Source organism: Salmo salar, chromosome 08 (assembly GCF_965601325.2).
Source record: "Salmo salar chromosome 08, fSalSal1, whole genome shotgun sequence".
Taxonomy (NCBI): Eukaryota; Metazoa; Chordata; class Actinopteri; order Salmoniformes; family Salmonidae; genus Salmo; species Salmo salar.
Window position 1 is genome coordinate 20,997,147 of NC_138298.1, and position 121,896 is coordinate 21,119,042.

Sequence of the window (121,896 nt, forward strand, 5' to 3'; positions counted from 1 at the left end):
TGCCTTTGATACTGTGAACCATCAGATCCTCCTCTCCACCCTCTCCGAGTTGGGCATCTCCGGCGCGGCTCACTCTTGGATTGCGTCCTACCTGACAGGTCGCTCCTACCAGGTGGCGTGGCGAGAATCCGTCTCCGCACCACGTGCTCTCACCACTGGTGTCCCCCAGGGCTCAGTTCTAGGCCCTCTCCTATTCTCGCTATACACCAAGTCACTTGGCTCTGTCATATCCTCACATGGTCTCTCCTATCATTGCTACGCAGACGACACACAATTAATCTTCTCCTTTCCCCCTTCTGATAACCAGGTGACGAATCGCATCTCTGCATGTCTGGCAGACATATCAGTGTGAATGACGGATCACCACCTCAAGCTGAACCTCGGCAAGACGGAGCTGCTCTTCCTCCCGGGGAAGGACTGCCCATTCCATGATCTCGCCATCACGGTTGACAACTCCATTGTGTCCTCCTCCCAGAGTGCTAAGAGCCTTGGCGTGACCCTGGACAACACCCTGTCATTCTCCGCTAACATCAAGGCGGTGACCTGATCCTGTAGGTTCATGCTCTACAACATTCGCAGAGTACGACCCTGCCTTACACAGGAAGCGGCGCAAGTCCTAATCCAGGCACTTGTCATCTCCCGTCTGGATTACTGCAACTTGCTGCTGGCGGGGCTCCCTGCATGTGCCATTCAACCCCTACAACTCATCCAGAACGCCGCAGCCCGCCTGGTGTTCAACCTTCCCAAGTTCTCTTACGTCACCCCGCTCCTCCGCACACTCCACTGGCTTCCAGTTGAAGCTCGCATCTGCTACAAGACCATGGTGCTTGCCTACGGAGCTGTGAGGGGAACGGCACCTCCGTACCTTCAGGGCTTTGATCAGTCCCTACACCCAAAGAAGGGCACTGCGTTCATCCACCTCTGGCCTGCTCGCCTCCCTACCTCTGCGGAAGCACAGTTCCCGCTCAGCCCAGTCAAAACTGTTCGCTGCTCTGGCACCCCAATGGTGGAACAAGCTCCCTCACGACGCCAGGACAGCGGAGTCAATCACCACCTTCCGGAGACACCTGAAACCCCACCTCTTTAAGGAATACCTGGGATAGGATAAAGTAATCCTTCTAACCCCCCCCCCCACCCCCCAAAAAAGATATAGATGTACTATTGTAAAGTGGTTGTTCCACTGGATATCATAAGGTGAATGCACCAATTTGTAAGTCGCTCTGGATAAGAGTGTCTGCTAAATGACGTAAATGTAAATGTAAGTATAGTTTGGGCTAAATTAAGAAAACAAACAGTTCTTATATGAGATTGGCACCCTGGCCCATCCTCTTTCCCTGCCTCCCCGGAACTTTTGTGGGTCCTCAAACTGACCTTTGACTGCAGTAGTGATGAAACATGACCTATACAGTAAGGCAACCAACTACTTTGAAGCGCAACTTTGTTTTAATGTTAGGATATTATGTTTACTCAGATAACCCAATTCCATCCTGTTCAATATTCATACTGCCAGTGCACACGTATGATCCTAATTTACTCCCAACATCACAGCATAATGTAACTGGCCACATAAGGACTAAAGCTTGTTTTAGTTTCTTTTTGTATTGTTCAATTCTTCATTTTTTTTTTATCTTAAAAATAAACCAGAATTCCTAGGAGATGACTAAAGAACATGTGCAGCCACAACACTTAGCGATAATGAGGCAGACTACAAACTAAAGAGTGAAGAACTACAGACAACAACACAACTCGTTTCTGAAGTAGTGTGTGAGTGTCTTCTGCGCGGTTGAAGCAGCCTTGAGTGTGTAGCTAAGCTAAGGGCTGCATACCCACTGATGGCTCTGTATTGAACAGACGGTGTTGTCTGCCACTCCAGGCCATTCACGCAGACTCTCGGCAGAGGAGAGTGAAATATGAACAGCTGTCTCCTTTTGCAATTAATCTCATTCTGTTGTCCAGCAATGAGGTACGGTCCTGTATCAAGGTTATTCAAGTTCTGTGTTTTTATATTAGTTTACTATAATAACCTTGTCTTGTATTACCGTATTGATTGCTTGGGAGGACTGCAATATACTGTATTATTGGCAGAGAAAAAAGGAAAAAGTTCTTGATAGAAACAGTTCTGAATGCCACCGAGGAAGTCAAAGGATGATCTCACTGAAGGACAAGTTCATAGCACTGTATGACACTGTACTGCCCATAGTTCAACTATACCATCATGGTATTAGCCTGACCATGAACTTTCTTATTATCGCCATTGTCTCACGTCTGCACTGACTATCCAATGAGTTCTACAGCAATGAAGGCAATAGTTGACCACTAACACTGTAGCGTTCCTATCTTCTTCTAGACTTTGCTGAGAAACGCAGTGAAACTGGCTTTAGTGGAATCCTTCACTCAGATATTACAGGACCAGATGAGGTCATGTAATCATTTGAGTCTCACAATTTTGTAGTGCATTGAATATCTAAATACCTACTGCTCTGTGGCCCGGCGAAGCCTGAGATGCACTGACAATATTACCTGTAATAATAGAGATCTAGACTGGATCTGTCGATGTTAATACCTGGAACAATTCCCCTCCATCTCAACTTACAGCAGCCAGCCACTCAGGTCAGAACTCATATTCCAAAAACCTGAAAAGTTTCAAGAAGTTTTATTTCTCCTGTTGGCAAAGTGAGGACTGTGAAGTGAAGAAAATTATTGTGGAAGCCAGACAAATTTACACCTTGGCGGAATATCATGAGTCCTGCAATTTCACACAGACCCAGTTTTTTGCTCCACAGAAACAGCCAGGAAAACAGCCAAGTCTGCCACTTTCCAGATGGAGGGTATGCTTATGAATAATGACTAACTCCGAAAGTTGACTCTGACTGCCGGTGTTACAATGTTAGCTAAGGCGCAAATTTTCATCCACATTACTTATATAACAGAGGATAACTAATTGTGTGTTCATTTGGGGCCAAGGTTTCTTCATTGTTACCAAGCACAGGGCTTTAAAGGTAACAAGAATATGCAATTACAGTATGACAGCATGGTAATATACTGAAGAGGCTATTTGTTTACTGACATGAATAACACATACTATCAGGTATGAAGGTAAGACCCAGATGCAGACAACGTCGAATTAACAATGGTTTATTAATCCAACAGGGGCAGGCAATAGACAGGTCAAGGCAGGCAGGGGTCAGTAAACCAGAGGTGGGGCAACGGTACCGGACGGCAGGCAGGCTCAGGGTCAGGACAGGCAAGGGTCAAAACCAGGAGGGCGAGAAAAAGAGAGACTAGGGAAAAGCAGGAACTGAGACAAAACGCAGGTTGACTTGACAAACAAGACGAACTGGCAACAGACAATCAAAGAACACAGGTATAAATACACAGGGGATAATGGGGAAGAAGGGCGACACCTGGAGGGGGGGTGGAGACAATCACAAAGACAGGTGAAACAGATCAGGGTGTGACACATACAGTGCATTCGGAAAGTATTCAGACCCCATTTTGTTACATTACAATTTTATGCTAAAATCAATCTACACACAATACCCCATAACTACAAAGCAAAAACGTTTTTGGGAAATGTTTGCAAATTTAATAAAAATAAAAAACTGAAATATGACATTTACATAAGTATTCAGACCCTTTACTCAGTACTTTGTTGAAGCACTATTGGCAGTGATTACAGACATGCGGTTGGAGACCGAGCATCATACCCAGGTTTTCTTGCGTATGATGCTACAAGCTTGGCATACCTGTATTTGGGGAGTTTCAAATCAAATTTTATTTGTCACATGTGTGGAATACACTGAAATGCTTATTTACAAGCCCTTAACCAACAATGCAGTTTCAAGAAAATACCCACAAAAAAGTAAAAAATAAGAAAAAGCAGTAGATTTAAATGTTTTATTTTATTTAACCTTTATTTAACTAGGCAAGTCAGTTAAGAACAAATTCTTATTTACAATGACGGCCTATCAAAAGGTAAAAGGCCTCCTGCGGGGATGGGGGTCTGGGATTAAAAAAATACAAAAATAAATACAATATAAATATATAGGACAAATAACACATCACAATAAGAGAGACAACACAACACTACATAAAGAGAGACCTAACACAACAACATAGCAAGGCAGCAACACATGACAACACAGTATGGTAGCAACACAACATAACAACAATATGGTAGCAACACAACATGGTAGCAGCCCAAAATATGGTACAAACATTATTGGGCACAGTCAACAGCACAAAGGTCAAGAAGGTAGAGACAACAATACATCACAAAGCAGCCACAACTGTCAGTAAGAGTGTCCATGATTGAGTCTTTGAAAAAAGAGATTGAGATAAAACTGTCCAGTTAGAGTGTTTGTTGCAGCTTGTGCCAGTCGCTAGCTGCAACGAACTGAAAAGAGGAGCGACCCAGGGATGTGTGTGCTTTGGGGACCTTTAACAGAATGTGACTGATAGAACGGGTGCTGTATGTGGAGGAGGAGGGCTGCAGTAGATATCTCAGATAGGGGGAGTGAGGCCTAAGGGTTTACAGAGATGACCAGTTTATAGAGGAGTATAGAGTGCAGTGATGTGTCCTATAAGAAGCATTGGTGGCAAATCTGATGGCCGAATAGTGAAGAACATCTAGCGGCCCAAGAGCACCATTACCTGCCGATCTATAAATGATGTCTCCGTAATCTAGCATGGGTAGGATGGTCATCTGAATCAGGGTTAGTTTGGCAGCTGGGGTGAAAGAGGAGCGATTATGATAGTGGAAACCTAGATTTAACTTTTGCCTGCAGCTTTGATATGTGCTGAGAGAAGGACAGTGCACTGCCTAGCCATACTCCTAAGTACTTGTATGAGGTGACTACCTAAAGCTCTAAACCCTCAGAGGTAGTAATAACACCTGTGGGAAGAGGGGCATTCTTCTTCTTACCAAACCACATGACCTTTTTTTTGGAGGTGCTCAGAACAAGGTTAAGGGTAGAGAAAGCTTGTTGGACACTAAGAAAGCTTTGTTGTAGAGCATTTAACACAAAATCCGGGGAGGGGCCAGCTGAGTATAAGACTGTATCATCTGCATATAAATGGATGAGAGAGCTTCCTACTGCCTGAGCTATGTTGTTGATGTAAATTGAGAAGAGCGTGGGGCCTAGGATTGAGCCTTGGGGTATTCCCTTGGTGACAGGCAGTGGCTGAGACAGCAGATTTTCTGACTTTATACACTGCACTCTTTGAGAGAGGTAGTTAGCAAACCAGGCCAAAGACCCCTCAGAGACACCAATACTCTTTAGCCGGCCCACAAGAATGGAATGGTCTACCGTATCAAAAGCTTTGGCCAAGTCAATAAAAATAGCAGCACAATATTGCTTAGAATCAAGGGCAATGGTGACATCATTGAGGACCTTAAGGTTACAGTGACACATCCACAACCTGAGCGGAAACCAGATTGCATACCTGAGAGAATACAGTACTATAGACATCAAGAAAGCCAGTCAGCTGATGATTGACACGTTTTTCCAACACTTTGATAAACAGGGCAAAATAGAAATAGGCCTAAACAGTTAGGATCAGCTTGATCTCCCCCTTTAAATAAAGGACAAACTGAGGCTGCCCTCCAAGCAATGGGAACCTCTCCAGAAAGGAGAGACAGGTTAAAAAGGTTGGAGATAGGCTTGGCGATGATAGGGGCAGCAACCTTAAAGAGGAAAGGGTCTGACCCAGATGTTTTTTGGGGTCAAGTTTAAGGAGCTCCTTTAGCAGCTTGGATTCAGTGACTGCTTGCAGGGAGAAGCATCGGGGATAGTCGCATTAGAAGGGGTGGGAGATGAGGAAATGTTGGACGGGCAAGGAGACATGTCTGAGTCAAGTATAACAATAGCGGGGCTATATACAGGGGGTACCGGTTGGTACAGAGTCAATGTGCGGGGGCACCGGTGTCAAGGTAATTGAGGTAATATGTACAGTTGAAGTCAGAAGTTTACATACACCTAAGCCAAATACTTTAAACTCAGTTTTTCACAATTCCTGACATTTAATCCTAGTAAAAATTCCCTGTCTTAGGTCAGTTAAGATCACCACTTTATTTTAAGAATGTGACATGTCAGAATAATAGTAGAGAGAATGATTTATTTCAACTTGTATTTCTTTCATCACATTCCCAGTGGGTCAGAAGTATACATACTCTCAATTAGTATTTGGTAGCATTGCCTTTAAATTGTTTAACTTGGGTCAAACGTTTCGGGTAGCCTTCCACAAGCTTCCCAGAATAAGTTGGGTGAATTCTGGCTCATTCCCCTTGACAGAGCTGGTGTAACTGAGTCAGGTTTGTAGGCCTCCTTGCTCACACACGCTTTTTCAGTTCTGCCCACAAATTTTCTATACGATTGAGGTCAGGGCTTTGTGATGGCCACTCCAATACCTTGACTTTGTTGTCCTTAAGCCATTTTGTCACAACTTTGGAAGTATGCTTGGGGTCATTGTCCATTTGGAAGACCCATTTGCGACCAAGCTTTAACTTCCTGACTAATGTCTTGAGATGTTGTTTCAATATATCCACATCATTTTCCTGCCTCATGATGCCATCTATTTTGTGAAGCGCACCAGTCCCTCCTGCAGCAAAGAACCCCCACAACATGATGCTGCCACCCCCGTGCTTCACGGTTGGGATGGTGTTCTTCAGCTTGCAAGTCTCCACCTTTTTCCTCCAAACATAATGATGGTCATTACTGACTTTGAAGGTAGGCCGTGAAATACATCCACAGGTACACTTCCAATTGACTCAAATTATGTCAATTAGCCTATCAGAAGCTTCTAAAGCCATGACATAATTTTATGGAATTTTCCAAGCTGTTTAAAGGCACAGTCAACTTAGTGTATGTTGTAATTGTGATACAGTGAATTATAAGTGAAATAATCTGTCTGTAAACAATTGTTGGAAAAATTACTTGTGTCATGCACAAAGTAGATGTTCTAACTGACTGGCCAAAACAATAGTTTGTTAACAAGACATTTGTGGAGTGGTTGAAAAACGAGTTTAGCGTAGAAGGGCAATGTAAATGGTCGAGGTTGCCATTTGATTAGCTGTTCGGGAGTTTTATGGCTTGGGGGTAGAAGCTGTTCCGGTATCGCTTGTTGTGCGGTAGCAGAGAGAACAGTCTATGACTAGGGTGGCTGGAGTATTTGACAATATTTAGGGCCTTCCTCTGACACCGCCTGGTATAGAGATCCTGGATGGCAGGAAGCTTGGCCCCATCGATGTACTGGGCCATACGCACTACCCTCTATAGTGCCTTGAGGTCAGAGACCGAGCAGTTGCCATACCAGGCAGTGATGCAACTGGTCAGGATGCAGCTGTAAAACCTTTTGAAGATCTGAGGACTCATGCCAAATCTTTTCAGTCTCCTGAGGGGGAATAGGTTTTTGTTGTGCCCTCTTCACGACTGTCTTGGTGTGCTTGGACCATGTTAGTTTGTTGGTGATGTGGACATCAAGGAACCTGAAGCTCTCAACCTGCTCCACTAGAGCTCTGTAGATCCTCAAGCTCTGTCAGGTTGGATGGGGAACGTCGCTGCACAGCTATTTTCAGGACTCTCCAGAGATGTTCGATCGGGCTCAAGTCCGGGCTCTGGCTGGGCCACTCAAGGACATTCAGAGACTTGTCCCGAAGCCACTCCTGCGTTGTCTTGGCTGTGCGCTTAGGGTCGTTGTCCTGTTGGAAGGTGAAGCTTCACCCCAGTCTGAGGTCCTGAGCGCTCTGGAGCAGGTTTTCATCAAGGATCTCTCTGTACTTTGCTCTGTTCAGCTTTCCCTTGATCCTGACTAGTCTCCCAGTCCCTGCCACTGAAAACATCCCCAAAACATGATGCTGCCACCATCATGCTTCAACTTAGGGATGGTGCCAGGTTTCTTCCAGAAGTGAAGCTTGGTATTCAGGTCAAATAGTTCAATCTTGGTTTCATCAGACCTGAGAATCTTGTTTCTGATGGTCTGAGAGTCCTTTAGGTTCCTTTTGGCAAACTCCAAGCGGGCTGTCATGTGCCTTTTACTGAGGAGTGGCTTCCATCTAGCCACTCTACCATAAAGGCCTGATTGGTGGAGTGATGCAGAGATGGTTGTCCTTTTGGAAAGTTCTCCCATCTCCACAGAGGAACTCTGGAGTTCTGTCAGAGTGACCATTGGGTTCTTGGTCACCTCCCTGACCAAGGCCCTTCTCCCCCGATTGCTCAGTTTGGCTGGGCGGCCAGCTCTAGAAAGAGTCTTAGTGGTTCCAAACTTCTTTCATTTAAGAATGATGGAGGCCACTTTGTTCTTGGGGACCTTCAATGCTTCAGACATTTTTTAGTACCCTTCCCCAGATCTGTGCCTCGACACAATCCTGTCTCGGAGCTCTATGGACAATTCAACCTCATGGCTTGGTTTTTGCTCTGACATGCACTGTCAACTGTGGGACCTTATATAGACAGGTGTGTTCCTTTCCAAATCATGTCCAATCAATTGAATTGACCACAGGTGGACTCCAATCAAGTTGTAGAAACATCTCAAGGAAGGTCAATGGAAACAGGATGCACCTGAGTTCAATTTCAAGACATAGCAAATGGTCTGAATACTTATGTAATTAAGGTATTTCTGTTTTTTATTATTAATAAATTAGCAAACATTTCTGTCAACCTGTTTTCTCTTTGTCATTATGTGGTATTGTGTGGAGATTGATGAGGGAAAAAAATTATTGTATCAATTTTAGAATAAGGCTGTAACGTAACAAAATGTAGAAAAAGCCAAGGTGTCTGAATCATTTCCGAATGCAGTGTATATAGAAGAAATTTGACAAAATGACTTGTTGGAAAGATGGCATTCTATGCCACGATACAAGTCACTGAGCTCTTCTTCAATCAGGCCATTCTACTGCCACTGTTTCTCTATGGAGATTTGCATGGCTATGTGCTCAATTTTATACACATAGCCAAATCCACTAATTTGAAGGGGTGTCCACATACTTTTGTATATATAGTGTTTATATTATATAAAATAAACAGGTGAAATGAAGAAGAAATACACAAGGAAAGCTTGCAGTGAGTGGTCACACTTCCTCCGATATGTTACATTTCACTGAAGAATCCACTTCCCTTTTACTCCTTTCAGGCTAGTTGGCATTCCCTCCATTCCTCCCCTCCACCCCACTTTCCCCAGAGCTCTCAACATAGCAGTAGCTACTCCTTCCTCAAAATTAAAAGGCACTAAAACCTGACAGCACTTGCGGTAAGTCTCCGAGAGAGAGAGAAAGAGAGAGAGAAAGAGCGAGAAAGACAAGTCTCCAAGAGAGAGAGAGAAAGAGAGAGAGAAAAAGCGAGAAAGACAAGTCTCCAAGAGAGAGAGAAAGAGAGAGAACAAGAGAGAAATACAAGTCTCCGAGAGAGAGAGAGAGAGAGAGAGAGAGAGAGAGAGAGCAAGAGAAACATGCCTGAGATACAAAGAGAGATAGCGAGCGATAGAGAGATAGGGAGAGAGATAGAGATAGTGAGAGCAAGAGAGGCACTAAAACAGCCGCCCGGCTGTGGCCTAGATTTTCTTTTCAAATCCGCTCTGGAAGCCCTCGTCTCTCATCCTCAGCTGCACTGTATCGCGAGCTCCTAGCTCTGAGTGGAGCTAGGCAGCCGTCTCTCGCCTCGCCGATCTGTGCAGCACAGCACATCAAATCCCAATCTGTGTTAATTTGAGTGTGGGTCATTGTTTATTTTTAGCAACTGCCCTCGTTCTTGGGAAACAGTGATTTCTTTTTGCACCGGTGACTCCAAACCTAGAGAGAGACTGGCTGAATATGTACTGTGTGTAGACGCACGTTTCTAGTTTATGGATACTGTATTTGATACGGTCTGTATATTCATGCTGTTTCAATATGTTGTGATAAATCAAGACTACATTAGTTGTAGTTAGTTTTCTTTTGTTCATCTTCACAACTTTTCGAATTTAGACCTATTAGGATTTAGACCAATTATTTTCTAATCCATATGGAGTAAAGTAATTGGCCTTAAATGCGTTCTAATTAATCAGTAAGGCACGAGGGGTTGTGGTATATGGTCAATATACCACGGCTAAGGGCTGTTCTTAAGCACGGCGTAATGCGGAGTGCCTGGATACAGCCCTTAGCCGTGGTATATTGGCCATATACCACAACCCCCTGAGGTGCCTTATTGCTATTATAAACTGGTTACCAATGTAATTAGAGCAGAAGAAAAAAGTTGTCATACCCGTGGTATACGTTCTGATATACCACGGCTGTCAGCCAATCAGCATTCAGGGCTCGAACCCCCCAGTTTATAATTATAAACAGTATTTACTTTCCTATCACTCCATGTAGTCCAAGTCAGGTCAGTCAGTGTGAGTGAGTCAAAGCAGTGCTGTACTGAGTTTGGTAGCCACCCACCCTGACACATTGTATGGCATGTTATGCAACCAGTATCACCTAAATCACCAGTGACAACACATAGTGTTCTATACTATAGCCTAATCCCTACTAACAGTGCAATATTTTTGTCCAGGGCCCACTATTTAGGAAATAGGGTGCCATTTCAAACACAATCCCAGTAAGCAACCCAATTTGTGACGAGTTTGGTAGCCGCCCACCCTGACACATAGTATGGTGCGTTATGCAATCAAGTTTAACCGCCTCCTAATTGCCAGTGACATCGCTCAGAATGCTTCACTGTGAAATTAATCACAACACAAGCGCCAGGCAGCTCTACATATTTTACACCCAGCGCAGCTTGTAATTCACAACAGACGAGCTAATTAATAAACCACATGCAACACAAATACCAATGAGCTACATTACAAGACACTTGATGTCTAAATGATCATCGGCCACCTGTAAAACGATGCGGGGGACTCCGAGTCAGAATACCAAGCAGATCATTTTTTAGATCTTTTTTTTCCACTAATTGGTCTTTTTACCAATCACATCAGATCTTTTCCCATCAGATTTGTTTCAGAGCAGATCTGATTGGGCAAAAGACCAATTAGTGAAAAACGAATTTTGGCTGCCTGTGTAAATGCAGCCTTAAGAGCAATATCCAGAATCAGATTGCTTCTAGGTACAGCATGGAGAGATAGAACTGATTGTATTTAGGACCACGGTGTATAGCCAAGTCAAAAGACATTCAAAGCTCATTATAAATTGGGTGGTTCGAGCCCTGAATGCTGATTGGCTGACAGCAGTGGTATATCAGAACGTATACCACGAGTATGAAAAAACATAGATTTTTACTGCTCTAATTACATTGGTAACCAGTTTATCTGGGTTTGTGATACACTACAAGTCAAAAGTTTTAGAACACCTACTCATTCAAGGGTTTTTCTTAATTTTTACTATTTTCTACATTGTAGAATAATAGTGAAGACATCAAAACTATGAAATAACACATATGGAATCATGTAGTAACTAAAAAAAGTGTTAAACAAATCAAAATGCAATTTACAATTTAGATTCTTCAAATAGCCCCCCTTTGCCTTGATGACAGCTTTGCACACTCTTGGCATTCTCTCAACCAGCTTCACCTGGAATGCTTTTCCAACAGTCTTGAAGGAGTTCCCACATATGCTGAGCACTTGTTGGCTGCTTTTCCTTCACTCTGCGGTCCAACTCATCCCAAACCATCTCAATTTGGTTGAGGTCGGGGGATTGTGGAGGCTAGGTTATCTGATGCAGCACTCCATCACTCTCCTTCTTGGTAAAATAGCCCTTACACAGCCTGGAGGTGTGTTGGGTCATTGTCCTGATGAAAAACAAATGATAGTCCCACTAAGCCCAAACCAGATGGGATGGCGTATCGCTGCCGAATGCTGTGGTAGCCATGCTGGTTAAATCACTGACAGTGTCACCAGCAAAGCACCCCTACACCATAACACCTCCTCCTCATGTTTGACGGTGGGATATACACATGCGGAGATCATCCGTTCACCCACACCGCGTCTCACAAAGACAAGTCGGTTGGAACTAAAAATCTCCAATTTGAAATCCAGACCAAAGGGAAACTTTCCACCAGTCTAATGTCCATTACTCGTGTTTCTTGGCCCAAGCTAGTCTCTTATTCTTAATGGTGTCCTTTAATAGTGGTTTCTTTGCAGCAATTCAACCATGAAGGCCTGATTCACACAGTCTCCTCTGAACAGTTGATGTCGAGATGTGTCTGTTACTTGAACTCTGTGAAGAATTTATTTGGGTCTGCAATTTCTGAGGCTGGAAACTCTAACGAATGTATCCTCTGCAGCAGAGGTAACTCTGGGTCTTCCATTTCTGTGGCGGTCCTCATGAGAGCCAGTTTCATCATAGCGCTTGATGGTTTTTGCAACTACCTCATGAAGCTGGTTGAGAGAATGCCAAGAGTGTGCAAAGCTGTCATCAAGGCAAAGGGTGGCTATTTGAAGAATCTCAAATATAAAATATATTCTGATTTGTTTAACACTTTTTTGGTTACAACATGATTCCATGTGTTATTTCATAGTTTTTATTTCATAGTTTATTCTACAATGTAGAAAATAGTACAAATAAAGAAAAACCCTTGAATGAGTAGGTGTTTTTGACCGATAGTGTATATGGCCAATATACCACGGCTGAGGGCTGTGTCCAGGCACTCCACGTTGCGTCGTGTTGTGCCTGGTATTAATAATATAGTTATTCTATTGTCACGATAGGTTGAATAAGATATAATGTGAAGATAGCGTGTCATGAAGTTACATTTCGAGAGCTTGGGACTATATCTGCAACAAGATGATTCTGAGATAATTGGCTTTAAAGTTCCAAAACCTCATTGGTTTGAATGGTGTCAGCAATTTTTATATTGTATTCTTTTTTGAGTACTATATAGGTAGAGAACATTGAACAGAACAAGGCTATGTCAATAACTACATTTTGACAAAAATGCAGATATAACCTTATAGTCCCAAGCTCTGGATTTGTTTGGAGAGGTAATGCAGGGAAAATGGCTGCCTCAGACTCATTATAAAGTTATGCTGTCTGTATCTGGATACCTATGAAGAGTAGTTTATCCCCTCCCGTTTTCATAGCATTAGAAGTATATGAACGGTTCCCTCAGAAACACACACGACTGTACATAGGAGTCGAGCATAATCGATGTGACATGCATTTCACATTTAGTACACTTTAACTTCTGGAAGGGCTGGTTCTGACCGGTTTCTGATGTTTGGAACACATACGCCCGGCATGGAGAGATAGTAAGCTGCCCAATTTGGGACGAAGCACAGGCTAATTGGTATGACATCTCGCTTTTGTTTAATGAGTGTTAAAATTAGGTTGGGATCATGTTTACATGCTGGTAAACCGTGTTTCTTTTCATGGGTCTATGATTAGCTTTGATCTTCGGCGAGGGCTTCTAAGTCTAATTGCTCAGATTGTTTTTTTGTCTGAAAAATACAAAGAAAATAAGTTGCTGCCTTTTCCGTCGAGACATCTTTAAGACGGAGAGCAGACAGACAATTTGTTTATTTTTACAGCAATGAAAAAGATGTGAAAAGTCAAACATCGCTCTTTAGATCTCCATTGATTCTGAAGTTCTTTATTGGTCTGAAGTTCTTTGTTATTCTCCACACGAATGCCCAATGAAGTCATGCTTCATCCATGAATGACATGAGATCTCAGTCTCAAACGTGATCACCAGTGCATCCTGACTGTCTTGTTCTCTGAATAGCATAGCTTCAGGGTGTCTGTGTGAGTTAGTGACAGGTCATTTCACCATATTCACCATGTTTTTCCACCCTTCTCTGAGGCAATCCTTAGCTGCCTCCCACCTGCTCTGGCTGAGATGAGTGTATGTGTGTGTGTGCGTGTGTGTATGCGTACATTCATACGTGTGTGTATGCGTACATTCATACGTGTGTGTATGTGTGTGTGTGTGAGTGTGGCTAGAATGAGTCAGATTGGGCAGACGGCGTGGAGAGAGAGAGATTTACCAGACATTCAGGAAGCTGGCTACAACCTCTGGCCGACCAGATTGAATACAGCACTTTAAATCAACTAAAGAGATGTGGAGCGCCACAAATCAACTAAAGAGATGGGGAACACCACAGATTAACTAAAGAGATGGGGAACACCACAGATTAACTAAAGAGATGGGGAACACCACAGATTAACTAAAGAGATGGGGAACACCACAAATCAACTAAAGAGATGGGGAACACCACAGATTAACTAAAGAGATGGGGAACACCACAGATTAACTAAAGAGATGGGGAACACCACAGATTAAGTAAAGAGATGGGGAACACCACAGATTAACTAAAGAGATGGGGAACGCCACAGATTAACTAAAGAGATGGGGAACGCCACAGATTAACTAAAGAGATGGGGAACGCCACAGATTAACTAAAGAGATGGGGAACACCACAGATTAACTAAAGAGATGGGGAACGCCACAGATTAACTAAAGAGATGGGGAACGCCACAGATTAACTAAAGAGATGGGGAACGCCACAGATTAACTAAAGAGATGGGGAACGCCACAGATTAACTAAAGAGATGGGGAACGCCACAGATTAACTAAAGAGATGGGGAACACCACAGATTAACTAAAGAGATGGGGAACACCACAGATTAACTAAAGAGATGGGGAACGCCACAGATTAACTAAAGAGATGGGGAACACCACAGATTAACTAAAGAGATGGGGAACGCCACAGATTAACTAAAGAGATGGGGAACGCCACAGATTAACTAAAGAGATGGGGAACACCACAGATTAACTAAAGAGATGGGGAACGCCACAGATTAACTAAAGAGATGGGGAACACCACAGATTAACTAAAGAGATGGGGAACACCACAGATTAACTAAAGAGATGGGGAATGCCATAGATTAACTAAAGAGATGGGGAATGCTACAGATTAACTAAAGAGATGGGGAATGCCACAGATTAACTAAAGAGATGGGGAATGCCACAGATTAACTAAAGAGATGGGGAACGCCACAGATTAACTAAAGAGATGGGGAACGCCACAGATTAACTAAAGAGATGGGGAACACCACAGATTAACTAAAGAGATGGGGAATGCCATAGATTAACTAAAGAGATGGGGAATGCCACAGATTAACTAAAGAGATGGGGAACGCCACAGATTAACTAAAGAGATGGTGAACCCCACAGATTATCTAAAAGCGATGGGGAACGCCACAGATTAACTAAAGAGATGTGGAGCGCCACAAATTATCTAAAGAGATGGGGAACACCACAAATTAACTAAAGAGATGTGGAACACCACAGATTATCCATCAATAGTCTAGCTAGATAGAGATGTTTATCTTGATCAAAGCCAACAACAATCCACAAAATCCACAGACAGACAAACGCACACACGCACACGCACACAGACATATACACAGACACACAGACACACAGACATATACACACACACAGATACACTGGAGGTGGTTGTACTAATCCTTTCCCCCTCCTGCCTGGAAAGTTACATCACAGTCAGTCTGACCCATTTAGAAAGCTCGTCTCCGTCTCTGCATCAGGGCTCACATCCAACAGGTTCAGGTCGGGTCAACAGGATCTAAAACCGCCCACGGAGCGCAGCGCAAGCCTATTCTATATGTTGTGTGTGTGTGGCTGAGTGTGTGTGTATGAGGAGAGAGAGAGAGATGTTGTGTGTGTTTGTCTACTGTATGTGTAATTGTATGTATCTACAGTATATCTACGTCTGCATTTGCACAGGTGTGAGCCTCTGAATCTTTACAAGGTACTGCCAAATAAGATGACCTTGCAAGAGAGATGCAGTTTATCATGGACACCAATTCATGCTCACAAAGAAAAACAGTGACTAACGTGTCATGGAAAAACAAGGAACTCAGTTGAACCGCTATGCAAATGAATCTGTATTCACCTCAGCGGCTTAACTGAAACTGGCGCCCACCTATTTTCCAACAGATAATAAATCCTTTTTGTTTTCTTCAAGAAATAACTTTCCTGGACAGAGAAAAAGGAGAACGGTAATTCAAACCACTAATTTGTCCAGATTGAACCTTGTCGTATTTACTAAGCCTTTCACCTCTCTAAGTGTCTCGTTGTCGCTTGAAATCAACCTGCACAAAAACACCACTTGTCATGTCAACAATCAACTCTCTGCGACCATCCTGTTGATCCAAAATGGCCACTGATAATATATGATCCTCCCCCCTAAAATGCTGTTTAAATAAAGCTGACACCATGTGGCGATGCATAATTCAATTTACAGTAGTGTCCCGGGTGTTCGGATTGGAACCAGGGGCCTTATTTATAACTGTTGCCCAAATTTCACACTAAATATCTGTGTGCAGATATATGTTGACATTTATGAACTTGGCGTACACCATACATACGTATGATTCCCGTAAGCCTATAAATTGTGAACAAGCATTATAAGTCTGCCTGGAAAACGCCCTCCATTCACCTTTTCCTAGCTCGTTTGTGAGAACCAGTTATAGCCTTCAGTCCTAGTTTTGATTCACATACCTGTTTGCCTACCTGTGTATGACCATTGCCAGCCTGTGACAACGATTCCTGCCTTCTGCGAAGGCGAAATAAACACCTGCCGCGCTCTGCGCGTGAATCTACACTTTTTTCTCCCTGAGTTTCATTACAGTGACAGGAGACTGGAAAGATTTGGCATGGTTCCTCAGATCCTCAAAAAGTTCTACAGCTGCACCATCGAGAGCATCCTGACCGGTTGCATCACCGCCTGGTATAGCAACTTCTTGGCATCTGACCGTAAGACACTACAGAAGGTAGCGCGGACGGACCAGTACAACACTGGGGCCAAGCTTCTTGCCATCCAGGACCTATATATTAGGCGGTGTCAGAGGAAGGCCCCAAAAATTGTCAAAGACCCCAGTTACCCAAGTCATAGACTGTTCTCTCTGCTACCACACGGCAAGCGGTACCGGAGCATCAAGTCTAGGACCAAAAGGCTCCTTAACAGCTTCTACCCCCAAGCCATAAGACTGCTGAACAACTAATCCCCCCCCCCCCCTTTGTTTTTACACTGCTGCTAGTCACTTTACCCCTACCTACAGTGCATGTACAAATTACATTGACTAACCTGTACACCTGCACATTGACTCGGTACCGGTACCCCCTGTATATAGCCTCGTTATTGTTATGTACATTTATTGTGTTACTTTTTGATAGATTTTTTAAAACATTTTTTGTAAATATTTTATTAACTCTATTTCTTGAACTGCATTGTTGGTTAAGTTAAGGGCTTGTAAGTAAGCATTTCATGGTAAGGTCTACACCTGTTGTATTCGGCGCATGTGACAAAGAAAATTTGATTGGATTTGAGTTTCTGAAAGGAAAAAGCAATGGCAAGTTGGTGCAGACCGGTCAGCAGAATGTTTGAATTCAACAATGTTCTGCATTGCCATTTTTTTCCCCAACCTAAATATGCTGGACTGCCCACAGACCTGCAGCACTCACCTCGGTCATCATGAAAACCTTTGAGCGCCTGGTACTGTCCCATCTCAAAACCGTCACCTCGACCCACTGCAGTTTGCCTACAGAGATAACAGGTCTGTGGACAATGCTGTCAACATGGGCTTACACTACATCCTCAAACACCTTGATAACCCAAAGACAAATGCAAGGATATTATCTGTGGGCTTTAGCTCTGCGTTCAATAGCATCATCCCAGAACTGCTACAAGACAAACTCTCCCAGCTGAATGTGTCCAGCTCCATCTGTCCATCTTTATCCCTCAGCACTGGAGCGCCGCAAGGATGCGTGGACTCACCTCTACCCTACTCACTCTGCACCAATACCTGCACCTCCAACAACGCATCTGTCAAACTACTCAAGTACAACTCTGGTCGGTCTCATCACCAACAACAATGAGTCCATGTACCGAGGCCCGGCTAGTGGCCCGGTGCAGTCGCAATAATGTGGAACTCAAGACAGACAAAACCATGGAAATGGTGGTTGACTTCAGAAAACGTCCCCAGCCATCTCTCCCCCTCGAGATTGATGGCTCAGCTGTTAGCACGGCTGAGTCATTCAAATTCCTGGGGACCACCATCTCCCACAACCTCAAGTGGGAGGACAACATCACAGCGTTCACCAAGAAGGCCCACCAGCCGATGTGCTACTTGCGGTAGCAAAATCTCCCAGTCAATCCCAATCCGGTTTTACATATCAATCGTTGTCCATCTTCACCTCCTCCATCACCGCCTGGTTTGGGTCTGAGTCTGCCCGCTGCAAGGACAAACTGCAACGCATTGTCCTGTCTTCAGAGAGGGCCATCGGCTGCCACCTGCCCTTCATCGAGGAAAGATCATCGCCTACCCCTCCCACACCGCCCCCCCCCTCCAAAAATTCACCTCTGGCAGGCGTTTCAGGTCACTGATGACCAAAACCTCCCGCGACCTGAAAACGTTCTTCCCCCGGGCTGTGGCCCTCACCAACTGGCCATCTGGCCCATAAAGACTAAAGGACTATGCACTCTATGCTGCACACCGCATCAAGCCTTCTCTAAACTCTACACAAAATAACTGCACTATACTGCATTGCACTCTGTCCATCTCTCTGTAATAACATATATTCATACTGATGGTGTAAATGTGTACATCCACTGTATATCAACCATATACCCACTATACATTTGTATATCTGCTAATTCTGTATTAGCTCTATGCTCACTCTACCTAGTTGTGTACAGTATAATATAAGTCAAATTTGTTAAAACTATCACTAGCTGCACCATGTCACCATGTAACATTTCAAAAATATATATATTTACCTTTATTTAACTAGGCAGGTTAGTTAAGAACAAATTCTTATTTTCAATGACGGCCTATGAACAGTGGGTTAACTGCCTTGTTCAGGGGCAGAAAACGACAGATGTTTACCTTGCCAGCTCGGGGATTCAATTTTGTAGCCTTTCGGTTACTAGTCCAACGTTCCAAACACTAGGCTACCTGCCGCTCAACATTCTGGGTATATGTAAATGTGCTTAGTGAAGGTGATTCTGAAACATTGTCTAGGCTATGGCCAAAAATGTAATAATAGTAGTTACAGTAGTTGAATACATACTTCAATGTAAAAGGTCAACTGTCTGTTCACCTGTTAAATTTGTATGTTATAAATGCACATAGCAAAACTTGAAGTATATATTTTTACTAGGCTACTAGCTCAATTAAATGAGAGATGTGCATGGTAATTTGTTGTATGGCAACTTCGGGAATGCATCACGCCAAAAAAGATGACACATTTATTCTGCAATGGTTATGAAGATTAAATAAATATAAATTATTTTAGATTCCAAAACCAAAACATGTCGATTTTCACTAACAGACAACGGCTGCATCTTGTTATGTTTTAATTTTGTAATATACAGTATTGCAATTAATAAGCATGCCATCATATTGTATTTACTTGCAATGCAATACTTCAACCACTAGAAAATGTGCATACGCATGGTCTGAAGTTTGGGTGGAGGTAAGGACATTCTCACGCCAAGTAAAATAAACAAAAAATGTTTAGTTGTTATAAATGGCAACTTTTGCAGGAAAACTTCAGCACGCACGTTTTGATGTATATTATGTACTTACACAATGTTTATAAATAAGGCCGCTGGCACCTTGGGCTATTTATGTTTTGAATGTTTTCCCTGCATCCCATGCTGCTTTGGCATCTGGTCCAACTCGGGTAAGGGGGAAGGAAACGTGTGCTAGAAGGCAACTGGGGAATATCAATTTGTAATCTACTTGACACAATTTCGTCAAACATCCCATTATGTAGTGATGAAAACGGACATGTTAATGTGCTGATCTGGAGTCAGGGGATGTAGCCTCTATACCCGGTGTTCCTACTAAATATTGATCATGTGTCTCATACTGCCAGGCAGCAGGAGTAAACAGGTTATTCAATAATAAACACGTTTCAGCTGGCTCGCCTATGCTTTAGTTAACAGTGTACAGCTGTAGGATCTTAATTTGAACCAGTTTAACCACTTTTGTATGGGTTGATGCATTTTTCATAAGGGAAAATCAATTTTCAGATTGGAGATTACAAACCTCAGAAGCATTTTTAAAGCTCAAGTACACTATGCATTTTAAATGTCCTGCATTGCAGGAAAGTTCTCCTGCAAAAGGGTGATCAAATTAAGATCCTACATCTGTAGGCTAAATCTCCTAGGGGTATTCAAATAAATACTGGCTAGCATTTTATATAGGGAGTAGGTTATTCGAGGCTTAGGTGTTATATCAACCTGTCATATTTATATCAATACAAAAACATGTTACGGTGTACAACTGTGTCAAAGGCTGGAGATGGTATTTGCTGATATTCACAAAGTACCTCAGAGTAGGAGTGCTGATCTAGGACCAGGTCTCCTCTTCCATATAATCTTATTATTTAAAAGAAGAAACAGATCCTAGATCAGCACTCCTACTCTGAGATCCTGTGCTTTGTCTCTGAACAAACTTAGTAAAAGGAGACAGTGTCACGCCCTGACCTTAGAGCTTTTTTTAAATTCTCTATTTGGTTAGGTCAGGGTGTGACTTGGGTGGGCATATCTATGTTTCTATATCTTTGTTGGCCTAGTATGGTTCCCAATCAGAGGCAGCTGTTTATCGTTGTCTCTGATTGGGGATCATACTTAGGCAGCCGTTTTCCCAGCTGTGTTTGTGGGTAATTATTATTTTCTGTAAGTGTTTGTGTGCGCAACAGTTGCGTCACGTTTGATTTCTGTTTACCTGGTTTTTGTGAAAGGTTTCACTCCCATTAAAGATGTGGAATTACATGCACACTGCGCCTTGGCTCGTTTATGACAGGGAGTTTGAAGACAGTGATCGTGACAGACAGCTAACAGTCAGTTGAAGTCTCACATGTGAGGGCTTAAGGTACGTGGCAAAAATGATATTTAGACAGTCTGTCTTTGATTTCCATCGACCTCCTCTATTATGGGAACGAATCAAAGCGCTTAAACTTTTATTTTGAGGGATCTAAAGGCCATATATTGTAGAATTGGACTTTTTTGATGACTCTCCCCATCTTTCTTTCACTCACTCTCACATACTCTCTCTCTCCTCCCCACTCTCCCTCTTTCTTTCTTTCTTTCTCTCTCTCTCTCTCTCTCTCTCTCTCTCTCTCTCTCTCTCTCGCTCGCTCTTTCTCCACGTGAGGTTATTATGTAGTCTGGGCACCTGTGAAAACACCGTAACCTTTCTCAGTGTGCCCTTCCTTGGTATTGACAAGAGGGACATACAAGCCATGGCCAGCCAGCGCCCAACAATGGATTCCTCTGAAAAACATTAGTAATTGCCCTGAGGGGAGAAATAACGTCGAATTGAATCAGTTTTCCAATATCATTTTAGTTTTCAAAATATTTGCATGAGAATTTCCACCAAATCAGACTCAAACGTATGAGATGATGCAACCTCCATAACCCCACCTCTGTTTTTTATGTTACTAGTATCACTGCTGTAGGTTTGCTTTGCGCATGCGTCCATTTTCATTCTTTCTCTCTGAATCACAATGTAGTTTTAAGGGCACTGCGTTCATCCACCTCTGGCCTGCTGGCCCCCCTACCTCTGAGGAAGCACAGTTCCCGCTCAGCCCAGTCAAAACTGTTCGCTGCTCAGGCACCCCAATGGTGGAACAAGCTCCCTCACGACGCCAGGACAGCGGAGTCAATCACCACCTTCCGGAGACACCTGAAACCCCACCTCTTTAAGGAAAACCTAGGATAGGATAAAGTAATCCTTCTAACCCCCCCCCTTAAAAGATTTAGATGCACTATTGTAAAGTGGTTGTTCCACTGGATATCATAAGGTGAATGCACCAATTTGTAAGTCGCTCTGGATAAGAGCGTCTGCTAAATGACTTAAATGTAATGTCATGTAATGTAAATGTAGTTCAATGAGGCAAATGGGTGGCTGGATGGATTATTACATTGTAGTACATTATGGCTAATTGCTCTTTTACCAAATTGATAAGTACATATAAAGGAAACACAAGTGTTATCAAAAGAATCTGACTGTCTGTAGGCTGTAGTTTCTACGTAGGCTTTGGTTATGTTATTTCACAATAACTGGCATTATATATTTGATATCAACTAGGCACATCACATTCATGTTCAACTAACTCCACTGACCCAATAACCATACGACACCTAACAGTCTTAACATGAGTTATACATCTTATTTTGACGAAATGTAATTACAGTTGAGTACCTTAGCACCATTCCCTGACCTATATACTGCACATTAAGAGTCTGGCTAGCTCCGGTTTCAAAAGAGATGAGTTAAGCCATCCTAACAACACATACCCTTTAGCTGACCTTTATGGACTAGCTAGAGAGTTAGAACCCCACTGTGAAGACAATACTGTGTGTGTGTGCTGTATATGCGTGTGTGTGTGTGTGTGTGCATGTACTACGCCCCGTATGCATTATGGTGTGACGCCGCAATGCATCATGGACGTGTTAACTAAAGTCGGACACACACAGTGAGACCAGGTTGCTCATCCAATATGCTCCTGGCACCACCGAGGATCCAACTCATTTACTAAAGAAATTGTTTACAGTGGCAATCGGACAGAGGCTGTCGTTAGAGACGTATCGTTGTGTCTTGTGTGTTCCCCAAATGAGTCACTGTGTCCAAACAAACAACCTTAATGAAACCTACACCCATGGGCCCTGTTAGCCCACTGAAACGTAAGACACACATAGCATGGACGACGGATACAAAACGTGCCACACACGGGCAAGGCTGTCGAAGAACACTGCTTACATTTACATTTTAGTCATTTAGCAGACGCTCTTATCCAGAGCGACTTACAGTAGTGAATGCATACATTTCATACATTTTCATTTCATTTCATGCATTTTCTCTTTTGTACTGGCCCCCCGTGGGAATCGAACCCAAAACACCATGCTCTACCAACTGAGCCACAGGGAAGACATTGGTGAAAGTGGGTACTGGCCTGTACACTTGACCAGTAGTGTGGGTTTATCGCAATCCAACCGTTTGACAGCTAAATATATACATTGAGCTAAATAAAGAAGATGAGGTTGAGGAATAGCGTCATTAGACAAAACAAACTGTCATTAGACAAATTAAAGACACAATAACATAGGGAAAAAATGGCTTAAAGTTGTGGGGAAAAAACGTATTGTACTGAATACAACTGTGAAAGGTAGTGTCCCGAAAAAATCTCTTTACTATTGCTGGAATTGAACATTAGCCAGTCTATAGCTGAGAAGAAAAATGACACTACCGACATTCGAGTGGGACATTAACAAAACAGGGGATGTCGGGTTGGCAGTTGGCTGATTAGAACTAACACCATAATTACTACATACAGTGGGGACAGTAACTTCTGCTGTTGCGGAAGTGTTTTGTTTTGGAGTTAACATGCTCCAATTCACCTGTCCCCATGAGGCACCCTGTACCTCTCCCTCTCATGATCACGTCGCTGCTGCTGCTACAGTAATCTGCCGTACCGTCTACAATACCGCCTGACTCCGATCACTGGAGCGGATGATGCCTCTAATCATAGTTATCATTCAACCAAGAGGACTAACTGTCACTACAGATGTTGGATGTTCATCTGATCACCCTGTTGCTGGAGAACTTTCCTGCAATGCAGGAACATTTAAACCTGTAGTGTATTTGAGCTTTAAAAACGCTTCTGAAGTTTGTAATGTCCCTTACGAAAAATGTATCAACCCCTACAATAATGTCCGTTAATTATAATCCACATAATAATAAACATTTCCTGTTTCTGCAGGATTCTTTTCCTGCTGTAGTAAACAGACCTTAATCTTAGAGCAGATTTAGACACAGCTAGTTTGAATCCTGCTTCGAAAATACATCAGGTTAAGTGCCTGAAGCAAGAGAGATCCCAGAAACTATGTAAAATCTTGATAATCATAAATTATATACAGTAAATGCATTGATATATACCAGTGAAGTCCTTATAGTGAAAGTTCGCCAAAGACTTTAAAGGTCATGTATCACAATAAAAAAATGTAAAACTATAATAAGAAACACACTTTTTGGGGGGGGGTATTGCCACCTACAAGTGGTGTATATTCCATTTTTGGGGGCAAAATGTAATTGCAACCTGGTCTTTAAAGATCCATACCCTAGAGAGAAGTCAAGCCCACGAAACAGACATGTTTATGATCTGGTCTGTACCTATAGCAGGCAGGGATTGATTGGCGGCCATTTTGTGAGATAAATAAGGAAGTGCTGCCTGGCTGCCAGAGCGGAGGCGGGAAACTGTGGTGGTTATCTCCTCCTTGGGAACAAATTTCCTGCTCTTTTAAGCAGGTTCCCAACCATGCAGGATTAACAGCCAGCAGAGCAGACCAGGGAAAGGCAATGCTGCAGGTTGGGCTCTGTCTGTCTGTCTCTCAACACTGTCTGCTGGTAGATGTACTGTAGCTAGCTTCACCTTGGTCATGGCCCTCAAATGAACCTGTAAATACCATAGAGAATCTCTCTCTCTCCCCCCCCCCCCCCCAGTGAAGGCTGGTAGGAGGAGCTATATATGAGGACGGCTCATTGTAATGGCTGGAATGGAATTCTTCTTCTTCTGCAAGGACAAAGCGGTACCGAAGCGCCAAGTCTAGGTCCGAAAGACTTCTTAACAGCTTCTACCTCCAAGCCATAAGACTCCTGAACAGCTAATCAAATGGCTACCCAGACCATTTGCATTGCACCCCCCCACCCTCCACCCCTTTTACGCTGCTGCTACCTGCTACTCTCTGTTTGTTATCTATGCAGAGTCACTTTAACTCTACCTACATGTATATATTACCTCAATTACCTCGACTAACAGGTGCCCCCGCACATTGACTCTGTACCGGTACCCCATGTATATGGCCTCGCTCTTTTTATTTTACTGCTGCTCTTTAATTATTTGTTACTGTTCTTTTTTCTTTTTTACTTAACACTTATTTTTTTCTTAAAACGTTATTGTTGGTTAAGGGCTTGTAAGTAAGCATTTTACTGTAAGGTCTACACTTCTTGTATTCCGCGCATGTGACAAATACAATTTGATTTGATTTAATACGATTTGGAGTGCCAGATCAGAAACTGAAATATAGCGCCATCCTGTGGACACAATTTCTCCAGTCATAACATGTTGCAATACTGTACTAAAACTGAGAGCTCCACTGTATCTCTCCACTGTATGTATATAGGCTATAAAGCCGAGATAAATCACTGAATTCACCTCTATGACTTAGTGACGTGTCCAGTGTGCTGGTATTTATATATTATGGGTTATTAGTCACTCCTATCTAAGATCAAAGGATGTAGTCAGAGGAAAAGCACCAACATCCTGTTTTGATTTCACTCTGCTAACACTACACAGCAGAATGTTTTTTTTTTCTTCATCTGAACCTGACTTGTGTATTATCATGTGTTATTCCCACTACATATCATCATTAAGGCTAATTTGATGCTTATTTATGATTCATAGGCACTAAACAGTTACTGGTGTTGATGGTTTTATCTTCATAAGCTATCTCTGACTAAGAAATGTTGATAGATTATGCAGCCAGTTCCTGCCAAGGGGGAAGATGTAACAGTCTCATTAGGCCTATGCCCTATATGTCAGACAGCTATTAACATATATCCACTTCAGGGGCTGTGGGTGTTTTACTCAAACAACAAGTTGGCATACAGTTAGTATAACCTCACACCAGCACATTATTACAGATACATGTGCAAAATGTCAGCCTTGCAAAGCACAGTGCCATTGTCAAAGAGCAATACTGAGATTTCAAAGTGGTAAACGATGCATAATATGCATAATATACCTTTTTTTTTTTTTGCAACATGAATAGGCCTACTGTTGAATAGGCCTGCTGTGTAATTTATTCAAGTTTAATGTAGGCCTATTAGTAAATGTCGTATTTATAGCCTACTGCAATGTATTATTCTGTTCTACACTATCTAAACAATTTTTTGACAGCTGTCATGTTTATTTCATCTCGTTCAACGCTCTTGAGACGGTCTCCTCCTATCCAAAAAGCATGTTGAGTATTAAGTATTAAAACGGAGAAACTCAACCATACTTCAAATGTAAAGGTGCCCTATTTCCAGCGCAATAGCGTACCTGTGTTCAGGAGCCTGCGACCGAACGCACTCCCCTCCCTCCCTCCCCTCCACTCTCCCTCTCTCGTCCCCGCCACCCCTTCAGAGTTTGTATTGCACTCGTTACAGGAGGAGGGTTCATGTGCACAGAATGACGTCGCACTGCAAGTCTGTCTGACTCCTTCGCTGTTTTTATCAGTCATTCTATCGAAGGGCTAGAAAATCATAAATCTGCGGAATTATGGTCCGAATGTGAGAATATCTGATGCGTCCGATCTATATGTCGCTCTCGACTGGTGTGTCAAAGCAGCGTCTTGATGTTGAGGATTACGAGTGATATAGGCTACGCAGCTCAGCAGAGTTCTAGCCTACTGTTCTGTGCGTTGAGCTGTCAGAACTGAAACTAGTGGATGTATGGCAAGAGAAAATGCAGAATAGCTGAAGTGGGGGATATTGTAAAGAAGAAGAAATAAGGTACAGGCTTGGTTTCGTGTCTTTATTCTCTCTTCTGGATTATTGCCGCCCAGCAACACAGCCACTTGACAAATCTGAATGTCGTAATTAAGGTAAGAGCGCAGAATGATATAGCTCGAGGTAGGTAAAAGACGTGTGGTTATTATAATATTTAGATTAATATGTGAACTCCCTATACGAAATGTAAACCACTTGAATTATCACCTGAATTATCCTCAGGAAATCTTTAACTTTGAACTATATCCTGGGGGACCGCTCGGACAGATTGTGACCTACAGTATAGACTATAAATACAATTAAAGGCTGCTCTCTTTCTCGCTAAACAATAAAAATAGCCTAATAATAATAATAATAATAATTTGACTTATTTGCGCCCAGCAGGCTATTGGGCGCATTTATTTATTATGGAATCTAAACTTAAAATCAGTTGTTTATGACTTTTCAAAGGTCAGTTAATAACAATTTGAACTTTGTCTCCAGCGACATTTCCATCAGATAGTCATTCTTTACAATAATAAATAATGGATAAAAGTACGGCTTGCTCTGCTGTCACTGCAGAACTGCGATGTCTGAAATGACCTGCATTCTAACTATCAATGCACTTTTGAAATAGTTTTGCACACTCTTCGATCAGTTACCATCAATGTCAAAACTGTGATGTGCATCTTGGTAGATCAGATTGCCCCCCAAAATATTGCATAGCCTTCATCTGTCGTTACAACCTGGCATGTAGCCTACCTGTTTTTGTAGTTTATGCGTCGACAACTATCCTATCTCATAAGCTTTCTCATTTATTATAGCCTAACCGGTAATTAGGTCACCTCAATCAAAATATCAGTGTTTTTCTTTAGTCCTTCTCTTTGACAGTAGGCTAAAACATAAGTTTACCAGGGCATAAGTTTAGGAACAACAACATTACATTACGCATAATATAAAGGGCTAAATGTGATAGCATGGGTCTATATTGCGCATTTAATTATTCTCAAAAGTTGTTATATGTTTTCCAGAAGACGCTCAAAGATAGATACCATTTTCAAGTTATGTCGCAGCTATGTTGTGTCTGAAAAAACAATAGGGGATTGACAGAATAGTCGGACCAATCCGTGAATGGCGTGATGATAGTTTATGTGACGCTGTGTCTGTCTCTATCCAATGGAAGTGCCCAAGAGGAGGAAATGAACACTATAAAACTACGTGATGTATTTTTTTTAAATCAAACTATTGACTTGGCGATTTAATAGTACAGTTAGTGCAATTAATCCGGCAAACCAGAAGTTATCATGTCATACATCTAAAGAAATGCATTATAAGAAGGAACTTGTTATGTATGATAAGGTGTGATGGGGAATTGAGTCATAGAACTATTATTACTCAGACATGACAACACACAATCTATAATAATAATTTAATAATCGTTCTATGACCCCCCCCCCTCCCTCCAGAGATATTCTCAGGTCTCCAAACATGATTAGGCTGTCCCAAATGACACCCTATTCCCCCATAAGGCTCTGGTCAAGAGTATTGAACTTTAAAGGGAAAAGGGTGCCATTTGGGATACCGTGACTTAGACAAAGTTCCCCTGTATAACCATTTCAGGGATTCTTAGTTTAAAAACCAAAGCAAATAAACAGTTAACTAAGTGAGGAGGAATGTCTAAATGATTTTGCAGAAATGAATAAGACTTGATTGACAGAGAAAATGCTTGCTGATTTAAAAGGATACTTAACTTGGATACTGTAGATGTTTGGCATAATTTTCCCGCTATAAAACACACTTAAGTCAATCTTAATGAAATTGCCATCCATTAAATAAATACTTTACACTGTTCATGATTTAATAAATATTCGTGTTAAATTACAGTTTTTATATTCAGTAGTATGCTCTCAGCTTCGGCAATGTGAGATTCCAGTGGCTTTTGCGTGCTATGTGAATAATGCATTAAAAATACCCTACCACTTTGAATTCATATTTAAACAGCATTCATCAAATTAATGTATTTCTTCAACCTGCAGGTAAATCAATGACCCAGCGATGGAGACCAAAAGATACCCAAGTTTCTTCGAAGGATCCACGGACACAGAGAAGAACAGATGGTCCCATGTCCCCAGCAGTGCCATGGACTACTGCTGCAGCGGAGCCGAGGAGGCCGACAGCCTGAACCTGAACAGCAACAGTGATGTCCTGATGGACATAGTCAATGTCAGCTGCTCCCCCAGCAGCAACACAGCCGACAGCAAGGAGAGTAACAATAACAACGAAGAGAAGAAGAAGCCAGAGCAGCAGCCTACTCTCAAACTGACCCAGAACCAACGGCAGCCTTTTGTTCTCCCCCTCTTTAACAGTTCCCTCCATGGGAGGAAGCCAGAGATGATGGACTCCAAGGAGCTGTCCAAAACTGTGGCTGAATCCATGGGCTTGTACATGAACGCGGCCAGGGAGGCCACAGACTTTGGCGGCTTCGGTCAACAGGGGGGCCATTGTAGTCCGGGGAAGATGTACCCAGCGGGAGTTTGCAGGCGCCTCTGTCTCGAGGACAGCCAGTGTGCTGCGTCCGCGGGGAGCCCCAAGTTGAAGTCCCCTTCTACGGGGTTCCCGAAGCAGCCTAGCTCCACCCCAGGGGATTGCTGCTCATCTGGAACCCCAGCAGGGTCAGCCGTCTTAGGCATGTCTCTGTCCTGCAGCCCCCAGACGCCCAGCTCCATCTCCAGCCCCGGGGGCAGCAACAACCTAGTTTCGTCCACCACCAGCCCCACCTGCTTTGGGGGGCCGTTCGCCTGTTCGACCATCAGTAACCCCGTCAACCAGCATAATGCTGCTGGACCAGCTCTGGCCCACAACCACGTCCACAGGAGGAACTCGGCCACCTGCAGCCCGGCAGGCTCCAGCACGGTGGGGTCGCCTCCGCTCACCAGCCCCCTCAATGTGATGCGCTCGCCCATCTCCAGCCCCCAGAGCATGAGCAGCGTGCGCTCCCCACCATCATACAGCACCTCTACCAACATGAGGTCATCGTCTGTCTCCAGCCCCACTGGCAGCACCAACAACATGAGGGCTTCATCGTCTATCTCCAGTCCGACCACCGGGGGCCCCATGGCAATGTCCTCGAGCCCCAGGAACTCCTCTGGCGGCGGGGGTGGGTTTGCTGTGTCCAGCCCTGCTAGTGAACTGGGCCTGGTCCAGAATGACTCCAACAGTCCCGAGGGACGAAGAGACCAGCAGGATTTCAAGGAGTTTGAGTTCCCCAAGGTGGAGAGCGTGGATGGGGAGATGTTCAACGTAGGCCTGGACCACATGGGTATGGTGAAGTTCATCAAGAATGAACCCGACACGGACTATAGGAGCATGTGTCTGGGTAACGGTAGCAACAACACAAAGTGTAACCAGGCCACGGGCTGCCCCGGCAATGGCTCACCTTTCATCACACAGATAAAGAGTGAGCCAAACAAAGATGGCGGCGGATGCATGAATCCTCAGTGCTACACTGACCAGCAGCAGCAACACTCTATGGGTCTCTTCCAGTCAGGTCCGTCCGAGATCACCTACTTGTCTCTGAGGGACAACATTGACGAATACAGTCTCTCTGGGATCTTGGGACCTCCGGGCACGGAGATGAATGGCAGTTACGAAGCCGGCGTGTTCCCCCACAACCTCCTGTCTAAAGTTAAACAAGAGAACAACGATGGCAGCTACTACCAAGAGAACAACAACAACGTTGTGCCCACCTCGGCCATTGTGGGTGTTAATTCAGGCGGACACTCGTTTCACTACCAGATCGGAGCGCAGGGGACAATGTCTTTCTCACGGCACGACCCAAGGGATCACGGGACGAACCCCTTGTTGAATCTAATTTCGCCTGTTACCGCGTTAATGGAGTCGTGGAAATCTCGGCCCGGCATGTCGCAGGGTCCAAGAGGAGAAGGCTATCCAGGTCACGGCTGCATGCCAGACAGCATGTCAAGGTAAGAAAGAAATCGATGTATGGACAAAAACAAACAGCATTGTGGGTACTCTAGTGCTGCTGCACAACTCCAGCACAGTAAGAGCAGCTGGCTGGCTCAGAAATGTTTGTTACTTTCAAAATAGAAAAGTTTAAAGAGAAAACAAACTGCATTGTGGGATTGTAGTGCTGCTGCACAACTCCAGTACAGTAAGAGTGCTGGCTCAGAAACTGTTATGTTACTTTAGACTTGTTATAAGACGTGATGGATTGTCCACAGCATCTGCACAAAGCACACCCAGTGGTATAATCCAAGGGCTCTCATGTGCAGAGAGATGCTCCCTGCTATGTAGCTTTTGGGTGGAACTGAGTCTGTTTACTACATTGTGACAGGATGAATGAAGGGGACAGTGTGTCTGACTTAAAGACCATGTTGCTCAGGACCGAGGGGTTAAAGAAGGGCGTTTGCTCCGAGTCGGGGACTACCAAAATACTAATATCAACAAGGCTTGTGTAACCGATGTGAAATGGCTAGTTAGTTAGCGGTGGTGCGCGCTAATAACGTTTCAATCGGGTGACGTCACTCGCTCTGAGACCTGAAGTAGTTGTTCCCCTTGCGTTGCAAGGGCTGCGGCTTTTGCGGCGCGATGGGTAACGATGCTTCGTGGGTGTCAGTTGTTGATGTGTGCAGAGGGTCCCTGGTTCAAGCCCAGGTTGGGGTGAGAAGAGGGACGGAAGCAAGACTGTTACACTTGGGAAAGGGAAAAGCAGCGGGATGTTGGCTTAGCTGGGAGAACAGGAACTAAGGGATGGGGTTCAGCATGGGATAGCAACATCGCAACATACACTTCTGCCCTGGCCCTATTCTCTACTGTATCTAACAGAGGCTAAAGTTTGCTCTCTTATCAGAGCTATGTGTATGGACAAAAACAACATTTATTGTATTGTTATTGAGATGTGCTGAAGGGACCTTGTGTAATGCAAATATATTTTTACGAGCCTGGGCTGGCCATTATGTGGCGACGTCATAAATTATTATGAATGATTGATCACATGCTTTTGTTGCCAGATGTAGGAAACAAACAGTTGCCTTGCAGGGCAGAGCCCCGGCCACCAAAGAAAAACAAACATGCAGAAATACGGTTTGTTTTGCACAGGCAAATATGGCAACGTCTAACTTTGACACAGTTGTTGTTCGAACAGTTTATCTGATGTCCCAGTTGAGTGTGAAGCTAAATACAGCATTATGATATTAAGATCCAGGATGAATAAAACAAAAGTATCACAGCTATGAAACCAACCAGGAAATTGGAAAATATTGTCCAACTTTGTTGCAATTTCAGTATGTGAAGGATTTACATAAGGAATTCCTTCCTTGCAGAAGGAGCTTGTTTATTTGTTTACAGTTAATTTAAAGATATGAAGATATGATTATGGCTCGGGTATTTGGAGAGTTTGGGATTTGTTTTGGGTGTGATATATTTCTTAATTTTTTCATTTCACAGAGGGGATGTATATTAATGGTGGTATAAAATCTAAGCTGATCACCGAAGTCGTAAACGTATGCACGACATGGCACATTGTAAATGCCCTGCTTATTATTGCATTTTTACAAGCTCGAGTCAGTGCAGGAAGCACTAAACAAATCCGCAAACGGTATCCCCTCCTGACTTACAAAACCTTGATAGTCAGATGTTTCCCTAAGAGAAATACATGTGATTATTTGTGGCAATGGAGCCTGGCTTGGTATGTTTGTGTTTGTTGGTTTTCCCCAGAGACAAGCAGAGAAGATTAGGCCCACTACTGCTAGGAACTAGGCTAGCACAATGGGTCAATGTGTTCCAATGTGGTTGCAACCAATGATTTATATATACACTAGTTGACTGATAGGGGGCGCTGTGTTGAAACCACCGTGCCTCCATTTTAGCACTCCCTTACGTTGTAAAAAATATTTTGGAAGCTTTAGAACTGCATTTATTAATGTCTACATTAATTTTGCCACATGTACAGTGAGGGAAAAAAATATTTGATCCCCTGCTGATTTTGTACATTTGCCCACTGACAAAGAAATGATCAGTCTATAATTTTAATGGTAGGTTTATTTGAACAGTGAGAGACAGAATAACACCAAAAAAATCCAGAAAAACGCATGTCAAAATTGTTATAAAATGATTTGCATTTTAATGAGGGAAATAAGTATTTGACCCCTCTGCAAAACATGACTTAGTACTTGGTGGCAAAACCCTTGTTGGCAATCACAGAGGTCAGACATTTCTTGTAGTTGGCCACCAGGTTTGCACACATCTCAGGAGGGATTTTGTGCCACTCCTCTTTGCAGATCTTCTCCAAGTCATTAAGGTTTTGAGGCTGACGTTTGGCAACTCGAACCTTCAGCTCCCTCCACAGATTTTCTATGGGATTAAGGTCTGGAGACTGGCTAGGCCACTCCAGGACCTTAATGTGCTTCTTCTTGAGCCATTCCTTTGTTGCCTTGGCCGTGTGTTTTTGGTCATTGTCATGCTGGAATACCCATCCACGAGCCATTTTCAATGCCCTGGCTGAGGGAAGGAGGTTCTCACCCAAGATTTGACGGTACATGGCCCCGTCCATCGTCCCTTTGATGCAGTGAAGTTGTCCTGTCCCCTTAGCAGAAAAACACCCCCAAAGCATAATGTTTGACGGTGGCGATGGTGTTCTTGGAGTCATAGGCAGCATTCCTCCTCCTCCAAACACGGCGAGTTGAGTTGATGCCAAAGAGCTCCATTTTGGTCTCATCTGACCACAACACTTTCACCCAGTTGTCCTCTGAATCATTCAGATGTTCATTGGTAAACTTCAGACGGGCATGTATATGTGCTTTCTTGAGCAGGGGGACCTTGCGGCGCTGCAGGATTTCAGTCCTTCACGGCGTGGTGTGTTACCAATTGTTTTCTTGGTGATTATGGTCCCAGCTGCCTTGAGATCATTGACAAGATCCTCCCGTGTAGTTCTGGGCTGATTCCTCACCGTTCTCATGATCATTGCAACTCCACGAGGTGAGATCTTGCATGGAGCCCCAGGCCGAGGGAGATTGACAGTTCTTTTGTGTTTCTTCCATTTGGGAATAATCGCATCAACTGTTGTCACCTTCTCACCAAGCTGCTTGGCGATGGTCTTGTAGCCCATTCCAGCCTTGTGTAGGTCTACAATCTTGTCCCTGACATCCTTGGAGAGCTCTTTGGTCTTGGCCATGGTGGAGAGTTTGGAATCTGATTGATTGATTGCTTTTGTGGACAGGTGTCTTTTATACAGGTAACAAGCTGAGATTAGGAGCACTCCCTTTAAAAGTGTGCTCCTAATCTCAGCTCGTTACTTGTATAAAAGACACCTGGGAGCCAGAAATCTTTCTGATTGAGAGGGGGTCAAATACTTATTTCCCTCATTAAAATGCTAATCAATTTATAACATTTTTGACATGCGTTTTTCTGGATTTTTTGTTGTCATTCTGTCTCTCACTGTTCAAATAAACCTGCCATTAAAATTATAGACTGATCATTTCTTTGTCAGTGGGCAAACGCACAAAATCAGCAGGGGATCAAATACTTTTTTCCCTCACTGTATTGTATTACAGACACCTTAATGCATAATCTTAAATTATATTATTTGAGCTAAACATAAAAACATAAAAAATACATGATATATTTTCATTTAGTATATATTTTTTAGCTTACCAATGTTACTTTCCCCACTATAGCAAAAGATACTTCAATACATGTAATTTTGTCATTAAAACATTTCATTGAAATACTGTAGAATTCCATTCATTCCTATGGAGGACTGCTCCTACTGGGGGAAGAGCCAATATGGCCGACCGGTGACTTCAAAGCCTCTCAATGGCCAATACATAGCATCAGCAATCCAGGGTTTATATACATCATTGGTCGTAACTAATGATTTCTCTCTCTCCCCAAACACTTTATTTGAACACACTCACAAACAGATCTACAACAATTATCCAGTCTCACTCAAAATAGCACCAATAGCACCATCAGGCTGGTTAATAATGGGGCAATGATCATGTCAGCCTTTGTCCTGAGGCTGTTATGTTGGTCCAGGAGGTCAGTCCCTGTCCCATTGACCTCCTATCGATAGACCATGCTACAATTCATCCAGTTCTTCTGGCTGTCTGATCAGGGCTATTCTTGTCATACCTGGCTATGGAATGGTCAGTCCACTTTTGGCATTCAGGATGTACAGTAGAGTATGTGACAGGGGGTTAGGGCATGTATTCCAAAAGTGTTTTTAGAGTAGGAGTGCTGATCTAGGGTCAGGTTATACAATGTTCATAAAATGTTATTCATTATGAACTAAAAGTCGTAACTGATCCTCGATCGGCACTCCTAATCTAAAGACTCTTTGTGAATATGGGCCCAGTGACTTAGTTGAGATCAGGTGGGAATGAGTTAGATGTACACGCCATTCTGTCAGTTCAATTTCTATGGTTATATACAAACTCATGTCATTTACTGTAACAACCCCCCTAAAAAACAATTTTCAACTGCCGTTTATGACCTAAATACTTGACTCTGCTTGTATAACCCTCTCTAACCCCCTCTTTCAAGATATCTGGCCTGGTTTGACACCCCCCCCACTGATTTGAATAATGCTGGCTCATGATTAACAGAAATCTATTTCTCTTTCAACAGTGAGAATGATTATCCCTAGGGTACGAGCAGCAAATTAACTCAATGGTTTTTCCTAAACGGTTGGTCCGCCCTTGGCTTCATTGTGTTTTAAATCAATACTGGACACAGAGGAATAGCCGGATGTTTGATTGGCAGAGAGGGAGCTGATGTCTATGTGCAGTGGAGTGACTATACGTGTGTTTGTCTTTACGCACGTGTATTGGTGTGTGTGTGTGTGTGTGTGTGTGTGTGTGTGTGTGTATGTGTGCATGTGTGCCAGCTGCGCCTGCCTACAGTATCTGTGGGTTTCTGTGGGATAACAAGGCATGCAGTTCCTGCCAAATGATCTGGCCGTTACCTTGGAGACAACCTGTCTCTTCCCCTATGGTGGGAGCCAGAGCTTCAAGTGATGTTGACGGGATCACTGCCACCGTAGTCCTAATGAGATACAGCTTAGCCCCCTAATGTCAGGCAGGATGACAGTCAGAGGTGGGGCCTGGCCGTATGGCAGAGACCCAGATACAGACACAGCTCTGGAACTGCCCCTCTCTATAAAACTATACACTTAGCTCCTCACATGAGAGGTTCAATCAAACACACACTGGGGAAGACTAGCCAGAGTCCTGCTGCTCTCAGAGAAACAACACTTCATTCCAACTACACATAGCTCATCACAAGAGGAGGGGTTCAATCAAAACTGCACTGCAGAAGACCCATATGCCTGTGGTTAAGAAATATTGCTTTATTTAGTTATATTCCTGTGCTGATATTGCTTGATTTATGTGATTAATCAAAGTTTTTTGGACTCAGTTTTACTCAGTAAACATTGTATATGGTACCTATTAATTACATTTTATTAGGGTGTTTACAATCGTTCCAAGTAGGGAAGCGTTGCCGCAGTGTGAGTTGGATTGACTTCCTGCCAGGATCACATAACCCCAAAAAGTCCAATTGCAGGAATTCTATGGTCCAGTTCAGCTCTGGATGGGTTAGTATTGTGCCCAGGCCAGTATTTCATCAGGAGAAAGTTACATAACCATTAAAAACCAGCAAGAAACTGGAACTTCCTTTGATCAACTGAAGCGTTGGATGGCAGGGAGGGAGGGCGGGAGAGAAGGAGGGAAAGAGAAAGAAAGATTGAAACAGAGAGACAGAGAGTGAGAGAGGGAGAGAAAATCGAGAAAGAGAGAGAGAGAAAATCGAGAGAGTGCTAGGTCGAAGTAGAGAGAGAAATCCCTGTGCAGTTACTATTTTTTTCAGGCTTCACTTTGGTTTCCTCTGTAAATGGGGTAATGTTTTTAATTAAAAATGACTGTTCGTCGGAGGAGTCTGGATTACTCAGAGCGAAAGCGTTTTAACTTTAATTCACAAGAGCAAAAAAAAAGAGAGAGAGAGAAAAAGAATCTCCTTGGCCCAGAATTATTTTCTGTCAGAGCCTGGTTTGCTTCAGTGCTTTGGGAGAAACAGGTGGCCAGCTGTATGCGGTGCAGAGATTGACATTTTGAATGCGGAGGATTTCCCCTGCTGTATTTAAATAAGATTATATTTGACTGTATGTTTGTAGGAAATCCGATAGAAGTATTTACTGTTTAAAGCTTGTAGGGGACCCTATAGTCCCATGTACAATACAGTACTACTTCAAAGTCTATGTAAAAGCTTAAAATCTTATTTTCAGTCTAGTTTCCTTACCTCCTCAATTGAGATATACACAGCCATGATCAAATGATACATTATCTGAACAAAATATATTATTATAAAATGACCTAGTTTTGGGTGCTGGATTATTTGTGTGCTCATTCCCTAAATCTCCAAATCTCTTGTCACCCTATTTAGAGAGTGCCCTGTTAAGCATTGACTGGGACTATGCTACAGTGTGTTGACATTTCTAGAGTTTTGTTTAAAACTCTTGAGACGTCATCCTAAACGACGAGCTACTTACAGGATAAATGCTGTCAAGCACCATTAAGTCATGGAAATTATGTTAGTGTTGAACTCAATGTGGCCAGGGACCAAATGAAGATAGAACCTAAAAGTCCCAGTACACTTGTAGGTACCTAGTAGGTGGCTGGGTCTAAATCAGTACCATAAACATGCAAATACAAAAAGAAAACATATTTCTCTATCATCCTCCCACTAAATGTTATGCTTATGGATAAAAGAGAGTATTGATTTAAAGTTACGCCGATGTTTATTTTTTGCACATACTACATCTAGTCATTGTACTTCTATGGCACCAGCCTGGAGAAGAGGAGTAGAATCGAGTCAGGCGGAGGAGAGGAAGTGCCGGTTAAAAAGGAAAAGAGAACGCTTTGCCTCTGGACCTGGGCCAAGTCCCAATGTTCTACTGGCAGGATGAAAGGGCAGACTCCTGAGAGAACGATAATAGCCCTTTAATTGTATGTTCTTCTACTAAATTAATGAGTGGCATTGATTTGATTAATTCAGACGCGGCTGGATACTAATATCTAATTAAATCCACGTCCTCGTGGTGTGGCTCGGTACGGCTGGCCCCGGTGCATTGTGGGCTGTGAGGCTTTGAGGGACGTTAGTTGCTCGTTTGGGATGTGAATGTGAGACAGGGGTGTTGGGGGTTCATGTCCAAGGTGTCTTTACCTGCCCTAGCAAGGAAGGTGTTCCTTGAGGAGGTAAAGACATTGAAGCCTGGGTCTTTGCTAATTCCACGTGGTCACATGAGAACTACCGTATGTCTGGTCCTCACTTTTGTGTTTGTATGTGAGTGTGTGACATACACACACTATTTTATGTTGAGTGCGGTATAATGCTGGATAAAAGAGGAGTTAATAAACGACAGAGCTAACAGATGGGAAGTTAGTCATAGACTGGAGGTATCACAGGGGTGATATATAAAAACACCAGTCATTATTATCACTACAAGGATTTTGAGAGAAATGTGCTCAAAAATAATTACTTGAAGCTATGGACTAAAATAAAATAATTATTACAGTTGTCTTATGAAATAAATGTTGTATTATTACATTCAAAGACGGCCTTAGTTAGAAACACTGAACATGATACTCTTCATAAAAAGATGAGAGGAGAAAGGAAGGATATGACCTAATTAATTGATACTCATACAGCGGTAACTACTAGTTTCCTACCTCCCTGTCTTTCTCTGTTGCTGCATCTCCCCTCTCTCTCACTCTCTGACTGTACATTCCTCTCTCCCTTCCCCCCTTTTCTCCCTCCCTCCCTCCCTCCCTCCCTCCCTCCCTCTCTCTTACTGTACCTTCCTCCCTCCCTCCTTTCCCCTCTCTCTTACTGTACCTCCCTCCCTCCCTGTACCTTCCTCCCTCCCTCCTTTCCCCTCTCTCCCTCTCTCTCTCTCTGACTGTACCTTTCTCCTTCTCCTTCTCCCTCCCTGCTGGGATCAGAATGCCTGTCCTCATTTCAACCTCTTCTTGAAGCAGGGTTTGATGAAACTTGCCCAAATTTCCAGGGTGGGCCGTACTGTAGGCAGTAGGCACAGTGTGTGTGTGTGTGTGTGTGTGTGTGTGTGTGTGTGTGTTCAGACTTTATTACCTATCGCTGACATACAGAGGCTTGTCCCTGTCCGTCATTAAGCTCTTTTACATACTGTATGAAGAGAATGTAACTGTATACTTCTTCCACTACAACACAAAGCATGAGATTATTGTGACAACTGCCCTGGTTTCTATCAATAAAAGCTGTGTGAAATGGATGAGAATAGTGTCAGGCCTAGTTGCTGAAAGAGTTGTCAAGACACTGAGGCTCATATCATTTATATAGACGACTGTTTATGAGCTTCCACAATGCCCCTTTAAGTTTGTTCTTCATTGTTGGTGTAGGCTACGATTCATAACACAAGAATTCGATTGTACAATGTTGATATTAAGGTAACTTAATTGTGTCCAGATGGATTTTAAGGTAGCAAATGTTTGATTTCTATCGGTTTGATGGACAAGGACATAATTCACATTCATCCGAGCTATAAAAAGCAATGTGATCCATACTACATTTAGTTTAGTTCTTTGAGTGAGAGCCATACTACATTTACTTTAGTTCTTTGAGTGAGAGCCATACTACATTTAGTTTAGTTCTTTGAGTGAGATCCATACTACATTTAGTTTAGTTCTTTGAGTGAGATCCATACTACATTCAGTTTAGTTCTTTGAGTGAGATCCATACTACATTTAGTTTAGTTCTTTGAGTGAGATCCATACTACATTTAGTTTAGTTCTTTGAGTGAGATCCATTCTACATTTAGTTTAGTTCTTTGAGTGAGATCCATACTACATTTAGTTTAGTTCTTTGAGTGCGATCCATACTACATTTAGTTTAGTTCTTTGAGTGAGATCCATACTACATTTAGTTTAGTTCTTTGAGTGAGATCCATACTACATTTAGTTTAGTTCTTTGAGTGAGATCCATACTACATTTAGTTTAGTTCTTTGAGTGAGATCCATACTACATTTTAGTTGAGTTTTCTGAGTGGATTTCCCTCCTCTCCTTCTCAGTGCATCATTGTCTTCCTTTCTGCATTCTGATCTGCTCTACTGACCAAATAAGGGCATGGCTCAATTCATCATTCATGTTTAATTGGAGTTTGTATTCAAGTTCTGAACTGCTGTGTTTACTTAGTCTAACAGCTAGCTCATCGCTGGACATGACGGGACTCGACTCACTGACATAGGCGGAAATGGATGTCATTAAGGAAAACACATCCAAAATGTTTTAATTGTTCTGCTTCAGCAGTCCGTTAACTAGGTCAACACACACCCACGTACACATACGCGCTGTTCTCTTCAGAATATGTCTAATACATCTGAAGAAATGGCTAGCACTATGGCTATGTGATGGCATCGATCTACAGTAGTAGTAGCATAGTCTCACACAGAGCTTCTCTTTATATTCTAACCCGGTCTATGGGAAACAACAACGGCTGTGTCAGTCAGTGTGCTCTGTGCTTTGTCGGGTCTTGAGTTGCACCCATAAAAACCCACCCCATAAAATCCCTGGTAGATTGTTATGACTCAGGCAATTGGGAGCTCGACTTTGTCACAAAAATCATGTATGTAGCGCCCTGGGGACAGGCTCTGATAATGTAGCACCCTGGGGACAGGCTCTGATAATGTAGCACCCTGGGGACAGGTTCTGATAATGTAGCACCCTGGGGACAGGCTCTGATAATGTAGCACCCTGGGGACAGGTTCTGATAATGTAGCACCCTGGGGACAGGCTCTGATAATGTAGCACCCTGGGGACAGGCTCTGATAATGTAGCACCCTGGGGACAGGCTCTGATAATGTAGGTCCTTTGGGACAAGCTCTGATACAGTGACCCAGCCAAGGTAAAAGGAGACTTCCAGGGGTCTGATGACAGTCCATAGAAAAGACACTGTATCACATTACACGCAGAGCTGACGCAGACGCAATTGGGTGACCAAGACTTAAAAAGGGGTAAACTGGTTTAGCAGGAATCAAAATGGCTGCCTATTGCAGGAAGGGATGGAGGGTAGGGTTAGAGAATCATCCTGTAATTGCCAGGGCTTTTGTGTTAATGACAATGACATTGACCCACAATGGCCCCTGTTATGTAGAACAGATCCAAAGGTATTGTGTACAGGTTGTGTGAGTGTATGTGTTGGGGTGGCTCTGGCGCCCTAGAACACTTGTGTGACTTACAGGCTGTTGTATTGTTTGCAAGAAAGCCATGTTGTGCATTCTGAAAAATGTTGACTTGACAGTGATATTTTCATACAGCAATGGTGAGAGATATTTGTTCCCATGTCTTGTTTACGAGTGTGCCTGGCTGCCATGTCCAAATAGCCTGGTGTCTTTTTAGGAGAAGACCTGGTCATAGGGCAACCTGGACCAACCTAGATCCAAAATGGCAGATCAGGATACACTAGAACCATTGTGTTCCCTGTCAATTGGCTTCGTGGACCCACAACGTTTCTCTAAAGTGCACTGCCCTAGGACTGGCAACCCCTTGGCCCTGGTTTTACTGCACTGTACCTGGCACAGGCCAGACATTCCCTGTTTACTGTCTGCAGTTGTTTCGGCTGCCACCAGCCACTTGGTTTCAGCTGCTTGGTTCAGTCTAATCAGTTAGGGAGACAGGGCGGCTTTTATTTGGATTTAGCCCTGTTAAGCAGGTGGGTTTCTGTCCCGGCTTCAATAGGAGCAATGTTTTATATACAAACTTGCCCTGGGTTAGTAAGCCAGAAGGGGTTAGGGTGGTTGTGTTGTTAGTTACAGTGGCCCATACTGTGAGATTATGGTTCCAGCCACAAAAGACACTCCTGATTTTTAGGAGATTGACCTCATTTAGAACACAAAAAATATTGTCTTGCAGGAGCACCATCTTGTCTAAAAAAACAAACAGAGAAAACTAACAGTGTTTTTTCCTCTCGATGCAAATTCAAGTAATACCCGTTGCAGAGTAAATCTTACTAATGCAAATTAGCATTTAATCCGGCGCTTAAGGCATAACTGGAGCACACATCTGGAGTGATAATTTGCAGTTTACGGTCTGAATGGATGGCTCACTCACATACTTTGAGGCTTGGGCCAGCCAGCCAGCCATCCAGCCAGTCGGCACTTAAAACACAGGTAGTAATGCAGCTAGCTAGCTTGCTCCTTCAACCCAGCTTTAGCTAACACAATAACCCAGCTTCAGTAAACAACTCAAAACAACAACAACTAAATTTAGGCCCTCTAGATGGCTGTGGCACATTGTTTTTGTGGAATGAAACTAGCTCCTTTAGGAGAAGCGTCAGCTAACAGCTAACACTATGACATAGCTTCAGCTAACAGCTAACACTATGACACAGCTTCAGCTAACACTATGACACAGCTTCAGCTAATAGCTAACACTATGGCACATCTTCAGCTAACACTATGACACAGCTTCAGCTAATAGCTAACACTATGGCACATCTTCAGCTAACACTATGACACAGCTTCAGCTAACACTATGACACAGCTTCAGCTAATAGCTAACACTATGGCACATCTTCAGCTAACACTATGACACAGCTTCAGCTAATAGCTAACACTATGGCACATCTTCAGTAAACAACGCCAAACAACAACCCTTGCCCCAACACTGCACTGTAGCCCATCTAGATATGGCTGTGACATGTTGTTTATGTGGTGCCCTCTCTGGAAGCGCCAGTCCACTTTTCTCCCCATTATTCAGAGGGGGAGTCTGACCTATTTATGCTCAATGCATTAGCTAGCAGTGTGCTTCAGTTTCACTTTGTATCAGCCCAGGCAACAGTTGTTATCTTTGGCCTTGGGTAGACCAGGATTGCATTCCAAATGGCACCCCTTTCTCTTTAGTGCACTATGTTTTACCAGGGCCCATAGGGCTCTAGTCAAAAATAGCACACTACATAGGGAATAGGGTGCCTTTTGAGACACACCCCAGGGCTAACAGGGCTGAGTGTCTGTCAAGCTACATCCAGGAGTGTTCATTAGGGCCTCTCTGAAAAACTAGCTGAGTAACCTGACTAAAGAGCTTGTAGACTACAAACGTTTCCATGGTAAATGACTGTGTGTCGCTTTACTGCCCTTACATTTTCCATTGAAAGCCGATTGTTTTCCCTATATCCATCCACACAGTCAAATGTACCCTGGCTTCCACATACTGTAGTTTCTTTGAACAGAGTAGTCTATTGTCAGTTCATTCTCTAAACTTCTCCTCTGATGTCTTTCCCAGTTTATTGACAAGGAACACGTGCAAAAGCTTCTGCAGCCGGTTTGTTTTTGGAGGTGGAGGATGTTTTCTTGGGTTGTTTTGACAAGTTTGAGATGCCTGGAGTTCTTTCTTCCATTCCAGTGTACGTACTTACACCCCGGCAACATGTGCACAGTAATTCTTCTATGATCGTAAGAACATCTGTTTCAAGACCATAGACGTTCAGGTACTCGGCTGACACCATTCCATCAGTCCTGCGGGATAGCTTGTTTGACAGGTCGTGTGAAAGGTGTTGAGCAGACCTGTTTGATACCAGCCCAGGGAGGGATCCAAGTCACTCACAATAGAGCCTAGAGGCGTTTCCACAATCATCAAGTTAACCAGGGGACAGAAAGAAAGAGTTTGTGGCCTACATATGGTCTTACAGTTTAACAGCCTATATCTACAATGGAATAGGTGGTGTGGTATAATGCATAGCCTTGGTTATTATACTTGCCAGTAGAGCTTCCCACGCAATGTTAACCTGACACTCCTGGGCCAACGCCCTCCCTCCGATCCTATTCATCACAACCATAACTCCAACACGTCAGTCCCTGCTCACATGACAGATGCACTCCCCTAACCCTTGACCCCTGAGCCCTGAGTTATACTAACAATGCTCTGTTAATAGGGCCCCTTTACACTTCACACGCTCGTAACTAGATTTTACTATGGATATTTTCTACTTCGTATGGATTCTTTTGTCCATATAGATGTTTCTTTCAATGACTGTCTGAATGAGAGGAATAAAACATCAGTTTACATTCCCCCGAGGTGTGGGAGGTTGACTAGCCTAATCACCACAATGTCCGGTTCATAGGCTCAGTCTGGAAGTGTACGTTGTGTTTTGCCATTACTTTTTATATTTCAGCCCACACCAGTTTCCTACAGTACTGTGCTGCTACTAACATCCCATGTTCGAGGCAGTCACTAACAGATGCCATGGAGCGGACAAATCTATGTACAGTAAGATTCTGTTTATGTTGATGGGCTGGTGTCCTCTGTGCTTAGAACAGGGTCACGGACATTCTAGAACCAGATGTTGAAAGCCAATAAAAACGGACAAGTCATACCAGAGTGACTGTCAGTTTGTCCCTGCTGTACATGGCAAATAGAGGCTCTTTCCATCTCTGTGACTGAAGTTTGCCGACACTTCTTATAAAGTCAGAAGAGCACAGATTCAAATCAAAATAATCTACTGTAAAAACTGGCCAAACTACAATATAAGACTCGGAAGGCTACAGATTTGAATCTAAGCCATCTACCGTAAAAACGGGTCAAACTGCAACTGGTCAAACCACAACACTATCAACGAGGGCAGTTGTGTCCTGTTTTCTCCCGGCTGTGCTATACTGTTTATTAGAATCCCCTTTGTGGTTGCATTAGACATGCTCCAGTGCCGGCGTGGCATTTTCAACATCTGAACAAAGCTACATCTCATTACATAAAATATGAAAACACACACAACCACAAATGCACCCACACAAAGGCGTGCACACACACAACCGCACACACATTAACACTGAACGCAGGCACACAAAGACACACATACAAACGTGCATGGTGTGTGTGTGTGTGTGTGTGTGTGTGATGGAGGTTGGACCTGGCAGAGCGGTGCACGGGTCATAAAGGTTTTACTTCTTGTCTCACCCGTCATATTCTCACCCGGCAAATTCTAAAGTTGTTGATTATGGTACTGGACTGATTTGATTTTGAAAAGGTTGAGAGAGGAGGAGAGGAGGAGGTGAAACACTTATTCCTGTCTGCCGGCAAGGCGAGCCGGAGGGCAGAAAGTAGATAAAATGAGAAAACAATTACAGCGAGTCACCATGCAGCTACCTAAGGTTATTGTTTTTAATGACAGCCACATCCTGGTGCAGGAGCCAGACAACCAGACGACTAGACCACCGCGGCTATGCTGCACTGCCTCAATGGGAACTGAGAATTGAGCGGTGGGGTAAGCTTTGTCCCTCATCACAAGACGAAAACAGTGTGTGTGTGTGTCTCTGCCAACAAGGTGAGCATGTCTGCCGAACACACACAGATAAGAATGAACACAAAAAAATGCTGAGTCAAGTTTACAGAATTACCGTCCCGTGCATAGCCTTTCGTTTCACCTCAGGGTGAGCGTTTAATGTTCCACCCCATCATAGACACTGAAATGTATAGCCCTAGGAGATCTTTACTTTACATTATCCTAAAGTATAGACTCCTCAGTACTCTTGACACTCAACAGCTGCTGCAGGTGACTGCTGTCTGTGACGCTACGACACACACACACTTGTTCGCCTACGGCTAAACCCTCCGTTTCTCTGTTTACAACATTTCTAACGACGAAAGATCATAGAAATGGATTCTACTCACTAATCAGATCCTCACACATTTACTGAACAATATGTAGCCAATCTTCCATTGTCTTAGTTGAACCAGCACCACCCTGAAGCATAGGCCTACATTACATTGGTTTTGGCTACAGGGTGTGCTGGTTCCATCGTTTTCATTCCCAATTGTGGTAGTCAGTAAACATCTGCAGGGCCGTACTATGCCAGTCATTCCCTCTGTGGTTTAGTGTGGTTTGGCTTCCTCTGTGGTCCTCTAGTCTATAGACTCACACGTGGATGTATTGGCTGTATGACAGACTGTATGATGGGCTGTGGGTTGATGATGTGGCTGCTGATTTGGAGCACTGGTAGCAATACACAAAGTAAGCATGTACAGTATGTCTTGTTTCATGGTACAATGTTCAGTTGTGTTATAATTGCAGACCTAGACTATTAAGTCTTCATCGCAAATCTGCCCGAATGAAGGTCATGGTGAGATGATGAGCTTTGAAAAAACAAACAACTATCTTTGGGTTTTGGTAGCCTAGATTTCTTGGCCAGTTGTGTTTGATTCTTGGATGAGACTGAGCGGACGCTGTGGTGTGGCGTTGGATTACAAATTACATCCTTATTGGAAAAATGAGAATTCTTTGCCGGAGGTCCGACCTTGAGGCTAGCCCATTAGAAATCAATAGGCCTTTGCATCTGAATTGGCTAAATGCTTTCCTTACGGACTTCTACCCCATAATCATCATATTACCGCCAATGTCTAGCGGAAATCTGTCTGTGGCGAAGACTAGGCAGTTTGAATCAAGATCAGGTGTGGGCTCTTTGCTAAACTTAAATGCCACAAGCTGTGATATTTACAGCTATAAATACCCTCAACATTATAGCAAACCAAGTGGTGGTCAATGGGTTGCCATTTTGTTGTTTTTCTAATTAAGGATTGGGCCTTTTAAAAATGAGGGAAGTGTACACAGGAGCAATGTGGCACAGAGGACTAGAGTCACTTACAAGGAAAGTGAATGTATGACTGGGCATTTCTTTATTGGGACGACACCAATCTATATTTAGCAAAAGGGTAACGATACAGGGCAGATACTGAAGGACAGGGAAATGTGTCAGACATACTCTTTCACTGCACGCTACATTGCTTAGAACTGGGGAGAACATTGATGAAAATGTCATTATCCAATGAATTAAGAATATATTTAGTGGGTGTGTTAGGGACATACTCTGATTGGTTGGGTTTTAATGAGTGATTTGCTTTGTCATTATACTATTTAATACTTTGTGGCTTGACCTTAAATGACCCTAGTTAACGTCGAAACCTATATAGAATTGTATTACTGTATATAGGCCTAAGTCTAGAATATGTGTTTTACGTTTCATGAATGTCACATAGACCGTTATTGCAGAGGCCTGCTAAGAAGGTCAAATATACTGCCATGAGTTCAATCAACCATCTATAATTAGTTAATACTATATTCAAATGACTGTCAGTAAGCTAGGACATACACTTACGATACATTTCCTGCTACATTAGTCCGTGCATGCTACTCAAGACCACTGGCTGTTTTGTCCATTGCCTACTATTTTTATCCAATGAAACATATTGTACCTGAATCAAATAACATTGTATGTTCTTAAATTAGAAACATCACTGGCTTAGCTACATTGCTCAGTATTTCTACAGTAATGTAGTTAATCGCTTGTGGTAACTGTATTTCTACAGTAATGTAGTTCATCTCTTGTGGTTACTGTATTTCTGCAGTAATGTAGTTAATCGCTTGTGGTTACTGTATTTCTACAGTATTGTAGTTAATTGCTTGTGGTTACTGTATTTCTATAATGCATTTGCAAGAGCTTTCTATCATTTTTAACTTTGCTCACGGTACTGCTATTTCTCTAAATATGAATTTTATGATAAATGGAGTGTATTTGCTTTGGCCCCCGATGTTTAAGTGTAGCCATATGTGAAAGCAATTTCAATTGGTTTAAGATTTAACTGTAAAGGCTAATTATTTAGAAAATAAAATTGTTTTTTAATTGAACACATTTGTATTTGTTTTGTTATTTTTATGTTGGGGGGGGGTTCAGGTACATTATCCATTTCAAATGATCCGTTTATAAAACATGTACCTGTAGGCTGACACTCAAACGAAAAAACAGTACATACAGAGTTTAATAATAAACAATACATTCAGTATAAACAGGAAAAGAAAACAAAAAATAAGTGGGCCTCCACCCCCAACCTCCCATCTCATTCCCCCAGCCCCACCCAGCCAACATGCCTCCACCCCCAACCTCCCATCTCATCCCATTCCCTCAACCCCACCCAGCCAACATGCCTCCACCCCCAACCTCCCATCTCATCCCATTCCCCCAACCCCACCCAGCCAACATGCCTCCACCCCCAACCTCCCATCTCATCCCATTCCCCCAACCCCACCCAGCCAACATGCCTCCACCCCCAACCTCCCATCTCATTCCCCCAGCCCCACCCAGCCAACATGCCTCCACCCCCAACCTCCCATCTCATCCCATTCCCCCAACCCCACCCAGCCAACATGCCTCCACCCCCAACCTCCCATCTCATCCCATTCCCCCAACCCCACCCAGCCAACATGCCTCCACCCCCAACCTCCCATCTCATCCCATTCCCCCAACCCCACCCAGCCAACATGCCTCCACCCCCAACCTCCCATCTCATCCCATTCCCCCAACCCCACCCAGCCAACATGCCTCCACCCCCAACCTCCCATCTCATCCCATTCCCCCAACCCCACCCAGCCAACATGCCTCCACCCCCAACCTCCCATCTCATCCCATTCCCCCAACCCCACCCAGCCAACATGCCTCCACCCCCAACCTCCCATCTCATCCCATTCCCCCAACCCCACCCAGCCAACATGCCTCCACCCCCAACCTCCCATCTCATCCCATTCCCCCAACCCCACCCAGCCAACATGCCTCCACCCCCAACCTCCCATCCCCCCAACCCCACCCAGCCAACATGCCTCCACCCCCAACCTCCCATCCCCCCCAACCCCACCCAGCCAACATGCCTCCACCCCCAACCTCCCATCTCATCCCATTCCCCCAGCCCCACCCAGCCAACATGCCTCCACCCCCAACCTCCCATCTCATCCCATTCCCCCAACCCCACCCAGCCAACATGCCTCCACCCCCAACCTCCCATCTCATCCCATTCCCCCAACCCCACCCAGCCAACATGCCTCCACCCCCAACCTCCCATCCCCCCAACCCCACCCAGCCAACATGCCTCCACCCCCAACCTCCCATCCCCCCCAACCCCACCCAGCCAACATGCCTCCACCCCAACCTCCCATCTCATCCCATTCCCCCAACCCCACCCAGCCAACATGCCTCTACCTCCAACATCCCATCTCATTCCCCCAACCCCACCCAGCCAACATGTCTCCACCACCACGTCAGTCATCCACCACACCCCCCACCCTCCCAGCGACCAGAGAAAACCTCCCCGTACCACTCCTTCCCCATGCGCCTGAAAGCAAAGAAGAAAAAAAAATTGGTATAAATATATTGTTTATTTGTATGTGTTGGGCTTTAGCTAAGATTATTCTTTACAGAGTGAAGTATATTTGTCCAGGCCTCAATTGTTCCTTGACTAGCACCATTCATTCTCGCTGTGGATAATTCTAATGTTATAACTTCTAACAGTAACTGTATCCACTGGTGAATTGGGAGAGAGTGAGGTGGTTGCCATCTAAGAGCCAACATCTTTTTTTGCGGCAGTGCTGCCTGCCAGCAGTAATCGTCTTTGATTGATTGAGAGATTCAAGGATTCATTGTTAAGTAACATAATACTGCAGATGCATAGCACTGAATATTTATATTCATGCAATTCAAAATGTATTTTGTAACTTTGCCTCAGAAGTATTTAACTGCAGGGCATTTCACATTTCGACACAAAAACTTTGGCAACAGACAGTGAACTTTTGGATAGAGAATCATTTCAGCTAACATTTTTCCTATTTCACAACTGAAATCTATTTCCCCCCCTTCAAACATTTCATTATTTAATTACATATCTGAACTGTACAATACACCTCTCTACTCAGCTCTCATCACAGTGTGGGGAAGGAAAGCAAGTGGTAGAATGCGAGAAAGGACGAGGGAAACAAAGAGAAAGGATGAGAGAGCAGAATCCGTTGAGGGCAAGAGGACAACCCTAGGTCTCCTATGGATTTTTATATAATTTCCCACTGTAAAAAAAACCTGGCTTATACACTCTTAGAAAAAAGGGTTCCTAAATGGTTCTTCAGTTGTCCCCATAGGAGAACCCTTTTTGGTTCCAGGTATAACCCTTTTGGGTTTTGGGTAGAACTCTTTTGGGTTCCATCTAGAACCCTCTCTGTAAAGGGTTCTACATGGAACTCAAAATGGTTATAGCTGGATCCAAAAGGGTTCTACCTAGAACCAAAAAGGTTTCTTCAAAGGGCTCTCTTATGGGAACAGCTGAAAAACCATTTTAGGTTCTAGATAGCACATTTGTTTCTTAAGTATAGAGCACAAAAACCTTAAAGGTCCAATGCAGCCATTTTTATCTCAATATCAAATAATTTCTGGGTAACAATTAAGTACCTTACTGTAATTGTTTTCAATTAAAATGGCCAAAAATAAACAAAAAAAATAGCTTCTTAGCAAAGAGCAATTTCTCAAGAATTTTGCTAGGACTGTCTGGGAGGGGTCTGAGTGGGGAGGGGAAAACTGAAAATTAGCTGTTATTGGCAGAGAGGCTTGGAACTCTCTTTCTTACTGGCAGGCCAAAACTCCATCCCACCAAAACAGGCTGAAATTTCAGGTGGTCTTTTCAAACAGCTCTTACACTAAAAGGGCATTATCATCAGTTTCACAATTTGACATTATTATTTCAACATAATAGTGTGGAAATATATATAATTCACGTTTTTCACTGCACTTGGCCTTTAATATAGCCCCTACATTAGTACAACTAAAACGACCTTGTATCATTGGACATATCATTGGACTTATCCTCCATCCCCTGGACCTATTAATAGATAGAAAAATAGGTTTACCCAGGAAATGAATACTAGTATTCTTGGTAATCTATGCCTTATGTGTACAAAATCAGAACATTCTAATTTCCCCCTGCCGCCATCTGTGCATACAATTGATTGCATTTAGGTATAATAAGATTAAGGCTCAATGCAAATGTTCCGCCGTTCTGTCGTATTATGCAGTATACCCTTAAGTAGGAGGCAAATACACACAGTAACAGGCCATTGAACAGCCGCTAAAGGGAATAGCATACAGTAACAGGACACTGAACAGTCACTAAGGGGAATAGCATACAGTAACAGGACATTGAACAGTCACTAAGGGGAATAGCATACAGTAACAGGACACTGAACAGTCACTAAGGGGAATAGTATACAGTAACAGGCCATTGAACAGCCGCTAAAGGGAATAGCATACAGTAACAGGCCATTGAACAGCCGCTAAAGGGAATAGCATACAGTAACAGAACATTGAACAGCCGGTTAAAGGGAATAGCATACAGTAACAGGACATTGAACAGTCACTAAGGGGAATAGCATACAGTAACAGGACATTGAACAGTCACTAAGGGGAATAGCATACAGTAACAGGACATTGAACGGCTGCTAAAGGGAATAGCATACAGTAACATGACATTGAACGGCTGCTAAGGGGAATAGCATACAGTAACAGGACATTGAACAGTCGCTAAGGGGAATAGAATAACATACAGTAACAGGACATTGAACGGCTGCTAAGGGGACTAGCATACAGTAACAGGACATTGAACAGTCGCTAAGGGGAATAGCATACAGTAACAGGCCATTGAACAGTCGCTAAGGGGAATAGCATACAGTAACAGGACATTGAACAGTCACTAAGGGGAATAGCATACAGTAACAGGACATTGAACAGTCGCTAAGGGGAATAGCATACAGTAACAGGACATTGAACGGCTGCTAAGGGGACTAGCATACAGTAACAGGAGATTGAACGGCTGCTAAGGGGACTAGCATACAGTAACAGGACATTGAACAGTCGCTAAGGGGAATAGTATACAGTAACATGACATTGAACAGTCGCTAAGGGGAATAGCATACAGTAACAGGACATTGAACAGTCACTAAGGGGAATAGCATACAGTAACAGGACATTGAACGGCTGCTAAGGGGACTAGCATACAGTAACAGGACATTGAACAGTCGCTAAGGGGAATAGCATACAGTAACAGGACATTGAACGGCTGCTAAGGGGACTAGCATACAGTAACAGGACATTGAACAGTCGCTAAGGGGAATAGCATACAGTAACAGGACATTGAACAGTCGCTAAGGGGAATAGTATACAGTAACAGGACATTGAACAGTCGCTAAGGGGAATAGTATACAGTAACAGGACATTGAACAGTCGCTAAGGGCATACAGTAACAGGACATTAAACAGTCGCTAAGGGGAATAGCATACAGTAACAGGACATTGAACAGTCGCTAAGGGGAAAAAACCATCAGCTGTTTGTGTAAATACATAGGATATTATGGGCTGTATACACTGTATATATATTAAGGTCCAAAATGACTGGTACCCTTGATAAAGGTGAGCAAATAAATATAATAATACAAATACAGTAACATTGGCACATAAATTGTATGTGCCAATAGTTTTTTGTCTTGTATTATTTTATACTAATTAAATTGCTAAGAGAAATAGATTTAGTTTTACAAGTAATCGTTTACTTCATACAAACAGGCAGGGGTAGGGACCTGTATATGACCATGCTGGTCATTTATGAACATTTGAACATCTTGGCCATGTTCTGTTATAATCTCCACCCAGCACATCCAGAAGAGAACTGGCCACCCCTCATAGCCTGGTTCCTCTCTAGGTTTCTTCCTAGGTTTTGGCCTTTCTAGGGAGTTTTTCCTAGCCACCGTGCTTCTACACCTGCATTGCTTGCTGTTTGTGGTTTTAGGCTGGGTTTCTGTACAGCACTTTGAGATATCAGCTGATGTAAGAAGGGTTATATAAAAACATTTGATTTGATTTATAGCCTCAAGGCAGACCCCTGTGAAGTATACAGTAGTAGAAGGTTACATTATGTAATGTAAGCAGCAATGTCTACAGTGCATCCGTGCGTCTTAACCTAACACTGGCTGATGTCCAGTGGCTTGGTAGACTGTGTTGTACGTGTTAAAGCTCCAGCTTTATCTGTGTGCTGTACATTCAACCCACTCTTATAAACAGAGATTCTACACGGAGTATACAAAACATTAGGAACACCTTCCTAATATTGAGTTGCACCCCCTTTCGCCCTCAGAACAGCGTCAACTCTTCGGGGAATGGAATCTACAAGGTGTCAAAAGCATTCCATGTTTACTCCAATGCTTCCCACAGTTGTATCAAGTTGGCTGGATGTCCTTTGGGTGGTTGGTCATTCTTGATACACACGGGAAACTGCTGAGTGTGAAAAACCCAGCAGCGTGGCACACTCAATCCGGTGCACCTGGCACCTATTACCATACCCTGTTCAAAGGACTTCAATATTTAGTCTTGCCCATTCACCCTCTGAATGGCACATATACACAATCCATGTCTCAATTGTCTCAAGACTTAAAAATCCTTCTTTAACCTGTCTCCTCCCCTTCATCTACACTGATTGAGGTGGATTTAACAAGTGACATCAATAAGGGATCATAGCTTTCACCTGGATTGACCTGGTCAGTCTGTCTCATGGAAAGAGCAGGTGATCCTAATGTTTTGTACACTCAGTGTACATTGGCTATGAAAGCAAAGTTCATATCTACTGATACCTGGCCTTTTCACATTGTCCCCATCAGCATGGTTCCAGCAATGATGGTGGATGCTTATCATGCAAGCTAAGTACTCGGTTCAGTAGTGTTAAAAGCCCTAGACAGGTTGTTAGCCCCAAATGCTGAGGACAAGGTAACCTGACTGACCTGGAATCAGCGGGAGAGCAAATCTCACCTCAGGTCTGTTACGACCCTATCACTCCCTAATCAATATTCTGGCCTTGTGTGTGATCCCAGTCCCCTATCCTATCCTCACATCACCTACACAGGACAGCCCCCCTGGAACCAAATCCCTTGAAGTAAACCCAAGCCCACATAGGTAACAGACCCAACACAGGTTAATGCAATAGCCACGAGCAGGGGGAACGGCTCAAAACATATGGGAACCTGACTTGGACTGACCTCAGCCTGTACATTACACGAGTACTACTACTACTGTCTGTAACCTCGTTCCACACAGCCACAATTCATTTCAACGCATAACATTTGGATAAGCAGATACCGCACACACACGGGTATGGAATCAGATGTAATCAGTGCAGAGGGTAAACATGTGTAATGAAAGCCAGACAAAGCAGAACGGGAAGGGATAGGTCTGTTTGTGCCGGTCCACCTGTAGTCACTTACATGCCTCAACAGAACAGAGTGGAGGTATACTCTTCCTCCGTGCTGTTTCACAATGCCAGCGCAAACGCACAGACAGATGCTACTGGGCTACGTTCCAGCTGCTGCGATAATTTGGGCCACACAAATAGCTTCTACCTTCATAGACTGTCAGTTACTGTCAGATAGTCAATGGATAAATCGTTAGAAATGGCTCCTGAGGTTCCTTCCTTGAGACTGGCTGAATTGAATTCTGGGTAATTGGATTGAATGGGGCCACCTCATTGGCCTACATACGTATTTATATTGTACTTAAGGCGCTTAATGCCAATGACACTGATCTGATGGGACTGACATTAAAGCTTTTCTATCCGTAGGGCTGTTATGAGGTCTTTGGATGAGAGGGAGGGGAAAAAAAGAAGCTATACATAGAATAGAAGAGAAACGACATTGCGGCCGCTTTTGTTAGAAAGCTCCGATGACGTGTCAATTTCAATGTGTCATTTTTACTGACGTCGCCGAATGAACACGGAGGTTGTGGCTCGCACTCGAGCGGCAACGGCGTCTTGCGTTCCGTCTGAGAAAGCTCAGGGTGCTGAAACTAAAAGAGGTTCTTCTGCAAATTTCGGAGGAACGTTTCTTTGCTAATACACGCTGCTCGACTCGAGCGGGGAGAGAAATTATGCTAAGTACTACCAATGTTTATTCACTTGACCTAGAAACTCCACATCGCTACAGTCCTTGGCTGGCACACACACTGCATAGGTACATACCCAGTGTTCATAGCAGTCATATATGATTTCCTCACTCACTACCTGTGCTACGTCTCCGTTGCAAGTTCAGTCCCGAAAGTTATCAGGCTAAGTAAACGTGTTATCAGGGTAAGTAAAAAGTTATCAGGCTAAGTAAATGTGTTGTCAGGCTAAGTAAACAAGTTTTATGAAGAAAAAAAATGAAAAAATGTGTTATTCTGTTTGCTCAGAGATTGACATAGTTTCAGAGATGAAGGTTGTAGATTAGGCAGCACATTCAAATGATTATGAGTCTATAATCTGCAATGAAGGGAATAACAGAGATCTAATGACCCACAGTCCTGAGGGTATGAGCAGTTGACGTCAGGTAAGAGCATGGTACAGACTCTTAACCCTCGAGAGCCCATTCTTCACCGCCTTCACAGGTTAATTGCATGGCTTAACATATAGCATGAACATATAGCATGCTATCTGCCCAATGGGCAGTCGGTAGGCTTGTTGTTATGCTCAAATGTACATTACATTTCCATGGATGAGGCAGAGGGACGTGAGTCAAGTTAACATGTTTACTGAAGATATCATGGCAACAATACAGGTTATGGATCAGGGTCTTTGAAGTTGACGATTACAAAACAAACTCTTTACAAGACATTGTTTACTACCGTGTTTGTACAATGCCTTTCTGTAAACAGGAAGTAAACAGGAAGTCAGATTACGACCCCTGTATGCCGCCCATCTGGCCATTAACATGCATTGAGAGAGATCCAAAATCCATTTAGCTAATAGCAAACAGGTTTCGTAATGTGCTATACTCCAAGTTATCCCTGAGCATCCATTCATTCATACAAGTGTATCATTAACTGATTGATCTTCGGAAACCTTTGAAAGAGGCGGCTAGTTGGATTTCCATGATGAGACTATTAAAGAGACAATAATTTACTTTTGAAGTTACCTTGATTTGGTATTAAATAAGAGCAATTAACCCTGGACGACATGTTGATATAACCAGTTAATGACTTATTGGCTTACTGCTGCGTGGCCCTCTTTGATGACTTCTTACTTCCTGGAGAATAATACAAACATTCCATATTGATCCGGTGCGTCTTACTCTTAGTTTGCATACAGATTACTCAATAAGACAATTATCACTGAGAATGCAAGAGAGAGGGAGGGAGAGAGAGAACGTGATAGGAGGGGCTGAGAGAGAGAAAGTGATAGGAGGGGCTGAGAGAGAGAAAGTGATAGGAGGGGCTGAGAGAGAGAAAGTGATAGGAGGGGCTGAGAGAGAGAAAGTGATAGGAGGGGCTGAGAGAGAGAACGTGATAGGAGGGGCTGAGAGAGAGAACGTGATAGGAGGGGCTGAGAGAGAGAACGTGATAGGAGGGGCTGAGAGAGAGAACGTGATAGGAGGGGCTGAGAGAGAGAAAGTGATAGGAGGGGCTGAGAGAGAGAAAGTGATAGGAGGGGCTGAGAGAGAGAACGTGATAGGAGGGGCTGAGAGAGAAAGTGATAGGAGGGGCTGAGAGAGAGAACGTGATAGGAGGGGCTGAGAGAGAGAACGTGATAGGAGGGGCTGAGAGAGAGAAAGTAAGCCTGTGTGCGACTCAGTGTGAGAAAGAGAGAGAAGGAGAATGAGAGAGAGAGAGAGAGCAAAGCAAAAGTTACCTCTACAACGTGTTGACCTTGGGCACATCAACGCTACACTCAAGGAGGACTTGGCCGCTGTCGGCTAAGCACTCCAATTGATTTCTGTACGTGGCCCAGAGTTAGATTGGATTGAATTGTTTTCTACCAGGGACAAAGAAGGACCCTACAGGAAGTACTGTTATTGTTTTGGGGTTCTACATTGGTACTGACACTAAACGTTGGCCCAGTATAATAGTGTCTAGTGTAGGGCCCAACAGTGTTTGTCCACAGGGGAGGAGTCCACTGTTACAAATTCCCCGCCGGTTACTGTTATCAGCACCTCACAACCCTGAGCTGCACACTCCCCTCTCTATCCCCCATGACTGACCGGAGTCTGAGAGTCTTCTCCCTGACCTGTGAGACCTGTGCCCTGATAGGTTGATAGAGATGTTACTAGGGGGCTGGACATCTGCCCATCCTCTTGACTCGGGTCAAACAATAGCATCAGTTTCTCTCAAGCAGTGGCAGAGTGCAACATCTCTGTCTCTTCCCATCAACAACTGGACTCAATAACACTTTCTGGACTGGTGGGATGCTGTGCGTGCACAAAGTGAGTTGTGTGACATTTGTATATTGTTCTTCACAGTTAGTTGTTACTATGGTTGTACACTACCTTTGTGTATAGCTGGATTGTAGTATGTACAGGTAGAATATACATTGTCATCCTTCCCTTGTTAATAAGCTTGTTGCTATACTTCTGCTATTAGTTGTAGTATTGTGTACAGTCAATTAATTACCTCTGTTTCAAAAACCACTACCATTCTACTACCATTCCCATTCCCATGTTCATTTTATTTTAATTTTAATTTAACCTTTATTTAACTCATCCCCATGTTCATTTTTTATTTCTTTTTATTTAACCTTTATTTAACTCATCCCCATGTTCATTTTATATGTATTTTTCTTTAACCTTTATTTAACTCATCCCCATGTTAATTTTTTATTTATTTTTATTTAACCTTTATTTAACTCATCCCCATGTTCATCTTCCTCAGTGTGTAAATAAAGTTCATGTGTAGGTTAACTCTTGGGCTGCTTTATTCCCCTCTAACTGGGGGTGGAGTCACAAACCAGGAACATAAGTAGAGCCAGGTCGCTCTCTTTCATCCACAGATAATGATTGACATGGTACTAACCCTAACCCTAATGATTGACATGGTACTAACCCTAACCCTAATGATTGACATGGTTCAGACCCTAACCCTAATGACTGACATGGTACTAACTCTGCATCTAAATTCACTACTCTTCTGCTCTAAGTGTGCACCTGTTCACTTCCCCTCATTGCTTTTAGATGTAGGGGGAGGAGTGCACAAGTGTACACTTTCCTAGAGAATTGGGATTTAGGCTAACTAGTCATTATTGCCATGGTTGAGGAGGTGATGTTTCAGTATAAACTGTAGCCAAGCCGGCATTCCCAATCAATTAAATCAGCAGTGACTGTATTGTTACTGATTGATGGCCGACGACAAGCATCTCAGACAGACGGATTAATTTATCCTCCGTTTCCTGTTTGCCGTTAATAACAACTGATGGTATCACAATAAAACAAACAGGATTCAAAATGGAGCTCTGCACAACATCCTGACTCCGAAGGGGAAACTGGCTTTCAGGAGAAACTAGTATGCATGTTCATGTGAATTACCTTCAGTACATACAGTATACTGGTATTTTGCATTGCCAAAAACCTATAGCATATTTACCCAAAACCAGAACACAGGAAGAGGGATTTGTCCATATATTAAGAGTCGAATTGTCTGGCCACCAGAAAATAAAAAATCTCTATACAGTACTGTGTGTATGTTTGACAAACAGAAGGAACTAAGAGACGAGGGGGAGGAGGAAACAGCTGAAGAGAGATGTGGTGTTTACAAGACCTTGTAGAGTACAGAAGTGGTGGCAGGCACAGGCCCTGTGGCGCTACAAAAAGACAGTCCCTGCTGCGTCCAAAATGGCATCCTATTTCCTATATAGTGCACTTTGTAGTGAATAGGGTGCCATTTGGATGCAGCCCCACAGAGGAGGACAAAGGAGAACCAGGGTGCAAGGACTGGCCAGAAGAGTGGATTTACTACAGCCACTGTAGCACATAGGGAAATGTGAATCTTACTCCTCAGCCTGAAGTGTCGCCACTTGCACCACCGAATAGCTAGCCTTGGTAAGGCGTTTCAGGAGGGCGGTGATGTGTGCTAGCAAAGCAGAGGTCCTGGGTTCGAGTCTCAGTGTGAGCTGAATCAGGAGGAAGCGGTACTCGCTAAGCAGGCAGCGTGACATCTGTTATACCAGGACATGAGGGGGAATTCAAAGCAAAGGTCAGAGGTCATGGAGGTTAGATTTACTGTATGTTTTACATTGTATACAAACCTGGGTTGGGGTCAATTCAGAAAGTAAACCAAATTGGAATTCCAGTATATTTCTTGAATTGAAATGGAATAGGCTCCAACCCTGAAAAGCATTTATATATTTTAGGGTCTTTTGTGTTGAGATAAGATGTGTTAGCAGAGGGGAAAGTGGTTTTGGAAACAACCATGGCAGTTTGATGTGTGGGGATATAGTTAAAAATATATACATCAAAAACCTATTTGAGTTATAGGATGTCTTTTCTCCTTGTTTCCTAACTGCCTGGTTCTTGCTGTGCAGAACAGAAAGCATCGATCCGGGCAAAGAAGTGGAAGATAGACCCCAGAAAATGGAAGCAAAGCAAGCATAATGTTTTTTTCATCATCTGACCGGTCTAGCCAGTTGCTGATTTATTTAGAACGAATGCTGCAGTGAACCTTTAAGATACGCTTCAGAAGATGTCTAACTGCATCGCAATCAGAGTCCTGGGCCTGTATTCACAAAACTTCTCAGAGTATGAGCGCTAATCTAGGAGTAGTTTTGCCTCTTAGATCATAATGAATAATATTATATGGACGGGGGACCTGATCCTAGATCAGCACTCTCACACACTATGAAAATGGGCCATGAATGTACATCTGGCACCTATTTAGTTAAAGGCTATGCGGTATTGATGCTTGTGGGGTAGCATAGCCTAGCTCTGAGTCCGGAGTGACTGTAATGTATGCCTAAGTGACAACCCGTACGACGGTAGTGGTTGCCCAAAGACAACAGATTATATATATCATTGCTGGGGCGTTTATCTAGTAGAAGTAGACTGTGACGCTAATGTGTGTGTAGAGACCGGAGGTGCTAAACGGAAAATATGACCTATTGGTTCTCTAAAGACTAGCAGCGGTAAACCAGTTCAAAGGAGTGTGTGTGTGTCACCTCCTCTGGGGTTAAACTGTAACCAGAGAGTGTGTGTGTGTGTGTTTTTTGGCCCAGGATCATCCCAGCACAGGGCACTACTTACACTATAACACCGTGTTTTGACAAGCTTTCTTGTAAAAGTCGCTAAGGACAGGCAGACCCCAAGGGCAAAATACACAGAGAGAGAGAGGGGCGTATAGTCGAACCTCAAAGGCTGCCAATGTGCTATACCTGGTGTCAAAACAGCACTATGTAGTATAGAGCACAGGGCCCATATTCAAAAAGCCTCTTAGTAGTGCTGATCTAAGATCAGGTCCTCCCTGTCGATATAATCCTAATCATTATGATCTTAAAGGCCAAACTGATCCTAGATCAGTACTAGAGCAGATGGGAGATTGCATATCCCTCGTTGTACTCCCCCCGTCTTAGTATTGTATTTCTAGCTCTCAATCAACCAATTATGCTTTATTTTCCATTAACAACAGCGAAACAGGGTTTCACAAGATGAATCAGAATTGTGAATATATAAATGCCATGGCTACAAGCAGCTTTTCCGCCATGCGTACAAAGCCCTGTCTTTTCAATAGGAAATCCTTTGTTCGCCGTACAAATCCCCACGGTCTCCCATTTAAGCACTCCTGAAAACGAATCTCACTTGAGACTAAACTCTAGCCCACAAAGAGTAATTAAAGAGGCCAGAAATCCACACTGACTGACTGACTGACTGACTGCAGTAGTGAAGCGCTGTTAGGACTTTTAGGAAGAGATCCATCTCCACAGATCTAGAACCCAGGCCCGTCTCCAGCTCCTGTAAAAATTATACATTATTTTCCCTTCCCACTTTAAACAAAGCAAACTCCCACACACACACCTTCCAAATAAAGCACTATATATATTTCCCCTCCCTCCATGCCTGAGACCTAGCCATCTCCCATCATTCCTAAATATTTATGAGTGAACTAGGAGGGATGTCATGTATTTATCCTAATCTTCAGAGTTTTATACACCTCCAACAATGAGACGTACTGTTTGCAGAAGACGGCAGCGAAAAAGAGGGGGATAAAATTGACAGTATTTCCTTGGGACGGAAAATAGTAGGAGATATTCCCGGAGGCCCCAAGAATATTTGAGTTGGGCAGCGTTCTATTTGAACTGGGGCGTCTGAGCTGCAAAGCCTGGTCGGTGTGATGATTCATTAAATGTGCGACGTGATAGGAATTATGATGGGGCTGCTTTGGATCAGCTGGGGAGAGAGACAGAGAGAGGAGAGAGGGAAGGGGTCAGATGAGGTGAGAGGAGAGGAGGGAGCCTGGAGAAGGAGAAAGGGACAGAGATGGAGGTAGAGAGATAGAGAGACAGACAGAGAGAGAAAGAGTGAGAGAGAGATAGAGAGACAGACAGAGAGAGAAAGAGTGAGATAGAGAGACAGACAGACAGACAGGGAGGGAGGGAGGGAGGGAGGGAGATAGCGAGACAGACAGACAGAGAGAGAGACAGACAGAGAGAGAGAGAGAGAGAGAGGGAGCCTGGAGAGGAGGAGGAGGAGAAGGTGGGGGAGAGGAGAGAAAGGGACAGAGAGGGACAGTTGTACTAGATTACTGTTTCTGGTGGTTACATAACTGTTCCACTGCTAGGTAGCTAGGCTACTCTCATTTAGCTGACTTGTAGCAATATTTTATGAGCAGGATTTCAAGCATAGTGTACATACTGGTGCAAGCACCACCACAACACTGTCTGCTGGTAGATGTACTGTAGCTAACTTCACCTTGGTCATGGCCATCTCTCCAGCCCAAAATGAACCTGTAAATCCCATAGAGAAGTGCTCTCTCCCTCTCTCTCCCTCTCTCTCCCCCTCCCTCCCTCCCCCTCCCTCTCTCAACTGTACTGTACCGCCTGCCTGCTGACATCACCAGAAAATGGTGGTCCAAGGTGACATGGGCGCCCGGCTGAAAGGGCACAGCTTCTCGCGCCACTGCAAATATTTTTCACCTTATTAAATATACATCAGTAGACGGGTCGGGGGCCATATCTGAGGTAGCTATCTCTCACCTGAGCCAAGGTTACTGTGATTGATGTTATTTCTAACCTCTTGTTTTCAACGGCCGGCTGGTTTTTAGTTTTAGGGCTTTGCCCTCCCGTCTTTGAGGGGGGAGGGGGAGTAGAGGGCAGGGAGCGTGTTCTTAGAAAGCATCCTGATCTTTGAAGCATCTCACATGGTCTCTCTCTCTCTCTCTCTCTCTCTCTCTCTCTCGAAACATATGTTTACATTGCCAAAGCAAGTGAAATAGATAATAAACAAAAGTGAATGAACAGTAAACATTACACTCACAAAAGTTCCAAAAGAATAAAGACATTTCAAATGTCATATTATGTTTATATACAGTGTTGTAACAATGTCTCTCTCTCTCATGTTGTGTTGTGGGAAAGAAACCCAACCAAATGATTGGGGCAGAGAGAGTCTGTGGTGTACAGCCGGGCATGGCATGACTGCCTGGCAGTGCCTGGTTTAAGGTGCTGAACCCACTGTGTGATTGGAACTGGGATCACAGTCAATCCAGAGAATTTGATGGTGAATCACTGTATTCCACACTGTTACAGTCCAAATCGACTCTGTGCATTTGAATAGTCTCCCTCCCATTACGGTTTCTCTGTCTTCAATGCCCCTTGTTGCACAACCACCCGTGACCTTTCTCTTTGTATTTTTCAGTAACACAGTCCAAATTGTGTGTAGAACTGGTTTAAACGAGAAAGCATCTTACAACTTTAATGTGACACAGCTTCTTCTTCTCATGCAACTGACTGACCGCATTATTATTGTTCTGATTAGAATCAGACGTTTCACAAGAACATTAATATCATTCACAGGAGGCTGCTGGGGGAGGACGGCTCATAATAACGGCTGGAATGGAGTGGATGGAATGGTAGCGAACTTATGGTTTTCATGTGTTTAATACCATTCCATTCGAGCCATTACTATGAGCCTGTCCTTCCCAATTAAGATGCCACCAGCCACCTGTGATATCATCTGAGTTTGAGGATTTTAAACAACATATAGCACTGCTGGGATTGTGGGAAAAACGTAATCAAATTACGTTCCCTGTATAGTCTATTACTGTTTGTTTGAGGCTTTTCTTTATTACGGTTTTGTTTTTCACTGGGACGTGATTGCAGCACGTCCTAGAACAGGTGTGGCATTGTTCATCCGATGGCCATATGTGCCAGTAATTCGATAAAGGTCATCGGGCAAGGACACATTTAGCTTTAGCAGAACCGGGTATGTGTGTGTGTGTTTGTGTGCGGTCCTAATGCGCTTGTTCCTTAACATTTTGTAGCACGTCTGTGTAGAATCCTTTGTACTACTGTGGTGGGTCAGAATCTCAAAGTTGACCTTTCAGAAGAAGAAAAAAAACGGTGCTTTGTAATGAGTGTTGCCCTGGGTTAAACCAGTCAATTGCAATTTAAAATCAGTGTTTCCCCTAGGATTTTTTTCATCTGTGGTGGCAAAGTTAGCGGATGTGGTCTTCCTGGGGCATACATCTATATCATATATATATAAAAATATTTGGGCAGTGGCGGCTACGATTTAGGTTCGCCGCTGCTAAATGCATATAGAGGAAACACCGAAAACCGTGTTTTATTTTATTGACTCAGACGTAATAAAAAAAAAAAGGGGGGTTTTGGATTGAGATTGTTTTGGCGCAGTCTACAACTACATCCATTATCCTCAGTTGAACCAGGATTAGAGAGTATTATATTACATTTGAGTATTATAGATGTAACCTCCCTTAAACTGTACTCTACCAGCCTCATATGGCTGATTGGAACGTTGTTCATGAAATAACAGAAGCTGTGCAGCTACATAGGTCAGGTCAGGTCAGTTGTTAGGCTTGTAGGGCTTTTCACTGCAAAATAGGATGAGAGTGAAGGCGTCGTCACACACTATTCTCTCCCAACAAACACAGAGTTGTACAACGAACATAACAAAGTTATCATATAGAGATATCATATAGCTATGTTTCTCATTTATAAAAGACCTGCACATTTGATGGGAGGCAGGAGAGTTTCATGCATCATCAGGACATATGGTATATGGTACAGGCCTAAAGAAAAGGTACAGGTTCAGGTTCAGGCAAGGACAGGTACAGTAGCCAATAGCATTGTAGTCTGTAACTACATTTACTCAAAATGCAGAAACCTACATCTCAGTTGGTGGTCCAGCTATCTAGCTAGCAAGCAGCTAACTTAATGTTAGCCTGGTGAGCTAGCTAAAACAATAAAACCTTTTAAAATGATACATTTTTGCATATTCATACCTGACATTACACCCAGTCAGTTGATGTGTTGTTATTTTTTGAGGGAGTAATATTCAACACAGCTTACCTGTCAACAAACTCTGAGGGATAGTTGTGCCCGGACTAGTCCATTTTAGAAATTAGTGGACGTGGAGACAAAGTACAAACTCAGAATCATCTTAGAAATACATTGTGAGATTGCTATAATGTTTATTCTTCATAGTCAAATGGTAATTTGTGCATCCATGAAAATAAACGAAATACATAAAAAAAAAGTGCCACTCTGTCTATACTTGAAATAGGCCCCCCCTTTGCAGGAGGATGCATTTGCCGTTGCCCAATGCTCTCTATAAAGACATAGTTGTACCTGAAGTTGGACATAACTTTAAATATGCTAAAGTTGTGATAACTGCATAAGCAAGATGTATGTTTGGGAGATTTTAACACAGTAAACAATTCATCAAAGCATCAATTCCTGCTGGGATCACATACATAATACTTAAATGTATGCACTCTCTGTAGGCCTACTGTTGAACTGCTTGGGATAAAAGCGTCTGCTAAGTGGCATGTATTGAAGTGGAGGTTGGCCTCACATGACACCTTGTTGTGACGGGTGCAAGCAGCTTACAGAGTTTTGCCTGGCCCTGGATGAGGGAATAAGTGTCTGTGGATAGGGCTTCTTGCTGGGCTCCAGAATGCAGCTATTCCATAGCTCAGCATGTCAAAGTATCCAAAACAGCACCCTATTTCCTATGTAGTGCCAAGGGCCCTGGTCAAAAGTAGTACACTATGTAGGGAATAAGGTGCCATTTTAGAATTCAGACGTAGTCAAATACTACATAAAGCCTGACTGGAAAGCTTCAACAGTGCTAGGCAGTCTAGCTAGTGCTCCCAGTCCTATGCAGAATGTGCTGGCCTAGTGCTAACCACATGGCAGTGTGCCAGGTAGCGAGGGCCTTGGCTGGCTAGCAGTCCTGTGCAGTGCCTGCCTGCCTTGTAGTTTCTTGTGGTTGCGGTTTCATACTCGGTGACTTTACTGAGACGCTCAACCCTTACAGATGTAGGATCTTAATTTGAGGCAGTTTGCTACAGTAGGAAAATAATCCTGCAGCAACAGGAAATGTGAATTATTATGTGGATTATAATTAATGGCCATTTTTTGTAGGTGTTGATACATTTTTCATTAGAGCAAATCAAGTCTGACATTTCAAAGTGGAAATTACAAATGTTAGAAGCATTTTTTTTAAGGAAAATTCTCAGCAACAAAAGAATGATCAAATTAAGATTCTACATCTGTAACTGTACATACAATAAACCCTACTGGCAGATCTGCTGGCTTAGCAGCTATACTGTAGTTTAGCAGGAGACCAGACACACTCTGAATATATATTGACAAATATCACTGGAGGCTGGTGGGAGGAGCTATCGGAGGATGTGCTCATTGTAATGACAGGAATGGAATTAATGGAACAGAGTTAAACATGTGGTCCAGCCATTACAATGAGTTTGTCCTCCTACAGGTCCTCCCGCCATCCTCCTCTGATGTATATACAGTAGGTTAGAGAATTATGCTACAGACCTACATCCCCACACACTGAATATTTTGAAGCATAGTACTATACTGTAGGAGTATGCATACAGTATATATGTACTGTATATCGTGTACATATACAGTACATTAGAAATAAGCTATATCCCCATTGCATAAGACATCTCTCAACCACTCCTTCCAAAACCTATTCAATCTTTTATTTAGAATTCACTGACTGGTGGTAGGTGATGGATATTGCATGTGACAGCCATGCTAATGTCTATGGTTGCTGGCAACACGTCACTGCCAGTGTAGCTGAGCTTCTCCATCTGCATTGCTTGCTCTTTGGGGTTTCTGGCTGGATATCTGTACAGCACTTTGTGACATCTGCTGATGTAAAAAGGTCTTTATAAATACATTTGATTGATTGATTGATAGCCTACCTACATTACTGCTTTTTGTGCCCAGCTAACACCCACAGGGGGGGGATGGGCGTAGCCTCCTCCTTAAAGCTTGTTTTTGTCATGGGGTGGAGAGAAAAAATGTCAGTTTTAAAGCTAATTTCCTACAATTCTACACATTTTTCCATGGGGCTGAGAGAAAACTCAAACATAATAACAATGGGGGCCCCATGCCATGCCATTTTTTTAAATTTTACATTCTCCCTGACTGTGTAGTTTTTATTTTGGGAGTTGTTAGTTCTCAAAGATGATCTCATAATAGCGCCATTATATTTTCTACATACTTTATATCTGGTTTAATTGTTCAAGTTTACACTGCAAATGATTTGAAGTGCCCGCCGCTGCTAAATGAATATAGGGGAAACACTGTGTTTGTCTTTGTATCAATGCTGAGTGATTTTCACTTGTATGTGAACATCTGGCTACTGTATCTATAATGTTTATATTGAACTGCAGGGACTCTCATACTCTCACATTTAACTCATTAAGATACTGGTCAAGTTGGCTGTCTGACAAGCAGGAGGAGGAGCAGTCTGGGCCTGAGTTTGGCCGCTCATTGTTTATTGTGCTGTAGAGTAAACACACAGTCTAGATGCAATCTTCAAAGCTCAAGAGGAGGTTAGGGGTCATTGTACAGATGGAATTTATAAGGGAGGCTGGCTGCTGGGTTTCCCACTTGGCCAAAGGTCTTTCTACTGTAGTCACGTGACTACGGCATGAAGCAGTGGAAAAAGGGGACACACCGTATAGTATTAAAACATCGTTTCTTTAGGGGACTCCCAAGTGGTGCAGCGGTCTAAGGCACTGCATCTCAGTGTCACTACAGACCCTGGTTTGATTCCAGGCTGTATCACAACCAGCTGTGATTGGGAGTCTCATAGGGCGGCACACAATTGGCCCAGCGTTGTCCAGGGTAGGCCGTCATTATAAATAAGAATTTGTTCTTAACTGACTTGCCCAGCTAAATAAAGGTTCAATAAATAATGGTACATAGTTTACTTGCATGCCCTAGATCAACATCTGTTTTAGCTGTACTTCTAGAGTCCTACTCTTTACATTTATGCATGCTCAGGTCATGACCTCTCCACACACTTGAGTCTCTACACTTTCTCCCTACATGTGCACAGTCCATCTTACTGGCCCAATACTACTGTACTCATGGGCTTTGTGTCGTTAAAGTGTGAAATAACTGTTGCTGCAAAGTACAATAGGGAGGGAGGAGAGAGAGAGCTGTTAGCCTGGGTCGAGGTGCATGGCTCAGGTCAGGACTAGGGCCTGATCCTCACAAGATAATCTTGCACTTTAGAGATTTGCTTTTCCTGTTTGTCATAGCAACTCTAAACTGACTATGGAGGTCACCTGTGTTTTGGTCCATACCCTGGCTTGGCCTGTTGGGGCCGAACAGACAAGGCCTGGTATTGGAGCTGTAGAGAACCGTGGTAGGGGGTGGGGCGAACGAAGGAGAGTGGGGGTGGGGTAGGAGGGCGGTGGAGGGTAGGAGGTTAAACGCTAAGGGTGGCAAGGGTCACAAGTTCACCTGTGTCACCGAAAGCAGAGGATTTGTTGCCTTAGAGAAACAGGCTTTAGCAGTGCAGCTTTGACGCAACAGGTTCTGTTTATGTCTATGGGCTACGCCACTAAGCTAGATTAGTGTAAATAGTGTGCCGGGTTATCCCAAAGGTGCTGAAAACATGGCCTTTTCTTCGGTTTGATTAGATTTAACGCCTAACGCCAACTCGTTCGCTTGTTTTCCTTGCTATTGTACAGGTTTTATTTTGAGGGGGGAAAATACGATCAAAGTCATTGCGTGGTGGTATTTATTTCATGTTCTGTTCTGTTTTTAAAGCTCATTGTGTTTATGACAAGGCTTCTTGTTTGGGGTATCTCACAATTTCCCATGGCCTGGAAATCAATCCTATGCCCAGTAAGTTTATTTCTCAACAAGTCATCTTGCCAGCTTGTTGCTGACTGTGTTAAGTAGGCCTATTACTGGGAATTTTCTGGCTGCTTCCAGCACAACGTTCCTGGAAGTTTGCAGCTAAAAACCGATCAGAGGGCTGTACTGGACTTGTGAGGCCTTGATTCTTCGAGTCAATACAGATATTGTCTCAGCTCCGGATCAAAGTGGTTCAGACTTGGGCTGCGTCCCAAACGGCAGGGCCCATAGAGCTTTGGTCAAAAGTAGTGAAATGTAGGGAATTGGGTAATGGTGCAATTTGGGACGCATCCTTGGACTGTTGATCAAGAGGTTTTCTCTGGTCAGCTGGCACAGCCGGAATCAGTCATTACTCATTATCGGCCTAGTAGATAATTCAGTTGCAAAACAACAGCAAAGATGTCTACCAAGAACCATTTTAATCTGATGAACCCTATTTGGAAGATGGGGGTTCTTTGTAAGACAAAAGGTTCTACCTAAAACCTTTAAGATACCAAGAATCGTTTTTGGAAGAAAGTGTTCTTTGATGATTCTTTGGGAGTCAAGAAGGGTTCTACTCTTCTGAATCTGAATAAGCTTTTGTGTTGTATTTTATTATATTTTTTTAATAGTGCCTGGGCATTAGTGTTTACCTCAGTGTTAACACTTTAACATCAGGAGTTTGAGTGATCTGATCAATTTAAAAAGATATGTGTGAGAATTAAAAAATGTATGTACCTATATGGGAATATTTGTGCATGTATCTGGTATTGCATTAATCATTTTACATACAGTACTGACATATGGGGCAGCAGTGTAGCCTAGTGGTTAGAGCGTTGGACTAGTAACCGAAAGGTTCGCAAGTTTGAATCCCCGAGCTGACAAGGTACAAATCTGTCGTTCTGCCCCTGAACAAGGCAGTTAACCCACTGTTCCTAGGCCGTCATTGAAAATAAGAATTTGTTCTTAACTGACTTGCCTAGTTAAATAAAATAAAAAATATATATATCTTTGCCATGATTTCTTTCTTTAAAAGTAGTATTTTCTGTGATTTTATTGAACAGAGAGTAGGAGAATAGAAGGGAGTATGAGTGAACTAGCAGTGTATTGTATTTATTTTTAAACTGTTTTATTGAAATGTAACCTGTATTGTACACAGCCAATTGGCCAATATTACCATGTGTTGATTTTTAAGTGTAACATTTCTAGTGTTGATTCAGAAGTTAAATTAACTTAACACTCAGTGGTGTAAAATAATCCCAGTGTTGGTGTTAATAACCAGAGTTGAGTGTGATTGTGTCATTTTTACTATGTGTAAAGTAAAAGACTCAAAACCACACCCATCATTATCATATTTCCCAGCATTCTGTATTGGAGGTTGATTTTCAGAAATCTTTGTTTCAATATTTGTGTTATTGCATGTACGTTGATTGGTTGATTAATCTTATGCTACAAAAAAAGAAATTACATTAATTTTCCTAAACTAATCCAATCTATTAGTAGTTGGACTTATTGCACCCGTTACTGAGATGGTTGTTCCAGTTTAGATGATTTAGGTAGTCTCATTACTCAGTCTTGCCTATCCTGGCAGTCATTCTAAATGCAGGTAGCAGGTGATTAAAAGTTCCAATTGTTGGATATCTGGATAGGATTTACACATCACTTTGCAAGCCAGCATAATGTGACTTTCAGGCCTGATGTGGCCTGTAAGCCAGGAGTTCCCTAACACCACTGTGTTAGGTTATAACTAGGCTTTATGATATACAGTACCAGTCAAAAGTTTGGACACTCCTACTCATTCCAAGTCTTTTCTTTATTTTTACTATTTTCTACATTGTAGAATAATAGTGAAGACATCGAAACTATGAAATAACACACATGGAATCATGTAGTAACCGAAAAAGTGTTATACAAATCAACAGTGATGGAAAAGTATTCAAAAGCCATACTTGAGGAAAAGCAAAGATACCTTAATAGAAAACGACTCAAATAAAAGTAAAATACTACTTGTGTAAAAGTCTAAAAGTATTTGGTTTTAAATATACTTAAGTATCAAAAGTAAACGCAATTGCTAAAATATACTTAAGTATCAAAAGTAAAAGGAAAGTATTCTAATTCCTTATATTATGCAAACCAGAGAGCAGTAGAGATGACCAGGGATGTTCTGTTGATAAGTGCAGGAATTGGACCATTTTCCTGCCAAAATATAACGGGTACTTTTGGGTGTCAGGGAAAATGTATAGAGTAAAAAGTACATTATTTTATTTAGGAATGTAGTAAAGTAAAAGTAAGGCCCAAGTTGCCCAAAATAGAAATAGTAAAGTAAAGTACGGATACCCCAAAAACTACTTAAGTAGTACTTTAAAGTATTTTTACTTAAGTACTTTACACCACTGAAAATCAAAATATATTTTATATTTGAGATTCTTCAAAGTAGCCCTTTGCCTTGATGACAGCTTTGCACACTCTTGGCATTCTCTCAACCAGCTTCATGAGGTCATGTAAAAATGAGGTAGTCACCAGTAAAATAGTAGAACCATTTACAGGTGGTTCTATGAAAACCCCTCTGCAAAGGGTTCTACCTGGCACCAAAAAGGGTTCCCATCTGGGGACAAACCAAAGAACCCTAAATTATTCTACTTAGCACATTTTTTTTCTACAAGTGTAGTACAGAGACATAGTTTGTGCGCTAGGCTAGACAGCAGCTCATTCAAAGCCGTATCACATGACTGAGGCCTATGGATTTTATTACTACTTCTGTCTCTCTAGACTCTCTGATGTTGACAACTGGGAATTATGGGAGTTTCGAGCCAGGAGTTAGTTCCTTCCCACTGAGATAATAACAGCCTGTCACTCACATCGCCTTGGAGATTCACGCGAACATTCTTAGATGGTTTCATTATCTCAGGCAATTAGTTACAGTCAGTGCTGCATCTGAAATGGCACCCCATATTATACCATATATAGTCCACTACATTTGACCAAGGCCTATAGGTGTGACAGTGAGTGATGGAGGCTAAATTTAAGTTCCATAATGGATGACTTTGTCCTCAGGCTGAGTCTTAATCACTAGATGTCAAGGTTCTAGCTTAAAGGAGGGTTATACCAGGTCAGCTCTATGTCTCTACTAACCTTTCAGCTGGTATTCTAGGTTATTTAAGGTAAAGGTCAAATATCTCGGTCGGGAATGGGATACTGTGTTGTGAAATACTAGCATACCCATAGACTTGCATTCATTGCGTTAACGCAATGGACACAGAGACATAAAAAGGGTATCCACTAGTTCGTCTGACTCTGGGGAAGTAGATAAAGGGCATCGTTGCCAACATCCCGAAGTATCCCTTTAACTTGCCATAAAACGGGCAATTCTCAACTATATGTGAGGAGATACCCTAGGCGAGGTGCAGTTAGACCTGTGGATCTGGTTGGGCTGTTTTCTAGCCGTCAGGTCTCTCTTTCAATTCAAATATTTATTTAAATTTTAAAATTTTAATTAAAGGCTTTATTGGCATGGGAAACATATGTTTACATTGCCAAAGCAAGTGAAATAGATAATAAACAAAAGTGAAATAAACAATAAAAATGTACAGTAAACATTACACTTACAAAACTTCCAAAATAATAAAGACATTTCAAATGTCATATTATGTACAGTCGTGGCCAAAGGTTTTGAGAATGACACAAATATTAATTTCCACAAAGTTTGCTGCTTCAGTGTCTTTAGATATTTTTGCCAGATATTACTATGGAATACTGAAGTATAATTACAAGCATTTCATAAGTGTCAAAGGCTTTTATTGACAATTACATGAAGTTGATGCAAAGAGTGTTGACACTTCTTTTTCAAGACCTCTGCAATCTGCCCTGGCATGCTGTCAATTAACTTCTGGGCCACATCCTGACTGATGGCAGCCCATTCTTGCATAATCAATGCTTGGAGTTTGTCAGAATTTGTGGGTTTTTGTTTGTCCACCCGCCTTTTGAGGATTGACCACAAGTTCTAAATGGGATTAAGGTCTGGGCAGTTTCCTGGCCATGGACCCAAAATATCGATGTTTTGTTCCCCGAGCCACTTAGTTGTCACTTTTGCCTTATGGCAAGGTGCTCCATCATGCTGGAAAAGGCATTGTTCATCACCAAACTGTTCCTGGATGGTTGGGAGAAGTTGCTCTCGGAGGATGTGTTGGTACCATTCTTTATTCATGGCTGTGTTCTTAGGCAAAATTGTGAGTGAGCCCACTCCCTTGGCTGAGTAGCAACCCCACACATGAATAGTCTCAGGATGCTTTCCTGTTGGCATGACACAGGACTGATGGTAGCGCTCACCTTGTCTTCTCCGGACAAGCTTTTTTCCGGATGCCCCAAACAATCGGAAAGGGGATTCATCAGAGAAAATGACTTTACCCCAGTCCTCAGCAGTCCAATCCCTGTACCTTTTGCAGAATATCAGTCTGTCCCTGATGTTTTTCCTGGAGAGAAGTGGCTTCTTTGCTGCCCTTCTTGACACCAGGCCATCCTCCAAAAGTCTTTGCCTCACTGTGCGTGCAGATGCACTCACACCTGCCTGCTGCCATTCCTGAGCAAGCTCTGTACTGGTAGTGCCCCGATCCCGCAGCTGAATCAACTTTAGGAGACGGTCCTGGCACTTGCTGGACTTTCTTGGGCACCCTGAAGCCTTCTTCACAACAATTGAACCGCTCTCCTTGAAGTTCTTGACGATCCGATAAATGGTTGATTTAGGTGCAATCTTACTGGCAGCAATATCCTTGCCTGTGAAGCCCTTTTTGTGCAAAACAATGATGACGGCACTTGTTTCCTTGCAGGTAACCATGGTTGACAGAGGAAGAACAATGATTCCAAGCACCACCTTCCTTTTGAAGCTTCCAGTCCGTTATTCGAACTCAGTCAGCATGACAGAGTGATCTCCGGCCTTGTCCTCGTCAACACTCACACCTGTGTTAACGAGAGAACCACTAACATGATGTCAGCTGGTCCTTTTGTGGCAGGGCTGAAATGCAGTGGAAATGTTTTTGGGGGATTCAGTTCATTTGCATGGAAAAGAGGGACTTTGCAATTAATTGCAATTCATTTGATCACTCTTCATAACATTCTGGAGTATATGCAAATTTCCATCATACAAACTGAGGCAGCAGACTTTGTGAAAATTAATATTTGTGTCATTCTCAAAACCTTTGGCCACGACTGTATATATACAGTGTTGTAATGATGTGCAAATAGTTAAAGTATGAAAGAGAAAATAAATAAACATAAATATAGGTTGTATTTACAATGGGGTGTGTTCTTCACTGGTTGCCCTTTTCTTGTGGCAACAGGTCTCAAATCTTGCTGCTGTGATTGCACACTGTGGTATTTCACCCAATAGATAAGGGAGTTTATCAAAATTGGATTTGTTTTCGAATTCTTTGTGGGTCTGTGTAATCTGAGGGAAATATATGTCTCTAATATGGTCATACATTTGGCAGAAGGTTAGGAAGTGCATCTCAGTTTTCACCTCATTGTGTGGGCAGTGTGCACATAGCCTGTCTTCTCTTGAGAGACAGGTCTGCCTTCGGCAGCCTTTCTCAATAGCAAGGCTATGCTCACTGAGTCTCTACATAGTCAAAGATTTCCTTCATTTTGGGTCACTCACAGTGATCAGGTATTCTGCCACTGTGTACTCTCTGTTTAGGGCCAAATAGCATTCTAGTTTTCTCAGTTTTTTTGGTAAATTCTTCCTAATCTGTCAAGTAATTATATTTTTGTTGTCTCATGATTTGGTTGGGTCTAATTTTGTTGCTGTCCTGGGGCTCTGTGGGGTGTGTTTGTGTTTGTGAACAGAGCCCCAGGACCAGCCTGCTTAAGGGGCTCTTCTCCAGGTTCATCTCTCTGTAGGTGATGGCTTTGTTATGGAAGGTTTGGGAATCGCTTCCTTTTAGGTGGTTGTGGAATTTAACGTTTCTTTTCTGGATTTTGATCATTAGCGGGTATCGGGCCCAATTCGGCTCTGCATGCATTATTTGGTGTTTTACGTTGTACACAGAGGATAGTTTTGCAGAATTCTGCATGCCTAGTCTAAAATGTTTCCTCCTTCTCCTCCTCTCCAGGCTCTCTCTCTTTCCCTCTCTTCTCTTTCTCTCTCTTCTCTTCTCTTATACGATAGAGAGAATGTAGATCTGTTGTTGTTATCAGGAGGGTCAGGGACAGTTTATGCGGTGAGGAGACAGCACAAAAACAGACAAGATACAATAAGGAATGCAATCACAGCCCAGATACAATCTGACAGTCAATTCATGTTCTGTTGCGCAAGAAAAAGAAATACCCAGAATCCCAGATATGCCCCACTTTGTACACTACCGGTCAAAAGTGTTCGAACACCTACTCATTCAAGGGTCTTTATTTATTTTGACTATTTTCTACATTGTAGAATAATAGTGAAGACATCAGAACTATGAAATAACACATATGGAATCATGTAGTAAGCAAAAAAGTGTTAAATAAATATTTATATTTTAGATTGGAATGTATTTCAATTAACAGGTGTGCCTTCTTAAATGTTAATTTGTGGAATTTCTTTCCTTCTTAATGCATTTGAGCCAATCTGTTGTGTTGTACAAGGTAGGGGTGGTATACAGAAATAGCCTTATTTGGTAAAAGACAGCTCAATTAAGCGAAGAGAAATGACAGTCCATCAAAGGCCATGATTTGAAGAGGGAGTGGTTACAGAATTCATTGGACAATACCCAGTAAGCAATACAAAAAAAGGAAAGGGAAAGGAGGGGAGACCTAGTCAGTTGTCCAACTGAATGTATTCAACCAAAATGTGTCTTCCGCATTTAACCCAACCCCTCTGAATCAGGTTAATCTATACACATTCAAAAGTGAAAAACTGTAGATATGTTGTCAAAAATGCAACTCAAGGCTAGAAGCATCAGAACTCATAGAAAGCAGCTTTGGCCACAGTTAACCTTTTACCACCCGTGCAACCACAGCGGCCAGTGTACAGTACTGTAACCATAGTATCACTGTAACAGAAGTCTGGCGTAGGGATACACATATCAGATTTCTGTGTGCTCAGGTACTCTCCAAACAGGCCTTATGCTAGGGTCACCTTCACAGAGGCTGAAGTAAAGTAGCTCCCTAACAACAGTCTCTAATTCCACCTCAATAGACCTCTGTGTCTCGTTGGGAGGTGGTGAGTGGGTGTCCTAATGTTTAGGCTGTCTGACTACAAGTTACATAACTCGTTTTATCCGTTCTCTATCCCTCTCTCTGTTTGTTTTACATAATCTTTTTCTACATTTCGAGGTGTGGGTTATATAAATAGTGTACTCTAGACCATAGCAGGTTACTGTACTGTAGCGCTATTGTTTGCACAAGTCAAGGGTACTTCTCTTTCAAGACTGTGGGTTCAGTGAGGCTATGGCTCTTGTCTGACCCCTGTAATACAGTATAGCTAAGTGGAATGACTCAGTGACTATATCGCTGTCTATGTACCCAAGGTAAGCCTACACAAACACACACACGCGCCTAGTCACCTTACCCATATACATATCTACTGTACCTCTACCACTCCAGTATCCCTGCACAGTGTAAATATGGTATTGGAAATGACTCTGCATGTAGTTTCTTATTTCTTATTTGTATTTCTCGTGTGTTTTTGTTCTACCTTGTTATTTTTAGTGCTACATTGATGTTGATTACTGCATTGTTGGGTTTGGAGCTTGCAAGAAAGGCATTTCAATGTACTTGTGCATGTGACATTAAAACTTGAAACACACACACACACACACACACTTCCACGACCCCCATCCTTTATGTGCTCTGTGTGTAGTGCAGATGTGAGTGACAGACAGAGAGATAGAAGGAGAGCAGTATAGTACATGCCTGATGAAATCTTTGTCTTCTATCCAACAGAGCCCTTGTGAGGTTATCCAGGTTGTTTACACGATATGTAATGTTAATATACTTATCAGGGTCAACGGGTTTGATTCCCTCACATGGGTTCTGCCTTCATGGTCACAGCGATGACATCTAAAATCACCCACGTAATGCGTTTACACGAGTAACCTTCTGAGAATGCAACTCGTTACTTTGTCTATGATGGCAGATACCTTATTTTCTGTTCAGTTTCCACGGTAACCATTCCCGACATCCAACCTCATTTCAGCGTTCATCTGACCCCAAAGGCACTCTCCTTTCCTGACCTGTGTTCTGGTCTTGGAGGCTAACTGACAGTCTTGAGCTAAAAACAAACCAACTCTCTCTCTTTCTAGCCGGGCAAAATACAGGAGGCAACTGACACACTAAGACAGATTTGTAGTGAATAAATAAAATACATATTCAAAAAAATATCTGTATCGACAGACAATTATTGTAGGATATCCAATAGGCTGTTTATCATCCATAGAGATAAACAATCTCCAACAGTATCTTTCTATGTGGGTGCATCCCTGCCTTTCCCCCTAATACCACCCCCTTAACTTTAGCTAAATCACCAGTCTTCACTACCTTAACTCATGCTTACAAAGCATTCCTTACACAGCTGAGAAACTGTCCAGATATTTGAAGCATTCGGAGTATTCTCAGTATTATCCTAGCGTGACATCCAAATTAGCCTGGTGTCTAGTTTGAGCTCCAACATCTGTCCTGTTGTTGCCCAATAACGCATTCGCCGCACAATCAGTGAGTGGCTCTTTTCTGGCTTCACACCCACAATCACATCTCCGGGCTTATCTAGTTTTCCCATTATCATGTAGTCCCCTGAGACAAAATAGAGTCTCTAGTGAGATATTGCTGGGGAAATCAATCCCATAGATATTTTGCGGATTCATATGGAGCGAGGCAGGGCGAGAAATAAAGGTTGTTTGCTCAACTTTTTCTGACGAGAGATTTGTGCGATGAAATAAACTGCTATTGTATCGCCTGTGTTATTGTTTGAAGATTAAACAATGAAAATGCTTCCCTGGGACTTTTTGTAAAGAAATAAATTAAAAAAGGCCCTGGGAGGGGGCTTTGATCTTCTGGTAGCATTGGAAGTCCCCTTGAGTTAGTCTCCAATGGTACATGTCTAACGTAAAAGAGACTGGGGTCAAGAGTGAAAAGAATAAGAGCTCCTTTTTAGACATGTATCTTGAGGCTAGATATATCACCTGCTTTTGCATGTGTCTGGTGGTGGTAGAACATTGGGCTCTTAAAGGGATAGTTCGGGATTTTGGCAATGAGGCCCTTTATCTACTTCCCCAGAGTCAGATGACCTCGTGGATACTGTTTTTATGTATCTGCTTGCAGTTTGAAGAAAGTTGCTAACTAGCGTTACCGCAATTGTTCACTAGCTTTAGTGCAATGACTGGAAGTCTATGGGAACGAGATTTCCTTAAAACACACCACTTTGATACAGCTACGACCGGAAGTTACTTTTTTGTAGCAGATTAGGATAATTTATGTAGCAGGTTAGGAGAATTAGGTTAAAGTTAGGAAAAGGAATAGGATTAAGGTTAGGGGAAATGCTCTCTTAACCTGCTATGAAAAATCAGTTCCTGTCATAGCTGTATTGAAGTGGTGTGTTTTTTTAGGGAGTCGCCTATTGGAACAGCTAGCAGTCATTATGCTAAGAGACATGAAAATGGTATCCACGATTTCATCTGACTCTGGGGAAATCCTGAACTAACCCTTTAAAAGTAGTTACCGTAAATTCCGGACTATAATTCGCAACTTTTTTCCCAGCTTTGAACCTCGCGGCTTAAACAATGACGCGGCTAATATATGGATTTTTCCCGCTTTCATTCTGTGACGTGCTCAGTTTTTTTGCCGGCATGAAGCTTTCATTAGACCAACGAAATTGCCGAACGGGTTAACGTCAAACAACTTTTTTGTTTACTGTTCAGATTAAATCGAGCGCTCTCAAACTTCCCATCATTCTGATTACGGTAGTCATTTTGTCACCCTCATCAGGGCAAAGACACAGAGAAATGCATATGATGCAGCTTTCAAGTTGAAGGCAATTGATCTGGCTGTTGGAAAAGGAAATAGAGCTGCTGCACGGGAGCTTGGTCTTAATGAGTCGATGATAAGACGTTGGAAACAGCAGCGTGAGGAATTGACTCAGTGCAAAAAGACAACTAAAGTTTACTGCTAATTTTTTATTTTTTGTTACAAGCCGTGTTTCGTTAAAGCCTGTGTAAAGTTAATTTGTTTCAATGTACCGGTAGGCACCTGCGGCTTATAGACATGTGCGGCTTATTTATGTTCAAAATAAAAAAAAATGTTTTATTCAGTGGGTGCGGCTTATATTCAGGTGCGCTTAATAGTCCGGAAATTACGGTATATCATTTAGGATGAATTCATTATAAACTAAGTAAGTCATATACACTGAGTATACAAAAGGACACCAGCTCTTTTCCTGACATAGACTGACCAGGTAAATCCAGGTGAAAGCTATGATCCCTTATTGATGTCACTTGTTAAATCCACCTCAATCAGTGTAGATGAAGGGGAGGAGACAGGATAAATAAGGATTTTTAAACCTTGAGACATGGATTGTGTATGTGTGCCATTCAGACGGTGAATGGGTAAGACAAAATATTTATGTGCCTTTGAATGGGGTATGGTAGTAGGTGCCAGGCACACCTGTTTGTGTCAAGAACTGCAACGCTGCTGGGTTTTTCATGCTCAACAGTTTCCCGTGTATATCAAGAATGGTCCACCACCCAAAGGACATCCAGCCAACTTGACACAACTGTGGGAAGCATTGGAGTCAACATGGGTCAGCATCCCTGTGGAACGCTTTCAACACCTTTTAGAGTCCATGACCCAACGAACTGAAGCTGTTCCGGGGGGCAAATGGGGGGGATGAAAGTCAAGATTAGGGAGGTGTTCCTAATGTTTTGTATACTCCATGTATAAAGAGTTGAACTGAAAAATTAGTAGATATTGACATTGTTGATTCTGAATGACCTTCAACATCATCGCAGAGTGCTGGTTGAATGTTGCGTCATATACTTATGCTGACTGCAAGGGTTGATAGCATACTTAATGTTCAAAACAACAGCAACAACACCCGAATATCATTTTCACAGACCAAAGAGGTGATTCTGTTCATCAACTCGTACTCAGCGAAACATATAAAATGGCTGATTATTAGTGTTAGTTTGTTGCTGCAGCCTTATAAAGCACATTTGGGTGTTGGCACAGTTTGGGCCAGGAACAGATGGAAGGATGACACTAATATTTGGCTGTAGTAATAAAAGAGGTTGAGCTCATTGCAATAAACAGACATTACTGGAAAGAGCTGTGGTTACGCTGATTCTGGTGAAAGTACAATAGAGCTCTTCATACAAATGGACAACTGTCTCTGTTTCTCCATAGAGCAGGGCCATGCAAAGTCGGGGTCGCGGGGGAACCGCAGTGGGGTCGCCAAAATTTAAAAAATGTACGTTTTTGAGAAAGATAATTTGAAAAATAAAATGTTATTGAGGAAATGTATTTATCGGTTTCTTTTCATTTTGATAAGAGTTAAAAATGCAACGAAATTACCGATTTTAAGGTTGTGTCATTAGATTTGAGGTATGGTGGGGTCACAAGAAATTATTGGGGAAAAATAAGGTCCCCAGAAATTCTGGCGAAAAAAATTGGCTCCCAGCTGAAAAACGTTCAATACCATTGCCATAGAGGTTTAACAGTTTAACTGTACAGTAGAAATATGCTATTGAAATAAAGACATACCAACTAACAAGTATTAGATTCCAGAATGTTTGTTGTTGGTAGGTTCATGTAAAAACATTCAACAAACATTCCAGCAACAGGTATGCAGAGATAGCCCATAGGGAATAGGGTGCCATTTCATATGCACCCATGTCTGTATGTAGCCTATGTAAGTTCTCTATCCTGACTGGGCTGGGTGTTGTCTTCCTTCACTATACTACAGTTCTGTTGGAGCTGTGTGTGTGTGTGCACAGTCATTGCAGCCAGCCTTGGTCCGCTGTCTGTCTGCTTGTTTCATAAGCAGGAGTCGGGATGACCTACATAACTCCTTCCAGGGAGGGGAAGTCACCTTGTCGGGGACCGGCCGGCAGCGAGGCAGGGGCGGGGGCGCGGTGTGGGGGGTGGGTGGGTGGGTTTCAGAGTTTATTGTGACGTGGCAAGGCAACTGGCTTACTGGCACTGTATTCACCACGCATCTCTGCATCATTTTGCTGATATTACAGAGTTCAGTCAATGCATTTTGGTGTGGGAAAGATGACTGGGTTTGTGGGAAATGAGGTCTGCTTAGCAGGCTGATCATAAATAGAACCACCCACACATACACACCCGTATATATGCGCCCCCCCCACACACACACACACACACACACACACACACACACACACACACACACACACACACACACACACACACACACACACACACACAGGCCCAGTGCCAGACAGATCCACTCACACACACACATCTCGATAGAGACTCCTCTAAGCGCGCTAAGAAATTGAATGTGTGTGTAGATGGTCAAGGTTGAATTAGATCAGCGCTCCTGATCGTATCTGCTTGCCGCTGTTGGTTTACCCCCTCCAGCAAGCCCTGGCAGGAAGTGTGTGTGTGTGTGTGTGTGTGTGTGTGTCTGTGAGAGAAGACAGCTCGTTTGATGAAGGATGTCGGTAGAATGCTAACCAGACAATCACCTTGTGTGTTATTGATTGAGATGAGAGAGGTAATTAGATGGAAGGAGGGGGGCTGGAGGGAGGTCGTTTTTAATGTCTTGATACGACGTGTCCTGTTTCTGTACCTATCTCCTTGTTTTTGTTGTTTCGGTGGGGGGTAGGGTGTGTGTGTGTGTGTGTGTGTGTGTGTGTGTGTGTGTGTGTGTGTGTGTGTGTGTGTGTGTGTGTGTGTGTGTGTTTCTATGCATGTGTGTTTATTTGTGTGCGTGCATAGGTTATTTTTGTGTAAATCAGCAAAAATGTGTATTATAGACTAAACATATTTTTTTACCGTGTACTACTTTTACTTACATTAAACACTTCAAATAACCCGGGAATAATAAGCCTTCTTGTCAATAACAACGCTCTGCTCTGTCTGGTTTGTACGTCTCTCTCTACATAGACTGCTTTTGGTAATGGCTGACTCAATATCTGGAGTAGACATTAATAACTGACATTAATGAACGGCACGCCCTGAGAAACAAGCCTTCAATATGTTACCCACTGTACACAGTGCATTCACAACTGCTCCAGAGTTTACTCCCGCAATTTAGGCTGATGCCATGTGCATCATTTGAAAGGGTCACTTTCAAACCTTTCCACAGGACATCACTGTGCCGCTGCCGAGTTCCTGCCCCCTAAACTATGTCAGGTTTCACCCAACGATTTAATCTGATCTCTGCTGATTCAGCGAAACTATTTGGAGCACCCATGCCTGGTCCGTTTTTAAATGTTTGGGCAAAATGTATACTTCTCTCCTTCCCTTCCCTTCCTCTCTCTTTCCCTTTACTGTATCTCTCAGTGCTCAGAGAGTTTTATTTTATGGTGCGTGTAACTTACAGTATAGATTTGAATTTATCTACCGTAACAGCATAGTCATAGCTTATCAAAGACTCATTTTCCACCTTGCCTAAGTACAGCAGGCCAATTGACCAATGACACTGGCTACACAGTACAATATTGAGTCGTCACTCAGTATTTTTTGCATAACCCCAGTACGCTCTGGTTAAGTTGACCTAAGGCAAAGGTGAACACGTCTGGCATATTATTAGAAAATGTCCCCGTAAGCCATAATGACCCCGTAAGCCATAGTGACCCCGTAAGCCATAGCATGACTCACAACATAGAAATGGAGAACAACATGATTGAGCAAACTTGTGTGATGTGTCATCCCATCAACGCGTACATAAGTGGCCTACAATGCCCTGAGCCTAGTGACTAAGCGATCCACCTATATACCTGTGTGTGTGTGTGTGTGTGTGAGTGACTAAGTGTTCGACCTATCCGTGTCATCAATAACAAGTTAAGTCCTCGCCCCTGATTACCACCTGGAGAATCATTAACTATGGCGCAAGACTCAGTGACATAACAGGATGTGAACTCAGCAGCCAGGTCAGTCCATAGTGGGAGCTGTCCCATTATCAACTTGGCTGATAGTCTATCTACATTGGTTTGACATCTCTCTCCACACGTGGACAACGGCATAGATCAGACCCATAGCCTACATATCTTAGAATCCATTATTTAGGAAACAGTTGTTTCAAAGTTGACCTTAGACATCAGCGATAGGTAGTTGAAGGGGAGATATTGTTATGTCAGCCTAGTGTAACATCTGCTAACAGTTTCTGCCTTTCGACTGTAGTGTTTCTGACTTTAACCGGTACTCTGTCATCTGGGCCAAATCAACTCCACAGTCTTGCTGTTATTCTGCACGAATACGCACGCACACACACAGACACAAACAGACAAAACACACACTCCTCCTCACAGCCTCTTGTCTGTCCTTTGTTTTTCTTAGCCTGCTAAAGACGTCTCCTCTGTGTTTCTGTCAGCGTCATTTCCAACTCGCTGCAGTAAATCTGACAAGTGCAAAGTCCTTTCTCTTTTCTGTCAGTTGGCAGGGATCCGTATGGTTAGCCACATTGTGCGGCTGATGTACTGTTTACGTGGTAAAAATGTGAATGTTTCACAGCATCTCAGGGGCCTCCGTTTCTGATGTTGTTGGATAACAATTACTTTGTCAGCTTTAAAGGCTAAACTGTGTCGTCTCTGTGTGTGCTTTTGTTTCAGCGCGTCGCTGAGACACCCGTCGTCCACAGCCAAAGTGTGTCTGGTTTGCGGGGACGAGGCGTCGGGATGTCACTACGGGGTTGTTACATGCGGCAGCTGCAAGGTCTTCTTCAAGAGAGCCGTAGAAGGTAGGAAAAGTATGACATGCCTTTCCTTTTGGGTCTGGGTTTGGGTGCTTACTAGTGTGCCTCCTGTTGAAGTCTGAGGAACCCTCCCTTCTATGGCCTCAGACTCCAAATGGGACACAGTGTAAAGTAAAGTCTTAACGAAAGTGTGACATGCATTTTAAAGAGCTTCTGTTTATAATCTGCTTTTCTGTCTATAGTAGTACAGTTGTTTGGGGACAGAAATATGCCCGGTCAGAAGATGTGAATATGGCCTTTAAAGATAATTGTCGGCCATTTTGGTTGTGTGCGAAACACAACCCCTTCATTAGCGGGTTTAAACCTCAATGCTAAGTTAAGTTAGCGCCCTGGCGCTAGGCTAACTCACACCAGTCTCCATATAGTCTCAGAGGAATAACCTCCAGGAGAAAATGCTGAGCTAGCAACAAAGCAGCCCAAACCCAAAACATACTCACCCAGAGAGAGGTGACACCAGACCAGTCAGTCTAAAAAAACACCAGTAACGTTTAAAAGGAAGTCGTAAACTGGTGTTTACGAATGACTCCATTTTTGGAGCTTCTAGATAATTACCTGTGAAATATTGATAGTTTTAAATAGAAATGTATGATTCAGTCAGAAACAAATAAGGTTAAATTGCTCAGCGTGTACAGTTTGTGGCCTAAGATGACTGAAAACGTCATAAAAACCTCACAAACTACATACTTCTCCCATAACAGCCCTTTATGCTGTGTTTTAGCTGGGGAAAATCAACAAAAACTCATAATGCGCTTTTCATTTCTGTGTGTAGCGTGAGGCGCTGGGCTAAATCTCACACACACACACACACATACGTGCACGGCCCCACACACACACACACACACACACACACCACACACACACACACACACACACACACACACACTCTCCGAGGAGGCAGGCAAGCACAAACAAGGCAGTCGGTAGGTGTTTTTTCAGCAGTCAACTGAGGAACTACAGTGAACTCCTATTGAATTATGTCTTCATTTGATGATATTTACAAACAGTCAATATATGTATCCCTATGAAACCGGATTAGGTCTCCTGGGTTATCGGATCAGAAATTATATCATTCCACTCTGAGCGTGCCCGGGAGGGCTGGGGAGAGTTAACATATAACAGCTGAAGATCTGTGTTTGTGTGTGTGTGTGTGTGTGTGTGTGTGTGTGTGTGTAGCTATTTGTGCAGAAAGCAGGCAGCAGAGTTGGCCACATGAGGTTGGTTAAGAGTTTTATCACCCAAGCCTATTCAGTCTTATTTTAGGCTCATTCAATTCCAAATGGGATACACAGTACGAATCTGTAGACTGTTTACCTCATGGGAAACTGCTGTGATTTCTGTGGAACAACTGCTGCTTTGTTTACTTGTTCAATTAGCCCCTAAACATGTCCTCTTTCTGTGTGTTAGATAGCCATGTCAAATGATCAAATCAAATTGTATTTGTCACATGCGCCGAAAACAACAGGTGTACACTTTACCGTGAAATACTTACTTACGAGCCCTTTCCTAACAATGCAGAGTTAAAAAGTAAGACAAATGTATAAAAAATGTAAAAGGAAATAATAATAAAAATGTAAAAGGAAATAATAAAATAACGAGACAATATACAAGGACTACCGGTACCAAGTCAATGTGCAGGGGTTCGAGGTAGTTGATGTGAATGGGGGCGTTCTCGGCCCTCTGTTTCCTGTAGTCAATGAACAGCATACTTACATAGGTGTTCCTTTTGTCCAGGTGGGAAAGGGCAGTGTGGAGTGCAATAGAGATTGCATCATCTGTGGATCTGTCGGGGAAGCATGAGAATTGGAGTGGGTCCAGGGGGTCTGGGATGATGGTGTTGATGTGAGCCATGACCAGCCTTTCAAAGTATTTCATGGCTACAGATGTGAGTGCTACGGGGTGATAGTAATTTAGACAGGTTACCTTGGACTTCTTGGGCACAGGGACTATGGTGGTCTGCTTGAAACATGTAGGCATTATAGACTGGGTCAGGGAGAGGTTGAAAATATCAGGGAAGACACTTGCCAGCTGGTCAGCGCATGCTCTGAGTCCTGGTAATCCGTCTGTGAATGTTAACCTGTTTAAAGGTCTTACTCACATAGGCTACGGAGAGCATGATCACACAGCCATCCAGAACAGCTGGTGCTCTCATGCATGGTTCAGTGTTGCTAGCCTCGAAGCGAACATAGAAGGCATTTAGCTCGTAGGGTCGCATCACTGGGCAACTCGCATCTGGGTTTCCCTTTGTAACCCGTGATAGTTTGCAAGACCTGCCACATCTGACGAGCATCAGAGATGGTGTAGTAGGATTCGATCTTAGTCCTGTATTGAAGCGTTGCCTGTTTAAAGGTTCGTCAGAGGGTGTAGCGAGATTTCTTATAAGCGTCCGGACAAGTATCCTAATCCTTAAAATTACTTAAGGAGAAGATTGTGTCACATCTAAACTGGTACTGTCAGGTATTGTAGGCCATCACTCTCTCTTAGATGTGGAATAGCCTAGTTACAAGCTATAGGGATTGTGGGTAATGTAGTGTCTTGTATATTATGGTTGAACTGACTACTCTGGGGTCTGTTCTGGTGCAGCTGCTGCCTGGTCAAACTCTATGTGAACTAGTGGGCTGATGTCATCAAGGTTGCTTGTACTGTAGTATGTGTGTCCTTTGTGATGTGTGCAGTGAGCCCAGCTAGCGCTTACCTTACATCAGCATAGCTGTTATGAGGGGGAGGGTGGGGGAGAGAGGATGAGAGGTAGAGGGGGAGGGAAAGAAAGATAGAGGGGGGGCGGGAAAGAAATGGGGGAGGGAAAGAGAGGTAGGGTATAGAATGAGAGTAGGAGAAAAAGACAGGGGAATTGCAAAAGAGAGACAGAGGGCATAGAAACAGACATAGAAGGGAGGGGGGGTGAGAGAATGAGGCAGACAGAAAGAATGAGAGAGAGAGAGAGAGAGAGGAGAGAAAGAAAACTAAAGTGATGCGTCAGCACCGAGCTCCGGAGAGGTGTAAGTAGGACGTGAGGAGACCTTCTCCTCCTCCCCCTCTCTCCTCCTTCCCCTCTTCCTCTCTCCTCCTCCCCCTCTTCCTCTTTTCTCAATGTGAAAAACCTGGCCTCTGTGAGTCTGATAATGAGCTATGAGAGGAGACTGCAGAACAACGTCAATACAACAGGAGAAATAATCCATGTTTAATTTCTGTCAAGGCGCCCCCCAGGCACGACGGCCTCCTACTGCCTCTGCCCATTAGACCCAGTTACAGACTCAGAGTCTCAGACCCATTTACAACCCACAGCTAGTTAGTATTCTTTACTCATCGTCAGCTCACATTAAAATCCTGTGTACTAGGGAGGGGCCGCTTCCTCTCAATGACAAAGTTGAGGAGTCTATAGGCTGGTCTCAGATCTCTTTGTGTGGCATTGACAATAACCATAGGATTAGGCGATAATGTACAAACAGGTCTGGGACCATGCTACGGAGTGTGTGAGTAGTGGAAGGAACTGGAATATAATCTATAATTCAGGTTATAATTTTGGGTTAGACGTAAACTAGGTATGGACTGGGTTTGTGTGAACGGTAGTTTTTGGTGGTTTGGTAAGTGTAGCTTTAAACTGTGGTCGTCTGAACAGTACACCACTCTGATCTCAATGGAACTTCTCATATACAGTATATACACCTCTTGGGCCAGTAACCGAAAGGTGGCTGGATCGAATCCCCGAGCTGACAAGGTCAAAATCTGGCATTCTGTCCCTGAGCAAGGCAGTTAACCCACTGTTCCTCAGGCACTGATGACGTGGATGTCAATTAAGGCAGCCCCCCCCCCCCCCCCTCTTAGAATGCATTCAGTTGTACAACTGACTAGATATCCCCCTTTCCCTTTCCACTCCATGCTGCCTCCCACCAGACTGAAACCAGATGATGTTTAATTCATTACGGAAATGTTCGCCCACTAACTGTTCCCTTAAAGATCTCTCATTTCAATGAATAAATATTCCATAGTAATTTAGAGAATAACGGTGTATGCATTTTAATACTCATTCGTTTGTCTTTTTATACACATTTAGTTGATATGACAAATAGCCTTCTCTGTGTAGCAGAGCACAAGGCATCATTTATTGAGCTTAGCAGCTGTTGCTAAATGAAAAGGGTTACGGTGGCTTATGAATAACACCCAGAGGTATTGCTGTAGAATCATTATCTCCTATAAAGTTATAGACAAATGATCATTCATTTCTGAGCCTTGTTGGTCGTTGTTTCACCTCATACAGTACCTACAAAACTAACTTTTCAGGCTTACTGTAGTCTCTGTTACCTCACGTAGGAATTTGGTTTTGTACGTGACTTGAATTGACTTAGCATAGCAGACAATGTATATAAAAGCGGTTAGAAAAGTGTGGATACAGTACCTTTCCAAGCCAAGCATCTTCACATATTGAACTAGTCTCTACTACCCCCTCCCCTAAAGCCTCCCCTCCCCTCCCCTATCCCTGAAGTCATTCCTGAGACAGCTGGGCTCTGTAAACCACTCCATGTGGACTGCTGCTCTGGGCTTGCGTCTCAAACGGCACCCTATTTCCTAAACAGTGCATAGGGCTCTGGTCAAAACTAGTGCACTATAATAAATAGGGTGCCATTTGGGACACATCCCCTTTCTGGTCTGGAAGACTTTAACTGTTGAGGGCTGCTAGCTTATTATTCACATGTCATCAGTGGTTTGGCATACCGTTCTGTTTAATAATATTCAGTACAGTTCCTTTATTCCATGACTTATTATTTAACTGGCTTTTACTTTATTGAACTCAAAGGTCTACTGTGAAACCGTTGAACCGTGTTGGTTAGCGTTACACTGATGTTAAGCTCTCTCTCTCTCTCTAACGCTCCCTCTCATTCTCTCTCTCTGTCTCTCTCTCTTCGGGCATCAGTGGAGAAGTTCATCTGAGGACACTAATGGTACTGTTTATGAGTTGACTGGCAAGTCCGTGCTCCAATCAGATGGTTTATATTTTGACTGGCAGTTCCGTGCTCCAATTAGATGGTTTATATTTTGACTGACAGGTCTGTGCTCCAATCAGATGTGACGCCTCCTCCCACCTGCTCTAGCTGGGCTGGGTGCCTCAGGTTGTCTCATATAACAGCATCTGAAACCCAGCCATTTATTAGACTCAGTCCCCGTCTCAGTCCCTCTCAGACAAATGGCATACATGTCCTTCTATCAGACTTACAGTAAACATACATTGATATAATGTATATTTATTACAGTCACGCTATATGCATTTTCACATTTTATAGAGATGTGATGTCCTTTGACTACTCTGATATATTTTATATGAATTAGTCATGCTATATGCAGAATAATACCCATCATAACAATAAGCATGGTGTTCCAAAATTGCATATTTATCCAAGTTGTACCATACAATGCACACCACTTGTCCCTTTAACGTAAGGTAAGGTGAAATAAGCAATCATGGATTATATCAAAGCAGGCATTATAGCAATCTAATCCATACTAACAACGTTACATAAACTAACAGTAAGTCATTAAGACCACCTCTTAGGTTGTGTTTGACCCACTTCGTTAAGGTTACCTTAATCTCGGTAAACCCAGAACTAAAATCTCGCCAAATTACTGTAGGTCAGATGCTCGTTACATTTATATTTACCTTGTCTGTCCACGAGAAATTGAAGTTACCAAGACACCCAGTGAAAGCAGCTTTTGATCAGGCACCTGTATTAGAGCCTATAGACACCTGTATAATCCATGACGACAGTGCCCTCCCCTTGACCTCATTGACTGTCAACGTAATTAGTGAACAAGGCCAGACAGTGACTGACTGAGGGTGCAGAATTTCCTTAAGCCTTTAGTAATTATGCTAGATAATTAAAAGTCATTGTGTCATTAATGGAAGCCAAGCCCTTTCCCACCACAGTTGCATTAATTAAATGGCGCAGGCAACAACAGCTGTGGATGATGCATTGATAAAACACTAGGCCTGAATACTATATATTTTTTGCAGATTATAGTAATTGGTTTAGCAACATGAGTAAGTAGGCCAAGTACTAGGGTTACCCCAGGTTCATTCAACTATTGTCTATCCTCTGAATGCTAGTCACCTTAGTAGCAGTCCTGGTTTATTGTATAGGCCTTTTAAACAGTGCTACGTGGATGTAGGCCTACGGCAGGCCTTCTTCAACTTGTCCAGCTCCAGACCCAAATGAGCCTACAGTATCAGTGGTTGCCAGTTATTATTAATTGGTTCATTTTAGTATTGTGTAGCTTAGATTAATGGTAGGCAGTAGTCTTCGTAGCAGTCCTAGTCCATTGTATAATAGACCTATGGCAGTGCTGTGCGGATGTGTCGTAACCGTGAGTGCCCGTTAATATCTAGCCAACAGACCAATCGGTTCCTCCGTGTTTCCTCTGTGTCCTTAACTCAACCTGACCTGAGATGACCCATGTAGGTGTGTGTGTGTGTGTGTGTTGTGTGTGTGTGTGGAGCCACTCATGCCCTCGTTGCCCCGTGGCACTAAAGGCCTCAATCACCACCCATCTACTTCCTCTTCCAGGCTGATACCTTTGTTCTTTGACATCAATGCAAAGAGGGTTCCGAGCGCTGGGTAGGATACACCTTAAGTGTTTAACCAAATAACACCGCCAGGCCAATCAGATGGGCTTTATCAATGTTATCACTGGCCCATTGGTTTGTGGTTGATATGCGCAGGGGCAGTGTTGATACAGTTGTGGTGTGGGGGTAAGTGCGTGTGTGTGTACTGTTGATGTGTGTATTGGTGTTGTGACTGTGCTTTGCAGAAAGTTGTATGACTATACCTACTACACAAAGCCAGATTAAATTGCATAGGTCTATATTATGCTAAATATGCAAGTGTGCCAATTATCCTACACCTACAGTATGCATGTCATTACTTAGACTGTTGAATTATTGCATCACAAACAGTAGAATTCCTATAGAGGGACTAAGCACTGTGGTTGTCGTGGTAAAGCGGGAAGTTCAACCTGTAGGGGCGGATGTGGTTGCCGGATTAATCTTTAGGATAGGCGGTGAGTCAGGTCAGTCAGGTGACTTTGTAAAAACAGCAAATCCTGCGTACACTGTTGTGTCAGACAGGTGTAGTTGTGAAATCAAAGAGGGTTGTATATGTGTAGCTATTAGCCCCAGAAACAGGTACTGAAGCACTTTCTGATTTGTTTAATTTGGAAGAGAAGTCACGTTTGTTTTGGTCCGCTGCCGGTAAAATGTTCATTTTCAAAACCGCTCTATAAAAGAACGCTGCTCCTTCCTTCCAAATAGAAATCAATTGTCGTTCATGTTTTTAAATGTATGTCAACTGTAAAGTATTTTGTCTGTAATGTATTTTTCGTTATGTGTTGGACCCTAGTAAGACTAGCTGTCACCATTGGCGTTGACTAATGGGGATCCTAACAAATAAAATGGAGGTCCAAGAGAATATCGACTACTAGATGAGGCGTGTGTGAGGGGAGGATGGAGAGGTAGGTTAAAGAATGGGGACTATACCTTCATGGATATAGACTATACCCTCATGTTGAAATAAAGCCACATTAGAATGGGGACTTGATATAGACTATACCTTCATGTTGAAATAAAGCCACATTAGAATGGGGACTTGATATAGACTATACCGTCATGTTGAAATAAAACCACATTAGAATGGGGACTTGATATAGACTATACCTTCATGTTGAAATAAAGCCACATTAGAATGGGGACTTGATATAGACTATACCGTCATGTTGAAATAAAGCCACATTAGAATGGGGACTTGATATAGACTATACCGTCATGTTGAAATAAAGCCACATTAGAATGGGGACTTGATATAGACTATACCGTCATGTTGAAATAAAGCCACATTAGAATGGGGACTTGATATAGACTATACCGTCATGTTGAAATAAAACCACATTAGAATGTCCCGGTGAGAGAATAATGACCATGGAGATATGTAAGGCTGTGAGCCTCGGGTAAAATAACAGAAGTTTGAGATAATAAGGGAATAGATGGGAAACCCAGATCAACTTGGTTGGTGGGTGCCTATTCCCTCTCTTTGAATACAAAATATATAGAGTGTGTGTGTTTGAATGACTTCCTCAAGGTGTACCATGAATATAATAGGAACGTGTTGAGAACTTCTATTGAAAAATACCACTCTGACAGACGTCGTCATTGAAAACAAAGTAGTGCTTTTCATTCTGAGCCTGTGTCAAATTCTCCCAGCGTTTTTTCATCTGGTGAAAGCCATTTAGGAGCTGACTGCCTTAATCCAACAACAACAGTCGTAACACAGCTGTATGCAGCCAAGGCGGCCTATGTCAAATGTGTTGGATGTGTGGGTAAAGAAATTGCCTGGCTAGGATAGACATACCACTGGCAGGATTTCTGTTGTCGTCATTGTGTGTGCGTGTGATGCTCAGTAAACACTAAATATAGCCTTGCCTAATGACACAAGTGTCTTAGACAACGCCTCTTCACTCAATGCGGGACAGATATCGGACAACCTATGACCACGAAACAGGAGCCACGGTCTCAAGTTCAGACTAGTTAAATAGGAACTGCTAAAAGGCTGCAGTACCCTATGGACTAAATCTGAATCTGTGGAGGACATGGGCCTCTCAGACTCTTCTTTCAAGGACGTTCTCAGTATCTGGCAACCTGGGCCAAAAAAAAAAAAAGTTGTTCAAAAGGGTCTCCCATAGGGAGACATAGTAATATCCCCATAGCTGTTTTATGCTCCGGTTGACAGGCAGGGTCCGCTCATAGGCCGGTTGCCAGATTTTGATGCCACAAATGCAGAAAAAAAGGAGACATCAATGGAGTCCATTCAGGAACTCCCTTGGTTGCCATGTAATGTAATGGAGTTCCTCTCTCCTGGAGCTGGTTGAGCACTTACAGTAGTAATGTAGCCGTAGCCCTTTTAAGATGATTGCAGGAGATTTTATATCGTATTAAAGTATAGTATTATAGAAAGGAAACTATGTACAAAATGTGTTTTTGGTATCATGATAAAAAGTATAATGTTGATTTGATCTGTTCCATGGTATATGAACACATGATGATGTAATAATGGTCCACTATGTCCATCAGTGCACATTCTAGGAATGCTTTTATGGAGTACAAATAGAGTCAATGGTTTCTTGGGTTAAATCAAATCCATTTTTATTTGTCACATGCGCCGAATACAACAGGTACACCTTACAGTGAAATGCTTAATTACAAGCCCTTAACCAACAATGCATTTTTTTTTTTAAATACCCCCAAAAAAGTAAGAGATAAGAATAACATAATTAAAGAGCAGCAGTAAATAACAATAGCGGGGCTATATAAAGGGGGTACCTGTACAGAGTCAATGTGCAGGGGCACCGCTGTAGAGGTAATTGAGGTAATATGTACATGTAGGTAGAGTTACTAAAGTGACTATGCATAGATAACAGAGTAGCAGCAGCGTAGAAGGGGGGGGGGGGGGGGGGGGGAATGCAAATAGTCTGGGTAGCCATTTAATTAGATGTTCAGGAGTCTTATGGCTTGGGGGTAGAAGCTGTTTAGAAGGCTTTTGGACCTAGACTTGGTGCTCCGGTACCACTTGTCGTGCGGTAGCAGAGAGAACAGTCTATGACTAGGGTGGCTGGAGTCTTTGACAATTTTTAGGGCCTTCCTCTGACACCGCCTGGTATAGAGGTCCTGGATGGCAGGAAGCTTGATGTACTGGGCCGGACGCACTACCCTCTGTAGTGCCTTGCGGTCGGAGGCCGAGCAGTAGCCATACCAAGCAGTGATGCAACCAGTCAGGATACTCTTGATGGTGCAGCTGTAAAACCTTTTGAGGATCTGAGGACCCATGCCAAATCTTTTCAGTCTCCTGAGGGGGAATAGGTTTTGTCGTGCCCTTTTCACGACTGTCTTGGTGTGCTTGGACTATGTTAGTTTGTTGGTGATGTGGACGCCAAGGAACTTGAAGCTCTCAACCTGCTCCAATACAGCCCCGTTGATGATAATGGGGGCGTGCTCAGTCCTCCTTTTCTAGTAGTCCACAATCATCTCCTTTGTCTTGATCACATTGAGGGAGAGGTTGCTATCCTTGCACCACACGGTCAGGTCTCTGACCACTTTCCTATAGGCTGTCTCATCATTGTCAATGATCAGGCCACCCCCACTGTTGTGTCATCAGCCACCTTAATGGTGGTGTTGGAGTCGTGCCTGGCAGTGCAGTCATGAGTGAACAGGGAGTACAGGAGGGGGACTGAGCACGCAACCCTGAGGGGCACTGTGTTGAGGATCAGCGTGGCGGATGTGTTGTTACCTACCCTTACCACCTGGGGGTGGCCCGTCAGCCAGTCCAGGATCCAGTTGCAGAGGGAGGTGTTTAGTCCCAGGGTCCTTAGCTTAGTGATGAGCTATGAGGGCACTATGGTGTTGAACGCTGAGCTGAAGTCAATGAATAGCATTCTCACATAGGTGTTCCTTTTGTCCAGGTGTGAAAGGGCAGTGTGGAGTGGAATAGAGATGGCAACATCTGTAGATTCGTTGGTGCGATATGCAAATTGGAGTGGGTCTAGGGTTTCTGGGATAATGGTGTTGATGTGAGCCTTTCAAAGCATTTCAAGGCTACAGACGTGAGTGCTACGGGTCGGTAGTCATTTAGGCAGGTTACCTTAGTGTTCTTGAGCACAGGGACTATGGTTGAAAATGTCAGTGAAGACACTTGCCAGTTGGTCAGCGCATGCTCGGAGTACACGTCCTGGTAATCCGTCTGGCCCTGAGCCTTGTGAATGTTGACCTGTTTAAAAGGTCTTACTCACATTGGCTACTGAGAGCATGATCACACAGTCTTTCGGTACAGCTGGTGCTCTCATGCATGTTTCAGTGTTACCTGCCTCGAAGCGAGCATAGAAGTTATTTAGCTCGTCTGATAGGCTCATGTCACTGGGCAGCTCCCAACTGTGCTTCCCTTTGTAGTCTGTAATAGTTTGCAAGCCCTGCCACATCCAACAACTTACTAGTCCCGTGTGGCTCAGTTGTTAGAGCATGGTGTTTGCAACGCCAGGGTTGTGGGTTCGATTCCCACGGGGGACTAGTACGGATAAAAAATGTTTTAATGAAATGTATGCATTCACAACTGTAAGAGCGTCTGCTAAATGACTACAATGTAAAAATGTAAAATGGAGCCGGTGTAGTACAATTCGATCTTAGTCCTGTATTGACGCTTTGCCTGTTTGATCGTTCGTCAGAGGGCATAGCGGGATTTCTTAGTCGAGCGAGCCCGCTCCTTGAAAACGGCAGCTCTACCCTTTAGCTCTGTGCAAATGTTGCATGTAGTCCATGGCTTCTGGTTGGGGTATGTACATACAGGCACTGTGGGGACGACATCCTTGATGCAATTATTGATAAAGCCAGTGACTGATGTGGTGTACTCAATGCCATTGGATGAATCCCGGAACATATTCCAGTCTGTGCTAGCAAAACAGTCCTGTAGTTTAGCATCTGCTTCATCTGACCACTTTTGTATAGACCGAATCACTGGTGCGTCATGCTTTAATTTTTGCTTGTACGAAGGAATCAGGAGGATAGAATTATGGTCAGATTTGCCAAATGGAGGGCGAGGGAGAGCTTTGTACACGTCTCTGTGTGTGGAGTAAAGGGGGTCTAGAATAGTTTTTTCCCTCTGGTTGCACATTTATCACACTGATAGAAATTAGGTAAAACTGATTTAAGTTTGCCTGCATTAAAGTCCCAGGCCACTAGGAGCTCCACCTCTGGATGAGCGTTTTCCTGTTAGCTTATGACTGTATATAGCTCATTGAGTGCGGTTTTAGTGCCAGCATCGGTCTCTGGTGGTATGTAGACAGCTACAACAAATACAGATAAACTCTCTAGGTAGATAGTGTGGTCTACAGGTTATCATGAGATACTCTACCTCAGGCGACCAAAACCTTGAGACTTCCTTAGATATTGTGCACCAGCTGTTGTTTACATATAGGCTCCCGCCCTGTGTCTTACCAGAGGCTGCTGTTCTATCCTGCCGATAGAGTGTATAACCCGCCACCTGTATGTTCTTAATGTTGTCGTTCAGCCACGACCTCGGTGAAACATAAGATATTACAGTTTTTAATGTTTTAATGTCCCGTTGGTAGGATATACGTGCGTTCATCCCATTTATTTTCCAGCGATTGAACGTTAGCTAGCAGGACGGAAGGCAAAGGCAGATTAGCCACTCCTTCACAAGGCACCCTGATCTTTTTCCGCGAAATCTCCGTTTCCTTCTCCAGCGAATGCTGGGGATCTGGGCCTGGTCGGGTGTTTGTAGTATCTCCCTCCCGTCCGAGTCAATGAAGAAAAACTCTTTGTCTAATCTGAGGTGAGTAATCGCAGTTCTGATGTCCAAAAGCTCTTTTCGGTCATAAGAGACGGTAGCAGCAACATTATGTACAAAACAAGTCATGAACGACGTGAAAAAACAAACAAAATAGCATGGTTGGTTAAGAGCCGATAAGACGGCAGCCTTCCCCTCCGGCGCCATCTTCATATTTATTATAGTGGAGGATTAGGTGATGAATCTGGAAATGGGGGAATCTTTTGGAGTAAGTTGAGTTTCTAAGTATGTGAACGAATATATTCTCTGTAGAGCCGATGAGGATAAACAATATTTGTCTGGTTCATATAAAGTGTACGGGGCTAAATCCCTGGAAAAGGGATTCATCACTTATCAGCAAACACACCTTTTGTAAATGTTGAGAAACATAAAATCCACACTCACCCACCAATACATACAGACAAAATACTGTACATGTGTACACACACAATTTGGAGTGTGTAACTTTCTGACAATGATTAACAGGATTCATGGGAATGAGCTGGACACTGGATAGAAGGGCTCCAAGACAAGTTTTCCTTTTTTCAGAGTCTGAACCATCCAGTGAGGGGGCGGGAAGAGGGCAGGGGGGGGGGGGGGGGGGTAGCGTTGTGCGTTTCCTGTGTCGCAGTTTACTGTTTTTTAGAGCAAGAAAAATGGGCTTATGTAAGTGTCATGTGATTTAGACAGAAATAGTGGAGGACTGGAGGGAGCGAGACCTAGCTACAGCTGCTGCCTCTCCTCCCCTCCACTCTTCTCCTCCGCTCCACTCTTCTCCTCCGCTCCACTCTTCTCCTCCGCTCCCATCTCCTCCGCTCCCATCTCCTCCGCTCCCATCTCCTCCGCTCCCATCTCCTCCGCTCCACTCCTCCGCTCCCATCTCCTCCGCTCCACTCCTCCGCTCCCATCTCCTCCGCTCCCATCTCCTCCGCTCCACTCCTCCGCTCCCATCTCCTCCGCTCCACTCCTCCGCTCCCATCTCCTCCGCTCCACTCCTCCGCTCCCATCTCCTCCGCTCCACTCCTCCGCTCCCATCTCCTCCGCTCCACTCCTCTGCTCCCATCTCCTCCGCTCCACTCCTCTGCTCCCATCTCCTCCGCTCCACTCCTCTGCTCCCATCTCCTCCGCTCCACTCCTCTGCTCCCATCTCCTCCGCTCCACTCCTCTGCTCCCATCTCCTCCGCTCCACTCCTCTGCTCCCATCTCCTCCGCTCCACTCCTCCGCTCCACTCCTCTGCTCCCATCTCCTCCGCTCCACTCCTCTGCTCCCATCTCCTCCGCTCCACTCCTCTGCTCCCATCTCCTCCGCTCCACTCCTCTGCTCCCATCTCCTCCGCTCCACTCCTCTGCTCCCATCTCCTCCGCTCCACTCCTCTGCTCCCATCTCCTCCGCTCCACTCCTCTGCTCCCATCTCCTCCGCTCCACTCCTCTGCTCCCATCTCCTCCGCTCCACTCCTCCGCTCCACTCCTCCGCTCCCATCTCCTCCGCTCCACTCCTCCGCTCCCCTCCTCCGCTCCCATCTCCTCCGCTCCACTCCTCCGCTCCCATCTCCTCCGCTCCACTCCTCCGCTCCACTCCTCTGCTCCCATCTCCTCCGCTCCCATCTCCTCCGCTCCCATCTCCTCCGCTCCACTCCTCTGCTCCCATCTCCTCCGCTCCACTCCTCTGCTCCCATCTCCTCCGCTCCACTCCTCTGCTCCCATCTCCTCCGCTCCACTCCTCTGCTCCCATCTCCTCCGCTCCACTCCTCTGCTCCCATCTCCTCCACTCCACCCTCCTCTGCTCCCATCTCCTCCACTCCACCCTCCTCTGCTCCCATCTCCTCCACTCCACCCTCCTCTGCTATCCTCTCTCCCCCCTCCACTTTCCCCTGGCACAGATCAGACTACACACATACTGTGCAGCTTCACACACACACACGGTATGGTCACACATACTGTACATTGACTCACAGTCATGCATGCATGCACACAGAAGGCCAATGCAGCAATACGCTTGCATGCCAACACTCCCACACACATGCTCAGAAACGAGTATGCATGCAGGTACGCACGTACAGTAGGCACTCACACAAAAACACATGCATGTACCAGTGGAGGCTGCTGAGGGGGAGGACGGCTCATAATAATGGCTGAACTGGAGCAAATGGAATGGCATCAAACACCTGGAAACAATGTGTTTGATGTATTTGATACCATTCCTGATTCCGCTCCAGCCATTACCACGAGCCCGTCCTCCATAATTAACGTCCCACCAACCTCCTGTGGCACGTACGCACACCCCCACTTACGTAGACACTCAGACTTTGTCAACATCAGATGAAATGTAATGAACTAATATCACTGTATCCTGTTTTCTGGCTTATACTCTGTGCATCTCGCTTGGCCACTTCCTGTGGCTGTGACACACCATAGTGAAGGTTATCGGGCCATAGCTCGGGTCAGTGTGTGTCTATGACAGTCACGGTGTTTGTGTATGCGTTGCTTCCGTGGTGAGGCGCAGGCGCGCTGAGCTGGCCGTCCCTGGCCTGGGGAACGACCGTGTGTGTGGGCGCGTGTGGTACTCTGAGGCTGGCGGACGTGTAGCGAGGAAAAGAGAGGGGTGAATAGAGGAGAGGAAGAAGAGGAGGAGGAGACGTACAGTGCTGGTCCAGTGGAGCGGAAGCTGGCTCTCTGAAACAGGAGATCATTTGGTTTAGCTGTGGGCTAGGCAGGGAGGCAGAGGGGGATTCTCTGCCTGTTAGCGTCACTGTCAGAGACTGGAGCAGCCCAGGCACGAGTCAGAGAGATAGAGACACACACACACACACACACACGCACACACATATATATACAGGCTGCGCGCAGGCATACACACACAACCGATGCCTCAGCCAACCACACTCATGTTTAGATATAGTACCCATGTACCATACAGAGGCACCATTAGTGACTATTTATAGTTCTAGTGGAATAATCCCATTTGATGTTATGTGCAGTCAATTCTAAAGCCTACGTTTCTATGGATGTAGTATTCATATCATGAGACCATACTGGCCTGTTGAGAAACTGTATATGTCTGTGTGCAAGAATGGCTTAAGGTATCAAGATTTCTTGGTATTTTAGGTTGTTACAGTATATTATGGAAACACTCCAATGCATTTGAGTACAGATGTAGGATCTTAATTTGAGGTAGTTTTCTACAGCAGGAAAATAATCCCGCCAACAGGATGTCAACGATTATGTTGACTATAATTAATGGACATTTTTGTAGGGGTTGATAAGTTGTTCGTTAGGGAAAATCAAATCTGAAGTGTCAAAGTCTAAATAACTTCAGAAGCATTTTTAAACATTAAGAACACAACGTTTTCCTGCAATAGGGTGATCAAATTGAGATCATACATCTGTAAGTTATCCTATTGTCCTCCATATGTTTCAGTTTCCTGCTGTCTTGTTTCTCAGTGTTTGGCTCACTATTAAACTTCCTGTCTGTGTGTGTGTTAAGGCCAGCACAACTACCTGTGTGCCGGAAGAAATGACTGCATCATCGATAAGATCCGGAGGAAAAACTGTCCGGCCTGTCGAGTACGGAAGTGTCTCCAAGCCGGGATGAATCTCGGAGGTACGGAATCATAAATGCCAGATATCCTAAATATGAACCTATGCATCTGAAATAACACCCTATTCCAAGGGAATGTGAGCTTTCTAGGACTAAGGGCTATTATTGCTGAGCGGCCAATCAGATTCCTAGTCTGATCATAGGCAGGTTCAATGGCAGGAACCTGTGAAATATGTCGGTGCCCCGACTAGTCGTAGAACCGTAAAAACAAAGTTAAGAGCGTTAGTGTGTGGAGTCAAATTGTCGAATCGGTGCTACTTTGAGACGTTCTGTATCATTACAGAATACACAGCCAAGTACAGTTTGCAGGCCAATATTAACGTGTGATACAGAGTTTGGATACTGCCAGGGAACCAAAATAGACTTGCTTATACAGCAAAAAAGGTTTTCCGTTTTACCGCTATTGCAATATACAGAACAAATGTTTTCCTTACTGTACTTTGTCAAAGGTGGACAGTCTCCAAATCCTGATTCACTTCCTAACATACTTTCCCTCAAAGTTACAATGTCCCTGGAGAAAGGCAGAAAACAGTTTTGTTAGGATATCTTGAGCACTACTACATCTGACAAACAGAAATCAAAGTGCCGATAGAATATTTTACTTGATTTAACCTTTATTTAACTAGGCAAGTAAGTTAAGAACAAATTCTTATTTTACAATGACGGCCTACCCCAGCCACACCCTCCCCTAACGATGCTGGGCCAATTGTGCACCTCCCTATGGAATGGTGAAAATGACACTTAGCTTCCAAAAGTCCAACAATTGCCAAACTCAGCTTGAATATTTGTAGCTACTTCAGTACGTACACTGTTCATCATTTGATTTTGTAAAAGAAAGACTTCACACACAAAAAAGACAGACAATAATGAAGTCATTGCAGAGACCAAGTATGTTTGGATACAATGTCATTACATGTAAAGTGAAATGAGAAAGTTACTCTATCAACAGAACATCTTTTGAAACACCACAATGCAGAAACATCATGATAAGTTCTACTTTAAGTTGGAGCGTCATTCTCTCTTCCTCCCTACAGCGCGGAAGTCTAAGAAGCTAGGCAAGCTGAAGGGTGTGAACGAAGACTCGACCCCCACCAAGGAGGGGGGGCAGACGTGCCCTGGATCTGGAGGTGGAGGGGGGTACTTGTCCTCGGGAGAGAAGGAGCTGAGCACCAGCCCCACTAACGCCCTGGTGCCTCACGGCCCTGGAGGTGGGCTGGTGACCCCCTACCTGCCCCCCTCCATCTGCAGCGTGTTGGAGCTGATTGAGCCAGAGGTGGTGTTTGCAGGCTACGACAACACCCAGCCTGACACCACCGACCACCTGCTGTCCAGCCTCAACCAGCTGGCTGGGAAACAGATGATCCGCGTGGTCAAGTGGGCCAAAGTACTTCCAGGTTAGAGTGAGATACAGTATCTTCCTTTTTTTTCCTAATATTTTTGATGGCTTTGGTGAAGGAGGCCAAACTACTTCCAGGTTAGACAGACATGGGGGTTCTGGATGGGATTGGGCGGTACGGATGTAAGGAAGAGTGGCTTCCTTTCCTATACAGTAATATCTTTGATGGGGACATCTGAAACAGATAAATGTCTAGAGTCAACTTGATCCTATTCCGTTCTAAATGCTTGGGGGCAGAGACATGGGTAAATCTCTTGAGTGGGCGTATTGGCTGTAAGGAGAAATCACTATCATGTATTTTATACTCTGGGGATATATTTACATTTGCATCTTCTGAATATATTCGGCAGTAATTTTCCCGATCTCGTTAGGAAATTATTCCGCAATGCTTTAATGAGATTAGCGATAGCATCCTATTTAAAGTAAAAATGTAATCAAGATTTAAGATTTGGAAACAGAGCTAATTTACATTCATCAGCCTTTTATAAATAATGTAAATCGAACTCGTTTACGCAACATTTTACTTTAATATACCATTTTTTTTTTTTAAAGAGGTAAGTTCCTCAGTTGGTGAAATATTCAAAAGATGCCTTATAGGCTTACAGTCACAGGTACCTCTTTGATGCTGTTTAATTCGCTGTATTGCAAATATTTGATACCTCTTCCAGGGTGTCTGCTTGCCGTATCCGGACGTATAAATAGAAAGACAGACAGTAGGTGGAAACCAGCCCCTCTCTCTCCCCTTTCCTTCTCTCTCCGAGTCTCTCTCTGACTTTGAAAGTTCCACTGCATTCAGTTTACATTTGGACTTAGCTCTGCTAATAAAGCTCAGAAGCTCAACTCCAGAAGACTCACACTAATAAGGCAGACTGCTTTGCGCTACATGGCTGCTGTAGACTATAACCAAGCCTTCTACTGGACAGCACAGTGCCACAGTACACAGGAAGCCTAGTATATGCCGTGAGCAGCATCCTGTACTGGAGTCACTGTAAACACTATTGACTTGTTGTGTCTTCAGTCTTCAAGCACTTTGATGGGCGACCGAAAAGTTAATCTTTTAATAGGCATCTTAGACCCAGCTATAGATTCTTCTAGGGAGCACCATTGATGTACAGTAAGCCAGTTATTTGAATCAAGAGCTTTGAGTCCTTTTTAAAAAAGCCACAGGCATAGCCAGCAATACAGCCCACACACTGATTCAACAATGAATTGATACCGTGACACATCGCGGGCTTGGCAGCGGTTGCATGGCTGACGACTGACATGCAAAGCCTGGAATAGTACCTAAGCTCTGATAAGTCACTTTCAGTTGCAGCATTCGCATCCTCGTTGGGACTATGCATTATAGAATGAAGAAGAGTTTATATGTAATGTTCTGTATGAAGTTGGAGTGAGAGATTGGCAACTTTCCCGTTAGTCTATTTAAGGGCCCACATAGACAACAGGCCAATAATTAGAAGCCTTGGGGGATTTTGCGTAAAACAATACCGGGCGAATACTCTGCAGCGGTTTGTTCATGTCTGAACAAATATTGGTGGTGCTAGGCACCTTGCCATTTGTGTATACAGTACACACACGAGAGAGAGAGAGGGGAAAGATTGGGTGAATGCCTCATGGGTTGTTGTACCTGTGTCTCTAGCATGTCACTGGTCCTGCATTCACTACTGTACTCAATTTAAGACTCACTACCTCTCACCGTTTCCCTTCCCATCAGCCCCCTCGATTCAATTCAATAGCCTTCATTAACAGTGGACTTCAGGTACTTTCATTAGCCAAATCAAACATGCAGGAACACATCACATCAATAATGGTCCTCTCTCTCTCTCAGGTTTCCGGGGCCTGCCCATAGAGGACCAAATCACCCTGATCCAGTACTCTTGGATGTGTCTGTCCTCCTTCAGTCTCAGCTGGAGGTCCTACAAACACACCAACGGACAGATGCTCTACTTCGCCCCCGACCTCGTCTTCAACGAGTAAGTCTGTCTACCACCGACCTAGTCGTCTCGCACGCCACACTATACAGATATGCAGCATTCAGAAGAAAAAAAAGTTAGAGTTCCGAACAAAGCCAAACGGCAAGTCCATAATTCCTCCTACTTCTCTCAGTGACGACGGGCTTGAAAAAACTACTCAGTGTCTTCTGACTGATAGTCGGATAACCCCGCTCCCTAAAGCAAAGGCTTTTGTACCTCTAAACGGCTCCTCGATCCCCAGAGCACAGTTGATCAGAGCGGAGCGGGGAGTCAATGGGGCGTGTGATCCGCTCTAATATATTTGAACAGGAGAACAGGAGGAGGAAATGTATATGGGGCAGCTGTGTATTGGAGCTGTGGTGCATGACTGGTGCATTGAAGTGGAGGGTAATGGTATGGGACCTGGACAGGGCCAGGGCAGAGGGAGAATACGGGCCCCTACAGGTGGCTGGGAAAAGTGCATCAAGCCCAGATGGAGTGGAATTGATAGTTGGCTTATTTGATTTTGTAAAAGAAGGACTTCACACACACACACACACACACACAAAAAAGACAGACAATAATGAAGCCATTGCAGAGACCAAGTATGTTTGGATACAATGTCATTACATGTAAAGTAAAATGAGAAAGTTACTTTCGATCATTTAACTAATTGCATCAATGATCATAAAGTTACCTACAGTAGATGTCTTCCTAAGCATGTGCTGCTGATACATATTCTAAGAACTTCCGAAACACTTGTGTGTGACGCAGTCACAGTGGAACTGCTTGTCTGAATGACAGATGGTCCAGGTATTCTGGGTGATAATCCCCATGAGACGTATCCTACACCAACTTGATTTACTGCATGGCCTGGATGTCGGCTGGAATGTCCACAGTGCTCTGTCACGAAAACCTGCATGTCACCCTAGTGTCCCCACTATCCCCAGTGTGTCAGTGACTGACCATGGTATCAGGCCAAGGTCCCCAGTTAGGAGGAAGGCTATAGCATGTCCGTGTAGAGATAGCGACGAGTAGAGAAACTAATCCGTGTCGCTCTATAGCGACGAGTAGAGAAACTAACCCGTGTCGCTCTATAGCGACGAGTAGAGAAACTAACCCGTGTCACTCTATAGCGACGAGTAGAGAAACTAACCCGTGTCGCTCTATAGCGACGAGTAGAGAAACTAACCCGTGTCGCTCTATAGCGACGAGTAGAGAAACTAACCCGTGTCGCTCTATAGCGACGAGTAGAGAAACTAACCCGTGTCGCTCTATAGCGACGAGTAGAGAAACTAACCCGTGTCGCTCTATAGCGACGAGTAGAGAAACTAACCCGTGTCGCTCTATAGCGACGAGTAGAGAAACTAACCCGTGTCGCTCTATAGCGACGAGTAGAGAAACTAACCCGTGTCGCTCTATAGCGACGAGTAGAGAAACTAACCCGTGTCGCTCTATAGCGACGAGTAGAGAAACTAATCCGTGTCGCTCTATAGCGACGAGTAGAGAAACTAACCCGTCGCTCTATAGCGACGTGTGAGCACCCGCGCCAAGCGACGGTGGAACCCGTCGCTCTATAGCGACGAGTAGAGAAACTAACCCGTCGCTCTATAGCGACGAGTAGAGAAACTAACCTGTCTGTCGGCCTAAAGAGACGTATAGAGTAGAGAAACTAACCTGTATGTCGCTCTATAGAGAAGAGAAGCTACTCTGTCGCTCGATCTGTCTGTCGGCCTACCTTTGTCTGCCCGTTTATCTTTCTGTCTTATGGTCTGCCCGTCTGTCTGTCAGTCAGTTAACAGCATCAGTATGTCAAACAATCCATACTTTCTCCACGTTTGTTCGTCTCTAGTCCTCGAGGAGGAAGCAGTTTGTTCATCTCTAGTCCTCAAGGAGGAAGCAGTTTGTTCGTCTCTAGTCCTCGAGGAGGAAGCAGTTTGTTAACTGTATGGTTTCCATGGCTCCTTCGTGACTTCCTTGTCTTGACATTGTTTAATGAATTGATTGGCTGGATAGTCCGCCCACTTGGATTTTTCGTCCTAATTTAGTTAGGTCTACTGATTGAGAGAGAACAAAAAGACAAATGTGCTCGATGTCAAAGACAAATACATCTAAATTAAAGAGCGACTGCCTTCAAAAAGCAACGAATCCTTTTGAAAACTGTGGCATCGATATGAGTCAGAAACGGTTATTCTAGTGTCAAATTTGACTACAACGTGTATATAGGATAATTTTGGTCATAAAGTCAGTCTCGTCTAAAATGGAGTTTGGAACATCTGTGCGTCACAACATGTAAATGAAGGTTGTGTTTTGATTTGGCGATTAGTCCATTTGCCCACTAACATGGGGTGAACAGCTGCAGTGATTGCCGTCTATCCAATAGCATAGACAGTGAGACAGACATAACCAGCAAATCCGACTTTGTTTACATAAGACAACACATCACACATTATTTACTCGAGAAATACTGCACCAAATACCTTAGTTAGATGTAAAATTGTACTACTAAAACATCATTGGCATAAACGTAAAAATGTATGAAAGATTTGAGTTCTTAGATTTATTCTGGGGATTATGAGGAAGTGAAATAGGCTTCTGCATCTACAGTGTCTCATGGGGGACAAACGTCATTAGCCAAATGCAGAATCGGTCAGGAACACACTTCCAAGACTGAAATCTCATCTTTCTAATGAGCAACAGAAAAAACACATGCCAATCTGTGTTCAGTGGCTCTTTAAACTTAATTTATGCATTAATGTTTGATAATAGCTTGCAATAGCTCTTAAAACGGTTGTTCCAACTTTTGAACCCAGAGTGGGTGCATCTAGACCTAAACTGTAGCGATTGACAGAAGAGGGTCAAGAAGGCCATGCAAAGATCCTTCTCGACCCAAGAGGACAGAAGATAACGAGGTATAAACAAGACTCTGAAAGACATTTGCCAATAATATCCAGTGACCCCAAGAAAAACTCACAATACAAACTATGGTATTTTAAGTGGGGGTTATACACTTGTAGTTGCTCTGTCTATCAGGGATATTCACAGAAGTGAAGTGAGTCTGACTTTTTACATTTTTTAAGTCCTCGCTCTTGCTTCCTGAATCTCTCTCCATGGCAACGGTGAGAGCCGGAGAGAGAAAAACCAGGGGCAGTGGGTTTCTTCTCATTTTGGGCAATGATTCGGCAAAATTGATTTCAGACAAAATATGTAGAGACCTTTTATACTCAGACCCAAGGTTCTCCAAATAATGAAATGCAGTTTGGAGAACTCCAACACAATGCTACTCCTAAAACACATACATTTTTCATATGTTCTTAAGTTAAGTTAGTCAGATAGACAAAGTCAGACAGACAGAACGAGAGACACTCAGCTAAATCAAGCCTCATGCAGCCAGATGTACATCGTATACAGTAAACTAATTGGACGAATTAGTATTTTAAACCTGCTTTATGCTTATAATGAGAACATATGCACCAATTCTCCCTTGTTGCTGCAAATCTGTTTCAGAACGTTAAGACTGGTTCTATCCACAGAGCAGAATCTCCCTCTTCTCTGTCCTAGTGTTACGATGTGGTTTCTGCAGTAGTATCACATGAGCTGCCACCCAAATCGCACCCTAGCCCCATAGGGCTCTTTTCAGAAGTAGTGCACTAAATAGGGCACGGCGTGCCATTTGCTATGCAGCCCTATGGTGAACTCCCTTTCAAGTGGAGCCATACCGCTTGCATTTGATTATTCGAGTCTCGACATGATGGGTGATTTAAAGTGGAGAAGGTGGCTTCCAAAACCCATAATTCCCCAGGATTTGCGGCATCTGCATAACACATAGCACATTGCTCATTGGCTCTCCCTCTCCATCCCACCCAACCTACTCTACTGTCCCTCTGCCACGTTGTTGTTGGTTGCTGTTTCTGCACGTTGACAGGATTGAGATCAGCTTCTCTGATATGGTGTGTGAGTGACTATGTTTAGGACGGAGTGTCTATGCTAGTGTATGTGTGTGTTTTCATGTACCATGACTGGGGTGATGCAGTAAGTCTTTCCCAGCCAATACACAGCGTACTGAAGCAGCTAAGTCATCTGCGTTGTGTTACTGTGTGTGTGCAGTGCTCTGCACTCTAGAGGAATTTGGCTCTCAACTCATCCTATCTCAGCGAGTAGAATAACTATGTGGAAAGATGTTCCAAAGGGTTGAGGCACAGTAGGTAGTGTGTGTGTGTGTGTGTGTGTGTGTGTGAGGGGGAGGATACAAATATGTTGTATGTTATGTGGTGGATGGTGGGAAATGTACATATAAGAGTTTACATGGATGATTCACAGTGTTTTGGGGATGTTGGCTGTATTTCATGGACATCTGAGATTAGTTTGGCTGGACACAATACAGTCAATGCTAATGGGAGCTTACTGAGCCATCCCACTTGGCACAGATGTCAATTCAATTTCTATTCCACATTGGTTCAACGGAAATTCATCGAACTGACATGGAAACAATGTTGATTCAACCAGTGTGAATGCACTCAAACAGTTGTTTTTAGAGGTACACTTACAGCACTGTATAGTGAGAGCAAGAACCAATACGCCTCAGGCACTGACCAACCATCCTTTCTCCCCCCTCTCCACCAGAGACCGCATGCAGCAGTCAGCCATGTACGACCTGTGTCTGGGCATGAGGCAGGTGAGCCAGGAGTTTGTCAGGCTGCAGCTCACCTACCAAGAGTTCCTCTCCATGAAAGTGTTGCTGCTGCTCAGCACAGGTAAGTCAGCTGAAGGTGTGTGGAAGGGGGAGTGCGAGTTCCTTTGCCAGAAAAACATCCAACTCTGAGTGTGTGCATACAGCAGTGTGTTGTGTGTGTGAGAGATAAAGTCTATATGGTGTGTGTGTTTGTGTGTGTGTGTGTACCAATCAACAGCTAGCTGCAGTGAGGTAGTGTGTATCAGCCACATGTCAGTATACAAGCAGGTTGACAGAGTTAATAACAGGTACATCACTTGTCATTTGTTTGCTGAGCTTGGAGTTGGAACACAAACAGGAACCAGGGAATGACAATAATAACACATATACATACAGGGTCATGTCTGTATTAAGCTGGAGTAGTATACATTCTAGGTATGCACGGAAAGCGGGATTGGGCGACACTACAGGATGCAACGATTATGCTATACCTCTGGCACGCAACCTGTGATGACACTAATGTGCCAGAGAGAAAGAGAAGAGAGAGGGCAATCGATGGAGAGAGAGAGCGAGAGGTAAAATAGTGAGGAAGTGCACAGAGAGAGAAGAATCTCAGTGTGAGAGGGGGATTTACATTTTAGGTGTTTAGCAGACACTCTTATCCAGAGCGATTTACAGTACAGAGTGCACACATTTTTGTACTGGTCCCCCGCGGGAATCGAACCCACAACCCTGTCATCGCAAGCGCCATGCTCTAACAACTGAGCCACACGGGACATAAAGAAAGAGACCCCCATATTGTTTCACCATATGGCAACCGAGGACAAGGTTCTTGTTGGCATCCAGCAGTAAATGCAGTCGGGGCAGAGCAGGCAGGCAGGCAGGCAGGCAGGGCTACAGGAGGGCAAGGCTACATAGGCCAGTTATGGGAGCTATTTTGGGAGGCCAGGCTTCAGTCCTCTGCTCTGCTTTGAACTGCCGCCGTGCGGATTTGTAGGAATGTTTATTAGACTTGTCAGGCAGGCAGGGCCTCCGTTTGGAGGATGCTGGGTAGTCTCACGTGGAGCCAGAGGCAGCACTACTCAGCTTTCCATGGATTTCTGCCTGATTGATAATGGAAGCCTGGCTAGGGGTGTTAGAGCAAATAGAGCGGAAAATGACAAACTATTAAAGGGATGCTTTGGGATTTTGACAATTAAGTCATTTATCTACTTCTGCAGAGTCGGATAAACTCGTGGATTATATTTGTACGTCTCTGCATCCAGAGGAAGTTAGAGGTAGTTTCGCGAGCCAGTGCTAACTAGCGTTAGCAATTGCGCCAATGCTAGTTAGCAACTTCCTTCAAACTGCACGGAGAGACAATCATTGTATCCACAAGTTCATCTGGCTTTGGGGAAGTAAATACGGGGCTTCGCAGCACCTCCACCCCCAAACTACTTCCCACAGCTATGATCCCTTTAATACAAAATGACGTTATCGACACCTAATTTAGTTGCATATTGCTTTATCTACCTGCAAGGGGCGGCAGGTAGCCTCGAGGTTAGAGCGCTGGGCCAGTAGCCCAAAAGGTTGATGGTTTGAATATTGGAGCCGACAAGGTAAAACATTTTATAATAATCTGTTGGTGTGCGCTTGAGCAAGGCACTTAACCCTAATTGCTCCAGGGGTGCTCCAGCGACACTGGCCATGACCCCACTCAGGGGATATACATTAAAAAATGTTTTACTAAAATGTGTATCTTAAATGAAAATGAGATCAATCAATGATATAACACACTTGTGTAATTTGAATTAAATTGGATTTTAGTCCCTAAATTCTAAGCATTCCCAAAGGGCATTGACACTGGCCTGACATAACCTGAGTGTCAGTAAATGAATCTGAAAGCAGGAGTGGAGAGGATGGATGGAATGAGAGAGGGATAGAAAAACTGACAGCACGAGAGAGCAGGGGGGAGAGAGAGAGAGAAAGATGGAGGAAGAGGTAGAAAGAGAGAGAGAGAAACAGCACAGAAAGAACGAGAGAGCTCTCTGGTCCGTCTGTTGTTCCCTCCTCATCCTCTAGAGCCTCTCCAAAGAGCCCTGCTGTACTTAATAAAGCCTAGTCAAGCACTGGGCAGCACTCCAAAACCTGCTGTTTTTCTCCTACTTCCTTCAAACATGGCCCAAATGGAGGGAGAGAGAGCGCTGTGGTGATCTGACTGATCTTATGTGGCTGCATGAATCTGTCAGAATAGTGTTTTAGTAGTGTCTGTCAGATTGCATCCTACTGTATTTCTTCTTGTGGATGATGATATTGAGGTTCTCATTTTAGCATCTCAATCCTTCTATACTGAAGTGACTATGAATTTTATGTTGTTTACTTTTTAGGTTTGTAAAAGGCTATTTCATCCTCTTAATATTTGTGACCAACAGTGAAATTAGATCTGATACTTTCGAGGTAGAGTAAACATTTCCAGCTACCAACTTCCTCCATATTCTTGAGCACAGACTGTCACAAACTAATGAAGCGAGATAAGGATAATGTGTGTGTGTGTGTGTGTGTGTGTGATGAGTTATTGTGGAAAGGTGTTTACAGAGAAGTAGTTGTGTGTGGAGCTGTTTTTTGTCTTTGACCTTGGTTAAGGTTTCACTTGCCCTGCAGTGTCTCATGAGACCCTGTAGAATGGGTGTGATCTGATAAAAAGAGATGAACCCTTCAGCTCCACAGTGATAGTCCTTCGAAACATTATCCTTTAAACAATACTCCATAATAGAACGCCCACTAATAAATATTGTGGTGGATGATTTGGTCATATAATGGTTTCTAAACTTGACATGCATTGGCCTCGCTCGCTAGGTGGGTACTCCACTAATGGTAGATAACGTGAGTTACCCCACATAAAGTAAAGTGTTCTAAAACCAGTAAAAAAAGCACTATAATCATTATATAAACCATAATCCATTATTATAATCTGATTTATTTGTCAGATAGATAATAATCCTTTGAGTGTTATTCATTAGGGGGGCTGTTTTTGACATTGTTTTATTAAAAGTTTCCGGTGCGACAGAATGATAGATCTTTCTGGATTAAGTTTTTATCTAGGAGGAGAACAGTCTACAGGCATATTTGTACGGCAGTCTTTATTTATTGAAATACCCTGCACTTCCCTTTGTAAGCCGGTACATCATGGCTTGAATCAAGGCCAAGACACACAGTCAGTGAGGTATGAGCTGGTAAGACTAAAGCAGGAAGCTACATGTCATGTGTGTTTACCGATAGGATATTTTCACAATGACACCCAATATAATATATAGCCTATGTACAGAACATATCAGGAGGCAGAAGCAATGCAAGTATATCTAGGTTGTGAAAACAAGAAAGAAAAAAAGGGTTCAACGGGTTGCAATTCATAGAAAATCCTGGGTCATATTCATTAGGGAGCACCGTAGAAAAAGGTTTTGCAATGGAAAATGAAAACAAGCATTTCTTATTGGACAAGTTCAGGTATAGATAGTCAGTTTTCCATTTGGTGCTTATTATTATTTATTAAATCCGGGCTGCTTAAGAAATATGGATGTGCGTGCGTGAGTGTGAAATATGGCCTGGTTGACACATCTAGGTTGGGTACCTGCGAGCTAAAATCCATCCTTTTGACATGAAAACATATACCATTGAGTAATTGCCCCACTTTCTGCCGGCCACGCCCCTAAATTACACTTTCTGCCGGCCCTAGACACTAAATGCCAACTGGAGCTGAATTAAATTAGGGACTGAGTCAGTGGGGCGAAAACAAAGGGCCCAAATGTGGCACTGGTTTTAGCATGTTCCTGTTAATAAGGGCCACAAAACATGCCGCGAAACAGAAAGAACAGAATCCCTCTCTCTCGCCTTGATGCTTTTCCAGAGAGCTCTCGTTATTGCTTTGTCGTTCTTTTTCTCTTGGTCTCTGCTACGTTCTAGGCTAGGTTTGTGTGCGTATCTCTCTCACAGTGTCTATGCCTCTGTGTGTGTGTGTGTGTGTGTTGTGCCTGCGTATGTATGACTGAGTATTGCCATTTGCTGAGCAATTTCCTCCAAGATGCAATGCTAACGGACAGGCTCTAGTCCTACTCTTGCCTGTGGCTGTGTGTTCTAAGAAACAAAAAGTCCTGTCAACTGTATTTTCTCACATGGCTCTCAGCATCAACAGGTGTGTGTTTGTCTGCCACATGTTGGTTTAGGTTAAGTCTTCAAATGCATAGCTTCAAACTAGGCTAGTTAAACAAAATCAAATTAAGTGTATTTGTCATATGTACATCACACACATGGTGTACACAGTACAATTAAATGTTTACTTGCAGGTGCACCACATTTACTACAGACAGAGTATAGTACAGATGTAGGATCTTAATTTGAGCCAGTTTGCTACAGCAGGAAAAATAATCCTGCAGCAACAGGAAGTATGAATTATTACGTGGATAATAATGAATGGACATTGTTGCAGGGCCGGTAACAGAGCGAATCTGTTGGACGGGCATTTGATTTCTAAAAACGGGCCGTTTTTTTCCCAGGAATTGTGTTATAGTAAAGACCACAGGCAGCTCATAGTTTCAAGTTTGGGGAAGTTTACAATTTATCCTACCGATCTACGTTCCAGTTATGGATTATATTTTATATAAAAACGTTTGTGGAACAGTTTCATTTCAATAACGTTTTCGTTTCTCAAAATTGTCACGTGGTTAATCATAAAAATCGGAATCAAAACGATAAAATCTAAAAGTTTAAATTCAATTCAACTAATGCAAGAGCACCAGCCTTTGCCATATGAACACATTGATACACCGTGATCCTTTGGCGGCTAAAGAAATTAGCGCATGTTACTCAGAGATAGCCTATAGGCCAAAGCAGCAGTAGGCCTATAACTTCCATCGTCAACTAAATAAAATACATAGTCCTAAAGCCGACTAATAAAATGCCTGATGAAAATTCAGGTTCTGTCAATCGTATTAATCTCTATACTCCGCCTGTCTGCCTCCCTTTCTACCCGTCTTGACTTGAGCTATCGCTAGTAAAGTGCAATACTGAATCAACTCAGCAGGTTGGCGTGCTCGTGCGTGCGCACTCCCTCAACCACCCACATCCTCATTGCTCACATGGAGCCCTCCAAACAAAAGACAATAAAACATTTGTCAAAACTCCTAAATTATGGTTATTACATTAAACTGATTTCTCTGCAAACAACATTTCCACTCTTAGAATGAGAATGGTAAATGTCTGTAATACATGCGTTAACAGAAATTAATGTAGCCAGATGACAGGGATTAACGGTACATTTAGTAGACCGACTGGTTACATATGTCATGGTGAATTGATTAAAATCTAACCAAAAGGGCAAACAATTCACACGAAACAATGAATGTGCAGTAGACAGCAGAGCACATTCTGGAGAGCGGAGTTCATGTATTCTGGAGACAGACGCCCATATCGTCGCCACACACCACTCCCCTTCTTGTCTCAACACTTTCAATGATACTCAAGACACATTACCTTCACACATTTAAGATCATTTTTCACTGACAGCCGCAACTAAATAATCAACTCGGCCTATTGCCAAGCGCGCTGCCCAAATTGCTGGCTTCCCAAATAGGCATAGGCCTATGCATGTGATTTGAAACAATCCACAGATTTAAGTATGACATGCCATACTCCTTTTGTCCAGACTATCAGATACATGGTCTGCACATACAGAGACAGAGGGGTGCTGTTTCGCTCGCGCTGAAACTTTCTGAGATTGCATCTTTCTGTCAGTGTGCATCTCAGTCAGATCAATATTTCATTTGGATGGGCAAGTAGGTACGGTAGGGCGGGCCAGGCTCGCCCATTACGCCGGCCCTGCATTGTTGTAGTGGTTGATACATACAAGGGAAAATCAAGTCTGGAATTTCAAAGTGGTATTAACTTCAGAAGCTTTTTTAAACCTCAAATACACTACACGTTTCAAATGGCCTGCATAGCAGGAAAGTTTTCCTGTAACAGGGTGATCAAATCAAGATCCTACATCTGTATATCAAATGCAGGCCTCAAGGGTCAAAACAGTGCCTCAACTCAGCCATAGGCAACCCAAAAAATAGCTTTTTTTAATTTACATTTTTAAAGGTCTCAAAACTGACCATAGAAACAGTACAAGGAGAGCAGCTTGTCATTAGCGTACCACTGTGAGGCAGGTCGAGCCACACTGTGACACCAGAAGGATCTAGCCAGGCAGGTAGCCTATCCTCCTAGACTGGTCCTAGATCTGTTTGTGTTATCTTGCTATCTCCTAGGGTTATTGTCGTCATGTTGGCAAAAAACAGATCTTGGACGAGACAAGTAGCCTAGGCTTCTAGACTGATCTCAGATCGGTTTGGGCTGTCTTGCCAACTGCTATGGTCACTGTCATGTAATGTTTGGATCAGATCTGGGACCAGGCAGGTCCTAGACTGATCCCGGACCTGTTTGTGCGGCATGATTATTCTGACCATAGGAGTTGGCTATACAGCACATACAGAACTGGGACCAGCTAACGCCACGCCATGTATGACCATAGGAGTTGGCTATACAGCACCAACAGATTTGGGACCAGCCGGGCAGGTAGCCTACTAACCTGGGCTACGGTGTCAGCCTTCTCCCTATGAAACAGGATGTCAATTAGACTTTAAAGTGTGTCATTTGGAACAGTTGGTTGCTCTGGTTTGAGGTAATCATTACCTGAAGCTGCTTAGTCAATTACCAACATTAGCTAGAGAACACCTGCCTCAGTGTGCCAACACGGTGTGTGTGTGTGTGTATATAGAGTACCTAACTAACACTGTCCCGTGATATTGCACTTAATAAAACTAGACAATTGTTTTTTGATCTATAGCCCTGTTTTCAATATATGTCTGAATAACATGTTATGTCTATGTATGACCATAATAATGTAGGTTACTGTGTACTATGATAATCTACTGTAGTAGTAGCAGCTATGATAATCAACAGTGCACAGGAGGCTGCTGAGGGGAGGACGGCTCACTAGAATGTCAACAAAAACATAAGAACCATGCTGATACAATTCCACTGATTCCGCTCCAGCCATCCCCCCTCCCCAATTAAGGTGCCACCAACCTCCAGTGCAACAGTGGAATAACAGTGGCAGAGTTGCAGGCTACTAGTGATAAAGGCACAGTGCTGGTTAGTTTGATTACCGTACCCGCAGCACTTTGTTCATTACAACACAGTGTATATCAGAAGTGTTCCTGTAGGCCTACATTTGAAGAAAGATCTAAGAGAGACTGTGTTGGGAGACTTGAGAGACAGACATTCTTTGAGAGACGAGGTGTTTCTTAATCAGTTAGCCAGCCAGACGCGGAATGTCATTTAAGATGAGGTTGGCAGGCAGCCATATCGCCGTTAGTTTGTCCTCTACGGAGATATGAGCGAGGGAGAGAGAGAGAGAAAGAGCGAGCTAAAGGGAAAGAGATTTAGAAAGGGAGAGGATACCAGTATCCATCCTGAGAAGACACACTTATCTAATTTCTCACTTAAAATACTCTGTCTGTACATCCTGTTTCAATATGTTCGTCACGCTCTTAGTCATTTGACTGACGCTGTAAGTCAAAAAAGAGGACAACTACCGTGTACTGAATTAATGGGTGAAGTGACAAAGGGTTGTGGTTGGTCAACAATAACGTAAAAAAAATAGTGAAAGGTAATTGATTAAAATACCTGTTATGACTGCTTAAGACACCTTATGTCATGGTTAGAACTGTCGGGTGTTCAAATCAAATGTTCTCAGTAAGGTCAGTTTAGGTTCATGTGCTTATACAATACATTTGTCTTGTGTTATGTAGGCTAGTTGTTTACACCTCCCATTAATACTTAACTTTTGGCTTCCTCTCTCCTCTCAGTTCCCAAAGAGGGTCTGAAGAACCAGCCAGCGTTTGAGGAGATGAGAGTGAACTACATCAAGGAGCTGAGGAGGTCTGTGGGCAAGGCCACCAACAACTCTGGACAGACGTGGCAACGCTTCTTCCAGCTCACCAAGCTACTGGACGCCATGCATGATGTAAGCACTGGACCCACATCACTGTATAACTGTATCCATAACATCAGGCACTGTACCCAGCGCCACATCACAATGCCAAGTCCCATCAACAAGCCTTCTCTATGCTATGCATACACAGAGCAAGTTCAAATAGCTGGTCCCCGTCACTGATTGGAGTTTAACAATGTAAGGTAGTATCTCTGAAATAACATATTGCATTCCAATGACTACCCCTAAAGGGTGTTTATTTTGGAATGGGCAGAGATTGCCCTGTATTGGTGAATGAATGGAACATGGAGGAATCAATGTCCAGGCTCAGAGTGGTGGCCTGGTGGGTCAATACAACTGTGCCCCTAACTAAATGCACTGACTGTAGGGGTTATGCAAGGACAACTTAGCATGTGGTGAAACATTAGGAGCTAGAAGCGTTAGGAAAAATACTCATCTCACAAATGCTGGGAAAAGTCCCTGATATTAGGGCTATGACAGTCTAAAATCAGTCTGTCAAACCATACTTTTGAAGAAAGTAGGATTTGAAGTGATTGACATGCATCAGAAAGGTATTGGGAAGTTCAGAAGATCATCAGGCAATAATGGTGTTCTTTTCTACACTGAAGATCATACATCTTCATTGATTTTCTTTTTCCCCCCAGTCTGATTTAGCACCTGGTCTTATCTACTCTGTTCTAATGAGTCCTGCACTGTTTGTGGGCATTGTAGACACATACGTGTTCCTGCGAGTCTTATCCTTCAGTGATGGGGCCATAATATTTTGTAGCCGAAACCGTTCAAAAGAGACATTTGTAGGACAAAAACAGAAACCGCTCTGTTTATTACAACCGCATCTAGCAGCTACCGGAGGTTACTGACGTAACCCTGGTTCTATTAACCAAGCAATAATTATATTTATCCAGAGTTTCCCTCGTGACCCCATTTTCAAATCATGCAACCCCTAGTTTGGGAAACGATGCCCTATGTAGAAGAGTATAGTCTATTGAGAATCAGTAGCACCCCCTAGTGGTATGTCAGACTCATGAGTCGTGACCCCTAACCGATAAACAATTACAGTCATATCAATGCCATGACAAAGTTAACCTAAGGATCTGGCTATGGTAGGTGGCATCACTCTGAATAAGGTAAGGTAACCGAACACACCGTCAGAAAAGGGGAACGCCAATTCAAGGTTTCCCAAGGCACAAAGTTGACCCCAACTTCCAAGAATGAGGCTTTGATACTGTGTATTATTCACACTCCATGATAAGCCAATGAAATCCCTATGCAAACACAGCTGGATTCTATCAAACTACAACTCTCCTTCCCGCTCTCCCTCCCAATGTGTATTTATTCCTTGTTCTTTTTTTCTACATTCATCTCCCTGCATTGTTGGGAAGGACCCATTTCACTGTTCGTCTATATGTGACAAATAACATGTTATTGATTGATCCCTCCCCCTTTCTGTCCTCTAGCTGGTGGGGAACCTGCTAGACTTCTGTTTCTACACGTTCCGTGAGTCTCAGGCTCTGAAGGTGGAGTTTCCAGAGATGCTGGTGGAGATAATCAGTGACCAGATACCAAAGGTGGAGTCGGGCAACACACACACCCTCTACTTCCACAAGAAGTGACTGTACGGAGTCCTTGGGAGGAAGAGAGAAGGAGAGAGAGAATGAAATAACGAGAGGGGGAGGAGTGGGAGAGCAGGAAGGCCCAAGGAAGGACCCTAGACTCAGGAGTGGCCTAACTACTATGCCAGCCAGTCGATCTGCTGCCCCCTCCCCTTTCTCAAATGGGACAGGAAGTGACACGTGAGCGGCAGGAAGTGAGGTGGAGGAAGTAGGAAGTTGAGTCCCCACACTACAGTCTCCGTCCGCCGGTTAGAGAGGTGACGCTGAGTGAGTGACATCTCAGAGCCAAGGAAAACGTACTGAGGACTTTTCAAAATGTGACAAAGAAGCATCCCGACCCTTAGCGCGCGGCCCCCCCCAAAGACAATGTTTTTCTATGGATACGAAGCCATACATTTTTTTGGTTGCGCTACAGTCCATACGTTCACACAGACACATGTGTACAGTCATGCAGCACGCACACAGGTAGACAGTAACACACCATCTTACCATCCTGAAAAATGGCAGATAACTGTGCTTTTGCATTGATTCATGGATACTAGTACAACTACTCTGACAATATGGAAAACAATGCTTAGATGTTGCTATGCAGTGTATTGTCATTAGGTTACATGGCAACATATACTTTTTTCATGACTAAGACTAAATGTAGGGTTTCTGTGAGAGGATCAAGGTCTATTTGAACATACTCCAAGGGCTATACAAGCTTAACAATAAACTGAAATAGTTGCATAAAAAGCTAACCAATTCCACTTTTGTTTTGCAGTGGTGTGCATTACAACACCCAAATGCCCACATAACTCAAATTGTTTTAACGTTGTATAACGATCAAAAACGGAACTTATTAATATGCAAAAACTTCAAAATGAAGAATTTTCAAACTATGGTGTTGTGTGATCCAGTGTGAAAAAAGTTGAGTAACAGTTAAAAGTGAATCTGCCATGTCATACGTGAAGGCTTTCTGATATGTAGATGATTAACAACCTTTGTCAATAGATTCATTCCATCCAAAATAGGTGCGGGAGTATGGAAAAACCTGATGGATTCACAATGATGACTTTCCCTCACATCGTAACGCGTTTGACGGAGGTTCACCCAGTTAGTTATCCAGGGGTTCTCAACTTTTTGGGGCTGTGACCTCTTTTTTTTCATAGCAAATTCATCAGGAACCCATTCATAATCAGAACACAACTCTAACTAAAAATAGCAAAATTATTTTTACTAGGACTTTGGCAGTGCATGGCTGGACGAACCAAGTCTTGGGCCCTGGGAAAGACCATTTTAAAAGGCCCTTGGCATCGGAGAGAAAACTTTGCAGTTTTCAAGCTAATTTCCTGCAATTCTACACATTTTGTCATGGGGCAGATTTTGTTGTTGTTGTTGCTTTAAAGCTAATATCCTAAAATTCTACACATTTTGCCATGAGGCAGAGAGAAAACTTAGCTGTTTCAAGTTTGAATTACAGTGCATATACATTTTTTGGGGGGGGGAATACAAGAATAATTAATTTGGAATATTGATAATTGATTGAGTACTGTGGATACCAATATCCCTGTGAGCCTCCCAGGCTCATGTTCCCCAGGGTTAAGAACATCAATTGTACAGTAGAATAATATTGTATTACACCCTTTATATAGTATTCTTCCACAGATCCCTTGGCCCAGATTTGTTTAATCTGTTGTTAGTAATAATAAAAATACAAAAAGAATTGATATATATTTTGAGATGTGGAGCCCACTTTGAGAACCCCTGAGATACAGTATAGTGAAAACATCAGCGCACCCATTTCTTGGTCTATTTCTACATACTTACAGTGCATCCAAACCAGCACCCTTTGTGAAGTCAACTGACACTTATCTACCGTTTCCAGAAATAATAACAAAGCATTTTGTAAGTGTTGTTGCAAAGGTTTTCGGTTTCATAAACCAGACATTTTACACCTAAGGTGCTTCTTTTTGTAAACGCAAAGAAGAAATAACACTTTTCTGGTAACTAACACATGTACAATTATCCACATTAGATACAGAGTTGGGTAGGTTACTTTCTAAATGTAATCTGTTACAGTTACTAGCTACCTGTCCAAAATGTTAATCAGTAAGGTATTTCGGTATTACCCAAACTCAGTAACGCAATCTGATTACTTTCAGGTACTTTTGGATTACTTTCCCCTTAAGAGACATTAGAAGACGACAAAAATAATCCATCAAACGCATTGTGTGTCATCAGTGGTCTCCGACTTGGGATCAGACCCGCTCAGGTGGAACAAACTTAAACTTGCGCCTTTCTCATAGAGAAAACAGAAAGGTGTCGTAATGTTTTTTTTTCACAAACATCCATTCTGAATTTAAAAGTAATCCAAGAAGTAATCATCTGTTTTTAAAAGTCGGCATCCATAATCAGATAACAATATTTGTGCTGGTAAAGTAACTGATTAGTTGCATTTTTTTTGTAATCAGATTACATGTAACTCCCCAACCCTGATTAAATACAATAACAACCTTCAAACATACTGTATGATGTTGATATTGGAACTGGACATTGGAAAATGCCATTACTCTACAGTCACAGTGCTTTCAGTAAATGCATAATGTATTCAAATTTACCTGGCAAGCGGCAAATACATACAGTAAATGTAATGGCACTTGCTTAGGTTACAGTCACATTTCCCCCACTGTTGTACAGAAACTGTTTTGGGAGTACATGTTGATACTGCTGATAAATGATTGACTCATTGCATTGGCCACCTGTCCTGATTTTGTGTTGTCCATCTTGTCTTTGGGCCAACTCTAGATGTATGGCCAGTTATCTGGACCATTCTTACCAGACCTGGGTTCAAACATGATTCGAAACCTTTCAAACTACTTAGAGCGTTTGCTTTAGTCTGCCGGGACTGCTAGGTGGGTGGGGTTTGTATTTCAATTGGTTCCATTGCAAAAGTCAAGCTCAATTAAGTACAGCTAAAGAATTTGAAACAATTTCAAATAGTACTTGAACCCAGGTCTGATTCTTACTAGTTTCACACCAGATTGACTGACTGCTTAACTATTGTGGAACACTATGATGCTACTGAATAGCGTGAGAGATAGTCGTTCGAGAGGAAAAACAGAGGGGGCGTTTGGTTCCATCGTTTCACCTCTTGGAGTGAGGTTGTTTTTTTGTTTTTTTGTTTCCTGGCAAGCACGAGCAAAGTTGATCAGCTTTTTTCGAGGGCATTGTTAGTTTTCCTACGTTCTATAGGATTATGCGGAATATCCTAATTGCCTGAATTAGATTTGTACAGAAGAGATGTGACAATTGAGGCATTAACCCAGCTAGAACGTTGTGTGTCTGGTTGATAATAACTAAATGTGAATATATACGGGGAGACCCTGCATGAATAAGGCCTATAGTTTAAAGGGATAGTTCACTTCAAAATGTGAACTCCCCCTTTAAGGTGCTGTTGGTGTTTCACTATAGGTTCTACTTTGTAGGAAGCTGTCCAGAGTTGGACGTATAGAACAGACAATGGCAGGAGGATCACGATGAAAGAAGAAGCCAGTCCCTATGCTTAAACGGTCTAATTTGCCGGCTCTCCCTCCATGTCCCTTTTGTACATTGCTGTGTTGAAGTTGTGAACTGAAGGACCCTAAAGACACGCTGTAAAGAACTGCTATTCTTTTTCTTCTTGTTTTGCTCCTCTTTACCCTCTCCTTTTTATTTTTTAAAAATAGTGTCAAAAAAGGTTCATAGGACGAATGGGAAAAGTATTTTTGAAAGAATTATATTTTGCTGGAAACAATATTTAAGTACTTTGTCTAAAAATAAAAAACATAACTTTTTTGTAAAGTGAAATGTTTATGCATGCTTTTTTTGATGAGATGTTTACATTGTATTTAAGAAGGGAAAATTGTGCCTTTTTATCTCACCTGATTTTACAGTATATATTGTAAATAATACAGAAAGTCATTATGTTTGAGTAGTGTAAAAAACATTTATACTTTAAAGGAATAATCCGGTCAAAAACTATATTTTGGTATTGGTTTCATTAGTCCACTGTTCATCGTTTAAAAAAATAAAATAAAATAACTTTACTTCATCAGTCAAGTTAAGATATAGGATTTTCAAGAAGCAAATGCTGTCGTGGGGGGGGGGGGGGTAGTTTTGAACGGTCTTTCAACTCGGAAACTCTGGCATCTTTCTAGAGCTCCGACTTTCTAACCTGAAGATCACTGACATGATTTTACCCTTTTTTTTGTCTTTAAAGCACCAAAGTTACACTTTGCTTATTGAAAAAGTTATATCTTGAAAACTTGACTGCTGACATGCAAAACATTGAGACTATCAACAGGGGACTAATGAAACAAATTAAATATATAGTTTGAATGGATTATTCCTTTAATTTACATCTTGTTGGAATATCTGCAGTTCATGCGGCTCCCACTTGTTACGTTGTCGTTTTGGGTCATAGAAAGAAATGGCACAAGGTTCACACAAAAAAGCTAGCCTGCTCCCAGATCTTTTTGTGCAGTATTGTCAACTCTTGCCAGTCATTGTGATGCCAAACATGATAACGATTGGCAGGAGTTGGCAAGACAGCACAAACAGATCTGGGACCAGGCTACAAAAAAGCCAACGGGTTAGAGTGTGTTATGAAAGTACCAAACATTGTGACAGACACTTTACTACCTGAATGTTTGAGAAAGAACGTCGTCTTTTCTTCTTCTTCCTTTACAAATAGTGTTAACTGTTTCTGATTTGGCATTGTTTTGTACTTTTATTTTGCATTTTAAGTCAATGTGACTTTAAAAAAAAGTAGGCAAACATATGTCATTTCTTTGTTACAGAGAGTAGACAGTACCAAACTATGGATCAATAAGTTCTTACTGTTGACATGATTATCTCCCAAACCCCTTGGTGATATTATGGGATTTAATAGTACCACACTAAAATCAAGCAATCAAAAAAAACAAAAAAAACTATTAAAGTTGAAATACTGTAGGTTGAAAATACTTTTGCCTCTTCAGTTTGTTCAGCTATTAAGGCTCCAACTCAGATACATTGTGAAAGACCGGTTGATGCGGTCACCACACTTGGGATTCATTTTACTACACTTCCAATCCATTTAGGAAATAATCTGGACATACCATTTGAATTGGAGTATAACTCCTGGATTGACTGAAAGTGAATTTGACTCCAATACTGGTGATAATATAGAACCCAAACCGTGCTACCCTTGGGATTTCTAGAAACAACAATTTGTATCATTGAGATATGGATGCATCATGACTGTTTACAGGTTTAGTTGGCTTGGTCTCGGGTTTTGCAGTGCTCCCAATGGAAGTTCTACTGTATATGGCTTACTGCCTTGCTCAGAAATAAGTTAGTGGTCATCTGCTCATCGTATAACACTATGCATTTGTACAAAGGGATTTCCGACCACCATCTCATTTACAGTATGCATATAGAATAACAAATGAGGACTCTCAATTCCGACATATTCTAAACAAAAAAGCTTATTACTCAACCTTTACAGCATTAATTTATCTCTATGCAAGGATATGGATGTACAGTAAACTCCAAAAGTAGTGACATTTGTTGTTGTTTTGGCTCAGTACTGGATTTGAAATGATGCAATGACTGAGGTTAAAGTGCATCATTATGCTAGGATATGGGACCAAATACTGAACTTTAGACTACTTTATTACACAAGTGAATTTGTCCTATTACTTTTGGTCCCCTAAAATGGGGGGGACTATGTACAAAAAGTGCTGTAATTTCTAAACGGTTCAACCGATGAAAATACCCTCAAATTAAAGCTGACAGTCTGCTCTTTAACCT

The 121,896-nt window shown here is 43.2% G+C and overlaps 1 protein-coding gene across 4 annotated transcripts; it reads left to right on the forward strand.

Moving 5' to 3' along the window:
• Window positions 1-26,204: 26,204 nt before the first annotated feature.
• Window positions 26,205-119,910, forward strand: LOC106610192 (mineralocorticoid receptor). Of its 4 annotated transcripts, none has more exons than XM_045722748.2 (9): window positions 26,205-26,649; window positions 28,570-30,516; window positions 82,305-82,441; window positions 98,304-98,420; window positions 99,452-99,811; window positions 101,642-101,786; window positions 106,389-106,519; window positions 114,321-114,478; window positions 115,924-119,910. In XM_045722748.2, exons 2-9 carry the CDS (start codon window positions 28,589-28,591, stop codon window positions 116,077-116,079), a joined length of 3,132 nt encoding a protein of 1,043 aa, XP_045578704.1. In that variant the 5' UTR covers window positions 26,205-26,649; window positions 28,570-28,588; the 3' UTR covers window positions 116,080-119,910. The 4 variants fall into 4 exon arrangements, with proteins under 4 accessions (XP_045578704.1, XP_045578706.1, XP_045578705.1 ...); XM_045722750.2 differs by having other exon boundaries at window positions 82,305-82,432; XM_045722749.2 differs by having other exon boundaries at window positions 26,205-26,557.
• The last annotated feature ends 1,986 nt before the right edge of the window (window positions 119,911-121,896 follow it).

Bases quoted from the DNA above. Each gene is read 5' to 3' on its own strand.
- LOC106610192 (XM_045722748.2), top strand. From the start codon at position 28,589: ATGGAGACCAAAAGATACCCAAGTTTCTTCGAAGGATCCACGGACACA. The intron at 99,812-101,641 runs GTTAGAGTGAGA...TCTCTCTCTCAG, and splicing joins GTGGGCCAAAGTACTTCCAG to GTTTCCGGGGCCTGCCCATA. The intron at 106,520-114,320 runs GTAAGTCAGCTG...CTCTCCTCTCAG, and splicing joins GTTGCTGCTGCTCAGCACAG to TTCCCAAAGAGGGTCTGAAG.